The sequence below is a fragment of the Daphnia pulicaria genome, chromosome 1 (assembly GCF_021234035.1).
Source record: "Daphnia pulicaria isolate SC F1-1A chromosome 1, SC_F0-13Bv2, whole genome shotgun sequence".
Taxonomy (NCBI): Eukaryota; Metazoa; Arthropoda; class Branchiopoda; order Diplostraca; family Daphniidae; genus Daphnia; species Daphnia pulicaria.
In genome coordinates this window covers 6,244,650-6,388,828 of record NC_060913.1, presented here as the reverse complement: position 1 = coordinate 6,388,828, position 144,179 = coordinate 6,244,650, and the positions used below count along the sequence as shown (strand labels likewise).

Below are 144,179 nucleotides of genomic sequence, written 5' to 3'. Positions count from 1 at the left end.
ATTCTCATCTTCAGCCACAAAATTTGTTGTCATGCACGCTGGTATGAGTAGTAATGGACTGCAGCTGCAGGGAATTGCGATTTGCAATGTGGTCAAAGAGAGTTGGAAAAAAAGTGCCTTAATTTTTAGCATCCGCCACCCAACCGTAATAGCCTGATCGAATAGAATAATCCAAATAGATTAAGCCTGGTCGAGAAGAAGTATGGGGGATCGTCAACGGAGACGGCCGATATGTTTTTAGTTTATTAGTTATTGCGTATTGAAAACCAGATTTATAAATTTTAAAATAAAAAAATTGCGTGCATTGCAAAATCAACAATACATTTTGTAACGTCATTAAACAAATTAAACTAAAATGTGGAATCCCAGTAAATTATATTGTTTTTGCAACCCAAAATTTTCAAATAAAAAAAATTGTATTGCATCTTTTTTCTACTTCTTTGTTTCTTGGTATGAGAAAAAGTAGAGTATCGTATTGTTGCTCTCCTTTAATATGTATGAGACCATGGGTAAAGAGGGACCATCTAAACCCCTGATGAGATTTTAAAAAGAGAATTATACATGTCAACATCTGTGAGCTCTTTACTCGACCATTCATATTATTCAACTTGGGTGTATTGCCGTTTGCAGACGAAATATACAGCATTGCCAGTTATCATTTGTCTGTAGGGGAGACTTGGAATTTAAAAAAGTAAACAAAGTAGAAGCGGCTAGAAGCGCAACACACCAAAAGGGTGTATTAATCACTAATACATAACTCTTGGAAAAATATGAAAATATGGCCTAGAATAGTGCCTCGAGGTTGCCAACTTGGATGGAAACTTTCCCATCTGTATTTCCTCTGCATGACACTGATGACACTTCTCTTTATATTTTTCTTTACCATTGCTAAACTCTACCCCCCCATAATACCAATGCTCAGTGAAGATTGAAATAGAATTCGACATGTTTCTATTGGACCGGAGTTGAAAATATACGAACGGTAAACGATGTTATACTGCTATAGATATTATTTTATCTTTGCAATATTTTCTCGCTTTCAGGATGTCTAGAAGACACGGAAAAATTAACCTCCCATCTTTTAGTTGATATGAAAAACAAAATTCTACAATCCCATGAAAGTTTAATGTGCAATATGAAATACAACTCCCCTACCTTTTTCAATTTAGATTTTTTCCCGTGTATTGCGTTGCTACATGTGTGAAAGCATAAATTAGTTTTTTCTCATTTATATATATATGTACTACGTATGTGAAAATCGCACCTTTTTGCACACTTCCATCCTGTATACATAGTTCCAAGAAAGCAAAATAACCAATCGTTTGAAAGTCCGCTTGTTCCGCTTACTCCATTTGCCATTTCTATTTGCCATTCTTTTATTCCTTATTTCGCAAATTCAATCCGAAACACGAAAGACAGCGGGTGGAAAGAAAATGATTCGATACATTCAATATCTATACCTAGATTTTGTTTGAAATTCTTTATGGTTTTACTGGTTTTTTGTTTTTCTAGTTTCGAATTCCGAAGTTTGAGGGTCCAACTATTTTTTCGTTCGTGTTAAGAATGCGAACCACAAAACGAAATCTTTCCCATGAATTGTTTGTCAAATAAAAACAAAGGCCTTTTGTGTTTTGATATAGGTTTGCCTGTTTTTATTTGCATCCCCAGCAACCTGGTCACCAAAGCCAGGTCATCTTTATTCTTCTAGATTGTCGTGAGTTTGGTGCTAATCATCTCTTTAATGCAGGAAAAAGTAATAAAGGCACCTAGAATCGGTTTACATATTAACTAAGTTACAATAACATACATGAAATGAGGTCCAGTAACCCTTGTATCGCTACTTACTGTACTCTGTGTGTTCTCAAGCTGTATGGCTTTCGTTTTATCTCGAAAGGTTTTTTGCATAAAATAGCAACAGTAGCTTATGTCAAAGACAACATTATACGTATACTTTACAATCCGGTACGAATTGAAATCGGACCTTCCTCGTCTCGACTACGAGGAAAATTCTTTTAACATACCAGTATGCATGGCTACACTTATTTGTTTAGGAAGAAACGCGGAGATTTCTTAAACAAAGCCGCCAATATCTTCTTAACTAGTTGGTCGTAACCAGAAAACAGCTGATTTGTTCACATACATTTAAGAGCACATCATTTTTATAAACCATTTTAACAATTTTCATTTCATTTCTTCAGGGAAAATTTTGGCCGAAAAAATAGGTCCGGATTGACTGGCATTCATTATATCAGATTGCATGAATGGTATCTGGTTGTCCATCCGTTATCCGTGATCCGTTTGTTATCTATATTATTTCTGTTAGTTGCCAGCAACCCTGTTTCACTTTTGGTATTTCCTTAGAGCAGGCCTACTCTCTTTTGATAATTTAAACTGACGATTTCAATATCCGATTAAATAAGTAAAATTTATGTTTTAGCAAATTTATTTCAACGCGAACAAGAAGACTTTCCAAATACTGATTGTTTGGATTATGTAAGTAAAATTAACTTTTTATGGATATTTTAATTCATTTTTTCTCTTTTTGAACTCTATTTATGTTCTACCGTAGTGAATCGAAGTACTGAACAAGTTGTGGAAAAAATAGGATGCTAGGAAAAAATTGACGGTGTTGAAGAAAATATTCCTGTGGAAGATCGTAAAAATAGTTGCAAACCCGTTGGTAGTTTGGCAAAGCTAAAATTGGGAAATTACCTTCAAATGCATTCTTAGGCAGGAGGCTTTCAAGATACAATTGCAAAAAAGGTGCCTACAGTTAAACTACTTAGTTTCATCATGAAGAGCAAATCTTGTTCGCATCTTAACTCGCCGAAGCAGTTATTAATGAGGCCTTTTCTCAACAGAATCTATTATTTTTGTTTTTTTATTATTACTAGGCTAAAATAATCAGGCAATTGAAATGGCAAGTGATTCATATATTGATTTAAATCATCATGTTGATTTTAACATAAGTCATTTTTCCTTTGGCAATATTTTGTGTGATTTTTTCATTTTAAATCGTTTTTTGGCAAATAAAAATCACAATATAAATTTTTGTTGTCCCGCTACTCACTGACACGAAAACCCTATATCTACGTAATAAAAATGTTACACTTTAACTCAGTACTATTAAAAACGATTCGTTATTCTTTCAGTCTTGATTTAGTCAGTTTATCAATCAGAAATTTCTTCAAACCAAGCTTTGTCCAGCACTTTGTCCGATTCCGATAGCGATGTTTGTGTTTATCAGGCATCCCTTGTACAATGTTTTCAGAAATAAATTTTCATTAAATATAAAATCCCTGATGAAATCAAAATATGAACCACAGGAAGACCGGGCCTTGAGGCTACTTGAAATTGGCAATCACTCTTTAAGGTTAATTTCAAATTTTTTCAACTTTTCAATAATTAATCCTACTTTGAACTTCAATAAATTAATTTCTGTCATTTAATTTGACAAATAAGGAGTACGAAAAGTAATATGAAAACAAAATTCAAATAGCTCAAGAAAGAAAAAAAATTGGAACACCAGCACCTCAGACTCGATGGTTCGATAAGCAAAAATGCACTTTTATTTAAAAGAACGCGTTCTTAAGAAAACCAGCACAGCTACTGAAAAGAATTCTGGGTGGCTTTTACGAATCCTTGATTAATAACGAAATTGAACCTTTTATGCTTCATCCTTGGGACGTCCCAACGACATCAAATACTTTCCTGATCCAGTATTTCTGCGATCGGATGATCATACTACATTTATTGTACGTCACATTTTTTAGGCTTTTTGTATGAAATGAAGTTATTTGAGTCGAATACTCCTATAACCTTTGGTAGATATACCTTCCCAGGTGATACATGATGTTGTTTTGCCTTCTATGTAAAGATTGAGATTAGACTTTCATGAAAAAAGTAATCCGAGTAGTACATGTTTTCAACATTTGTTAAATGTACCAAGTAAGATTTGTCCTTGATTTGTACGTACAGTACCTATATGACCCCTACCCAACATCTAAACATTGGTGTAGCAGTAGAGCATTAGCATTACACCACTAAGCTATTGGTTAGATTCTCGGCTTGGTCGGAACAATTTTATATTTACAAATTTTCCGAAGTTAAATTTGGACATGAATCCATTCAAAGTCCGTCGGCATCAGTAAAAGAATATTAGTGGTATATGTGATTTTCGGTGGACATATATCGGATGTAATAAATGTCCGATGCTAACATCCGATGAACAGACTATTGCTATGTTGGTTGTTAGTGGTTATTTTACATCCTATACATACATACATACATTACCAGGACATATTAATGATGCTATATCGCACGGAGGGGAAATATTTACACCAAGAGGGGATCCCATGGATCTGTATTTCACAAATCCTCATGAAACATGTATATGTGTCATGTACCACAGACGTCCCAGTGCCAGTAGGGCGGATGCTTTTCCAGTATCCAAAATTGAATCCATTAATTTCGAGCAATGCTTACAAAAGATTACGAAAGGGCAACAATGATGAATGTGAAAAATTCTAAATGTTTCATGCTTAATGAATTTCAATCCTTCAAACATATTTGATTTCATCTTTGAGTCCTATAAGTGTTATTGTTTGTTTAACGCAGATATTTAGAGTCAAAATAAACGTAGATTTTTCTCAATTAAAAAAAGTCTAGAAAGCATTTTCTAATGCTACCAAAATTATATAGAAAGTGCGGGTGCCAAGGCTGCTGATTCAACAGAGGCAATAGATTATTTACACAATTTAACTTTATAATTCATTATTTGATGTTTTGAACTCTGGCACCCAGTTTGGTCCATTACTAACGCCGAAGATATATGAGCGCCATTGTTTCTTGCACACGTCAGATTTTTATGGTTCGTACCATAGACATACACCATACAACCAGACATATTCGCTGTACCAAAGGATATAAACCGAACTAACAATTCCCTTGAAGCGTATCACCCAATACAAGAGAAGGGTAACGATAGCCGATACGAGGCATTTATAAATATGAATTGCAGGACGCTTCCTTCTTTAAAAAAATAATATTTGCAAAAATGCTTCGGTTATTGCAACTTTCCGTTGCAAGAATTTATGAAGGAAAACTGTGAACAAAATGTGTTCTCCTTATAGGGCGTCATGTTAGAAATCAAAATTTCATTGGAAAAAGTAAGATTCAGACGTATGCACTAAGTAAAGAAGCATAAAGATTTTTGCATTTTTGGATCCCTAAGAAACATACAGAATACAAAATTGACGAGAGCTTCTGGGCGATGTTGCTATTCTTCCTGTCGAAGCCAATCCTAATGGTTATTCATTTCACCATTTTAATCAAGTTTAAGGTACAATTGACATTGTCGGTAATATCCATGTATTTGATAGAGGCAAAGAAAGACACCGGATAAGAAGTGCAAGTCAACTGGCTCGTCAGTTAAGACCAAGGAATTTTGCTGTTCTGCCATCTGCAATCGATCCATAATCCGGGAGATGCACAAATTCTGCCTTCGTCACTGGTGACTTCATTGACGAAGATTTTATGCAGCTGAACTGAATTTAATTTTGTTTAACTGAATTAAACTGTGTTAATTTTGAAAATGTGAACAATCGAGTAATTAAGCTCAAGTAATCATGCTGCTTTAAAAAATCCCCAACTAGAATATCTGGACTCTTACCGACCTTGAAAGTGCATATCGGATAACAATTTGCCACAAACTAAAATTTAAAAAAATAAAAATGCCGAATGTCTTAATAACGATTACAGCCTTGTATTCGCAGAACAAGCAGACTTCGTCTTAAAAAATTGCGTATCGTTTTCTCCTTACCTGCATTCGGAAATCCAATCCACAGATATCCCCTAATTTTCTTACGGCTTTCAAAATAAAATTAGATTCAAATATGTTTTCTTGTAGCTGCCTGTTCCCTTGAACATTTAGGGAAACTTTACGCTTAAAAAGAATATATTTAAGAGGAATTTAACATTATAAGTTGAGGAAAATCCTTAATTAATGAGTTTTCACAAGTTTTCCTGTTCAATGTCACCATTTAGTGGTTATGTATAAGGTGAGCTGATATAGTATTCTCAGGGGTCCTTCTAGAGTCATCGTGCATAAGATGAGTTGCCAATAATCTTATTCAAGAGATCCTCGTGATCGTTACATGGTGGAGATGCAGAAGGTTCTAGTAGGTAAACAATTGCATTGTTTTTTTTATAGCTAGTAATTGCGAAAGTATAGAAACACGTAAGTAAATGGAGGCCAAACAACACTGCAAAGTGAGATCGTCAGTGGAGTAGATCTTTGAAACAAGGCATTGGCGAAGCAGAGGGTTGTTGGTAAAGGGAGTCAACGAGGATGAGAACGAGAACGAGAAGGAAGACAAGGAGGACGGACGAGAGAGAGGAAGAGAACGAAGAACGAAAGAAACGTGTTGCTCACACGGACGAGGAAGAGGTTGAGAACGGATAGGAGAAGATGAGGAAGAAGGAGACGAATGGGAGAAGACCAGGAAGAAGACAAGGCCTACTGATGACCAGATCGTTGGTTAGAAGAATCAACGGACAAGGAAGAGGACGTAAACGAAAATTGAGCAGACGCGTGAGGAGGAGGATGAAGTCAAGAGAGAAAGCGAAAGAAATAGGCCTGGAGGCTGGGCAGTGGATTACGAGGATTGGCAGACAAGGAGGGAGACAAAAAGTCTGAAGAAAACGACCAGGAAGAGCATACAACGAGATGAAGAAAATTTGAAAAATTGGCCTTTCATTCATGTGTGGTTTATTTGAAACTATGATCGATGTTTTTGACGGATTTTTTATTGTTAGAATCGGATTTTTTTTAATGATTTGGTTTTGGTTGTATTGTCGTGTTTGGAAGTATTGTCGATGTTTTTGTAGCGAATGTTACCATTTTGTGGGTATGCAATTGGAGTCGACAGTATTCTCAACGGTCAGTTTGGAATCATTGTGTCTAAGACATAGTTGCCAATACACTTACTTAAGAGATTCTTGCGATCGTGACAATATAAAGAACATGTAGGAGTGCAATCCATTTGCAAACAATAAAGAACAAGTTACGACACAGACGATTATTGGTATACGAGAATGTAAAAACTAGCAATGCTCTTAAATCAAAAAAGCGTTGATATGTATTCCTTTATTGTATCGCTGCACCATGACGCTAGCTCACTGCATCTAAATTTGAAATCATTATTTCATCATCGAACATTACGTCGCCAGAAGTTAGATCCCTGCTTTTTTTAGCTCTACAGTTTTTTTTTTTATCTTTGAGGTTCTTACAATGCTAGCGAAATTCCAATTTCTTCCATGGATTTACTTGAAAAGCTTTCTATAGTCCATTGTCCGAACTTCTTCAGGATTATAAATGTTTAATAAACTTTATCTCGCTATTTCATTGTCACAAAAGGAAGTAAGAATACAAGTGTGAATTTTAAAATATGTCTGCATTTGGCCAACTTGCCAAATTTTTTCACATTCCAATTTTTGCATTGGCCAAGTTCATCAAAAACATGTTTTTATTTTGAACTAATAACCCCCTCCCCCCCAAAAAAACAAACAAACAAACAAAAAAAAACAAAAAAAAAACAAAAACAAAACAAAAACAAAAAACAAACAAACAAAACATGTAAAAACGGGTGTACGATGCTCTATGGCCAGGTTGGTTTCGTCTGAGATGTCTGGCAATCCAAACAATTACAATTCTATCAAGCAAACACAAATGTTTGCAATTGTCAACTGGAACTGGTGTTATGCTAATAACGAGAATTAATTGTTTTAGACAGTACTGGCTGTAGTCATTTTCAATAGTAACAGCAATTTAGGCGGAAATTACAATAAAAAATTTTTGTTTTAGCACTTACAAACAAACTGAAGTAGAGGCGTGTCAACATCCATTCAGCATTACCCAAAAGAAAGAAACAGAGAATATATAAATGAATAAATAATCACTTACTTATATTCACATATCCCTTATTAACTTCCGCCTGTTGTTGGATTTGCAGTTTGAGAGCCCATGGGACAGTGAGAAATGGGAGTCTCACTACAATTTCTTTTGGTCAGACACAGGACTGCTTTACACTCAGCCATTATTGGATAAAATAAGAAAGGATTTTAGCCAGATCAACTACGCCGAAGCCAAACCAATTTGGGAGAATGAATTCCCATATTCAGCAACAAAGTTTTGAGCTGAAGAGAAAAAGTTGATTCCCCTTCACAATCCGCCATCCAACCGGAACTGCGAAAACTTTTCTCCAAACTTTCCAGCTAGACTGCAGGATGTCGTGGGAAGCTGCGGAGGAGAAATCTTCCGTTCTGGTTGGGGCTAAAGAAGGGTTTAACAAGTCGAAAAAGGTAAATTAAGCTTTATTTTAATCGCTATTAAGCTAAAAGTTTCTATTAATATCTAGGGAAGGGATGTAATTCAGTTGGTTGTAAACAGCGCCCCACATCTTGGACTTGGGAAAGGGGAATCTCAATACAAGATCTACTTACCTCAAACAGGCCTTCAAGACACCCATCTACCATTGGCTTAAATCAAAGAGAAGTTCGACCAGATCAACCACGCTAAAGCCCTGGCAAATGCCCAACAAATTTGGGAATAGGAATTCTCATCTTCAGCCACAAACGTGTTCCCATGCGCAATATTATAAGAATTATAATTTACTGTTTTTATCTTTAACATGATTTTTCTTTCAATTTTTTAATTGTGTACATGGAATTCCACAAAGAGTTGGAAGGAAATGGAATTCCATTTTCAGCAACAAACGTATTCCCATGCGTGCTGGAATGAATAGCATCTTTCCTTTAAATTTGCTTATTCTTTCTCTCTTCACTATTTTTCTACTTTTCACAAATTTTTGAAATAAACGGGTCCAAAACAGGAATTTATGATTAACATACGACGCAAAAGCGAAATTGGGCATGGGTGGTGTATTCCCTTAGTAGGCCTGGAGGGATAAAGAGGTGAAGGGAGCATACAAAATTTTCTGATTTTTCTTGATCGTCGTCTGAAAATAATTTTTTTTTGTAAATTTTTTTGTAAATTTTTTTACACGAGTCCAATACTCAATCAGGCCAGAATTGGGGGTTTGATGGGGGGGGTTACAAATTTTGGAAACGGTGACTGAGGCATTGCAGCCAGTCCCCGAATAAATCAATCTAATCTGAATTTTTAGGAATACCGGTGAATATACACGGTGAAATTCGCAATTTCTAGTTAGCATAGTTTTGAAGTAATTTAAGAAAAACTAAGGGGGACTACCAGAAATTGTAGATTTTTTCGGGTTTTTTAAATCAATTTTTTGGCGAAACATACCTTAAAAAAATAATATTTTAGAATAAAAGATTTTGCCTCCCCTACAGTATAAACCCCCGTTTTTTATCTGAGGTTTATTACCAGAGATATCAATGATTGAAAATATAGAAAATTTTGCGCCATTTTATTAAGATTACCGCCATTGACCAACCACATTTTGCCACGCCATCTGGGACGACTGCCACGCCACGCTATTTATAATTGTTTCAAAAATAAGTTAACAATTATAAAATTGCTATAAAATGGACAGAAAGTAAAGAAATGCTACAAATAATTGTTAATTTATTTTTTGAGAAGAATTTGCATCAAAACTTCTTCGTTCACTTTGTTTTCCCAGCAGCCGTTCAACGAGCTCATCATCTGGTCCGTGTTAACCAACGCCAAGACATGGCCAAATTGATGTGGCACTACTGTAAGCCACCAAGTTTTTTGGTGTATTTTTCACTATTGGCTTTTTTCAAACTATTTGGTGATAAGGTAATAACAATACGTTTTTGTTTCAAAGTGTAATTTATGGAGTTATTTGTCTGTAATACACCATGTATACATTCTTCACTTACTTTCATGGAAATGATACGTAACGGTAATCTAGGTTTCCAATCACGGGCTGATCAGAGTAAAGGGAAACGATATGTAATAGTCATCTGGGTTAATTGTTTTTTTTAATTAGGAAAGATGAAATGTTTTACAGCCTTCGTTAATTGCGATCAATAGTTTTTCGAGCATGACGTCTGGTTAAATCTGGTAGTTGAAGGCAATGAGTGTATGTAATCGCTTTTGGAAGGTAGTTGTCTGGGTCTTGATTTTACTTCAGCATTTTAGGTTCCACTGTCAAGCGGGGAAGTAAATTCTTGAATCTTGGTTTTGTGTCGTCAAACTTTAGCGGAATGAAAGCATATCACAGGGGATTTTTGAAGTAAATACCTCCGAAAGGGAGTCTTGATGATCCTGATATGAGCTTTAGGAAGAGGCCTTTTTGGGTTTCGTCGAAAGAAATCAAAATTTCTAACAGATTTGGTACCATTTTCGATTTCTCTGAGACGGAATCGACTCGAATTATTTTTTTCAAACTTTGCATGTCCCAGCCGTGCTATTAGATGAGAAGAGATAAGGGTGAGATTAGTGAGGGATGGAGTCAAATCATATATCATCATATATATTACAATATAGTGTGGTTGGAACATGTGTGTTATTGTTACCTTGAAACCTTCACACAGGAAGTAATTCATTATTTGCTTTGGGTAGAAAAGAGAAAGATGATGGAGGGAGAAAAAAGACTCAAAACCATCTCACACTGACTCCATTTCCGAGACACACCTTCAACCCGAATTCAGTGGGAGATAGGCTGATTATAAGGATGTGAAAGATGTTAAAAAATGTTTTTGCCATAAATAGGAAAAGAGAGGATTAGATTTGTAAGTTTACTTGTAGATAGTGTTTCAAGTTGTAGATAGTGACGGCTGGATGGTGCCCACCTTGACAGAGTTCGATGAGCAACGAGCCGACGACGCTGGTAAAATAAAGTTTAGGTTGAGGTCGTCGATGGTGGTTCCATTAAGGCTCGAATTGCTGATTCCCATTCGGCTATTGTAAGTGACGGGTCTTTTTCAATACATCTTTTCTGTTGAAAGATGTGCATTAGGTCGCCGTGTATCCGTCCTAGAACAAGATCAACTTGAGCAAAGTTTTCTCCTGTCGAAGAAGCCAGCGGTAAAAAACGGTATTAAATGCTGTATCCATCTGCGAAATAGTTTTTAAAAATTTGAAATTAAAAAGATGCGGGTAGTTAAAAATATTTTTTTACGATCATCGTACTATAGAAGTGTAGAAGACAAATTTGTAAAAGTGTCGTCCCCGTTGTTACAGCATCATCAGAGAGCTCCCATTGGTGTAGTTGGTACAGAGCCGGTACAATTTAAATCGCAAATTTTGCTGATGCAAGCAGCTGCGTAGCGGATCCAGCGAGGAGAACTCCAGCGTGACTCGAGCCCGCGGGAGTGTGGCCTTATAGGGGAACTCCCGTGGCCACGAGAGGAGTGCTGGAGATCCTCGCGGCTAAAGAGCGGAGCCCACGCTGCATGGGCAAAGTTGCCAAGTGAGAATATATATTTTCCCGGATGCTATGGTTACCTAACAGACAATACTTATCGTCTAGTCGATAAGCGTCGTAATCTACAAGGAAAAAAGTACCGGCTTAGCTTTGCAATAACTAGTGCAATCATCTAGTTTGAGCGCGACCAACCTGCTATTGATTGTTCCAGTAAAGGCAATTCCATGGATGAGCGTTCCGCGAAGGTACGAGATGATTTTCTGCACTGCTCTAACATGAGAAGAATTATGATTGGTGACAAAGTGGGCCACTTGGCCGACTGCGAATGAGATGTCCGGAAGGGAAAAAATGCCAAATAAAGAATGCTGTCGGGCTCAAAAAAGGTAAGTGGGCTCCTGGGAAAGCCGGAACTGATTTAAGGAAACATATGCCATGTGGAACGTTGCCACGATCTCTTTGGTGTAGTCTAATTAGGATAGACGTATTCTTCACTGTGCTCTGTTTCAGACGATATTGATTCCGACGAACCGTTCCAGTGTGACTTAATTTGGAAATTCTCTCTGAGGGTGGTCTTGAAATTGTCGAAGGCAAGATGACGATGATTCCGTTGTCAACCCAAATGATCAGGAAAATTTTCTCTGATGCCTTGGTACGGAAAAAGAGGGAGGGGCAAGTCCTCGCTCTGCATGAAGCCTTTTTGTTTGATGAAGTTTGCGAACTTCTGTCCTTAGACCCTTACAATCACCGAGAGGCCTGTTTGAGGCCATAAATAAATTTATGTAGACGGCACACCTCATTTTATCTGTCAAGAATAGCGAATCCTTCCAGTTGAGTTAGATATTTCTCATCTGTGAGATGTCCGTTGAGGAAAGCCGTCGCTATGTCAAATTGTTCGGTCTCCAGGTCATTTTCGTTGGTATCTGCCATCACTGTTCGGTATGTTTCACTGTTACGACGGAGGCGTAGGTCTCTTTGAAGTCAACTCCTGGTCACTGGCTGAATCCTTCAGCAACGAAACTAGCTTTGTGACGCTGTGGACCTTCGGTCATCCCGGGATTGATGTTGAACGTCCAATGTGATTTAATGGTCTTTCTCCCATGAGGACAGGGAATGTCTCATTTTTTATTAAGGACTGATAAGGACGGTGGTGCTCGTCGAACGTGGCGTCTCTGCTGATTTTGATCTTGCGTGTTTCAGGTTCCCAAAATCGGAATGCTTTTTACGTTTCATTGTAGCCAACAAAAATGCATCGAATGCTCTTTTATTCGCTAGTTTTCTCCTTTCGGCTTTTGGGATGTGGAAATATTCAACGGAGCCAAAGAAGCGTAGATTGAACACGTCCGCTCGTTGTGCCAACCTTCGTATGGTGTGGTTGGTGAGGCTTTAGTGAGGACGCCTGACTGTAGACCATAAATGATGACGTTTCTGCGCACAAATATGTTGGGAGTAGGCTTTTCCTGATCAGTTTCACTCTTTCGTTGGTTACTGAAGCAGCGAATTCTTTTGTGGTGGTTATTGATCGTAGAGGGAGCTGCGGGTCTCCTTCGTTCCATCCTGTCGGGTCGTCGATGATGTTGCTCCAGTCCTTTCAACTGGGAAGGGCTAACTTTGGTGCTTGCCGTACGCGCACCCGGGAAGGGTTCCGTTGGGATGGTGGTATTTGCCAAGTTCAGTTCCTTGACCGTGTTGACTGAGGCCATCTTGATGATAGTTTTGTAGTTGCCATATGCCAGCCTTATGTGCCATGTAGAAAGACAGGGTGAGATCGATGAAGGGAAAGCCACGCTCATCTTGACTTCTTGTTTGTTCCGAGGGTTAATGACTAGTGGTAAAGCGTCCTTCCTACCGGTTTTCTGACCATTGTTGAGACATCTTGTTCGGAAGTTGAGTGGACCTGTGTGCTAACGAAAGTCATCTTCCACCCAGGGTCGGTTGCTGCTGCGATGGAGAAAAGGTTGGTACCCAACCCTGGAACATAGCGCACTTTTTGAATGGTGGCAGATTTATTTTCGCTATTGACGATCGTCCTAACATGGTCGTCTCCACATCTGAAAATTGTGGAGCCTTCGGGATCGTGAAAAAGTCTTTCAGTTGGTCCCTCTGGTTGAACATGTATTTGGTTGCACTGGAGTCAGCAAAAAAGTCTGCGGTGCTTCTGGTATCAAAATGGGGAGTGGTGGACATAAGGCTGAAATCTTGGTCTCTGATTGACGTGTCGTTGTTGGATAAATAAACGACCTTCTTGCTAAGTAGTATAATAGTAAACGTGCTAATTCTGAAGTGCTTCGTAACTTTCGTGTAAACTCTACGCCACTGCTTATAAAATCAATTTCTAATATCTATGTAATTATATAAACCACACAAATTTAAAATCTAGCTCTACTTGTTAGATATAGATAGTTCAACTAATACATCTAACTGTTAGATGTATTAGTTGAACTAGCTAAACGGAGAAGATTTTATATCAGAGTTAACAAAGTTCTATTTTAGGTAATCTTTCCCTTCTTGTGGATCTTTAGATTAAACATTTGTACGGGCAGTACCGATACTTAGTCAACGTCACGAAAGTGAAACGCCACATGATCGGAAATTTACGAAAAGATACTAATTTCAAAATGGAGATAAGAAATTACGTTTTAACTTATACTGATATCCTTTAATTATGAAATTTCACTTTTTGATTGTATTTCATGTACAAGCGTTGAATACCTTGCATTATCTATGTAAAGACCAATTGTGTGTATAAGAATGCATGCTGAGCAGTTGTTGATGATAATGATAAATTGAAGAAACTTAAATGTGCTGGTTTAATTAGCAATTAAATAATGGCTTTCGTTTTCTTACTTTGAAGAATTGAGCTAAAAACATTGTTAGAACAGAAAAATTGGGAATTAAAAAAAAGAATAATTTTCTAAAGAAGAAATTTTTAGAAAATTAAATACTATTAGAACGCCATCATTAGTCAGAACCAAACAAACTTTTAATACACATACAACATTCCAAATTTAAAAAAAATAGGCGATGACAGCCGCGAATTAATTTGTTTGACCATTTGCTTCTTAATTTGTAGGAAAATAAATTTTTGAAAAATATAAATTAATGATTGATAACCGATAAATTATCTTAAAAATCAACATCATGATAGTCAAGCACACGTTTTTAACTTAAATATTAACCCCACGCATTGATTCATCCCTCCACATCACCTATTTTCCTTTCCGCAACCTCAGTTTCCTATCCAGAACCAATCTATAATTAATTATCTAACAAAATTTATCTTTCCCAAACTTAATTTTAAAATGAAATCAAATCAAGAAAATATACTTTTTTTTTTAAAGCGACACTTTCCCCTATAGGAAACTTCTGATGAAGTCCGCCTACCTTAGAGCTATTATAACATGAGTTATCTAATCAAACTGATTTAAACTAATTGTTTTTCTTTTTAGATTTATAAGTATCTACTTACCTTTTTGATAAATTTGAAGCGCAATCCCCATCGCATCTGTCAAGATTCTACTCATTTATTACTTGTAACGAGTCTTTTTGTGTTTTAGCTGTCAAATTCAGCTTTCAAACGTTTCTTCGTGGAGTGCCGATTACAGTACAAAACAAAATAAACAAAAATATAGTAAATCAGAAAGAAGTTTTATCTATTTGCCAGCAGGATAAAAGTAAGAAGGGATGCAAGAAGTAGGGGAGAGTGGGGTGTACTGGGAAAACTGGGTTATATGGGACAGCGATAAATTTTCAAACTTCGCTTGTTTAAAAAACCATTGTGAATTGTGAACTTTGAACATGGTCACATTACTCATCTTTCCTATTTCATTTACGCCATTTCAGCCCACAACCCCCTACATATAGTTGATACCCAGAATTTTCAGATCGAGATTAGACAGGAACAAATATAAAATAATTACAGCCGTTCAGTTTTTTTAGATTGAAAGCGACCCCAGAGAATCTTAATGCAACTGCGGAATTTCTTCTGATTCCAGGGGTTCTTGCCGACATATTTGAATCGGTTGCAGGTGCAATCTACAAGGATTTAGGATTTTCCAAGAAGGCTGTTTATAAATCTTATACTCCGTTCCTAACTCGTGCATATGGTAACGAAATAAAATTGTATTCCCCAGCAACCCTGTGGCACACCAGCGTCAGATTAAGAGAATCGGGAGCGTGCGACAACACTGGGAAGGAAGAGGTGTGAGTGCTTGGCATGAAAGAGACGACTGCTACATAAATTTGATTTTCTTCTTACATATTTTGTTCCTTTTTTGTTGGATTGCTCTTTGTTTTGACTGGTTTAAGGGGAGGAAGAAAGTGTGCAAACATTTGTATTACAACATGCCTCAGGTAACAATGACATTTTCCACCACTCGCCCTCTTGATGGCGTTCATTACGACAAACACACCGAAGACCTGTGGGCCATTCACCTGCCGGGGAACTAACTAGTGGACAACGGTGATGCATTTCCCTTCCTCACTTTTCGTTAGGAGACCATTTTGTGGATTCAATTCATGGTTTATGAATCTCACTATTTTTTTCCACAGTTTGTCGAACCTTCGAGTAAGCCGCGGTTGATTGATAAACGTGCAGAGCGACAACGTGATACAGGAGAGTCCATAGGAGTTCTTATTTCTTATTTTACCACTGCCCATGCACACTGCCCTGTAAAGGGCGTGGAAGTCACTTTCACGTCTGGGTTTGAGTTAAGCTAGGCCACGGTCACCTGAATGTTTTACGAGGTGGATGGCTGACACGTCAAGGTGAACGGCAAAATTTCACTTTCGTAACGTTGAAGAAAGCAAACAATTACGGTTGAAACGTTTGGATTCAGGTTCGGTATCAGAAATATATTTTCAGATATCTTTGTTGAATATTTTAAAGCTATCGTTCACCGAAATCCAATAGTCACCAGAAAAGGATACCATTTACATTCAATAGTGATATAAATAATTAAAGCGCATAACTTGAAAAACCAAACACTTTATATTTTTTCATAACTATTATAGTGTTATCATGACGATACACGTCAGGACGACGAATATTAGACTGAAAACTACCTGTGAAATAAATTTTTAAAATAAGTTAGTAGGATAAGATTTAAAAAAAAATACTTTTAAATGTGATCTGACCCTTCATCCGATTGAGTATCCAATTTCGCCGAGTGAAAACGCGACTTTGCGTTACGCAGATATGCTGTTTCGTTTCCCTAACAAACAATTCGTATTCCACCTCAAGGAAAGATTTGTTTTAACGTATTCCATCTAAATAGTAAATAAACAACGACCTTGTATTATTACAGAAAAAACATGACTTATTTACCAAACATTCCCGGCCTTGGTGATGACCCAAGAACTAATTTCTTTTTTGTCTTAACCGTTGTTCACTCTCTTGTCGCGTCTTCCAAGCCAATTCACTTCTTTGGACTGAGAATCAGCAAACACGGTTGACCAGGCTCTACGAACGTAGCCGGCGGGACAATTTTTTTGAATTTTGCTTCCCTAGAAAATGAATTCGGGATACCTTAATTGATGTAACACAGAAATTTGTATGGTTTTCGTAAATCACTTAAATCCGACTTACGAGCTTCTTGAATATGTTGGCGTCTTTCCTAATAATTTTCTCAAAATAACGAAAATCTACAAAATTCTTCAAAGGAAAAGCATTCAAGTAATCAATAATGTCACTTGACTCTTCATCGCTGATTGGTTTTATCGATTTTTCTATCACTGACAGTTTGTCGTTGATTTTTGCTAAAGCTGACACGAACATTTATTTTTTAGGAGATACTTTTCCTGTAAACAATACATTAGTATAAATATCACACATTATTTTCAGGTTTAATTGCTATCATTTAATGGAACAACCCCAGCTGTGTGATGATCAAACTCATTTGCCCTGGTATTACTGGTTGGATCTTGGTGATGATACCTTTGGTGTGCTGACTGAGAGATTATAGATGCACCGGTGGGAAATTTATGTACAGGAGACGGAGATGGTGTAGGCGTTGGATTACGTATTCCCTGAACAGAGGTTGACGACATGCCTTGATGTTGATACCTTTGGTGCGCTGACTGAGGGATGATAGATGCACTGACGGGGGGTTTCATGTACGGGGGTGGACAGGGATGGTCTGGGCATTGGATATCGCATTCATTGAACAGAGGTAAACGACATTCTATAATGATGAGCAACGGCAAGAAAATATAGATTAAGTATTAGATTATGGAAAATAAAACATGTGATTATACCAAACTAAGATGAATGGCCATTGCTTGAGATATTAGCAATAGGCTGGCTGGGAAAATCATACGAAGCAGGAGGTGGTGTATAACTTTGAATAAAATAATCTGGATGTTTCGAATTATGCTGCCACTATGATGGCATTCCCCAGTTGTAATAGCCACTATAATTGGGTTGTGTTTGCACGGTTTTTGAAAAAATATTAAAAATGCATGTACGGCGTAAAGTAATATATAACAATTACAAAATAATTTTTTTAAATTTTACATGGTCTCGGGTTCCATAGGAATCATCGTCTTCTGAAGTATTTCTGCTGCAGATGATGTTTCCTAAGCATATATATCACAAATATGTAAACAAGTGCATGATATTAAAATAACAAGGGGAAATTATCATTACCGATGTCCACAGTTTTCTTTGCTGGTATTTCAGTAACTGAAAGTGAAATGCGAATAAAGTATTAGTGATACCACCACGGATAAGCAAAAGTTGAAAAATGTTTTGGGTTCAAGACAGAGAGCATGAAGAACTAGATTATCAATCAGTAGAAAATTAAATGAATATTGTAACGAAGTAACAAACAACGATCAGGACATCGGACGGGATAATGTTCAACCATTAAACTCCTGTGGATGTTATTCATAAGGAAATGTAGATGCCCAGATAACAGATATTGAGGTTCAAAAAAATTATGATCATAATTCCGATGGCGAGGCTGAAAATTAGTCCGATCACGAGGTATTGGACGAAAGTTTGTCATCTGAACAGTACTTCCTCTGAGAACGAAATCATAGTTTCTGATTTAAGAGATTTTGAAGATGTATTCGATTTTTGTTTTGACGATTTTCAATACGATGGAAGTGATGTAGACGTTGATTCAGAGGACGACGACGGTCAAGAAATAAATTGTGATTGGGATGGTTACGAAGAAAATGATGATATTAGTGAAAAGCAGCGTCAAGATCTATTTAAAGTTAGTCTTCATTGGGCTGTAGTCAGGAATGTTTCAAGGAGCAGTGTCGACAAATTGTTGTCTGTTTTAAGATCTGAACAACATTTTTCGTTTCTTACAAAATCTTCCAAAAATTTATTAGGAATTTAGGAGTAAGGTAAGTACCATTCAAGTAAACCCTGATCGTTACTATGGATTTAATTTTTTGAAAGGAATTACATTTACATCTTCTCTCGACAGTTTGAATGTACAATTTCAATATCGAGAAGTTGTTCTAAAGATGTATGTTGGTTGTGATGGGTTGCCATCTAGTAAGAGCATAAACAGCCAATTTTGGCCTGTTGTTTGGCGATAGAAACTGAAACGAGCAGATGCATTTGATATCGGTTTTAATCATGGTAAATCCAAACCTCAAAATGCTAATGAGTACTTGCATTATTTTTTACTGAAATTTCAGAAATAATGGAGCAAGGTTTTCATTAGAATCTTTATCAGTAAAGTGTTATAAAAATTGAAATTGAAGCCTTTTGTTGTGACGTGGCAGCGCTCAGTTTTATTAAATGCGTCAAACCTTGTGGATCTATTTTTGGTTGCAGTAAATGCGAGACACAAGGGGAGTATGAACACAACGAAAGTAGAAGGGGAGGAAGGGTTAATTTGCCAGAAATTGACGCAATCCTCAGAACGGACGAATATTTGCGTAGTCGTGAGCAACAAACGCATCACACGGGACTTTCTATTCTAGAAAATCTGCCGATAAATATGACGAATGGATTTTCCCATTGGGCCAATACATCTAGTTTATTTGGGTGAAATTGGTAAATTACTTCATATTTGGTGCAATCAAAGGACAGCATGAAAGTTAGAATTTTTAAGAAGATAATTTCAGAAATTTCGGGGATTTTAGAAGCCATTGCAAAATTAATTTCTGTTGAATTTAGCAGAAAAACAAGGTCTTTGGAAAAAGTTTCTCGATTGAAAGCAATAGAAAGTAGGTTAAAACTGCTTTTTTTTTAACTTGTTATCTTAAAACACACACTGCCAGAAAAAAACCTTTTCAGGCTTCTCCCCATACAGTAACTACCTAATGTTTCCGCACAGCTGAGAGAAGCTTATGGGAAATGGGTTTTTTGAAAAATCGCCAAAAATCAAGTTTTCGTCGGACGTAAGCGATTTTTGAACTAGGGGTTCTTAGACTGAAGTTTTATAACATATTTTTTGGGGAATTTTTCGTTTACGGGAAGAGCCCTTTTAAATTGGAAGTAAATGTTTCCGCACACTCGAGAGGGCCAGTAGTAAATCGTACTACTTTTGTTTCCTTTTACGGGACGGAAAATAGAGCTAGGTGGTGCGTAAGAGCTTAAAAAAAAGAGCATTGTTAGCTCTATAGCGGCATGTATGGTTTACTATACAATATCATATAAAAAATCATGTGAATTTCGAATTGAAAATGACAATTTTTCATTTCTAAGATTTTCTCCCTTCGTTCCCCCTCCCATAGTTGCAGATTTTTCCCAATATCGAGATTTAAAATGTAATGGGCAGGGGGAGAAAAATGGCAGTCCTTTGCTACGACCTTTTTTTAAATCTCGGTATGATCCCAAACAGTTGGTCTCTCATCTTTCGATAATCGATGGGGGTATATGATACAACCCAACCCTCCCTCCCCACCCCCCCAAAAAAAGGATGGACACAAGATCATTATTAAAAGGAATCTTGGAGAATTCCAATAATATCTTGGGTTAGCCAAAAAAATAACACGAGACGCGGCAATGAAAATTATATCAAACCATTGAATTGGTGTTTGTGATGAATTTCTGTAAAGGTGACGTTCAAATCTCGTGTCCGTCCCGAACTAGCGCAAAAGAAAATTCATCGAAATAATTCCGAAAAATAATAACTAAAGGATGGGCAAAAGCCAGTTAGTTTAAAATCTCTTTTGTGATAATTCAATTAAGGAATTGGTGAACTCACCAACACTGGCAGCATAGAGATGCCAGCTGGTCTAATTCCATATCGGCACGTTTCCCAAAATAGCATTTCGTAAATTGGATGCCAATAAATTCGTCTCTTAGCGTTTTGTTTTTCCATATGCAGTACTCAGTCCGTAACAGAAGAAAAATAGAGCCTCCTGTGGAATGCCTCGTTCAAAAAGTTCTCTAATGAAAAGTTCCAGCGAAAGATGAAAGAAAATATATATCCCCCAAAATTTTAAACGCACAAATTTGCAAAATCCTTGTGACCAACACAAAAATTCGTTGGATGTCATACCACTAATCAATCCACTACCACTAATCACACCACCAATCAACACTATGTGGCCCGGCCAGTAGGCGTTTATGATAGCATCCTGTAGCACATTTAGGATGTACACATCTTTTTCTTGCGTCTCAGTTGTAATATGTATCGCATAAAGTGGAGCTAAGGCGCTTACTGCACTAGCAAATTTTCCCTCTGAGTCAACTTCTTTTGGGTAGCCCTGACGGTTACATTCACCAAATCTGCAAAAATAGTGCTGATTTGGTGGAAATCAATTTTTCTGTAGTCTGTGTTCGTGTTTGTGTTATGTCCATGTGTATGTTGAACTGCTGTTATCTTCAAGTATGGCGTCAGTAATAGAAGATGACGACTTTCTTCCCAAAAAAACAAACAAAAACAACTATCGTGGCCAAATCAAAAGTGTTAGGCAGAAGATCGAAGACTACCAGCAACAACATATTGTAAGAAAGTTTACAAAATTATTGTGCCAATCAACTATACGCTATTCCTTTTACTAACTAGGTTATTAGTTATACCTATATCAATTTATGCTCATATAGTATTCGAAAATTAAGTTCCGTTTTCAAAAGTTTTGATAACCAAAGGGAATTGATTTTTTTATTCCTTCTTCATTACATTTTTAGGAAAAAGAAAGAAACAAAATTGTGGGAAAAACACGACCACGTGAGGGATGAGATTTTTAATATTCTAAAGCATATACAAGCAGTTAATTTCTACACACCATTATGCTGTCTGTGAAAGCTACTTGAACTTTTTGGAAATAAACCATTGCATCACCTTCGAATGGTACCGTCGTTCCATAGTGACTTTGTAGTAAGGATTTCATTTATTCCTTTTTATATAGTTTTAAAAATTAACAATTTTTTCAAAGGCTTTAGAATCGAAAGAACAAATTATATGTTGGTAAGCTTCGCAAGCAACGATGATAAATGCTTTTGAAAGAGATTAAATGTTTAATGGAGCATTGAAGGAAAAAGTTGAGGAAGCAAACCAAATTTTGGGTAGGTAAAATCTGTTATAAAAAAACTTAAACGATAACAACGAAACAAACCCAGTGCACATAACGTCGTTTTGAATTTTTATTTTTAATTTTTCCGCTCTCTCTCTGGCTGTTTCTTTTTTTTCTTTCCACGTTGGACGTGCCATTCGGTTCTGTCACGTTCATCAGCTGATCATTTTCTGCCACCGCCACCACGGTGGAAAACAAAAATAAAAATGAATTGAAATCAAAAGGTTGGAGATTAGGACGACAGGACACAGGAGAAGAGGCTTGTGGGTTTTCAGTCTCTTTTCCGGCTGACCGAGTTTTCGGGCTGTATACACACTGGCACAACAACAATAATACTTCGTATCAAATCCATCTGAAACGAGATAATAATTACAATAGCGTTGCATAAAAGAGAAAAGGCAAAATAATGAGCAGACGGGAAGAGAATATCCGAGACAAAGTCAGCAGTGTATATATTACATGAGGAAAATAAAGAAAAATATAATAGAAAATAATGAAAAAAAGCTCTCTCAACTGATCCCGACCTTTTTATGGAAGTGATTTTTTTCTTTCTTTTATTTCGTTGGATGATTGTCTTTTGTTTTTTCCTCTTTTGTCCACGTTGCCAAGGAATTGTCCCAGACGAATTGCCCCAAATCATTATCCCAGACGATGCTGCTAATGCATGACACAGACTGATATACGGAGGGAAACAAGTATGGCCGGCCATATTAGCCTTTATTTTTTTTTCTTCCGTCATCTTTTTGACCTTGTTGTTGCCAGCCACACAAATCACTGGGCACTGCACACACTGGCCATTGCACTGTTGTACTAATCACACGGCGATGATGGATGACGCCAGTTCACGCTAATAGTTGCCCTTTTTATGTGCTGCTCTTCTATGTAATTGTGTTGCTTTCACCCTACTGTGCCGGCCGTTGCATACTGACGGCTGCACGGATAAAAATGAAAAGAGAAAAATGGCGGTTCCTCCCTCCCCAGCGATTTTTATTATTTTTCTCTTTCAAAAAGAATTTCTCCTAATGAGAGTCTCTCTTCTTTGACGTTGTGTTATTGTTATTAAATGAAATAATGAATCGCCTTCCGCCTTGTTTAACAGACGAGTGCAGTCGCTCCTCCCGCCTGTGTAATGTCAATCAAGAGAGTTGTGAGGGACACACACGCATTCGAGTGTGTGTTAACTCTGGGAAGAGTGAGCGCTGCTCATGCACCGTTTTCTGCTCCGTTTATTATAAAATTGGGGTAGCAAAATGAGAAAAGCCCCGCGCGCTAATAGTAGTATTCGACACTCCACTCCAACTTGCTTGGCGTAAGTAGTAGTATTCGACACTCCACTAAACTTGCTCGGTGCAAGTAGTAGTATTCGACATAATGGTCTTCTTTTTCCCTCAAGTCACTCTCCTTCGACTTGTGAAGAAGCCGAGAGTCTTTTCTCAATGGCTCCTACCTTACAGAGCCCAAAAGTTCAACAAAGAGCGCACACACACACTAGAGAACACGTATAAATCCGTATAAATCCCTGCCGAGCCTATGGCAAAAAATAAAACGGCGTTAAAAAGAGAGAAAGAAGCTCAGATGAATCTTCGGGAGATGAAGTCTAAGAAAAAACTCGAGTACTGCCATAGGACATCATTACTGCTGCAACTATGCAATGCCGCATACTTTGGCACGGCGGCGAAAATGGAAATTATTTTAAATTTTCTTTTTTTCAAATCCCGCGTCTGCCCTTGTCAGAGACCCCATACGAGATGGAAGACCCAGCGCGCGAATTAAAAAAAAGGGTCTGGGAGTTTGTATTTATATACATATTCAGATCAAGTCAAACAAATTATTGTAATTCGGCCTCGTTTTCTTTTGCCGGTGGAAGAAGAAGATTATGAGCAAAGAGAAATTGAAGATCGGGCTTTCTGAACTCCAAAAAGACACAATCGCATTTGCTAGCGTCCAGCACGAACGGATTTTGCCCGATGGCTCTCGTGCTGGCTCCTTTATAGGAGAGGGCACAGGCGTCGGTAAAGGACGAATGATTGCGGGGTTGATCTTTGAAAACCGTCAAAAGAAAAGGAAAAGAGCCATCTGGATTTCTGTGTCCAGTAACCTGATATACGCTGCCCAACAAGATCTAGAGGCAGAGTTGAAACGAGCTTCACGAGAGCTTGAGCTTAAGCTCAAAAGCTCACTCATTTTGTGAGCTTTGAGCTTGAGCTCCGCTCTTTTTGAAAAAGTGTGATCTTGAGCTTGAGCTTTTGCCTCATGAACGGAATCTCATGCTTGTGGCGCCATCTAGCGGCCGAAATTGAAAGTTGTTGCCGAAATGAGACAAGTCTCCATGTTGTAGGTGGAAAGCTGTCTGTCAGTCTGTGCTACATGCTAATTGCGTAGCCTATACTAGTCGCTTATGCTTTACAGTTACAGCTTAGTGATTGAACTGAACAAATAAAAACATAAACTTGTGAGTTGTGTCTTAAATATCGGTTTTCTGTAGTTAATTGCTTAATTGATATTTCACACTAATTTTGTTCAAATTAAAACCAGGAAATCTGAAACTGAAAGTCTGAAACTCTTTAGAGAGTGGGGAAAAAGAAATGGCGTCAAAAAAGCGTACAGCTACAAGTTTACAAAGTCAAAGTCATGTGTGTGCTGTTACTGCTGTAGGTGGTGATGATCAAGTTGATTATGAAACTGTAAATGTAGAGAACAATGATTCTGGTTCTGGCAGCGATGAAAGGTAAAGACAATTAGACAAATTTATTGATATTAGGATGTAGGCTATTGGCCTATTGCCCTATTGACTGATTTTTAGTTTGACTTTACTGTTTATTACTGTTTATGATCGACTAATTTGTAACATTTTTCTGAGTTCAGTGAGAATAACAGGCATGATGAGACACCTGCCACTGCCAGTACTTCTGCAGGACATCCATGGATGAAAGGGACTATTGAGCTGCCAACAAAATTCTTCCAGTTCATCGAGCTAACAAAAAATGGGGAAGGGTTTTTTGTTAAATGTTTGAAGTGCCACGAATTTAAAACTGTTTACAACAAGAAAGGGAATATAGAGTTGTTATCAGTTACCAGGAACTCTGTGTATAACGCAAGAACCCACATGGAGGTAATATCTCACTTTTTTTCATAAGTCATTGAGGCTTTTGAGGGTCTTTAATTGTAATTGATGAGCATTAAATTGATGTGTTTTTTACATTATAGCTTAAGCACCCTGAATGTCTGGAAGAATTTAATTTGCTCTGGTCAGAAAAAGGAAAAGACCTCAACAAGACGAACAACACTGCTGACAAGTCGCAGTTGAAGCAACCTAAAATTGTTACACATTTATTGGATGGAACTTCGAGATTTAAACAAATAAGAACTCAGGATGAATTAGATAAAGCAATTTTGGTAAGTCACTTATGCTTCATTAATTCGAATAAATTACTGACTGATTAAATTTCTTTAGAACCATATCATCACTGGTCTGCTTCCTTTCAGTGAAGTGGATAAAGAGGGGTTCAAGCAGCTTGTTGGTGGCTTGATTGGTCCACTGTCAATCAGAAGTCGCCCGTTCATGGTGAAACTTTTAAATAAGCAGTATCAAGAAACCAAGGAAAATCTGATATTAGAACTATCAAAAGCCAGCCATGTTAACAACAGCTGATTGTTGGACGGCTCGTCAAAAAAGTTTCCTAGGGATGACGGTTCATTGGCTGGATGTGGATGAAGTGACTAGACAAAGCGCTTGTCTTGGCGTCCGCCGAATTTATGGATCCCATACTTACGATGTGCTGGCCAAAGCAATTTCAGAGATGTATAAAGAGTTCAAAATCTCCTCAAAAGTAAACTTAACCATTACAGACAACGGATCAAACTTCTTGAAAGCATTCCGGATGTTCCAAGCAAAAGATGCTGGAAATGAAAGAGCATCTAATGAAGCCAGCGACGAAGACTGTTTTGAAGAGGAAGAAGAGGATGATTTTGTCCTAGTCGACATCGGAGAAATAATTGAGAGTCATATTTGTACGTCGGAGGCAGCAAGAGTCTCAAAGTCTAATGGAAGCAGCGGAGGACAGATGGATGGACTTGAAGATGGATCAGACCCTGACGATGAAGAGGAGGTGGAGCGCATTATTCTTCCTCCACATATGCGCTGCACTTGTCATACGTTAAACCTCATTGCAACCACGGATGTGGAGAAAATTCGTAATTGTCCATTCTTAAAGATTAAAAAATCTCTCGACCTCAAGTTGAAGAGTATTTGGAACAAACAAAAAAGAAGTTCCCTTGCATCGGACTTCATCAAGTCAAAAATGGGCGAACTCTTCGTCATTTGCAATGATACAAGATGGAATAGCTATTACGACGGATTGGCGAAGGTAGAACATTCCATTGATAAAAAAGACGAAGCCCTAAACGAAACATTCGAACATTTTTAAATCACTAAGCTGACTGCAGTTGAAAAAGACTTCTTAAAAGAATTTGTTAGGGTTATGAAACCCCTGTCATAAGCATTAGACATTTTCCAAAATGAGGAAAGTATGTCCCCTGGATGCGTGTTGCCCGTTCTCACTGTTTTGAAAGAAAAGTTGGTTTAAATGTAAAAAGACAGAAGCATTACTCATTGTATTCCGTTGGTGGGCTCTTTACTGGATAGCATTAGTGCTAGATTCAATCATCTTTTTCTCCAGAAACATTTGCAACTTGCCTCTCTTTCTGATCCCCACTTTAATCTGTGGGTGCAAGATAAGGAAAGTAAAGAAAGTGACACAGATCTCCTTAAGAACGAAGTTCAACGACGCACTGCTGCCGCAATGGAGTTTCAGTAAGTTTAATATCACTTCTCATTCATTCTGTAATTTCTTTAAAATGTTATTTTGTTAACAGGATTGACAGTGGAGCTGACAGTTCGCCGACTAGAAAAAGATCAAGCAAAAGCTTCCTAAGTGCGCTTAAAAGAAGAGCACCTACAGAAGTAAACGAAGCAGACCGTTTTCTAAACGAAGGATGTCTTAAAGCCTCCCTGAAAGATTTGGATCGTTTTCCCACCATTAAGAAATTTTTTGTGTAAGTTGCCTGCCTGCTAACAAGTTTTTAGTTTATTTGCGACATTCGTCCATTTGGTAACAAGACATTAAACATGATTTGAATATTCAGGGAATTCAACGGCGCGTTACCATCCTCCGCTGCATGCGAACGACTTTTTAGTACGGCAGGACTCATCTTTGTCCCGAAACGAAGCAATTTGTCTGATTCCAACTTCGACAAACTAGTATTTATGAAACAAAACGGTGTGTCATCCAGGAAGTGGAAGAATTCTCCATCCAAAACTCATAAAAATGATCAATGATTCGAACTTGGTGTATTTTATTAATTACTTTCCTCGGTCTATCCATTTGAGATTTGTCATTCTGATTTCTCATATCTCATTCAATGTTAGACCTCTGCCATTGAGCATTGACCGCTTTCTCATGAAAGCAAATCTGAAAAAAATACACCGTTTTGATTGTCAGTTGTCAAAGGTAATCTATTAATAAAAAGAACTTTTTTTGGTGCGAGCTTGAGCTTGAGCTCCGCTCACTTTTAGGCCATGAGCGGAGAGCTTGAGCTAAGCTCACGTTTCGGTGAGCTAGTTTCAACTCTGTCTAGAGGATATTGGAGCCGAAAAACATCAAACTCCATTCATTGACAGACATGATATATGGGCAAAAGATACCTTCATCAACGTCAGCGCACCGCATCCTGCCAAAATAGAAGATTCTGCATCATTTGCCATTGTTGCTATTCCGATTCCATCGTGCAAAATTACCACTAAAATGAAAATCGGGATTTCCCAACTACAGAAAGATACAATCAAGTTCGCTTGCCAGCAGCACAAACGAATTTCACCCGATGGCTCTGTAAGGCTCTTTCTAAGTCTTACTTTACTTCAGTAAATACAATAGCTTCGGAGGATGATGCTTTTGTATTACAAGAAGCACAGTATATTACAATACAATAGCACAGACTTAATACTAACAACCTATAAGCAAGAGATCTAAGGAAGGAGTTACTGGAGGGATCAAGTCCGGCAGGCTGTATTTTGTGGGGATAAGGAGCTGCTTTTATACCGCGGCGACGGCGGAAGTCAGCGTATCGAGAATTGATATCTTTCTTCTGTTGACATCGTGGTGTTAGGATTTTCGATGTTACTTGTGTCGATGCAGCTGCGTTAGTGAATCATGGTGTCGAGTGTCGACAAGGCTGCGTTGGAGGTGGCAGACTAGTAGAGATGCGCCACTTACTGTTTATTGCTTCTAGCGCCCTCCAGTGGCTAGATCTGGTAACTAAATCTTGATAGATTGAAGTAGTTCACCCGATCTTTACAGCTCTCATGCTGGATTCTTTATACGAGCCGTCACAGGTGTCGGAAAAGGTAGGATGATTGCGGGATTGATCTTTGAGAATCATCGAAGAAATAGGAAAAGGGCTAATCTGGATTTCTGTATCCAGTAGCCTGAAGTCCCATCGTACAACTCGACGTCGTCGTCGTCGTCCAATTGGCGCCTGACTTCCATGGCGATGTGAAACTCAGTTCCGCAATGGGTCGTTAACGTGGAGGACTCGAGAATGGTTTCGAGAGTCCGAAATCCGCAATCTGCTTTCGAAAATCCAGTCGTTTGCAACAAATCACACCCCACAAACCAATCAAACGGAAAAACGAGGAAAAAATTAAAAAAAAATAAGTTGAACATTTCCATGGCATGGTCGATTCGTCACCCTGAGAGAGATGGTTGGCGTTTTTACCTTTAATCTCGCAAACTCGTCCGAATCCGAATCCTTTGTTCGCGAACCGTCTGCTTCTCGAACAAAGGATTGTACCTACGTCATCTGTCAAGCGTTATACAAATTTTCGTTCTGCTTTCGGCCGCAGTGGTGCGCATTGGCGTAACTGCGCACGACTTTTTGGCATGTCTACTACTTCTTGGTTGGAATAACATCTATATGCAGTGCTGCCACCATGCGTAGCCTTACTGAAGTGCTGTTTTGCTCCCAAACAGGGTTTATTATTAGCGATTTTTAGAAGGAAAGTAAGCGAATGGCAGCCAAGTAATAAGTGGCCAGCCAAAGTATAGTGGTGGATTCGCATGTGATTAGTTCGTAGGTCCAAATCAGTATAGTTCATATTCTGTCAAAAATGTTTCCTTATTTTTTTCTACATTTTTAAAGCGAAATAGATCCATGGAATACCCAGATTTTGTAAAATAATGCGAGTTTTGTCACATTTTTTTTTTAATTTAAAATAAAATCTGAATTGGTTTCCTGTGGCAAGAAGTGTTCAAACATATTTCTGGTCCGCAAGGTGTCACCCGTGCATACAAGGGAGACTGGAGAGTGCTCGGGGACGAAGCCTTATGGACAATAGGGTTGGTGCATGAATAAGGGATTTGATTGAAAAAAAAATATCATCAGAATCAGTTTTTCACGCTGATTCTCATGGTATTTTTTTATATTTTTAAAATAATTTCTTCAGAGCGTAATCTGTGTTCAAAGTACAGTTAGGCTCCTCCCACTTCAAAACGGACCCCCCGCCATTTTTCCATCCAATGGGATGAAGTTTGCTCTTTTTCCCCCCTTTTCACCCTTTTTCGTGCTGCCTATACCCCCTCTTTTGCCCTTAGGGTCGAAAGGCGAAAGACGAAAAGGGTGAAAAGAGGGAAACTTCATCCCATTTTAAGGACCGCTCATCAAAAATGGCGTGGGGTCCGTTTTAAAATGGGGGGAGCTAATCTCAACTTTGAAGTGAGATTACGGGGGGATATTATTATTTTAAAAATATAAAAAAATACCATGAGAATCAGCGTGAAAAACTGATTCTAATGGTATTTTTTTCAAACGAATCCCTTATTCATGCACCAACCCTATTCCTTCAGTGCGACGCATTTTCATCAGCCATCACTCTGCTTTGGCTGATAGCAGAACAAAAATTTCTTACGCTTGTTGGAACGTCTACGGTAAGTCCCTCCATTTCTGCAGACGCATTTTGCCATTTTCCTTGTAGCATCTTGTAGTTTTAACGTACACTTTCCATCAAGCGTAACAAAAATTTTCGTTCTGAAGATATGAAGTGTAAAGATTCACATCAACAAAACTAGTACGACATTGTTATTAAATTTGAAGACTGAGAAAGTTATATTTTAATTTTTCTTGCTTTTGTTCGTAGAAAGTGCTGTTAATAAACGGTGAGAAAAACGCGTTAAAAAATGAGCATTTTAAATTTAGATTGCATATTTTCACGAATTAAAATATATCTTTGTATTTAGGACTTTAGGTAGTATGTTATCGAAATTAATCAGAGAAGAACCAACAAGTTTGATGTTAAATACCAAACTATGCCACATTTCAATGACACATTCGAATACGTTTTTGTCTAGTACGGTATTCTTCAAAAATCAGCCAACTTGTCGGATCCATTTTCAGACTTCAGAAAGACCCGCGAGCCTTATTAAGATTTATCTGGAATGTATTTACCTGAATCGTTTCGGTCTGCGTGCTACAAGAGTTTCAGTAAATCAACCAGAGACGAACTTTGTTGGTTTTATGGAGAGTGTTGAATCATATTCGTCGGTTCAGCAATTTAGTTTGTTGATTCCTTTCAATCGCTTAGCTTCTAAATTGCGTGATATTTGTATCATTTTTGAAGTCCACGTAATTGGAGAGTCATCTTTTTGTTTACAGTTAACCGATTCACAATGGAAAAAACAGATTATTGAATCCATGAATGGGCCATTTACGGACCTCGTGTTAACGGTTAGAGGTCATAAGCTTCCAGTCCACAAATCAGTTTTGGCCGCTCGCTGCCCTGCTTTGACGGCAAAAATAAAAGATGCTGCAGTTGAACAACTTATTTTGGATGAAGATCCTGTTACTTTCCGAAGATTTCTTCATTTTCTCTACACTGGTCTCCTAGATGACTGTGATTATTATCTCATAGATATGAAAACGTATGCAAAGAAATACTTCGTAGATGAAATGCTTCCTAAATTTACCGCAAATGGAACAATGGAAAAAATGGTCACGAAGTATTCTTATATTTAATTCATTTAAATTTCATAAACCATAAATTGATATATTTTTAGATGTGAAGCTGACGTGAACTCACAATTAACGAAAGGAGGTGTCGTAATGCAATATTCATGGACGTTGAAAAAGTTGCCAACTTTGAATCGCACAACTTTCTCTAATAAATCGAAGGACGGTATGTGGTTCGGCGTTGGTATTCAGTGTGTACGTATCATCCCATATACAAATTGTAGCGAGTTCGACCTATACTTTTTTACTGGTCGAAACAGTCGAGTGGTTGGTGTCTCATACTTCAACAGATGGGATCCCTGTTCACAGAAGAAACACAACATGGATCTTAATAAAAATCTGGTCTTCACAAGCAATTTCTCCGTTGCAAATGGATACAAATGTTACCAGTTCACGTTCTATGTGACGATCGAACAAGCGGATAATGAGGAATATCGATACGAATTGCAGGACAGTCTTTGCCCAACTCAGCTTTGGCGTTCCGCTTTGGATGGCATGACCACCGATGTTCAGTTGCTCGTCTCTGGGCGTATCTTTCATGCCCATCGATGGATTTTGGCCGCCCGGAGCCCAGTTTTTGCCGCAATGTTTTCCCACGACATGCTCGAGGCGAATACTGGGTGTGTTGACATCAGCGACATTACACCAAGCATATTCGAACAAATTTTGTTCTTTATTTATAATGGCCGCATACTCGACTCTACCCCTAATTTACTTCTATTGGAGGCAGCTGATAAATACCAAATAGAAACGTTGGTTTTCATTTGTCGGGCTTCTTCATCTCCAATGGAAAAGGACAGTTGATATGGTGATATGTGCTGCATCAACAAATCAGTGCAACAAATTAGTGCAATCGTCAACAAATTAGTGCAATCGTTACTTTGATTCTATGTTTGTTAACCTATTATTTCTCAAAATAAAACAAATATACCGGCATCGACTGCACGTAGCGGATATCTATCTGCATATATCATTTCTAACGCTCCCTTAAAAAAACACACAAAACAAAAGTTTAGTTATAGACTTATCTTCAATTCTACCTATACAAGTAATATATAACAAACTAACAACAAGTCTTAGATCAAAGATATTTACGAAACCCCTAAGGACTAAAACTTGTTTATATTCGGCTTGATTTGCATCACACTGTGATCTGTGATCTCACGGTAAATTTCTTGAATAAAGGAAATTGATTGTTGATTGATGGATTTTTTTGCTTTATTTAATACGGGCCCTCTACTGGCAGCAGATTGAACTGTTTCCATTCTTCGTCGGTTCCCATGTTATCTTAAAAAATTGCGGTTTTTGACAGATCCGGCCCACCCCACTGAAAAAAGCCAAAGAAAGCACTAAATTGAGTAAATAGTGTCCGTGGAACATATTCTTGAACTATCTTAAGATTCTACGCTTTTCAGCTGTGCAAATTGCAAAAAATGGTTAGTATGCTCTTAAACTTCTGTGTTGTGATTCAAACCCAGCTAATCCAAAAAGAACTTTGAAAATATTATGTTTTGAACTCATCAGACAAAAACACATTTCAAACACTTTACCACACCCTCTTCCTTTTATCATTCCTATCGTCTTATGTGTACACGTATAATTAATATTTTGTCATTTTTAGTCAGCAACTTTGAGGCCTTACTTGTCCGCAGTTAGAAGTACACTGGAAGCTGCAATGTGTTTGGAAAACTTTTCTTCCCAAGTTGTTGAAAGACACAATAAACCTGAAGTGGAAGTCAGGTAAGGTTAAATGAGTGAAAAAATTGAGTAAACATTAATAAATACTATTTTGAAACATAGAACAAGCAAGGAATTATTACTGAATCCAGTTGTTATTTCAAGAAATGAGAAAGAAAAAGTCTTGATAGAAGCCTCTATTAATTCTGTTCGGATTAGCATTTCTATCAAACAGGCTGATGAAATTGAAAAAATTCTTTGCCACAAATTTATGAGGTTCATGATGATGCGAGCAGAAAATTTTGTTGTTTTGAGACGAAAGCCTGTTGAGGTAAACTCTTTTTAAAATATTCTAAAATATGTTGTTAAGGTAAACTCTTTTTAAAATATTCTAAAATATGTTGTTATACATTGATAATTTCTCTAGGGTTATGACATAAGTTTCTTGATAACTAATTTTCATACTGAAGCCATGTACAAACATAAATTGGTGGATTTTGTCATCCACTTCATGGAAGAGATAGACAAAGAAATTAGCGAAATGAAATTGGCCGTCAACGCACGAGCCCGTGTGTGCGCTGAGGAGTTTTTAAAGCGGGTGTGTTTTACTGTCAATTTTTTCATCAGTTATTACCGACTAACATTTCCCATTTTTTAATAGTTTTAATTCGAGAATTTATTGGATAACTGGAAGAAAATTGAGACCAGATAATTCCCAAGTTTATTTGCATAAAAACCTGTTTCCAAGCCAAGCTAATTCAGTAAAATGATCCGACTTGTGTACAATCAGATAACTCCTAGTTTGAGTTCATGCACAAGCTCAAAAAATAATAAAAGAAAATATTACAGAAAACTATATTGTATTTAGTCATACTGGAGTGTGCATATTTCTTGATAATATCTACTTGGAACAATATCAGTGCTCCGCAATTAGATAGAAGGAGCTAACCAGTTCAAAAACTTCAAAGCCATTTCAAATCCTAAGAAGCAAACGGCATTTGCAGGGAAGGCTCTTTAAAGAAAAATGGACGTTAAAAAATGTTATCAAAAATTCTTATTTAATTAAATATGTCCCTATTACCTAAGAAACACTGGAACTGCTCCTCTATAGAGAGCTCGAACACCTTCTTCGCGCATCAACACTTTAAAGACGTCACGCACTCCATTAGGATACGTTCCTTCGGGAGCTTCAAGTGGGAAAATAATCGAAGATATAAAGTTATCATATTACCTTTCACTTAACTCATTTATTTAATAGCCTAATATCTGATTCTATTAAAAAATATTACCTGTTTGTAGTCTACTCTTCAGTACATCCGGTGGGATGGCAATAATCCAGTTGGCGATTCCTGCCATTCCACCGGCAAACATTGTCCGAATTGGGCTTAATTTCCCGTCGGAGTTTTCTGGTGCAAGTGCAACCTGGAGCCATTCATAGGTCATAAAATAGATCCCGCTGGCTGGAACATCTACCAAATCGAAAGAGAGTTCATCTGTAGTTGCAGAAATTTTCTTCTTGAACTATAGTTGAGTCAACCTTACCTCTGAGCAGTGTAGCTCCTGTTCCTCGATAGATACTCCGTATACCTCCTTGTTTATATAACTGCCGAATACAGTCAATTGGTCCTGCATACTTTGCAGGGCCAGTACTGGCTTGTTGAACCTACAAGCATTGGGTGAGAATTGATATAGTCTTCCTTAATTTTCACCACTTGCAAATCTACTACCTGAAGAAGACATTTAATTCTCTCACCAGGAGCCATGATGCTTTAAGATTGGAAAAAATAATGATTATTGATAGACAATGCTGTTAAAGGTTAAGTATAGTATTCGGTATTCCTACATTGTTGTGCCAATTGCAGAAAATGCTCCTGCATTAAAAAGCTGGAGTAATGATAGCCTTTCATTGGGATGGCTTTGTTGAAGCTTTTTTCCAATTCCAAAGCCTAGAAAACTTATGGCAAAAATAGGTGCAACTCCAGTAATTGGGGCAGCCATACCTTGATGAATAAGAATTTCAGATGATAGTTCAAATTGTCTAATATAATTACACACACTGGAAAAGACCCCAATATATCAAAATATATTCACCTTTATAGAGACCTCGAAATCCTTCATGCTTGATTGTTTTTGTCAAGCAGTCCCATGTTCCACTATACAGAGGAGCCTGTCCAGGTATGATAGGCATTGTTTGAAGTCGAACCTAAAGCAAAATGTTTTTAAAATCAATAAATATCATGAAGAAGAACGTTCACATCATATACCTTTAAAGTATCAAACGGGTGGCCAACAAATATGGTACAAATACCGCCAAAACCACCGGCAAAAAAATTTTTGATTGGGCTGACTTTATTCACTTCGCCCATTTTATATTTTTTTCTAGTACTAGAACCTCTTGCAATTATTTAGACAAGAAAGAAATAACAAAGTGAAAAAACAGGGATGTGACTTTTAGTGAATAGTGATTGTAATTGTAAATAACTAGTGAAAGAGGAACTGGTTCTTCCAGTCTTTACAGCGCTTCACAGATAGAAACAAGCATGCTTGTAGCAGCCGAAGCCCGAAAGAGCTGATATCCTATTGCCCCTTTAGGCAAAGTCAGATAACAACATTTCATTGGCCACTACGTTGATCGATACACAATCTGCAAATTATCACTCGTTTAGACAAATTTAGATTTCATACCATCAATTAAAGTTAACTACTTCATCAAATAAATTTTCTTTCGCAATCGCGAAAAAAAAAATAATAATCGCATTTTACTGAGCAGCACTGAAGGCAATACAATCGTTTTTTTTTTAGTGTCCATAATGATTCACACTCCCGTAGAGTGGCATTTTGGTGGATTTTTCCGTTTTTTCGAATAAGAATAACGGGAGAGCACGATATATTTAATTATTTATTACTGTATGTTTATTCATTTAAAATTATTCTGTAAACATATGAATAATGGGAATTGAAACATTGAATGTTGAATCTGAGTGAATTGTTTCCGAATTTTCAATTCATTGCCGTGTGATCCGCCTGTTATTATTTTGATTTTTTAAACAATCAATTGACAACAGCAAACAATGGACTGCAATATCCCCTCCCGATTTCTTCTGATTGAAATAAAAACAACAGGGTTATATGTAAGTACAATAGGGTTACAGGACGCCTCTCACAGGCCATCCCTTACAACAACAAATAATTTAATTCAAACAAAAAACAAGTAAGAATACCAAACAATAAAATTTATATGCTGAAGTAGTCTATGCTTATAAGTTTAGTCCTTAGAGGCTTCTTTCGCCTTTCTCTTGCAAGCTCATTCTCCCTAGTCAAATCTTCGGGCCTTCGATAAGGAGCGACAGTGACCTATATTTGAAGGCGTATTCCAACACCTTTTCAAATTCCTCAATTGTGGAGTCTGCAGTCAGTGTGCACTGTGCAGTCATGTTTGGTAGGAATTGATCCAACATCCACTTTTTCGCAGGCGGAGGATTAGCTAGGGGTTCCGACCGACGCGCTTCTCTCAATTATAAAATAGAAAAACCACAAGTGAAATAAATATGACTAAAAGAAAAAAGAGAAAGAAAAGGCCGAGAAAAATAAAATACGAATAAAAATTCCGCCGTTATCCGTGATTTAAATGGCGGGAGTCAATCCCTCCCAGGCTCTCACACGTCACACCCACTGCACGGGGCAGCCAGTTTTTAGCCTTTTTACATTAGTCTTTTTTCAAAAGCAAGCACTGATACCATGGATACCAAACATGCCTGCAAAACTTCATACTATACAGTATAGGCTACACTGGTTACAGGCCAACGAAGGCTATAGACCTTTTTCTCTTATTACGGATCGCACTCGTTGCCATCTAGTGGGAGATATTATTGATTTCCATAGTTTCTACTTCTGATCTGCTTTCCAGAGGGCTCTCGCATCACTTTAAACGACAGTGGTTTTGTGGCAAAAAAATAGGGACAACGACGTGTTAACAAGCTGATTAAGAAAGCGTGGGGCATTTTCTAAATTTCTGTCGTGTTAATTTTATTCGACAGAAATACGTCTCGTAAAGGTTACCTATCGTGGTCCAGTGGAAAATCGAATTATTTCCGTTTAGATTTTTACGAAATAGAAACTTTAGACATGGCTAACTCAAACAACTACACAGGGGAACATTCTTATGGATATTGGTATGGGCAAAGAATAAATTTTAATTTTTACATTTTAAAACCTTTACTTAATGTTCTACGTGGATAATCTATTATCATTATTTTGGATAGATATTTATTTATTGTTAATGTGCTACAGTGCATATGCACTATTTGAAATTTTTTTTGTGTATTGTTATCTTAACTTTCATTTTCCCCCACATAGGATGAATCATGAGGGCTCAATCGTACAAGAAGATGGTGAAATAAGCCCTCCAGGTGAACAGTACCATATTGCTCTAGAAACAAGAAGGGAGACTGAGAGAGACTGGGATAGAAATAGAGAGAGAAATCGAGATAGAACTAGAAGACGATCCAGGTATTGTTGTGAATGTACCCCTTAACTGAAAATATAAATTAAAATGTTTTAAAACAAAAAAACATAGGTCCCGATCAAAATCCGCAGAAAGAAAGCGACGACGGGAGAGAAACAAGAAAAGAGACTGGAGTAGTGACTCAGGTTCAAGCCGTAGTCGGAGTCGTAGCCGTGCTGATAGAAGAAGAAGTCGAAGTCGTGATCGCAGTAAAAGAGAACGAGAAAGGCCAACATATGAGTAAATTACAGTTTTATCAAAATCATTTAAAAAATTAAAATGGTGTCTATTTTCCTTAATTTAGTGATCATCGTGAACGAGAATATGAAAGAACAGATAATTGGAGAGCTGTTGCACCCAACAACACAATCATGGTCAGCAATTTACCTCTCCATGTAGCTGAAAACGAGGTATGTGACTTGTTAATATCCCCTTCCCCCATTATTAATATGTACGGCATTCCTTTTTTTAGATTCGAGCAAACATTGTGATGCATGGACTTGTGGCTAAGGATATTCGACTCATACGGAGAAAAGATACGGGTAGGGTACTATCGACAATACGCAAAATTTAGTTGAATTAGGGAGACCTCAGGTGTAAAACCTTAGGACGTACACAGGATGATCAACAAAATTATAACAGTGCGCTCATGGAAGGGGATTCCAGATTAAATGATGGAGAAATGGATTGGACTGTATACAAATACAATAATGGAGCACTTGTTATTGGATATTTCTGGGTGCTATTACCCAACCTCTAGGTGCTTCGCGTGGATTCGCGTTCGTTGAATTTAATCGTCTACCCGAAGCTGAACGGTGGATGGAAGTCAATCAGGTAGCATCAAACCCCCACTTCACGACAAAGCGCTAACCGCATTTGTGGGGACACGGTTGGCTGTTGTCCCTAGCAGTCCCGTGGGATGTCATCTTCTCTAAATCAAATATTACCCAAATATTCGTTACCAAGTTCAAATGGGGACTTGGATTGTTGTTTTATATTCAGTCAATTTCACATGGTATTTTTTTTTTGCAGGGATGTCTTGTTTTGGAAAACCAGTATCAAGCTACTCTTCAGTACAGTATCTCAAAAGATTCATTCAATGATAAAGCTGCAAAAGCAGCTCAAGATTGGTTTTGCATTCATGTAATTCTGTTTTACTCAGATATCCTCTCGAGGTATAATATTAATATTCCTTTTTTTTTTTTAGTGCGGTGAACATAATTTCAAGCGTCGAGAAATATGTTTTAAATGCCAATCACCCAGGAGTGAATCTGAGTTGATGAATGATGTTCAGAGAGAGATTTCTCACTTTCCCACAAGCAGTAAGTAGAAACTAGTTTTGAGACAGGCTGATAGATTGTGTTACGAAATTGGTATTTAACTAAAACAAAATTTTTGCAGCTGTATTATTACGAAATATGGACGTCCTAACCAATGAAGACAGAGTTTTGAGCATTTTGCAAAGCGTTCCAGGTGTCGCCACGTTACCTATAAAGTCCGTCCGTATCGGTCGTGATCCTTTAAACAACATTTCGAGGGGAGTTTGCTACCTTGAGATGAACAATACAAATGACGCAATGCGTCTTTTCGCTGGTTTGTCTGATGTAGGACGTCTGGAAATCGATGGCCGTGAAGGTGATGGTTATAATTTCTAAAATGACATAACAATTTTTTGTAACTTCACTTCATTTTAGTAATGGTGTCGTACTGCAAACAAGGAAATTCGTCCATGCCAGTTGCCTCAGTTTCTGCCACCGCCAACTCATTGGCTCCGGCAGGAATGACAGCTGTTGCCGCGGCGCAGTGGTCTGTTAGCAATGCTAACAATGGCCCACAGGCAACTGTGTCTGGAAATGAAAACAACTTCACTGCTTCGGAAATCCCTCGATTGGCAGAGTACTCGGCTTCACTATATGCCAAAACACCAGAAGAACACGCTTCTTATTTGCAGTATATATGCTCTTGGATGTCTTACTACGAAAAAAAAAAAATGTATTTATTGTTATCGATTTTAATTAGATACTACACGCAGTACTATGCAAATCAGCTGCAATCAACCACAGCCCAATCGCAGAAGGCAGTAGCGCCCGACTTAAGCAAATATGTTTTTGATGAAAAATCCGGTTACTACTATGACACAGCTACAAATCTCTACTATGACTCCAAAACCCAATACTTCTACAATCCACAAACTCAGCAGTTTTGTTATTGGGATAGTGATAAACACAGTTTTGTTCCTGTGTCTGCCGACGAAAGCAAAATGGCACCTTTAACCTCTACCCAAGAAGACAAGAAAGAAAAACCAGAAAAACAAGACAAAGTAATTGTAGTATACGATTTTAGTGATTAAGTACTTATCCCGATATATGTATGTTATTTAGGTTACCGTTGCAAAGAAAATTGCAAAAGATATGGAAAAATGGGCTAAAACACTCAACCAGAGAAAGGAATCGACGAAAGTTGCAGTGCCAGCTCCTGCATATGAACCAGAACCTGAACGACGAAAAGAGCCTGAACCACCACCACCGCCGTCAGACAAGTCCAGTCTTAACGAAGTACTTCAAGTGTTGCAGAGGAAACAGTTAGCTGACAAGAAACCTTTAGGTGCTTCAGCTCTCGTTGCATACGGCAGTGATAGCGATAGTGATGGTCACGATGAAAAAAAAGCTGCCGAACTCCTGGAGAGCTTGATTGACTGGACCAAGCTTGCGTGTCTGTTGTGCAAACGACAGTTTTCCAACCGAGAAACATTGGTTAAACATCAACAGTTATCGGATTTGCACAGGGAGAATCTTGAAGCTTGGAAGAAGCAGAACACACCAATTGCGTATCGCGACCGTGCCAAAGAGAGGAGGAAAAAGCATGGGGACAGTGAGCCGAATCATCAACGCAAGAAACAAGTTTGTTAACACAGCAGCTAAATTTGAAAATCCATCTTCTACGTTTGTCCTGCGTTCTGCTAATTCAAATGACCCTTTGTCCGCCATAAGGAGTCGGTCTCGAGATCCCGGACAGAAACTGTTGCATCCGACTACGAACGACCATCGCAGAGCGGGTTGACCAGCAACAATGTTGGGAACAAATTGCTGCAGAAAATGGGTTGGCAAGAAGGACAAGGCCTCGGGAAATCCAATCAAGGAAGGACCACCATTATTGAGGTAATGGTCTCCAACTGAATAAGATCGGTTTGCTTCAAATTAGGACTTATACTAATTTGTGTTTTCATTTTCAGGCTGATCGTCGCAGTGCCCAAGCTGGATTGGGGATGAAAACGTATGCTGTTGCAGGAGATGATTATCGCCAAAGCGTCAAGAAGTTGGCCATGATGAGGTTCAAAGAGTTGAATGACGAGTGAGCTACTTTAGTTTTATTTCTGCCTTGTTAACCTAGTGTTACACTTCATTTATATCCATCACTTGCAATTAAATATCTTCTTGTGTGCCGAATGAAATACACAGTACATCAAATTCAAAATAAATGTGTATTTAATCATTTATACAGCTTGTAAAGGAAGTGTATTTAATCATTTATACAGCTTGTAAAGGAAGTGTTTTTAATAGTAACGATTCGAATCAAGCGCATAGAAAGTAATAAGTATTTTTTTTTTACTTACATCGCAAAAATAATCAAGAGTGGTATTTGGTTACAATGAACAAGGAGGGAGCTAGGCATCTTGTTTTTTGGTAGGCAGTCAGCATAATAGACTACATTAAATGCAACTAAGAATCTAGCTTTATGGCAAATGCATGCAAATTAAAGCGCAAGTTTATAGGACATTAAACGATTCCAAAGACTAGTGAAGTAGGATATACAAGATGGCATTTCTATAGCTATGATTTCAATGCATAATTTGTTCCCAGAATGTCAATCCAAACACAATAATACCATTGATGAGACCAAGCAAGTAGCCCAGGTGAAAAGTGTGACCAGATTGCATCCTAAAATAAATATTATATTGAAACCATTGAGCATAAAAATTCATATATATAAATATAGTACTTACCTGAGCTTTTTAGGAGAAATAGGAGTTGGAGGAAATACTCCTGGTATTGTGCTGTCATAATAAACAAGTAACCATGAAAAGAGAATCACCAACAACCCATACAACAAAGAAAGAATCAACTTTGATAGATGCTTGAGTAAAACATTTTGGAGATAGCTTGTGGGTATAGCTACACAATTATAAAATGCATCATATATTCTGAAAGCAATCGAACCCAATGCAGAATAGGAATAAACAAATAAATGGAAGAAGGTCTTTGGAATAATTAATATGTTGTGTGAGATCCTTTCAACATACATTTCAAGGTTCATGTTTGTGGCATTCCAAGAAAAATACCCTGTTCCCTTAATTGTGTTTTCTTCTGTCACTTCAGGAGGAGACTGAATACCTGCTGGACCACACTCTGGTGAATGAAAACCATCAGATGATAAACAATATTGACTACCACCACCACCATGGCCACCACCTATACATTTAAAATGAAGAAACATTTAACACAAAGTGAAAAAAACAAACAATAGCATATCATCATTCAAATTACCTTGTACTGTGTCAAACATCTGGGATGAAACAATTAGCACTAATGTAAAGACTTTGCTAAAAGAAGTTGAAAATTGTTTTGCAAGCATCTTACTTATTCTTAAACAGTAAACACAAAGCACCGAAGATTCAAAAGGTTGATGGGTGCGGCAGAACCAGCCTGTCTTCAGGTTATGAAAACGAAAAAAGATTTTCTTTTCCCTAATGTTGATAATAGCCATACCATACTCTGGTATGCCTACGGCTATTATGGTTCTTTCCTTACTGTCATTTAGCTGCGTCAAAAATCAAAACTTCGGCCAATCTAAGTTTTTTGTGGGAGTATCAGAATAAAGTCAATAAACATGGACAAATAATTATTAACTTAATCAAATGCCCCTATATTTAATTTAAAATTCAACGTATGGCGCGGCGCGACCCGCGACGTGAAAAAAAAGGTTAGATCTATTGCCACGAAATGATGTCGTGGCGCGACGGTCGAAACTGTCTATTACCACGACATCTTTCGTGGCAATAAAGAGAAAATTGTCTATTGCCACGAAACGCCTATAATTCCTCGCTGATCTCTCACATTTCGTGGCAATAACACGAATTTAGTCTATTGCCACGAAATCCACGAAATGCGTTTTCATACAAAGTTCCACAGGAGATGTTTAGGAAAACTACTAAATAGGGTAAAACTACATGTGCATAATTCGGTTAATTCCCGCAACATTTTTCTTTTCAATCATTCCAGAGCCATAGAATACTGGTACCGCCACTCATTAAGCGAACACTTGCTTTTTTTCTCTGGAAGTGAAGCCTGCTTGCCTGCCCTGCTCCTTAGTTATAAGCGCCACGGCGGATGTGTGGGGAAGTAGGGTATAGGCATGGTAATAGGAATGGAAGGAAAAGTGCAGGAGTGGCAAGGGGCGAGATCGATATCCTAGCTCCGATTTTCAATATCGATTGCTAAAGTTGGCTTCAGCCTCAGAGAAAATTTCCGAGAGGAAGAGTTAACATGGCAGTGGCGCTACCAGTATTCTATAGCTCTGATTATTCCGTGAAACACAACCTTTGATGTAATCTCCAAATAAAAATTTCCCTCCCGACAGAGAAACGAACGCCATGCTAACGCATCGTGACATTAATCGCTGACCATTCGGCTAACACTGCTGAAACACAGTTGTAAAAAACTTGACACAGATAACCTAACCTTACCTAACTTAACCATGCGCGAATGTCGGATAAAAAAAAAAATTATTTCGTGGCAATAGACAAAATTCGTGTTATTGCCATGAAATGAGGGACTAGAGAGGAAGCATATACGTATCGTGGCGTTTGTTGGCAATGGAGCAGTTGGACATCCTGCGTTGCGCATTCTCCGCAAATGCGAAAATCTCATTTGTGTCCAACTTGGTCAGAGCTATAGACTCCTGGTCGCTTCACGGCTGTGTTGGCTTCCCTATCCCAGTTTCAGGGTAAAAGTAAGCCGATTTGGAAATTTAAAAAAGCGCCTCTAGTGAGTGTGTCAGCTACTACGCTCAGCTACTTTTGAGAGCCTAGATGGCTCTTTTTAACGTTTCCACTTCCAAAATTCTGACAGGCTCCGCTCCGCCCTAAAATCTCTGAAAATCGGCTTACGTTTACCCTGAAACCGGGATAGGGAAGCCAACACAGCCGTGAAGCCGCAGTTTCTCTTCGACATTAATTCCAACACCGGTACGCGCCATTTCTCTCTAAATATGAAACTTCTAAGGGTAGATCAGATCTCTTGGAATTGATCTCTTGGAAATCAAAAATAATTAATTCCCCATTCCGGCGGATCGTCACGAACCGACTCAACTATTTTTGTTTTTAAAATTGGACAATCATGGCGAAATGCGCGCGCGGAAAATGCTCTCACTATCATTTTGATGATTTCCTCCTTCATGTATTTGAACGTTTGCTTACATTCCGCCTTATCCGACTTGATATTTATCTCATCCGGAATCACACCGCCGGGTTTTTTCCCGTCTTCCGTAGGAATGACAAGGGAATGTTGCTTGTCATTCAGCGCTCCCCCACGGTTTCATCGTGGTCCAACAAATTGACTTTGAAATACTTTTGACGTTATCGCCCAAAGTCGACATGTTTAAATTGCGGAAAATGTCGCCCCCGACCGGCCAGCAAGCCCCGGATGATTTTTTTATTATTATTATTATTTCCCCTAGATTCTTTGGCGCGAGTATATTTTCCCATCAGGAGGAGCAGCAGCACTTGGGAGACACACGTCAAATGTTGCCAAGAAAGAATTTTCTGCAAGACCCGAAAGAAGATACCAAGTCTAAAAAAAGGTCCTAGAGATGGCCTGTCTTTTTTCTCCCCCTGCCCCTAACATTTAAAATCTCGGTATTTGGAAAAACCGGCAACTACGGGAGGGGGGAACAAAGGGAAAATAACTGAGAAATGAAAACTTTTCATTTTCACATCGAAATTAAAGTGATTTCTCAAATGGCATGGGGGTAGAAATTATAAATGAGGTTATAGAGCTAACGATGCTTTTTTTTTTAAGCCGTAAAGAACTCTCCTAGCCCTATTTTCCGTCCAGTACAAGAGAGCCAAAGTAGTACGATTTACTACTGGCCCTCTCGACTGTGCGGAAACTTTTACCTCAAATTTGTCCTTTTGAAGAAGTCCGGGTGGAATTCGCCGTACTGATTTAGCTTTCCCCTGAAACGTTGTTTTGTTGTTCATTTACATTGTGGCCCAAGATAGTTGGTTGGTTAATCCCTTAGATGACAATCTTCAAGGTGATGCATTTTACCATTTCTAGTAACTTGAAAGTACAATCGAGTACAATCGACATTGTCGCTAATATCACTGTAAGGGCTAGAATCATACGTCGACGGCGGGTAAGACGTGTAGGTCAACCGACTCGCCAGCAAAGAGGGAGAAATTTTGTTGTTATTAATCCTATTCGTAATCGGTCCATAATCCGGTCAATGCCCATATTCTTACCTTTCTATGCAATGCAAATGTAACTATAATCTCGTCTCGGAGCTAGAGGTCGTCCACGCATAACAAGTCCAGCTTAACGATTGGGCAGAAATCCAGCTCGAAAAAGACATCAAGTTGTCCAGATTAATTGTGGTGACTTCAGCGATGAATATTTTATTCATATGAAATGATGGAATCAGGAGATATTCAGTTGTTCTTTTTGAAAATGTGGACAATAAAGTAATTAAGCGTCAAGCTACTCGTCACAACCCCCAACAAGAATATCTTGACTTCTACCGACTTTTAAAAGGAGCATATCAGATAACAGAACTATGGGCCACAAATTAAAGTTGAAATTATTTAAATACAGATGTCTTAATAACGAGTGCAACATTTTCTTCGCAGAAGAAACAGACTTCGCCTTAAAAAATCGGGTTCATCGTTTTCTTGTCACCTGCATTTGGCAATTCAAGTTCCCTTGAATATTTAGGGAAACCATTCCTTAAAAAGGCTATAATTAGGTGTATTTTAATAATTCAAGTTGAGAAAATTGTATATTTACGAGTTTTTAGTGCCAAAATGGAAATGATATGGACGGTGGCTCAATTTTTGTTTCTCCGATCAAAAGGGAATTAATCAAACGTCTGTGTTATCCTTGCTCTATTTTCTAATTTTAAACATTTGTCTTCTTCTTTTCGTCTTCACCAGGTGCTAACTCCTTACAGGCTTCTCAACAGGCAACCCGCGGCAACCAACTCCTCAGCGGTATGCACCTCCGCTTTATCATCTTGAGCATTAAGTCTGGTATCAATATCAATGGACGGCTCTTCATTAACACCTTCTCGTTCCTTTTCTTTCTTGAATTACAAATTTTCAAATTAAGATGATTCGTCGGCTCTATTGGTTGAAAGTTTCACCTCTTTAGACTTCAAATATCTTTGGTCTTTTTTTTACTCCTTTTTCTTTTCATTTTTAACAAGCGATATCCGACTCAAAGGTTCAAAAAAACTTCTTTTTCCAGAGGTAATTTTTGGAAAAGAATAGGGACTGGGAAAATCCGGAATACGTCTATCATATTCAGAATCACAAGGCGATTCCAATGGAACAAAGTCAATCATTGAATCCTTTTTTTATGTCTCCTTTGTATAAAACCATTTATGTATCGATACAAAAGCCCTGAAGACAAACTTCGCATTCAACTCCCACAGTCCTTATTTCAACTTCTTTTTAAGAAGAAGAAGACGGCTAACTCAACCAAAGTTTTCCTGCCTCTATTTTGATATGAATAACTTTGCTACACTGAAAAAAAATAGAAAACGAGATGTTTAAAAGAAACAAGTGAGCTCAGACTTAAGAACCTTATCACAGAATGCATGGGTTGATTGGAAAAAATTACAATTACATGCTGCAATAATAGCAATTTTGAAGTTGCTCGTAAACTGATTAATTAAAAACTTCTATCAACATCAAGTTTATAACAGTTGCTAACCGCTTTAACTGTAGGTACTCTTACTTAAAAGAGTTCCACCATATTGTAATGATCTATTGACGATCAAGTGTACATCAAGTGATAGATTAATACATTATTTGCAAAAGCCACGTATACAGATTCTGCACTATAAAAAAGCGGAGTATTTCCCAAGACTCCACAGAGAGAGTCCTCACCATCTATATCGGTAATGTTACCTACGTATAATACACAGTATCTTCCTCACAAGTAAAACTAATTTATTCCAAACATGCGCCTTTTTCTCTGTTAAATAAAGAAAAGGCGCGCTTATGAGTGGGTGACAACTCCATGAGAGTGGAAATGGGGGTGAGAGAAAGGAAATAGAACGGGTAAAAAAATAAATTCTGTTTTCAATTCAGAATTGACTACAATAAATCTAATGCTAAAAAGGATGAAACCAGATAGTTTAACTGTAGACACTTTTTTCTCCTTTGTAATTGTATCGTGGAAGCCTCCTGCCTCAGAATGCATTTCTCTTGTTAAAGGTAATTTCCAAATTCAAGCTTGGCTAAAACTGCCAACAATTGTTCGAATCAATGGGGATGCTCAGGTTTGAAATACTTTTAACGATTCTCCACTTTAAAAGCTTTTTTCAATGCAGTCAATGTTTCCTAGCTGCGGATGTTTTGTCGACAACTTGTTCAGTAAGTCACTTTATAAGAAAAAAATATATTTCGGAGTTTGAGAAGATAAAGAATGAATTAAAATATCCAGAAAAGGTTTTTAATAATACACAAAATAGTAGTAGTGAAGTCATACTTAACAATATTATGGCTTGAGATGAAATAAACTTCCTTAAATAATCAAATAATTAAACTTATTTAATCGGATATTGAAATATGAAGTTGAGTGAAAATTATAAAAACACAGTGGGTACTTTCTTAGGAGCTACCAAAAGGAAAATAGAGAGTGGATGGCAACGAACTAACAGAAAAATAAAGATCACAAAAGCGTCACGGAAAATAGATAGACAACCACCACTTACATAGTCAGCCAGTCATTCCAGATCAGACCACAATTTTCTTGGAAGAAAAGAAATTTAAAAGAAATTGTTAAATTTAATATGAAGAGGAGTGAGCTCTAAAACATATGCAAACCAATCAACTGTTTGCAGGCATGAACAACTGTTTAGTATTTCTTGGCTGATTTCTTTAAAAAATCTTTCATTTAGATTTCTGTGACATTTTGTCCATCACTATTATTACTTTTCCATGAAGCCTACGTAACCTAACCATTCTCTATTCTACCTATATAGTGTTTAGTGGAGACAATTAAGTTGTTGAGAAGCTGATTATCCAGTGTAGCCATGCATACTGGTAAGTAAATAGCATCTTTCCTGTATTCAATTTTACTGTATAACAAAAAAATTATAACCAGAAAGGAATATGTCATGAATCGACTGCGTGTGGTTTGTTTGTGAATGGGATATTCGAAAAGAAAGTAAGTAAAGAACCGAGAGCTTTAAGGGACAAAAAGATTTTATGAACTTTGGTGATAGGGAAACTGTCACCAATTTAAACATGACGACTTTTTTATGACAACTGACGGGCAATGTACATGCCTCGATGCTTCATTTTCATCGCCACAATTTCCATAGCTCCTATACCGCACATTTCAAAAGTCCTGATGAAATGAGTAAATTTTGCATTACAATAGAATAAAATTTTAAAAAATAACCGAAATAAAAAGAAACAGAAAACCTGCGAAGGAATAAAAACTTATTTATACACAAACCTTCATTCGTCAAACCGTGCATGAAAAGAAAATTCTGATTCTATATTAGCGACTTCATAGTTAACAGTCACTGACTTCTTTCCTTACATGAAGCGGTTTCTTTTAAGGAGATTAATTTTCTTCAATGATCCAAGGCTGTTTGGTGGAAAAATTTTCTCTAATTTCTTAAATTTTCACCCCTAGGCTATCTTTGATTGACCACCCTATTTCAAAACTGTCTTCCGATTAGTGTCAATCACCAAATAGTGATTTTATTACCCTTCATTTCGCCCGAGGAATCCAGGAAATGATTTCGGACCAAAGACACCAGTACTTTTTTGGTTGCATAGAAACAAATCAGAAAATTCTCTCTCATTCTTTATACCTGCTCATGAATGCGCCTCTCAGGTGAATTGCAGGCCAATAACCACACATTGCCACATTTGATAGCGTCACTGGCAACTTTCACTTCATTTTCTATCTGATTTGGGACCATAGGGTATGGAACTCTATTTAATGGTAAAAAAACTTAACGTATGACAGAGAAACGGTTTATTTTTCTAATTTTATTCTGTTATAATGCAGAATTTACTAATGTTATCAGGGATTATGAGAAAGGAGGTCCACATGCTGTACTCGGAGGCACCAGTAGCAGAGACGTAGAGGATTCTGGCCTTAGGCAACTTGTTTTGTAATTCCAGCACTGCCAAGCCAGTTTTGATGGGCTCCGTGAAGCCGATAGGAACATAATTCTTGGCTTGATGGCAATTATCAAACACAATAAAACCATCAAAATCTTCTTTACGACATTTAAGGAGTTGCTCCGAACGTGTCTGGTATTTTCCACTGGATTATGACTCTCCAATTCAGCAAGATTAAGTAGAGAAAATGACGTCATTTTTGCTTTCGCTGTTGGCACTCTCCGATATTTTGAAACGCATATCAAGTGAATAAAAGCATTTGATGATTCTTGTGCTGGGTTCCTCTACGTTTTCGGTAAAAGTAGAATGAAAGCAGGAATAGTTTTCGAGAACTATTGAAATCTAGATTTCTGTATCCGTAATAGTAGAGTATGGCGTCGACGTCATCCCCCGGACCTTTCGCGTGATCGAGACAAGGAACTTCTTCTCCCTCTCCTTCCCGACGACGTTTTACTTTATGAAAGAACTTCGACGATCCCAAGACCTTCATTAACGTCGCCTCGACTCATCCTGCTGTATTTTACGATGAAATATTTGGAGAGAAAACGAAAGCCATACAGCTGGAAAATACACAGAGTACAGTCGGTAGCGCTATCAATATAAAAGACACGAACGACAAATAACTGGATCTCATCAAGCGATCAGACATTGCGATAATAACGAAGAGACCCCCCTCTCCCCGCATATAAAAGTCTGATTTGACAAATGGCCATTTCTCGTTTTCCATCATTAGCCTATGTGGGATAGATTGGAGAGAATCATGGATGGATTAAAAAATGGATGAAATAATCCGGTTGCCACTACTAATACTACTATTCTGGTTTATCCGTCGAGTCTGCCCCCCCTGGCCAGTGTAAATCTACCTGCTGCATCGTACAAACTTACCAAAAAAATGGAGATCGGGCTTTCCCAACTGCAAAAGGAGACAATAACGAACAGAACTAATACTTCTTTTCTGGCTTATCCATTACTATAATACTATCTATAACAGCCCTGCTCTTAAATCAGAAGAGAAACGAGATAAATCAAAGTGAATTCTGTCTGCATTTTTCATAGGACTTTTCATAGGACTTTCCAATAAGCAAGAGAATTGTACTACATCTCTTTGAAGTCATGAACAGTAATCTAGTGGGCTGCAATGCCGCGAAGATCTCGTTTCGCGTCATACTTCAGGTCACTGGAAACAGAAACCCAGATAGACATTTTGCTTTCTCTTTAACAGTTCTCGAATATAATTCTCGTCGAATATAATTACCAATACCATCTGAATTTTACCGACACCTGCGCCGTCCATGATGAGGAACCCAGCAAGAGAGTCGTTCGGTAGAGTACTTCATGCTGCTGGCAGGCGTACGTGATGGATTCCAGCTGCAGGGAACTGCGATTTGCAATGTGGTCTAAGAGAACTGGAAAAAGTGCCTTAACTTTTACCATCAAATTCCATCCATATTTCAACAACAAGGGAATAGCGAGGACACTCCTCCAAACTTTCCATTTAGACTGTGGAATGTTGTGGTAAGCTGCGGAGATGAAGTCTTCCTTACTAATTGGGGCCCAAGATTGTTTTTATGCTTCGTTAAAGGTAAGTTAAGTTTAAGATTAATCACTATTAAGCTAAAAGTTTCTCTTATAGAAGTGTGGTTGGTTGTAGTCAGCGTCTTGCTTTTTTTAGCTAATTGGTGTCATTACATTCTCAATACACGATCTAACGGCCAGGCCTTTAAGACATCCAACTCTCATTGGCCAAAATTAAATAGCAATTTGGACAGATCAACCATGAAGCTAAAAAAAATGGGAAAAGGAATTCTCATCTTCAGCCACAAAGTGTTGTCATGCGCGCAGGTATGAATAGTAATGGGCTCCAGCTGCAGGGAATTGCGATTTGCAATTTGTTCAAAGAGAGCTGGAAAAAAGTGTCTTAGTTTTTAGCATCCGCCACCCAACCGTAATAGCCTGATTGAATAGAATAATCTGAATAGATTAAGCCTGGTCAAGAAGGAGTAAGGGGGATCGTCAACGGAGAAGGCCGATATGTTTTAAGTTTATTAGCTATTGAGTATTGAAAACCACATTTATTAATATAAAAATTAAAAAATTGCGTGCATTGCAAAACTAACAATACATTTTGTAACGTCATTAAACAAATTAAACTAAAATGTTTAATCCCAGTAAACTATTTTGTTCTTGCAACCCAAAATTAATCAAATAAAAAAACTTGTATTGCATCTTTTTTCGGCTTCTTTGTTTCTTAGTATGAGAAAAATTAGACTATCAAATTGTTGTTCTCTGTTAATATGTAAGGCACCCCTTAAAACACCGGTATCTTCTCGCCCAGGATCAAGGATTGGGTCGACGCCATCCCCTGGACCCTCGTCGCGGTCGATTCGAGGGACTCCTTCTCCATCTTTTTCCCAACGACGTTTAACATTCGGGGAGATTGTCGACGAACCTGATACCTTCACCAAAGTCAACGCGACTCATCCTGCGAACCTCGTAGAGTCTTCATCGCTCGCCAGTGTTGCTCCTCCTGATACATCGTACACGCTTGATTTCCCGGAAGAAATCGGGCTTTCCCTTCTGCAAAAGGAAACAATCAAGATTGCTTGCAATCAACATGAACAAGTTTTCCCTGATGGCTCTCGTGCTGGATTCCTCATCGAAGACGGCACAGGGGTCGGAAAAGGGCGAATGATCGCAGGATTAATCTTCGAAAACTTTCGGAGAAGGCCGATATGTTTTGAGTTTATTAGCTATTGAGTATTGAAAACCACATTTATTAATATAAAAATTAAAAAATTGCGTGCATTGCAAAACTAACAATACATTTTGTAACGTCATTAAACAAATTAAACTAAAGTGTTTAATCCCAGTAAACTATTTTGTTCTTGCAACCCAAAATTAATCAAATAAAAAAACTTGTATTGCATCTTTTTTCGGCTTCTTTGTTTCTTAGTATGAGAAAAATTAGACTATCAAATTGTTGTTCTCTGTTAATATATATGATACCATGGGTAAAGTAGGACCATCTAAACCCCTGATGAAATTTTAAAAAGAGAATTATATGTCAAAATCTATTAGCTTTTTTGACCATTCATAAGATTCAACTTGGGGTTATTGCAGTTTCAGACGAAATATACAGCATTGCCAGATATCATCTGTCTGTAGGGGAGATTTGGAATTTAAAAAAGTAAACAAAGTAGAAGCGGCTAGAAACGCAGCACACCAAGAAGGTGTGTTAATCACTAATGAATAGTGGCTCGAGATTGCCAACTTGGATGAGTATTTTCCCACCTGTATTTCCTCTGCGTGACTGCTTCTCTAAAAAATGCGTCGCTAAATTACGTTAACTTCTCTTTATATTTTTCTTTGCCATTGCTTCCCCCCCATTATACCAATGCTCAGTTAGGATTTAAATAGAATTGCGACATATTTCTATTGGACCGGAGTTGAAAATATACGAACGGTAAACGATATTATACTGATATATGTATATTATTTTATCTTCGCATCAACTTCTCGCTTTCCGGATGTCTAGAAGACACGGCAAAATTAACCTTAGATCTTTTATTTAATATGAAAAACCAAACTCTACAATCCCATGAAAGTTTAATGTGTGTAATGTATTTCCAACTATTGATCCTTTCCCCCCACATCGCTTTCTTTTTTCAGCAACTTCAGCTTCTCCACCAGTTAACCAATCTATAATTGGTTATCTGTGACTCTGCCGATTCAGACCCATCACTCACCTTATTATCACCCATATGTATTCCTATTGCCCTCCTGTCAAATCTTTTGGGGCACCTTTTCCCCTCATCCAATTTTCCCCTCACCGTGTAATTTGGAGCCATCTCCAAATTACACCGGCTACACTACTGGTATATAATCCAGCAGCCACGACATCCTCGCCAGTAGCAGTATCGACAGAAGCAGTATCGGCAGCAGCAGCAACACCAGCCGAGCAGTCACCAGCAGCCACCGGAAGCAGAGTCCAGCTAACAGTCAGTCAGCAGCCAGCCGTTGGTCGTCAACCACTCCGTGGTCTTCTCCACTTGCTGCTCTATAGCAGCTACTCTCTCTTTCCATTCTCTCTCTCCACTCTCCCTCTCCATTCTCCCTCTCTATTCTCCCTCTCTATTCTCCCTCTCCATTCCCTCTCTCTATTCTGCCTCTTCATTCTCACGCTTCGCCACTCATCCTATGTGAACGCTGTGTATGTTTATGTGAAGTGCAGTTCTATAATAAACGCGTCAGAGCTTCATCATACTCTTACATGTGTATTATGAAATACAACTTCATACCTTTTTCAATTTAGAATTGTTTCTGTGTATAGCGTTGCTACATGTGTAAAAGCATAAATTAGTTTGTTTCTCATTTATATATATATGTACTACGTATGTAAAAAGCGCACCTTATTGCACCCCAAAAAAGCAGAACAAGCCATCGTTTAAAAGTCTAATTTTCCATTACTTTTTGCCATTATTTTATTCCTTTTTTCTCAAATTCAACCCGAAAAATGGAAGAGAGGGGGTGGGTGGTGGAAAGAAAATTTTTCGATAAGTTCAATATCTATCCATAGGTCTTGTTTGAAATTCTTTCTGGTTTTACTGGTTTTTTGTTTTTCTCGTTTTGAATTCCGTAGTTTGAGTTATGACATGCGAATTGCGAACCCCAAACAGATCCTTCACATGAATTATTTTTCAAATAAAAACAAAGGTCTTTTGTGTTTTGATGTAGGTTTGCCTGTTATTTATTTGCATCCCCAAAAAACTGGTCACCAAGCCACCATCTTTATTCTTCTAGGTTGTCCTAGGTTATCCTTCACTAGTTTTTCCAGGCGCCAATCATCTCTTTAATGCAGGAAAAAGGAATAAAAGCACCTAGACTCAGTTTACATGTTAACTTAGTTACAATAAAATACACGAATTGAGATCCAGTAACCCTTGTAGCACTACTCAGTGTACTATGTGTGTTCTCAAGCTGTATGGCCTTCGTTTCATCTCGAAAGATTTTTGCAGAAAATAAAAAAAGCTTATGTCAAAGACGACATTATTCGTATACTTGACGGTACGAATTGAAATCGAACCTTCCTCGTGTCGACTACGAGGAAAATTCTTTTAACATACCAGTATGCATGGCTTCACTTTTTTATGAAGAAACGTGAAGATTTTTTTAACAAAGCCGCCAATATTTTCTAAACAAGTTGTTCGTAAACAGAAAACAGCTGATTTGTTCACATACATTTAAGAGCAAATTATTTTATTAACCATTTTAACAATTTTCATTTCATTTCTTCAGGGAAAATCTTGGCCGGAAAAATAGGTCCGGATTGACTGGCATTCATTAGATCAGACTGCGTAAATGGTATCTGGTTGTCCATCCGTTATCCGTGATCCGTTTTATATCTATTATATTATTTCTGTTAGTTGCCAGAACTCTATTTCACTTTTGGTATTCCCCTAGAACAGACCTACTCTCTTTTGATAATTTCAATTGCAGATTTCAATATCCGATTAAATGAGTAAAATTGATTTTTAGCAAATTTGTTTCAACGCGAGCAAGAAGACTTTCCAAATACTGATTGTTTGTATTATGTAAGTAAAATTATTTTTTTCTGGATGTTTTAATTCATTTTTTCTCTTTTTGAACTCTATTTATGTTCTATGTTCTAGTGAATTGAAGTACTGAACAAGTTGTGGAAAAAATTGTATGCTAGGAAAAAATTGACGGTATTGAAGAAAATATTCCTGTGGAAGAGCGTAAAAAGTGCTGCAGTGTGTGTGTTGGTAGTTTTGGCAAAGCTAGAATTGGGATATTACCTTCAACAAAAGAAATGCATTCTTAGGCAGGAGGCTTTCACGATATAATTGCAAAAAAGGTGCCTACAGTTAAACTACTTAGTTTCATCATTAAGAGCAAATCTTGTCCGCAACTTAACTCGCCGAAGCAGTTATTAATGAGGCCTTCTCAATAGAATCTATTATTTTTGGTTTTTATTATTACTAGGCTAAAATAACCAAGCAATTTAAATGGCAATTGATTCATATATTGATTTAAATCATCATGTTGATTTTAACATAAATCATTTGTTGGCAAATCAAAATCAAAAAATAATTTTTTTCCCCGTTAGTAACTGACACGAAAACCCTATATCTAAGTAATAAAAATGTTACACTTTAACTAAGTACTATAAAAACGATTCGTTCTTCTTTCAGTCTTGATTCAGTCAGTTTATCAATCAGCAATTTCTGCAAATCAAGCTTTGTCCAGCACTATATCAGATTCCTATAGCGATGTTTGTGTTTATCAGGCATCCCTTGTACGATGGTTTCAGAAAGAAATTTTAATTAAATATATAATCCCTGATGAAATCAAAATATGAACCACCGGAACACCGGGCTTTAAGGCTTCTTGAAATTGGCAATCACTCTTTAAGGTTAATGTCGATTTTTTTTTTTACTTTTAAATAATTAATCCTACTTTGAACTTCAATAAATTAATATATGTGTCTTTTAATTGGACAAATAAGGATTACAAAAAGTAATATGAAAAAAAGTTTCAAATAGCTCAAGAAAGAAAAAAAATTGGAACACCAGCACCTCAGACTCGCTGGTTCGATAAGAAAAAATGCACTTTTATTTAAAAGAACGCATTCTTAAGAAAACCAGCACAGCTACTGAAAAGAATTCTGGGTGGCTTTTACGAATCCTTGATTAATAACAAAATTGCACCTTTTATGCTTCATCCTTAGGACATCCCAACGACATCAAATACTTTCCTGATCCAGTACGTCGGCGATCCGATGATCATACTACATTTATTGTACGTCACATTTTTTAGGCTTTTTAGAAGAAATGAAGTTATCCGAGTCGAATACTCCCATAACCTTTGGTAGATATACCTTCCCAGGTGATACATGATTTGTATGTGCCTTCTATGTAAAGAGTGAGATTAGACTTGAATGAATTAAGTAATCCGATTAGTACATGTTTTCAACATTTGTTAGATGTACCAAGTAAGATTTGTCCTTGATTTGTACGTACAGTACCCATTTGACCCCTACCCAACATCTAAACATTGGTGTGGCAGTAGAGCACTAGCATTACACCACTAAGCTATGGGTAAGATTGTCGGCTTGGTCGGAATAATTTTATAGTAAAAAATTTGCCCAAGTTAAAACTGGACATGAATCCATTCAAAGTCCGTCGGCACCAGTAAAATAATATTAGTTGTATATGACATGTCCGGTGGACATATATCGGATGTAAAAAATGTCCGATGCTAACATCCGATGGACAGACTATTGTTATGTTGGTTGTTATTTGGTTATTTTACATCCTATACATACATACATACATTACCAGGACATATAAATGATTCTATATCGCACGGAGGGGAAGTATTTACACCAAGAGGGGATCCCATGGATCTGTATTTCACAAATCCTCATCAAACATGTATGTTTGTGTGTGTGTGTCGAAATTATCGGGAATAAGAAAAAAGAAAATTATAAATGTAACCAACGGGAACCGCTCGTGCAAATTTTTTTAAATAATTTCTCTTTTTCTTTCTGAAAACCACGCGCCGAGTTGAATCCCCCGCCAAAAAAGAAGTAAATATAATTTTTTTTTATTATCTTTTTTGGGGAGGCTCACAGGGCGGATGGGGATGGCTGGTGGTTGGCGCTGCTGTTCTGGTCCAGGTGCTGACGACTGGCCTGCATCTGGCCTTTGTTGTTATAGCCGCTCAAATCGCCCTCCATTTCTTGCGTCAAGAAAATTTGTCTATTTTTCGAAAAAGCCGAAAAAGTTCGACTCGTCGACTACGGGAAACCTCTTCAGATACCCCATATAACTTCTCCTTTTGACCTTTTCCCATTTTTTTTTACTTGAGCGACCGTGTGTGCGTGTGTGTATATGTGTGTGTGTGTGTGTCAGCGAGCGGGCGCCGCGGGGGGAACAGTAAAATTTTAGGCGAACTATGAAAGGTTTTTGAAGAATCTGGCCTCGTTTAGGAGCAAAATTTCATGGAAGAAAATTTAGCTACTTTTACATGACGTAGCAATGAGGATGATGTTAAATGATGATGATGATTCTATGTTAAATGATGTTAAATGATGTTAAATGATGTTAAATGATGTAGTTGATTTTCGTGCGAGTATGTGTAAGTGATCGCCGGTGAGGACACGGGTTTGGACTCATTGCACCCTCTTTGCACATCACAGCCACCCACCCACCCTCCACTACCCCCTTTTGCTACGGTGTTTTTGCCTTTTTTTTCTTCAATCTCATACGTGAGCATAGTGCGTATTCTTTAGATTGCTTTTTTGTGTTTTCTCTTTTTGCGGGTTTTCGGTTGCAGTTCACAGGAGAAGTACTTCAAGAGGAGAAGTCAGTTTCCAACTGACTTTCAGTATGCTGAAATGGCATTTTAAATCACTTGCCCGTTTGCAACTTTTTACTTATGGAGCTTGTGATTGGCGCTAAATTTTTGTTTTACTTCGTGACTTCGTGATCATATGGCGGAAAGTTATTTGTTGAAACTGCGGGTTGTATGGCTGCCTCCGTGATTTTTATCGAGTTTTGCATTCACTTCATGGTTTCATAGTATGGAAAACTCAGTTGAACCAATTTTTGATCGTATTTCTTTGAAATGGAGGCACTTTTATTTCTTTTTTACCCGTTTTAAAGTAAGCCTTAATCGTTTATTTGGCAACTTGCAGAACTGGCATTTTCTTGCTCAACAACCTCAATCTATTCCCGTTTTCACCTGATGGAAAGGCTACTCTCAATTTGGTTTAAAATCTTGGGTAGCAAAACTGTCGATACTTGAGCCCTATCCTCTTCCAATAACGTAATCCGAATTCCGAATAGTAATAGAAAAAACCGGGACGTTTCACATCATTTAACAAAATTGATAATAAGATTGGTAGCTTATCTCTTAAGTATTTCGTATCACCGCGTCCGTTTTCTGCTCATCTTTGGTCTATTTTAGATTAAATTTAGTCTTTTACAGTTAAAGAAGGCATTTCATTTCTCATGTTATATTTTTGATGCCGTTTTCCAGGCCAGTTATCTGTACGCGTCCTATTGCACACTCGCATTGGCTTGATGGCAATTTATCTTATTTTAGCAAACCAGCAAACCCATCAAGAGTTATCCGGATACATATTCCCCGGCCACTTTTCTAATGTAACCATCTTCTTTTTCACGTTCTTTTCCCCCCTGTATCATTCAAATAATCTTTAACGTTTAAAAACATAAATACACAAGCAATTTCCTTTTTTTTTTAAATTCTTGCATTTACCAGTTCTTAATTATTAAAAATGTGTGTTTTTTTTTTTTTTTTAAATTCATTTTAGAGTTTGGATCTACGTGGTTGGAACAAGGTTATCTGCCAGTATTCGACCCGATTCAACGCATCGCCACTGCCGTTCAAGTCAGCAAGAAGTTATTCATCACGATTTTTAGCATGTGAGTTTATGCTGAGGCACACTACCGCAATTGTGCTTTAACCATTAGACAAAAAATGTTTTTTGAACGGTGACATCACCGCCAATTTGTATTGATTAAGAGAAGTTGTTTGAATTTTGTCTCGTCATGCAAAGAAAGAGGTTGGAAAATTCAAACTTAAAATTCAAAGCTTTAAGCGGGAAGTTTGCTGTTTTATTGGGGTTAATTGGGATTATTATATGAAATAAATTTGACAATTATCAAGAAAGGTAACTTGTTCCAATTGTCGATCTGGGATAGCTGTCACGTTGTTTGTAAGGACGTCGGCTAGTCGTTTCTGAAAGGTGAACCTCTTCATGGATTGATTTAGAAAACAGACATGTCGTTCCTAAAGCTGAATTGGGATCCTCTCGGTTTACACGAAAGGGTACCGCGATAGAAATTGTCGACATCCTTGTGCGACAGCCCCAAGTGGAGCTCTTCCATGTCAGGAATTTGTCCAAATCACATTCGTTACGTGGGGTCGGGCCTGTTATCAAGCTGATTCCAATGTGATACAAAGTGTTAATTGGTTTCAAAATTAATAAAAATGTGACATCGTTAAACTAGCCATTGAGTAGGGTTCATTATTTACCTATTTTTTCTTTCGTTCTATTTTTTACCTTTTAGATTCACACTGGAGATGCTTTTGGAAAACGGTGTCCCTCTTCGTGGAAAACGATTGTTTCTTTCACGATTCCATGGATATTCCCGGCGTTTTGAGGGGTAAAAATTGTGAACTAAAAGAAACACTAGTTCGCAGCACACAAAACACACATACGAACACACTATTTAGAAAATTTGTCGACACACAGACACACTCACTGGAAAAAATGAAAAAAAAACTCAACGCTCTTTTTCAATTTGATATGAAGGGAGGATGTGTCCAACCACCACCACTATCAACCAACACACTGAGCACAAACTGGCGAAATTATAAAAGAAATAATAATAATTTTTTGAATCCAATTTGCTGTGTCTGTTGTGTTTCTTTTAGTCCTTTTCAACAAGTTCTGGTGATTGAATTTTATTTTTTCAAATTGGATGATGAAGCACTTGGATAATTATCGACGCGTGCAGGAAAAAAAGTTTTTTTTTCGTTAGTTCTGATGACACTAATAATTATACCTACTAATCGGTTTTTTCTTTGCCGATCTAGATTGCATATACATTTTTTGGTGGCGCGGCACACCATCTGATCAAATCATCGAAGATCTACAAATTAACGACAGGGAAACCATTGCTCATTGGAACAGGAAGAGTAGGGAAATAGCCGTTATCATGTGTTTTGTTCTTTCCGAGCCTATTGGCGGGCCTGGCTCTGTTGTCGAGATCGATGAATCGATACTTGGCAAACGTGAGTTATTTCACTTTAACTTCGACCTTCATTAAAATTTACTACTTAAACTTTTTTTTCTCGCAGGCAAATATAACAGAGGAAAGATGAGGAAGGGTGTCTGGGTTTTCGGGGGAGTGGAACGTGGGTCCAATAGGTGTTTTTTAGTTCCGGTAAAAAACCGGAAGGCGTCCACTCTGATACCTATTATTAAGCATTTTATTCTGCCCGGCACGCTTATTTTATGAGATTGCTGGATGGCTTACAGCAAGTTGAAGTAAGGGAGGTAAAAATATATTTTTTTTTGTTATCTATATTTTAATTTATTTACAGTCTAGAGGGATACGAACACCAAACTGTAAATCACTCCCGATTTTACAAAGACCCAGTTACCGGCGTGCACACGAATACAGTAGAAGGTATGTGGGCTCACGCTAAACGGGATTTTATTAAGGGAGGACGACCAAAACGACACATGTACGGTTACCTGGCTACTTTTATGCTGAAAAGGAAGCTGGCTGGCGTGCCAGGTAAAACGTTCGTCGATTTTATCAAGATGGCTCACGACTGTGTCGAAGTTGGATACCCGGAAGGCGACCACCACCTCCATATTCCAGAGACCCACCCTGAACTTGATGATTCATCAGGCTCTGAACCAGATGACGACATCGATGACTTCCGGGAGTTGCTGATGGAGTGGGTAGGTGGAGAAGAAGATATATTCACCTTCCCGGATACCTTCTCTTTAGCCGAACGCCGCCAGATCCCAAACATCTGTGATCAGCTCAAGCTCGTCCACAAGAGCACCGGCGAAGGCGATTCAAGAAGGCTGGTTGTCACGAGGGTCCCAATCACTCCCGATGGAGTCATCTGCGTGATTCCCTCCGTGAATCCAACATCTGACATTCCCGACAGATCGGTCAACCATTCTCCAACTGCTCCTGTTGAAGCCATTGAATATCCTCAAGCAAATGATCGACATGTACCACCACCAACTAATATAGAGCCCAGAGCGAGCAAACGCCAAAAGAAATTACCGACTCATTTAGCGATTTATCAGTTATGATCTTTTCATTTTTTACTTTATTCAACTTGTTTTTTATTATCATGTTTCGTTTCTTTATTAAGTTCACATTTTACTTGTTCTTTTTAAATACACTTTGACGTCTTAAACTTAAAGAATTGCTATCTGACTGCCGTTCTTTCAGCTAATTGATTACTAAAGCCCAAGGGGACGAAAGAAACATGAGTTGTAGCTAGAGGAAATAATTTTATGTATTTGAAGTTCGTCTTTCTACAACTTCTATGGTGTAGTGGTTATAGTACTCGGCTGATAGTACATGTTAAGCACGCATGTTCCGAGTGCGAGTCCGATGTCGGGCAAAAATTTTTCGAAAAAAAGGCTCTCAGGTACCGCGAAATAAAATAGGGGTGATCCCTCAAGGGACGAGGGGTGGGCTCAGGAGTGCGCGGCCAAGGACGCTACGGAAGCCCGGTAAACCAAAAACTTTAAAGTCGATTTACTCAGAGATGCGTTCATTTGCACAAACTTTCCCATAAACCATTCGAATCGGCTTAACGAGCTCTATCGATGGCGTTAAGTTTGATTAGATTGGAGATTCCGTGCCACTCTAGGCCACTGCCCTCCGTGGAGCTAGAGGTCGTTCAACCATAAGAAGTCTAGGTTACACAATCGGGCAGAAATCCAATCCAAAACGGTTCATTTGTGAGTGAAAAAAAACAACGGGTAAAGTATCAGGTGTTTCAGATTGAGAGGACTTCAGCGAGGAAGATTTTAAAGCTGAAATGGAAGAAATAAGGATAAATTTAGATGTTCTTTTTTGAAAATGTGACCAATTAAGTAATTAAACGTCAAGCAGCTTGAAACAGTACCCAACAAAATTACATTGACTTTGACCGACCTTTAAGAGTGCATATCCGATAACCAAATAATGTTCCGCAGATAAAAATTGAAAAATAAGAATGTCTAAATAACGAGTATAGCATTTACTTCGGAGAAGAAGTAAGCTGCGCCTTTAAAAATTGCTTTAATCGTTTACGTTTTCTCCTCACCTGCATGTTATTGGTGCATGAGGTACAGAATCTTGCAGAAAAAGCTGACAGATTTGTCAGTGTTTTCAAGTTACAAAACTGTCAGGTTTTCTTGAAAGATACTGTACGAAACATATCATAACTTATGAAAGCGTACTGTCCATGTGAACTTTAAATTCATTAAAATCCTCAAATCGGTTGCCTACCACCTTTAAACGATTGCTTTATCACTATTTCACAATGACAAGTTTTTCACTCTTGGTTCAAAATAATACGAAAAAACTGCCTGATTCCAGTGAAACAGAATTGAGATAGGTAAAATCAAAGGGAGGCTTTACCACCCAGTTTCAGTAATTTTAATCAAACATTGGTTCGAAAAATTGTTGAGGATGTCTCGAATTTTCAAAAAAATGAACAAAATCTTTAGGCATCCTGCTTTTATTGGGCCTGAATGTCGCAGAAATTTGGCGGCACCTCAATTCCTTTAGAGTTACTTCACTTCCTTAGAGTAACTTCTCTAAACATTATTTTCATGTTCAACTATTTAAAAGTGAGTTACGATGAAATATTTTCGTTTTGAAGGATAAGGGATGTGAGATGTGATTTGGAAAAAGTCACACTGACCGTAAAACAAAAATTAAATTTAAACATAGCAATTAAAGTTCAGCACATTAATATTACACGATGCAGAAAAAGACTGTATGACATATCCTAATCTAGGTATCACCACAGCATAAAATGTTTTTGGTGATTTTATGATTTTTAACGTGTATTATGGAAAAAGTTCAGAAATATCGAATAGGCTTAAACATTGGACTAGCTGTTAACCTGCCACGATACACAACTAAGAGCTTTCGAATTCGGAAAAGCGTCGTAAATGCCTTGGTTAAAATGGGTTATATTTATTTATATGTTTATTGAGTATTTAATTAAATAATTTAAAAGATTGCAAGTTGGTTCTTTCAAATTGATTCCCGAGGCCTACCCAAAAGACCAAATTTTGGCAAAGCAAGGAAGGGTATTTCGTAAAAGCTGTTTGGCAAACAGTACAGGACATTTTTCCGTGGGTGACTATCAAGGGATTAATCGCAATGTCTTAGAAAATTCAAATATTTGCATGACTTTACTATATCATCAGGTAAGGGAAAGTCATTGCCTCGGTATTCAATCCATTGCTGATAGTATGGTGCAGTTGACAGCATCTTGTCGCATATATGGGACAAGTTTTCCTGTACGATGTCATTATTTTGGGGGTGTATCAGGAAAGTCGACAGTATTCTCAGGGGTAAGTTCATTTGGCCTAAGAGGAGTGGTCATTAATCTTGTTGAAGATATTCTTTTGGTCGTTACATGGTAGAGATGTAGAAGGTTCTAGTAGGTCAAAAATGACTTTGTTTTTTAATAGCTAGTAAGTCACTTATTAATGAGCCTTAGAGGTCAAAGGTGGTCCTCAACGTCCAAGGTTGTTGGTAAGTTTGACCTTGCTGGCCCGTAAGCCTTAAATTCAGAAAGTATAGAAACACTAAGGTAGCTGTAGGCCAAACAACACGGTAAAGTGAGATCTTTTGTGGATTAGATCATGGGTACAAGACAATTGGAAAAGCAGAAGGGTGTTGGCAACGGGAGTTCCCAAAGACAAGAACGATGAGGAAGAGAACGAAGAGGAGCAACACGGTCGAGGAATAGATTTAGTACGGGCAGTAGAAAATGAGGAAGAAGTAGACGAAAGGGAGAAGACCAGGAAGAAGAAGACCTACTTGAGGCCAGATCTTTGGTTAGAAGAAACAACGAACGAGGAAGAGGACGTAAACGAGTATGAAGACGAGCAGACGCATGAGGAGCAGGAAGAAGTCGAGAGAGGAAGCGGAATTAATAATCCTAAATTTGGTTGGATGGTGGGATAGGAGGATTGGTGGACGAGGAGAGAGACGGAATGACTGACAAAAACGACGGGGAAGAATAAAATTTTTATAATTGGTTTAAAATTAGATTTTTATTTATTATTTGGTTTTGGTTGTGAAAATATTGTCGATGTTTTTATAGTGGATAATTTTGGTGTGTCTTTTATGTTGATTATTGAAATTAGATAGTGTTAGGGTGAGTAGGCCATGTTCATGTGTTGGAGAATCGGGAAAAAGGATTTGTTGAATGGGGATGTAATAAAATTTGGAAAAAAATATCTTCTACAAACATTATAGCAATTAAAAACACACGAGTACAAACACAATTTGACAATATGTTTTTGTGCTTTATTTGTTGTTATTGCCATGTCTGGGTACTGAAACCTTCCCGGAATGTTTAATAGATACAGTAGATACAGCCTCGCATGGAAAGCCAATTCAACAGCCTCAGCAGTGTTTCCGTCAGCAAAAAATCCACTTACGCTTCCAGAAAAATCAACAAAGTGTTGACAAATTTGTTGATAGATATGCATGAATTCAATTACTTATTAAAAATAAATTTTTATTTGATACTGGTATGTATTTTTTTCATCTATTGCATTAAGTAATGAATTCTCTACAACTATCAGGATTTCATTCCACGCCAGTATAGTTTAAAACAAACGAAACATGCGTGCGAGTGTGTATTATGTAAGTAAAAATTAGTTTTAATGGATATTTTGATTTATTTTTTCTCTTCGTAAATTCGTAAATTATTGTTCTATACCAAAGTGATTTCGTAATAAATTTTGTCAGGAAAAAATAAAAATTTGAAAGACTGCAATAGCGATGTTATTTTTAATCAGGCATCCCTTGTTTAATAATATAATACATAATAAATTTAATAGAATTTATTTTCTATACTAATTCCGACGAACAAAAAAAAGAAGAACCACAGAAAGACAAAAATAATAAGAGGAAGTGCTTTATGTGTGAAATTGAGAAATCTGACGGAAAGCCGCTACTTAAAATTTGCAACAGCACTCGTGCAATGTTAATTTATTTTTATTTTTTTACTTATACATAATTTGGCCTCTTTTTAAGTATGAAAAGTATAGGGAAAAAGTGAAAAGTAAGTAACAGCTAAAAAAAAAGCCATAACCTAATAAATTCGAAAAACCATCTCAGACTCGCTGATTCAATAAGCAAAAATTACACTTTTAGTTTTTTGCGAAAACCAGCTCAGCTACTGAAAGGAATTTAAGGCGTTTGTTACTAATCTCAAATTCATTACGTAATTACAGATGCTTTTACACTATCCACAGATGAGTCCAATTCATTTCATTCCAATTCATTTTCGAGCAATGCTGTCAAAAGATAACGTTGGAAGTCAATCAATTCCTTCTCGAATCACCTAACATTTTTTTATAATCTAAGTCTTAGTTTAACAGCGGATATTTTGAGTTAATATAACTGTAGTTTTTCCGGCTTTACCATTCACAGGCAGATAATGTTTATCGAATTGAACATGTAATTGCTATCAAATGGTTGGGTGATAATAACGAGGTTATTTTCCCTTTCTTTATTGACTTATTCGCCCATATTTTACGTACTTCAGAATTGTGTCATTACTGCATTTTTCAATAGAGATCTTCATCTAGCATATTATTACTGATAATGACTCAATCTTCCAGGGCATATTTTTTGGCCAATAGTTGTGAAGAAGAACTTATTGAACTTTAAGTAAATGAAGATGAAGATCGAGGGTCTACGAACAATCAACATCAATATGCTATTCGACAATCTAAAAAACTGCGATGAGTATTGTGTAAGGAGAAAGGAAAATACCAACAGCCAGTATTTGATTGCAAGCGCATCTCCTTGTGGAGTTGATACGTTTAATTTAATTGCAACAAGTGATATCCACAAAATGTTACGGAGAGTAGTATCAAGAATAAATAAATTATTTTCTAAGGCTACCAACAAAATGAAAGGTGCTAGAGCCAGCACCAAGTATGCTGATTCAACAGAAAAAATATGAAATTCGGATAATTTAATTTAATTTGATAAAATTTACTTTTCGAACTCTAGCACCCATTTTGGTCCAATACAAACTCCAAAGATACACCTTGAAGGGAACCCTATGAAGCGTATCACAAACTAGTCAACAGAGGGGTTGCGGCATTTAAAAATAAATGTAGCAGGACGATCCTTTTTCGAATTGATATTTGTAAAAAGCTTCTCGTATTTCACTTTTTAGGTGTGCTGCTATAATTTACGAAGTGGAACTGTGAACAGCTATTTCGTCTCTATTTGGACGGCATGTTAGGAACCAAAAGGTGTTTAAAAAACGTAAAATGTGAGAGACGTTTGTATATAAAAGGAGAGAGGTATAGACTAAAGATTTTGGAATTTTCGACTGTGGTGCAAATCTGTGTACCCCAAAGTGATATAAAAATATTGATATTGACGAGCTTCTGAAAGATTGAGACATTATAGTGGTCCTTTTGAAGAAGTCTGATTGGCATTCGCTGAGCTGATTTAACCTTCCTCGGACACGTTGTTTTAGATGTTGTCATTTACATTGAAGCCCAAATAGTTGATTATGTTCCTGTAGATGCCAATCTTCAAGGTGATGCATTTCACCATTTCTATCAACTTTAAGGTACAATCGACATTGTCGCTAATATCCCTGTAGGTCTAAGGGCTAGAGACAGAGGTCGACAACGGCTAAGACGTGTAAGTCAACCGACTCGCCAGAAAAAGGGGTAAATTTTTGTGTGATCAATCCTATTTGTTTTCGGTACATAATCCGTGCAATTCCCATATTCTTTCCTTTCCATTCAATGCAAATGTAACTATAATCTCCTCTCGGAGCTAGAGGTCGTCCACGCATAGCAAGTCCAGCTTTACAATTGGGCAGAAATCCAGCCCAAAAAAGGTATAAAGTTTTTCAAATTGTGGTTACTCTAGCGATGATTGCATGCAGATGAAATGAAGGAAATCAGGAGATATTCAGTTGTTCTTTTGGAAAATGTTAACAATCATGTAATTAGTAATTAAGCGTCTAGCTATTTGACGAAATCCCCAATCCCAAAGAAGCAAACTACGTCATAAAAAATTGCTTTCATCGTTTACTCTTTACCTGCATTCTTCAATTTAATCCACAAATCTGCTCTAATTTTCATGCGGCTTTAAGAGCCTTCAATCAACTTGTTTTCTTTGTCATGATTCTGCCTCTTCCTTTGAACAATTAGGAAAAACATTACTCCTAAAAAGAGCAAATTTAAGTTGAATAAAAAAATTTAAGTTGAGGAAAATCTTTAATTTATAAGTTGTCAAGTGCCAAAACATTAATGCAGTTGACGATCAGAAGGTGATATTTTTTTTTCATTTCAATGTCCGTGTTAACCATCACCCTTTTTCTTCATGACAACTACTTTTTCCTGCTTTTCAAACAGAGAAAAAGGAAATAAAATAATTTACGTTTATCGTTGTTCTTTACTCGCTGTTGCCAACGTCATCGAGATCAATGAATTTGATCATTATTTTCTCTCTGATGTATGAAAAATATAAAATGATATTTCAAAGTTTATTCGCGATTCAAGTAAAAGTAAACTACCAATTTTACTTCAGTTAAATGTCGACAGAAAACGCAGTACATTATTTTTCACAGTGAAAATGTTAATGGGCAATTTTTAAGTTTTAGCAGTTTTTTGTAGTAACAGGTCTGACAATTTACCCAATTAATTGTACACTGATTTTTACGTATGGTTGATGTTATGATTCGTGTATCTTTATGTGGTAAATTCTCTTATTGATTGGGATTTTTATATTCTTACGTGAAACGATTAGAGTTAAAGATGTTACCTAGTTACCTAAACTTCTTAGATTAGTTAATTTTGCAGCTGACTTTTTACCTCTTTTTACCAATATCTCTATCTTTCATTACTTCATAAATCTAAAGTAGGTTTTCAATTTAGCTTTATTCTAATTGTGTTTGTACTGTACAAAAAAGTGCTTGTGTCTCTGCTTAGAAACCATTTCCCATATTTCACGGCTAAATGAAAGGCAAGGCAGGAGAAAAAATGTTACAAATGTTGCAAATTGCAGATTATTTCAAAACTCGTTGTAGCCCAATACGTTTATATTACATGAATTTTGTGAGCACTGGCCTAAAATGATCCGAATTTTATTGAGCTTTTTTTTAAAACCGCCTGTGATTTAAAGTGATGTCTATGACTCTTTGTTTTGTGGGTTTCGGACCAAGTAATTCTAGATAGAATTAAAGATTGCCTAAGTTATCCCGATAGCATAGTATTTTTCTCCAATTTTTATTTATTGCCTTGGCATAACAAATATGGACTTAACGCCGGAGTGGGGAAATCATAACATGTGTGTTTTTTTACGGTGTGCTATCCCAATAGAAGATACAATGCATTCAATCCAGCATTCCTTTAGTATCATTGTGTACCAACAAATATTTTAAATGTGAAGGTTGGAAGTGGGTGTTGTTGGAGAAAATTGTCTCGGAAATGAACTCTGCAAACACAAGGCCTTGAAGTTATACCCGACAATAAATATACTTATAACAATATATAAATGATGACATATATACTTTTGTCATATATATATATACTTATACATAATATACTCATATACATATGGATATGTTTAAAAGGGAAACTGATTTTGTATTATGCACGTTTCTCGAATACGAAAGTGACCCTTGCGTGAATATTTTGATTATGGACAGAAAGAAAAAAAGATACTCAAATTCCCCCAACACACTGTCCTGCCACTGACACACGCTGTTGGTGTTGCACTGTTGCCATGCGGCCCTCTTTCTGTCAAATTTTAATTTTTTTTCTTATCATCCGGTGTTCACCTTTGATTTTTTCTCTGTAATTGTCGGATGCGATAGTGTTGGTTGATGTAAATGTCGGTGAAACCGCCTTCGAGCTCCAGGCCGTAGACTAAAGGCGCTCATGATTTCACATCTTATTTAACTATTAGGCAATTTGTCCCAGATTATATTCATCTTCAGTTACTTATTTACTTGGCTTGTCGTTCATGTGCAACAGCTGAAAGAGTGAAAATTGACGCGATTGGACAGCAGGAAACCATCGCAGAATGTGCCCAACTAGTGTTTTCACTGCATGAGGGATGGGCACAACTTAAAGAGTGCCCCTGTAGGCGTGATTGGTTGAAATCCAGCCACAAGTAAAAGCGATTACGACCGACTAGAAATTCTTCGTGAGTACTGTTTTTTCATATTTTCCGTGTTTGAATGAGTTGTTGAAAAAATTCTTTTTTTTTCCTTTTTTTTATAGTGTGTGACTAGTTATAGGCGAGAACAACTTCGTCACTTATAGTCCCACGTCGGCTGAATTTCAAAATTTCGGCAATCTCGTGAGCGACGCTTTTGAAAGACATTCGCATCACTACAAGGGGATACTCGTCATCCCAACTTCCCAACAACAAGACCCTTGGGATCAATTATATGGTTGCCTGAAGCCCCAAATAGTTCCCAATAAGCAAGTAATCACACAAATTAATGAATACGTTTACAACTGTTACATTGAGCCGCTAAAAGAATTGCCGCTAGAAGACTTCATGTCTAAATATGGAATGTCGTCACTGCTCAAATGCTGGCTTGTCCACTTTTAGTACCAATAGTTCTTTCTGTATGAAAATGACTGGTCATTTGTTTGGCCAGGTTGCTAATGAAAAGGGAAGGTACAAGCGGGTTCCCGAGTACCTGGTCAATAACGATGCCACCCTGTTTCCCTCAGACGGTACAGATTGGTAGGGGTACTCATTTTTCGTTGAATTTAGCTCTTCATTTTAATTTGTTTCGGCATTCCGTTTAATCATTTGTCCCTAGATCAAGGAACCTGCTAAAGTTGAGAGCGAATTTCAAACCCTATCTTAAGGATCCCAACAAATCGATGCTGGGAATAAATGCATTTCAGCTCATTAACTGTCCAGCCCAGAGCTTCACCAGCTGGCAAGTCGAAAATTAAACATGCCCAGCGTAAATTTTCTGCAAGAAGGTAATCCCAAATATTGGCTCATGTGAGTTGTCTTTTTTATCGTTTTCCATTTCTTTTGTCCAATTTTCAGTTCATTTTAATTTTGGATTAAAATTTGTTTTCATGTTTTGTGGGGGGTTTACTAGTGTCCCGCCGCGCTACGGAGAACAGCTTGCAAACTAGCTTGGTAGCTTTATCCAGAACAGTACAGTTGGTCGTGATAAAAAAAAACGTTAACAATTGATGCTAATGAGGCAAATTTTTTTCTTCTTTTGTTTCATCTTATGTATGGCAGTCAAAAGAACTTTTAGTGTTGCCGCAAGTGTTGAAGTAGGCTGATCCCCCGATACCGTTTCACTGCATCCGAAAGGAGAAAGGTACGTAATTACCTCTCCCAGTGCATAACATTTTGCCGTGAACTCGGGGCAAAACTGTGTGGAAGCCATCAACTTTTGTACAAAAACTACAATACAAACTATTCGTAAGTGCGCGACTTGTTTAAATTTCCAACGGCGGAGCCAACTCATAACGCTGGTGAACACGTTGTCACGACAGACGACAACAACGATGGTCGTTTACCCTGCAAGTTTCTAAAGAGAATTTTCTTTCGATATCTAGGTATGAACTGTAAACCAGTCGGCACTCATGTCGCAGTGGGCGTGTACTAGGAAGCAGAAACGAAAGACACTTTAAGTTAACCGTTGTGGTATGTTTTTGTGAAACGCTGCTTAGCCTTCCTGACAAGTACCGTGTAGTGGATGTCGGAAGATAATTTTCTATGTTTTTTTTTTTCATTTTTTGTTTTGTCTGACTGCCAACATTTGGAAAAGGCCTCCTTCAAGTGTTGTCCAACATTCTCTTTTGCGATGTGAATGGGCATTGACTCGCGTCACAAATTTGTTAAGCAAGACATTTTTTTATTATGTTTTTTTATTGGAATTGAGGAGCCTTCGCAATTTACTTTTTTTATTTGATCTATTCAGTGTGTGTTGCTATAGTTTGTCGTGTTTGTTTCTTTGTAACTTGGACTCGGTCGTAACTGTATTGTTACTTATAACATAGTCATGTGTGAATAATCGGTCATTAACGTTTGATGTGAAAATCGATCGGATAAAAGGGAACGAAAGTGTTTTTTATCGAATTCTGACGATGAATATATGAAAAAGAGTCGATTGCAAATCATTCTAGGAATGAGTGGACGGCGGAAAATCTGAACGCATCGTATCCGTGTTACCCAAGTTTCTCGGTAACTTGTACTAGGAGGAGCTCCAGAGTTTAAAAAAAAAAAAAAAAAAAAAAAAAAAACTTTATTTGCCCGCTTGGGCTTAAGACATTTGTAATCAGTACGAGTATCTGAATTGTAGTCTTTAGCTTTTGTAAAAAGTGTACTTGTTACTAGTCTTAGTTTGTCTATCTAGCAACTTTCCTAACAAGATTTTGGCACTGAAAAGACAGGCCATTGACGTGATGTCTGAGTTCAATTAGACTGTAACCTATTGCAGTTTTCCGTCTACACCCTCTTTTATTTACTGGTTGAAGCAACAATGCATTTGTGTGACCACGAGAGAAAAGGAATATATGCGTACAGACTACTACGATCTAAAGAGAAAAGACCTGGTCCCGTTTCCCTCCTCAATTCCCCCCATGGGCAATGGAGCTTTCCGCTAGGGGAAGGTCGCACGCAATGAAATTTTTTTATTTGAATCATTGATTTGTTTTCCTTGGGGGGGGGGGGGCGTTAAGTTGATTCCCCCTGATAATTTTTTATTAATTTTATTAATTCATATCTAAAAAACTAACATAGCTACGAAGTTGCCAATTGCACCACTTTATTTCTCGATGAATTTCAAATAAAATGGTCTAAATTGCGATTCGTTCCGATACTTAGTCCCAATTTCCGCAAACTAAAGAACTCCCAAACCTGACAAGGTTTGGTCTGATTGAATCGTGGACTCTTTGTTAAAAATATGCAATTGTGGCATTTTGTTTTATTTACATGTATAATTTTTTAGTGTAATTATGAAAACATTTAATATGTTTAAAAAATAAAACGTAAGACTAATTTTTTCACTTGCTAAAATTTGTTTCCGTTTTTAATACAGTGCTACTGGGGAAATGGGAAATTTTTAACACCGTATAGCAAATACATTAAGCACATAAAAATCCCTCTTGGTTTCAATCGAAAGCTAGTAGACTTATTTAATTAGAATTATCTATTTGTTTTCCAGAGGAATGGTTATTTGTTAGTTTCTCGGGATATTCTAGGTCCTTTTTTCATATGTTCCCGAGCGATTTATTAGTGATTAACACACCGCTTAGTATGCTGCTGTTGTGACCCGGTTCACATTTCGGGCTAAACGGGTTATGGAAATAAAGCAAGCGGAAATCTCCGCGGGTTTTCTCCTGTGTTTACCTTACCCATCGTGATCGCTTTTGTTTTCGTAGCAAAGGAAAGTGCTTATTAAGGATATAGGTGAACAAAGGTGAAAAGCCTCGAAGATTTTTGCTTGCTTTATTTCGGGTCGAAAACTGGCTTAAAACATGAACCAGGCCACAGCCCTATCCTGCTCATCTATCCGCCAAACAACAAAAGACAAATGATAACTGGCAATGCTGTATATTTCGTCTGCAAACTTCAATACTTCCAACTTCCAAGTTGATTCTTCGAATGGTTGAGTAAAGAGTTCTCATTAGAGGTATAGAGGGACCCCTCTTTACCAATGTTCTTATATGTATTAAAAAGAGCTAAACAATGCGATAGTTTTATTTTGTTCATATAGAGAAAGAGTTTTTATTTGTTTAAACTTGAGTTGCAAGAACAATTCATTATTTTACTTTTTAAGTTTTTCATGACGCTACAAAATATATTGTTACGCCTACTTTACGACGTTTTATTTTCAACGTCGCTGATCCTGAAACATTCTTGGACTACACCGCCACCACTCATCTTGATGTGGTCGTAAAAACTAGCCTAGATCAGAGGCCAGTGTTGCTCCTCCCAATGTATGATGCAAATAAATTTACCGGACGAAATTATCAAAAGAGGGTTTCACTTTCTTTCCTGAATCTAGAATCTTTCATGTTTGTCTGCCAGCAGCATGAAAGTACTGTCCGATGACTCTCGTGCTGGGTTCTTCATCGAGGACTAAGCAAGGTTGGATCGAGGATGATCTTCCAGAACTATTAAAAGGGGGAGGAAAAGGACTAGCTGAGTTTCTGTTTTCCAGTGACCTGAAGTATGACGCGGAACGACAGATATCAATGTCTCAATCAAGAAAGGTGTCGTTTTTGATGAATCGTTTTGTAATCAACCCTCGTAAAATTTGATGAAATTGGTAGTTGGTGGGACTTTTTTCACCTTAAATTCGAAGTATTTTCTATGTACTTCTTCTGCATCCTTTCTAGTGGCCTGTTTCCCTCCTGAGTGATCAAGAAAATCATTTTTCAACCGCTGATGTGCCGACCAGAATTGGTTTTATGATAATTTTGCGCGTATTTGATCAACGTTCGTTAACTATGCAGCTTCAGTGAAGGACCGGAGAAGCTCGACCCACAGTATCACGGAATCGCTGTAAGACATGGTGATTTCAGGCGATAGGGCGACTTCTTCAACTTTAAACGAGATGTCTTTCAACGACAGTTGACGGGCAATGTAGATGCCCCGATTCTTCATCTCCATTGCTAAAAGTTCCATTCCTCCTACGCCATTCTTCTCAATAGTACCGATAAAACTGGCAAAGTCTGAATGAAAACAGAATAAAATTTTATAAAAATAAACCGTTGCTGTCATGAAAACTTCTTACCGTAGAATGGAGTACCCTGACCCCACAGTCCCAAACGGAACACATATCCCAAATGTCAGGGTTCCGAGGCTCCAGTTGCAGTCACATAGACGATTCTAGCATTTGGCAACTTGTTCTGGAGTTCTAGAACTGCCAAGCCGGTTTTGGTGGGCTCAATTCTCGGATATTCATTTCAATTTTGGTCTAAAATCTTTCCTATTTGCTAATTTTTCAACTTGTGAAGTTGTGCTCGATGAATTACACATTTTGCTACTGAAGTAAATTTGGCGAAGAAAGAGTAAATATTTTGTTGCAAGCTGTTTGGCCGGCGAGCAGATTCGACCAAACAGTAGCATGAATAACTCAAAAGAAATGAGAACGAGACACGGGGGATTAATAAAAACACATATATTGTGGACACTACGCGGAAGTGGCTGGGTGTGAACCAAAGCCCTCCCTTAGAACGAAACACGAGGGATTAATAAAAACACATACATTGGGGACACTACGTGGAAGTGGCCAGCTGTGAACCAAAGCCCTCTTTTAGGGATCTGCTTACGAACGTAAGACTTACACACAACCTACATATGACTAACGGGAGACGAGACGACCAACGAGAGACGGCGACTGACTCTACACATACGCTGGCTAGCTTACGACATTTCCCCCCTTCGGATGGTACATCTACACTGGCCCTCTGGGTACCTACAACACAACAGTGGTACACACATATACGCACATGGATAGACGGGACAGACATGATAAGGTGGGACACAGACGAGACGTCAACAACAAAGGAATCTGGAGAAGTACAATACAAATTCAGTTGATTAGAGGCAATATAGTGGCCAACTAAACGACAGAATAAGAATAAGAATTTTTTATTCGAAACGAGAATTTCGGAACCATTCTGAACCCGAAAACCTAAGAAAGATATTTTCTGTAGTACCCCCTTTGATGACGTGGAATATTGTGATTCAGTGGATGGATTTTTCTAGCCTTAAACAAATTCACTTCGTTCAATCCATAATGTTCAAACAAACTGGCTGCATCTTCTGGCCTCTCGAACTCCACGAAGATCAGTTTGTCGCCATTTTCTTTCCTTTCTTAGGCTTCAAAATCGAGAAGTTCCTAATGGATCCAAAATTTATAAGAAATAAATAAACCGTGCTGGGTAGTACCTCTGCTGGGACTCTTTCCATGAAGAAAAATTTGGCCCTTTCATCCATGATCAACATATCCAGTATTGTTTTCGAGATCAGACTCTGTTCAACTCCTTCTGTAATTCTGAAAAATAAAACCTTCGAGTGCGATCAAGATATCTCTGAAGACGCATGTTGACCAACTTTAATCTGAATAACATAAAATTTATAAATTTTTTAAATTAATTTAAAAATTTCACACTCTCTCTCAGACATTTCCCTCACTCTCAGAATCTCAGACTCTTATTAGCATTCCAAGAAAGTAAGAGACCACTTTCTATTTTCTGAAAACAGCCAATAAGAAGTAAGAGACCATTTTCTAGACAATAGAAAGCGATATCTAAATTCAGTAAAAAGTTGGAGTTTGGTAAAAAATTTGTGCTTTTTTCTTTTTGCAACAACCATTTCGTGGAAGAGATATAGAGAGTTTTCATAAACCGTGTCATATTTTCATTGCATTAGCAATAGTAGTAGCACAAATGTGAAAAGGCTGTTACATTACTTTCACATACTTAAACTTTCAGTTTATTTGTGATTTTACCGTTAAACAACCCAGTCTACCACTACATGTGCAATTTTCGAGGATGTCAACCAAAGAATAATAAACATTGCAAAGATTAAGATATTGTTGTTTCCAATGAGACCAGAGTTAACGTCTGACGTCACTTTTGTATGCGATTTTTATTGCCTTTTATGCTAGCTGCAATATAACTGATTTCAATAATGTGGGACCACGGGACCATCATCCGGTGAGTATAATCATGAGAAGAAGTTGAAAGATTCTGTGAAAGCTTTAAAGGTACAGTCTTGTAAACTAAATCTTAACTTCAATTGCACACAATCAATCTTCAAGAAGATTATAGTCATACATCATGATTTACACAATTGGGCCTTGGTATGTGAAATATTTATTCAATAACCAATTGTTAAAATAATTAAACAAATTCTTTTTGAACTGTTTATGTTCTGTCATCTCTTAATCTCAAGCTTTTATTTACTAACACTGCTACAATCCCGGGACATCAATATTATGTACAAACACATGGTAGGTAGAGGGATGATTATGTGCGGTTACTTTCGCCAATTCTCCGTAGACACCAATAATATACAGTATATTAATACATATATTATACACCCCGTACATAAAATATATACCTCATGCATATTTCTCACTGTATTTTTTTTCCCCTAATATTCATTGATGTATGTAAATTACCTCCCTTAACTGTATTCCTTCCATGTCCTATATTTAAAATGTTCTTATATTAATTTGGATCAACCTAAAAATTTACTCACAAGATGCCCCTATTTCAACGAACTATAAATGTATAAACCAGAGGCTACAATGTCAATAATACAATTGAAATAATATTCAATAAAAAAATTTATTAGAAAACGCATTCCACGTCAGTACACGACATTAACACACATTGATTTTTCAATCAAATTATTCCGGTTAAAACTGTTGGTCACACAACTTTATAAAAATAAAGTGGGAAGAAAACTTCAATCTTAATAAATGAGAAATAAAAGAGGAGCGATACTCTGTTCCCTTCTAACCATATCATAAGCCGCATCTTCACCATCCAATGTCTGTTTCCAATTGTACGTTAACTAATTTTAATGGATTTTTATTTTAAAATATTTAGGGAAATGTTTTTCATAAAATTGGCTGTTATAGAAAGGAAGTGAGTCCTGTGCCATTTCCAACGGTAACCGAATGCTGTTCCCGAATTCCTTCGTTTTCCGGATGTAGAACAGGTGAGCAACGAATTCCCCGTCATCGTCTAAGGAATGGAGAAGGGGGGACGAATAAAGCGAAACAACACGAAAATTGGACATCGGATTAGTTAATCAAGTTGTTTTCTGTTTTCTCGTGCTGATTGCTTTTGCCTTGTGTCCTGTAATCAATGGTAGTAATTTTTAATAGGATCTAATCACAACATTCCTATCTGAATTCTCTCCAATGTATTTTAGGAATGCTACCTACGAATATGAAATACAAATATATATTCGGAAAAAATCTTGTAACAGAAATAATAATAAACAAGCAAATTTCTTTGGAGATGAGATTATGCAAAAAGAATCTTTGTGGTTGCGCAAACACCTTGAGGTGTAACCACAATCTCTGCTTTGGCTATTGGATTTGTCGTCTGAAAATTCTGATTCCATGTTTGTATTTAACATAAGTGAAATGTATGATTAACTCTGAAATAACAATTAACTTCACATGGGAGTCTCAAAAGCTTATGGGCCCAGTGCACGAATCCGTGAGCTAATACAAGTTGTTAAATTTGTCCCTGAGACATTTTAGCTATTTGTTAAAAATTTATGGAAAGAAAATATGAATGCTGGTTGCTACTCAAGTAAGACAATCTTACTCACAGTGGGGATGGAAGTGAAGTTATCCACATGAGATAATTAGTTTATAATACTAATTTTCTATTCCAACAGATGTTAAAACCATTATTAACTTTATGGTTAGTGAACAAAGATCAATAACCAACCAAGATGCAATATCAGCATGGTGTAACAAAGTCACAGCCAGAAACATTCTTTTAGTCACAATCAAAAGATTTCAACATAGCTCACTGATCAATAAAAGGACCGTGAATGACATGTGGGACGACTTACTCAAGTAAGACAATCTTACTCACAGTGGGGATGGAAGTGAAGTTAGCCACATGAGGTAATTAGTTTATAATACTAATTTTCTATTCCAACATATGTTAAAACCATTATTAACTTTATGGTTAGTGAACAAAGATCAATAACCAACCAAGATGCAATATCAGCATGGTGTAACAAAGTAACAGCAAGAAACTTTCTTTTAGTCAAAATCAAAAGATTTCAACATAGCTCACTGATCAATAAAAGGACCGTGAATGACATGTGGGTCAGACTATCAACACAATGTCTGCACGATGGAGTCCAAGACCAGAGGCAGGAGAGAGAAAGAAAAAACGAAACTTGAAGGCCAAGAAGGAGAGATGAGAGCAAAAGAAGGCGCTCTCTTTTTTTCTTCCTTAGACGTCTGCGTGGAGAGAGATATGTGGCAAGTTGGAGAGAAGAGAGGGGAGAAAAAACGTCAAAATGACGCAGCATGGCGTAGCACTTTTGCCCTGAAAAACTCCTCCCCGAACGCTAGATTCATCAAAGTTTATAATAGCACCAAAGGATATGTTGCCACAATGAGGTAAAAGATACCGTTTGCTTTGATGGCTTTTGATCTGCCATTGTCTAGTGTTTCGGCATCGTTCTCGTCGCCCTCTCTCTTCTTCTTCCCAGTCTATTTTCTGTCTTGTTGTTGTTGAAAAACAAGGAAGTCAACTTTAATGCCGAGCATCGAATCTCTTGTTTTCGCACCTTTCCCCAATCAACAAGGCAATTCTTCACGCTAAGCTGCAACGATGTCGTGTTCTTTTGCGCTTCAGCTACATCCAAATACGACTAACAAACCAAAGTCTGCTTTTAACAAGCAGCTGCCTTAGATACACAGAGAGGAAATATTCAGAGATAAAGGCAGATATGTATATATAAACCCTATATAGGATCGAAAAGACAACTTTTTCCATGCTGTATAAAAATGTTTGCTTGCCACCATCTCCCCATGTTTCAACTTGAGGGTTTTGAAAATACCCTTGTCTTGTCTTGATCCTTACTTTCTTTTCCCAATATTTTCTATAAAATTTGGTATTTCGTAAAAGCTGTTTGGCAAGCAGTACAGGACATTTTTCCGTGGGTGACTATCAAGGGATTAATCGCAATGTCTTAAAAAATTCAAATATTTGCATGGCTTTACTATATCATCAGGTAAGGGCAAGTCATTGCCTCGGTATTCAATTTATTGCTGATAGTATGGTGCAGTTGACAGCATATTGTCCATATATGGGACAAGTTTGCCAGTTACGTAATTTTTTTTCCTACTTTTTTTTAACGGCAAAAATTTTCTAGAGTCTCCCTTATCTTTACTTCCAAGATGAATGATTACTTGGATGAAGTGCTGACATGCTGCGTGTGTTTTGAGTGGTATAAATCCCCAAGACAGCTACCATGCCAGCATACATTTTGCAGGGTATGCCTTTTGAAACTCATCGAAATTTCGAATGATAACGGCAATGTGAAGGTATTAAATAAAATAATTAAACATTTCCAATTCTAATTTTATATTTTTTTTTTAGTTTCCATGTCCTACTTGCAGACAACCATGGGAAGTTCCAGAAGAAGGATTCCCATCCAATATAACTTTACAACAACTTCTCGACTTGCCCAGCACCTCGAGAAGTTGTGAGGCTGTCCCATTGCCCGAGCCCGTGACCGTGACCGTGTTCGTGCCCGTCCAAGTGTATACAACTCATCTTAATGAGGTTTTTTTTTAAATATTTAAATTAATGATGATAATTTCTAATATTTTTATTACAAATGGTTTTCAGCTACCAACATTAAACTTACCAGAAAGGCAGGTCCTTTTTGTTTCCGAGGCATTAAATCCGGGGAAATTCTTTGGACAATTTGAATTTGTCGGCACAGAAAAACCACTTTCTGTTGGACTTGAGGAAATGAGTACTGAGATGAAGGAAGCGTATTCGAAACTTGATAACCCACCCAAATTGTATCATACAACAGAACAAAGCCTGCTGGGCTACTACGGAGTCAAACACGATGCAACTTTTGGTAAGTTATCAAAATCTTTTATCGGTAATATTTTTATTGTTAATTTAAAATAGTCATTTTTCTTAGATATTTACAATCGTGTCAGGATTATTCAAGAAGATGGACCCGTAGTCAAGCTTTTATTAGTTGACCACGGGTCCACAGAGTTTGCTAGGCGCGACACCGTTTTGGCACCAATTTCATCTCTCATTCGCTTTTCCCAGCCTCCGTACGGCATTTTCTGTTTCTTCGAAGAGTTCCAATTTTCCGGTAAATAGATGGACATCAATCATCGAATCAACTTGGTTGACGGTCGAGATTGGACAACCAAAAGATGGTCTAAATCCTGTCACTTTTGCTGGTGAATGTGTAAATGGAATAGTGGCCCAAAAGTTACAGAAATACCAAGGTGAGCTAGGACTTCTCGAGCTGCCCAACAGCTCGAGAGCTCAAGCTTTCCTGTACGATGTCATCATTTTGGGGGTATATCAGGGAAGTCAATAGTATTCTCAGAGGTAAGTTCATTTGGCCTATGAGGAGTGGTCATTAATCTTATTGAAGATATTCTTTTGGTCGTTACATGGTAGATATTGCAGAAGGTTTTAGTAGGTCAAAAATGACTTTGTTTTTTTTAATAGTTAGTAAGTCACTTATTACTGAGCCTTAGAGGTTAAAAGTGGTCCTCAACGTCCAAGGTTCTTGGTAAGTTTGACCTTGCTGGCCCGTAAGCCTTAAATTCAGAAAGTATAGAAACACTAAGGTAGCTGTAGGCCAAACAACGCGGTAAAGTGAGATCTTTTGTGGATTAGATCGTTGGTACAAGACAATTGGAAAAGCAGAAGGGTGTTGGCAACGGAAGTTCCCGAGGACAATAACGAGGAGGAAGAGAACGAAGAGGAGCAACACGGTTGAGGAATAGATTTAGTACGGGCAGTAGAAAATGAGGAAGAAGGAGACGAAAGGGAGAAGACCAGGAAGAAGAAGACCTACTGGAGGCCAGATCTTTGGTTAGAAGAAACAACGAACGAGGAAGAGGACGTAAACGAGTATGAAGACGTGCAGACGCATGAGGAGCAGGAAGAAGTCGAGAGAGGAAGCGGAATTAATAATCCTAATTGAGGTTGGATGGTCGGATAGGAGGATTGGTGGACGAGGAGAGAGACGGAATGACTGACAAAAACGACGGGGAAGAATAAAATTTTTATAATTGGTTTAGAATTAGATTTTTATTTATTATTTGGTTTTGGTTGTGAAAATATTGTCGATGTTTTTATAGTGGATAATTTTGGTGTGTCTCTTATGTTGATTATTTAAATTAGATAGTGTTAGGGTGACTAGGCCATTTTCATGTGTTGGAGAATCGGGAAAAAGGTTTCGTGGAATGGGGATGTAATATATTTTTGAAAAAAAACATCTCCTACAAACATTATAGCAATTAAAAACACACAAGTACAAACCCAATTTGACAATATGTGATACTTTATTGTGGTTTATTTTTTGTTATTGCCATGTCTGGGTACTGAAACCTTCCCGGAATTTTTAATGGATACAGTAGATACAGCCTCGCATGGAAAGCCAATTCAACAGCTTCAGTAGTGTTTTCGTCAGCAAAAAATTCTCTTACGCTTACGGAGCTAGAGGTTGTCCACGCATAGCAAGTCCAGCTTTACAATTGGGCAGAAATCCAGCCCAAAAAAGGCATAAAGTTTTTCAAATTGTGGTTACTCTAGCGATGATTGCATTCAGATGAAATGAAGGAAATCAGGAGATATTCAGTGGTTCTTTTTGAAAATGTGAACAATCATGTAATTATTAATTAAGCGTCTAGCTACTCGACACCATCCACAATCCCAAAGAAGCAAACTACGCCATAAAAATTGCTTTCATCGTTTACTCTTTACCTGCATTCTGCAATTAAATCCACAAATATGCCCTAGTTTTCATGCGGCTTTAAGAGCCTTCAATCAACTTGTTTTCTTTGTCCTGATTCTGCCTCTTCCTTTGAACAATTAGGAAAAACATTACTCCTAAAAAGAGTAAATTTAAGTTGAATAAAAAAATCTTAGTTGAGGAAAACCTTTAATTTATAGGTTGTCAAGTGCCAAAACATTAATGCAGTTGACGATCAGAAGGTGACAATTTTTTTCATCTCAATGTCCGTGTTAACCATCACCCTTTTTTATTCATGACAACCTATTTTTCTGCTTTTCAAACAGAGAAAAATGAAATAAAATCATTTATGTTTATCGTTGTTCTTTACGTGCTGTTGCCAACGTCATCGAGATCAATGAATTTGATCATTATTTTCTCACTGATAGATGAATAATATAAATTTATATTTCAAGGTGTATTCGCGATTCATGTAAAAGTTATTGTAAATCACCAATTAAATGAATAAATGACACGCTGGGAAGTTTACTTGTATGATGTATGAGTGATTGATGAATATTGATGCAGTACACAAAACTATGAATGGGAACTTGACACTTGATAAATCTAATGGAATAATGAGAGGGCGATAATTCAAATGAGAGTGAACGAAAGTGAACGAACAAAAGGGGGGTTAAAACACTTGACAGTTGACACTTGTTTCGCACAGAGTGGTTATCAAGTTGTTGTTTCTGAGAGAGATGTTGGTTTTAATCCAATTTTGCTCTGCATGGAAAAGAATTAGTTCGACGGATCGTCGTTAGTAGCGCCACTCAACTCGGCTCCACTTCTCCCGCTCAGAGGTCCAGTCTCTTTCTAGGGCCGCCTTCCGGCCAGCTCTCGTAACAACGGGATTTTCTACAAAAGTAAACTACCAATTTTTACTTTAGTTAAATGTCGACAGAAAACGCAGTACATTATTTTTCAATTATTTTTCACAGTGAAAATGTTAATGGCCAATTTTTAAGTTTTAGCAGTTTTTTGTAGTAACAGGTCTGACAATTTACCCAATTTATTGTATACTGATTTTGACGTATAGTTGATGTTATGATTCGTGTATCTTTATGTAGTAAATTCTCTTATTGATTTGAATTTTTATATTCTTGGCGTGAAACGACGTTAAAGATGTTACCTAGTTACCTAAACTTCTTGGATTAGTTAATTTTTCAGCTGACTTTTTACCTCTTTTTACCAATATCTCTATCTTTCATTACTTCATAAATCTAAAATAGGTTTTCAATATAGCTTCATTCTAATTGTGTTTGTACTGTACAAAAAAGTGCTTGTGTCTCTGCTTAGAAACCATTTCCCATATCTCACGGCTAAATGAAAGGCAAGGCAGGAGAACAAATGTTACAAATGTTGCAAATTGCAGATTGTTTCAAAACTCGTTGTAGCCCAATCCTTTATATTACACGAATTTTGTGAGCCCTGGCCTAAAATGATCCGAATTTTATTGAGCTTTTTTAAAAAACCGCCTGTGATTTAAAGTGGTGTCTATGACTCTTTGTTTAGTGGATCTCGGAGTAATCGGACCAATTAATTCTAGATAGAATTAAAGATTGCCTAAGTTATCTTGATAGGAAAGTATTTTTCTCCAATTTTTATTTATTGCCTTGGCATAACAATTATGGACTTAACGCCGGAGTGGGAAAATCATAACATGTGTGTTTTTTACGGTGTGCTATCCCAAGAGAAGATACAATGCATTCAATCCAGCATTCCTTTAGTATCATTGTGTACCAACAAATATTTTCAATATGAAGGTTCGAAGTGGGTGTTGTTGGAGAAAATTGTCTCGGAAATGGACTCTGCAAACACAAGGCCTTGAAGTTATACCCGACAATAAATATATTTATAACAATATATAAATGATGACATATATACTTATGTCATATATATATATACTTATACATAATATACTCATATACATAGGGATGTGTTTAAAAAGGAAACTGATTTTGTATTATGCACGTTTCTCGAATACGAAAGTGACCCTTGTTAGAATATTTTGATTATGGACAGAAAGAAAGAGAGATACTCGAATTCCCCCGACACTGACGCTGTTGATGTTGCACTGTTGCCATGCGGTCCTCTTTCTGTCAGATTTTTTTTTTTCTTATCATCCGGTGTTCACCTCTGATTTTGTCTCTGTAATTGTCGGATGCGATAGTGGTGGCTGATGTAAATGTCGGTGAAACCATCGCCACCAAGCCTTCGAGCTCCAGGCCGGAGACTAAAGGCGCTCATGATTTCACATCTTATTTAACTATTAGGCAATTTGTCCCAGATTATATTCACCTTCAGTTACTTATTTACTTGGCTTGTCGTTCATGTGCAACAGCTGAAAGAGTGAAAATTGCCGCGGTTGTACAGCGTTTAACCATCGCAGAATGTGCCTACCTAGTGGTCGTGTATTCACTGCATGAGGGATGGGCACAACTTAAAGAGTGCCCCTGTAGGCGTGATTGGTTGAAATCCAGCCACAAGTAAAAGCGATTACGACCGACTAGAAATTCTTCGTGAGTACTGTTTTTTCATATTTTCCGTGTTTGAATGAGTTGTTGAAAAAATTCTGTTTTTCCTTTTTTTTATAGTGTGTGACTAGTTATAGGCGAGAACAACTTCGTCACTTATAGTCCCACGTCGGCTGAATTTCAAAATTTCGGCAATCTCGTGAGCGACGCTTTTGAAAGACATTCGCATCACTACAAGGAGATACTCGTCATCCCAACTTCCCAACAACAAGACACTTGGGATAGATTATATGGTTGCCTGAAGCCCAAAGTAGTTCCCAATAAGCAAGTAATCACACAAATTAACGAATAAGTTTACAACTGATAACACTGAAGACTTCATGTCTAAATGTGGAATGTCGTCACTGCTCAAATACTGGCTTGTCCACTTTCAGTACCAATAGTTATTTCTGTATGAAAATGACGGGTCATTTGTTTGGCCAGGTTGCTAATGAAAAGGGAAGGTACAAGCGGGTTCCCGAGTACCTGGTCAATAAAGATGCCACCCTGTTTCCCTCAGACGGTACAGATTGGTAGGGTACTCATTTTTCGTTGAATTTAGCTCTTCATTTTAATTTGTTTCAGCATTCCATTTATTCCTTTGTTTCTAAATCGAGGAACCTGCTAAAGTTGAGAGTGACTTTCAAACCCTATCTAAAGGATCCCAACAAATCGATGCTGGGAATAAATGCATTTCAGCTCATTAACTGTCTAGCCCAGAGCTTCACCAGCTGGCAAGTCGAACACTTAAACATGCCCAGCGTAAATTTTCTGCACGAAGGTAATCATAAAATATTGGCTCATGTGAGTTGTCTTTTTTCATCGTTTTCCATTTCTTTTGTCCAATTTTTCAGTTCATTTTAATTTTGGATTTAAATTTGTTTTCATGTTTTGTGGGGGTTTACTAGTGTCCCTGATCGCTACGGAAAACAGCTTGTAAACTAGCTTGGTAGCTTTATCCAGAACAGTACAGTTGGTCGTGATAAAAAACGTTAACAATCGATGCTAATGACGTAATTTTTTTTCTTCTTTTATTTCACCTTATGTATGGCAGTCAGAAGAACTTTGTAGTGTTGCCGCAAGTGTTGAAGGTGACTGATCCCCCGATACCGTTTCACTGCATCCGAAAGGAGAAGGGAGCTTAATACCTTTCCCAGTGCATAATATTTTGCCGTGAACTCGGGGTCAAACTGTGAGGAAGCCATCAACTTTTGTACAAAAACTACAATACAAACTATTTGTAAGTGCACGACCTGTTGAAATTTCCAGCGGTGGATCCCACTCATAACGCTGGTGAACACGTTGTCACGACAGACGACAACAACGATGGTGGTTTACCCTGCAAGTTTCTAAAGAGACTTTTCTTTCGATATTTAGGTATGAACTGTAAACCAGTCGGCACTCATGTCGCAGTGGACGTGTACTTGGAAGCAGAAACGAAAGACACTTTAAGTTTACCGTTGTGGTATGTTTTTGTGAAATGCTTTTTAGCCTTCCTGACAAGTACTGTGTTGTGGATGTCAGAAGTTTATTTTCTATGTTTTTATTTCATTTTTTGTTTTGTCTGACTGCCAAAATTTGGAAAAGGCTTCCTTTAAGTGTTGTCCGACATTCTCTTTTGCGATGTGAATGGGCATTGACTCGCGTCACAACTTGAAGACACTGGTCTGTCGTATGCAAGACATTTTTTTTATTTATTTTTTTAAAATTGGAATTGAGGACCCTTCGAAATTTACTTTTTTATTTGATGTAGGCCTATTCAGTGTGTGTTGCTATAGTTTGTCGTGTTTGTTTCTTTGTAACTTGGACTCGGTCGTAACTGTATTGTTACTTATAACATAGTCATGTGTGAATAATCGGTCATTAACGTTTGATGTGAAAATCGATCGGATAAAAGGGAACGAAAGTGTTTTTTATCGAATTCTGACGATGAATATATGAAAAAGAGTCGATTGCAAATCATTCTAGGAATGAGTGGACGGCGGAAAAGCTGAACGCATCGTATCCGTGTTACCCAAGTTTCTCGGTAACTTGTACTAGGAGGAGCTCCAGAGTTTAAAAAAAAAAAAAAAAAAAAAAAACTTTATTTGCCCGCTTGGGCTTAAGACATTTGTAATCAGTACGAGTATCTGAATTGTAGTCTTTAGCTTTTGTAAAAAGTGTACTTGTTACTAGTCTTAGTTTGTCTATCTAGCAACTTTCCTAACAAGATTTTGGCACTGAAAAGACAGGCCATTGACGTGATGTCTGAGTTCAATTAGACTGTAACCTATTGCAGTTTTCCGCCCACACCCTCTTCTATTTACTGGTTGAAGCAACAATGCATTTGTGTGACCACGAGAGAAAAGGAATATATGCGTACAGACTACTACGATCTAAAGAGAAAAGACCTGGTCCCGTTTCCCTCCTCAATTCCCCCCATGGGCAATGGAGCTTTCCGCTAGGGGAAGGTCGTACGCAATGAAATTTTTTTATTTGAATCATTAATTTGTTTTCCTTGGGGGGGGGGGGGCGTTAAGTTGATTCTCCCTGATAATTTTTTTTTAATTTTATTAATTCATATCTAAAAAACTAACATAGCTACGAAGTTGCCAATTGCACCACTCCATTTCTCGATGAATTTCAAATAAAATGGTATAAATTGCGATTCGTTTCGATACTTAGTCCCAATTTCCGCAAACTAAAGAACTCCCAAACCTGACAAGGTTTGGTCTGATTGAATCGTGGACTCTTTGTTAAAAATATGCAATTGTGGCATTTTGTTTTATTTACATGTATAATTTTTTAGTGTAATTATGAAAACATTTAATATGTTTAAAAAATAAAACGTAAGACTAATTTTTTCACTTGCTAAAATTTGTTTCCGTTTTTAATACAGTGCTACTGGGGAAATGGGAAATTTTTAACACCGTATAGCAAATACATTAAGCACATAAAAATCCCTCTTGGTTTCAATCGAAAGCTAGTAGACTTATTTAATTAGAATTATCTATTTGTTTTCCAGAGGGATGGTTATTTGTTAGTTTCTCGGGATATTCTAGGTCCTTTTTTCATATGTTCCCGAGCGATTTATTAGTGATTAACACACCGCTTAGTATGCTGCTGTTGTGACCCGGTTCACATTTCGGGCTAAACGGGTTATGGAAATAAAGCAAGCGGAAATCTTCGCGGGTTTTCTCCTGTGTTTACCTTACCCCTCGTGATCGCTTTTGTTTTCGTAGCAAAACAAAGTGCTTGTTAAGGATATAGATGTACAAAGGTGAAAAGCCGTGAAGATTTTCGCTTGCTTTATTTCGGGTCGAAAACGGGCTTAAAACATGAACCGGGCCACAGCCCTAGCTGCTCATCTAGCCTTTGTTTACTTTTTTTTCATTCCAAGATTCTGTAACAGGTAGTTACAATGAGTAAATGGACGAACTCAAAGTATGGGAGAACAGCTTGTATTGACGAGACACAGGTCTAGATGTTACATACAGTAACAGTGTACATCGTATAGTCTCTCCGGAGTCTCAGGTGGGCTCCGCTTAAGTAGTGGTGGGTTGCTGACGTGGCTGTGCCTTGCGGGCACAGACTGGAGGTCAGTTTCCAGACGATCCAGATATGTGTTGATCACGTGCATCTGGCGTGCGGGTTGCCAGCTACTACCTATTAAGGAGTGTGTCGAGGCTGTCGCTAAGTGAACGGTTAAGCAACCGTTACATTCCTCCCTTATTTGAAGGAAATGAATATTTCGTGTTAGTTAAAGAATAATGTTAATTACTCTTAATGAAAACCTTATTAACCTTTACCAAAGTTAGTATGTGAATTTGTTAATAGCGGAGAAGTCTACTCTCATTCCTCCCTTATTTGAAAAAGACGAATCCGTATTTTGAATTCTTTGAACAGACGATTTCCTTTTCGTAGGCTTCTTTACTGTTGTAGCCTCGGGGATTTTAGAAAGTTTTTTCAAGTCCAGTTTCACTTTCTGATATATCTTTTGAATGGATCGTTCGTTTAACTCCTTTGTTAATTTTGCATCTATTAGTGAGATTCGGTTTACAATAAGGTTCCTTTGGTTGAGGAGATTTCAGTGTACTGCAACATTTCGTAGTCTTCGTCAATTTGATACATCAATAATTTGGGATCGGAAAATTTTCAATTACTATGAGCGTTTACCTCAAGTTCATTTTCCGATCTGCACATGTAGACTTTAAGAAGCACGGCGTCGTGTTACTCGAAGAGTAATTCTTCAGTAAACGATTGTAATAGTGGTTCAGTTTTGCTTGTGCAATCGCGTATTTTTTTTTGTTTTTGCTAATAAATTGTCTCATACCATGGTTTTATGAGGACAAGTTTAGTTGGCAATCACTAACAATCCTCACAAGAGGCCTTCATCATTTTTTTGTTCTAAGGTCGTAAAGCCTTGAGAAGAAAGAAAGGTTAAATTCTTGTACTGGAATGTAAAGTTTTGTGGACGTTGACTCTACGAAATTTAGTTGTTTACCCCATTAATAGTATCACATTCCGTCTCGTGATAATAGGGTTAGTTGTACACATACATCAGAAGTATTATAATCCGGTGGTCTTATAGTGGGTGGTGGCATGTAATTGCTTAAATGGCTTGATTTAGCTCGTTTCTGTCATTACTGAAGTTTGAAAAAATGTGTATCTCGATAGTCGATCATGTTGTCAGTCAAACCGTCTTAGTTCAGTGTTATTTGCCAGTGAACTTTTGTTTTGAAGATTAGGCCGATACATTTTTTTGTTGAATAGCGAATACAGTGTGTCGCATACTCTATATCCATCAAGATACATCCATTTTCAAGTAGGCGTTTTAAAACGGGGCTCTTGCTGCTAAATATTTCCAACCGTCAAAAAAATGTTTGTCAATCGGTATGGATGGCAGTAGGGCTGTGCACGTTTGTTATGGCGTTTGTTCAGCATAAATTAACAGTTTGCAATATGCGTACATGCTTGGACAACAAACAGAAGTATCTCTTATGTAGTTTCACCGGGACTACTGACTTGCTCACTGTCGACAAGTTCCTTTCTTTGCGCCATGCCGTCCATGTAGATTTCCTTGCAAAATATATCTAGTTGCTGAGTAGGGGTCCACTCAGTTCTAGTTTACTTGGTCATGTGTTTATAGAGGCATACGCAACAGAATGTTCTCATGAATCAATAACAGATTCCTCATGAATCAATAACAGATTCCTCATGGGCGCCCTGGTTTTCCTAAGGTGACGGCAGTAGCCATCGTAGCACGTCTGCTCCTCAGTTCCCCGTGTCCATGGTACTTTGCTTTTTGTAAGCTGGGAACCATGGGTCTTGTTGGTGAATTTGTAAATATCTTCTGTAGTTGGTTACGGATTAAATAACTTCGATTCCTCCTTAGGATACGATATGTCCTAAAAATCCCACTTCTTCCTTTGAGAAACGATACTTATCGGCATTTTAATATTTACACATAGGCCTGTTGTAGAAGGGTAAAAACATTCTCCAGGTGAAAAATGTGAAATAAATGTGCTGAGTTATAACATTCTTAATTTGCTGCTGTTTCTTCTTGATGAAGTGTGGAATTGTCTGTCTTGATTTGTTTCGTCCATACAGGAAGACGTACGGAATGGTAAGTTAGAACGCAATATGTGGCGTTTTCTTTGTTAGTTCAAACAAGATGGTCGATTGGGTCGGAAAAATGAGAGAATTCAATGACAGTAGTAAAGTATAAAATAAAAATTTGTGTGAAAAAATGGAAAGGATGCATTAGAAGGTTAGTTAAGGGTTGGGGTGTTGAATCTACATTTATATACTACGAAGATGGAATATTTTTAGAAATTTGATTTGTTATTTAAAATATTGGTGGATCGAATGATTTGGTCTTCAATAACCAGTTTGAATCATTTGGTGAATTTTCAGTACATATGAAAATTACTTCAAAATCAGTTTTGTGGTTGAGCGTTGATTTGAGGACTTGAAATACAGCTGTCAACATGTTGAATTTTGAATACTCAAGGTATGTTTTAAAATTTTACTGTTTTTGGTGATAAAGTTTGAGTGTATCGTAGATGGTAGTGATGAGTGTGATGATATGTAGATAATCTTGAAGATATTGTTGTATCGTATGGCAAGGTCTGGAAGACATGGTGGAAGGTTCGGGCTGAAAGATGTTGAAGATGTCAGCTTCGCGCAGGCACGTTCACCAAATGTAACAGGTAGTTACAATGAGTAAATGGACGAACTCAAAGTATGGGAGAACAGCTTGTATTGACGAGACACAGGTCTAGATGTTACATACAGTAACAGTGTACATCGTATAGTCTCTCCGGAGTCTCAGGTGGGCTCCGCTTAAGTAGTGGTGGGTTGCTGACGTGGCTGTGCCTTGCGGGCACAGACTGGAGGTCAGTTTCCAGACGATCCAGATATGTGTTGATCACGTGCATCTGGCGTGCGGGTTGCCAGCTACTACCTATTAAGGAGTGTGTCGAGGCTGTCGCTAAGTGAACGGTTAAGCAACCGTTACAATTCCCCTACAGACAAATGATAACTGGCAATGCTGTATATTTCGTCTGCAAACTTCAATAATTCCAACTTCCAAGTTGATTCTTACGAATGGTTGAGTAAAGAGTTCTCATTAGAGGTATAGAGGAACCCCTCTTTACCAGTGTTCTTATATGTATTAAAAAGAGCTAAACAATGCGATAGTTTACTTTTGTTCATATAGAGAAAGAATTTTTATTTGTTTAAACTTGAGTTGCAAGAACAATGCAGTATTTTACTTTTTAAGTTTTTCATGACGCTACAAAATATATTGTTACGCCTGCTTTACGACGTTTTATTTTCAAAGAGTCGCTGATCCTGAAACATTCTTGGACTACACCACCACCACTCATCTTGATGTGGTCGTAAAAACTAGCCTAGATCACAGGCCAGTGTTGCTTCTCCCGATGTATGATGCAAATAAATTTACCGGACGAAATCATCAAAAGGGGGTCACTTTCTTCCCTGAATCTATAATATTTCATGTATGGCTGCCAGCAGCATGAAAGTACTGCGACTCTCGTGCTGGGTTCTTCATCGGCGACTAAGCAAGGTTGGATCGAGGATGATCTTCCAGAACTATTAAAAAGGGGAGGAAAAGGAGTAGCTGAGTTTCTGTTTTTCTAGTGACCTGAAGTATGACGCGGAACGACATATATCAATGTCTCAATCAAGAAAGGTGTCGTTTTTGATGAATCGTTTTGTAATATACCCTCGTAAAATTTGATGAAATTGGTAGTTGGTGGGACTTTTTCACCTTAAATTCGAGGTATTTTCTATGTACTTCTTCTGCATCCTTTCTAGTGGCCTGTTTCCCTCCTGAGTGATCAGGAAAATCATTTTGCACCAGCGAACACAACACTTCTTTGGAAAAAACCGAAATAAGAACCCCTTTTTCCGTTTTTCAAGTCTAAGACGTACGCCTGTACCACTATCCACAACTAACTGCACTACTTTGCGATCCTAGATAATAGTTGCAAGACTATTAGCTTTTAGCTTAATTGCAATTAATTTAAAGACTAAACTTACCACTTTCCTAACATGAAACCCTTTTGTGCGCCTCAAACAGAACGGAATATTTCGTTACCGGAGCTTCCCACGACATTCCACGGTCTACGTGGAAAGTTGGGAGCAGTGTTTTCCTCAGTCCAAGACTTGCGGCTGTGCCACTGTCCGCAACTAACTGCACTACTATCGGATCCTAGACAATATTTGAAAGACTTCTTAAGTCTTTTAGCTTAAAAGCGATTAATTGACAGACTAAACTTACCACTTTCGTTACATTAAACCTTTTGTACGCCTCAACCAGAACGGATTATTTCGTCACCACAGCTTATCACAATATCCCACAGTGTACGTTACGCGCAATGTTACGCGCCAGGAAGAAAGAACAAGTGAAGGATTCTATGTTAAATGATGTTGAACTATGTTAAATGATGTAGTTGACTTTCGTGCGAGTGTGTGTAAGTGATCGCCGGAGGGGACACGGGTTTGGACTCATTGCACCCTCTTTGCATATCACAGCCACCCACCCACCCTCCACTACACCCTTTGGCTTATTTTCGCGTTGTGTCATTCTTTTATTTTTTCCGCCCTCATTTACTTCTGCCCTTTGTTAGAGATCGAAGATGCATGACGAAGCGCGACACGCGACAGTCAGATTCGTCGCGCGCTGGAACAAAGTTGCTGCTCGTCTATCCGGTTTTCTTTTTCGTTTTCCGCCTTCTTCACGCGTTCAATCAATCACCAGAACTTGTTTTTTTGTTTCACATCCCGCTGAAAACCGAGCTCGTCTACTAAATCCACGTCACCGAGAATTTGCCGCCCAAGACGCCTGTCGCCTGGATCAAGGCCATTGACGGCGATCGCAATTCTAAGCTGACCTACCAGCTCAAAGTTGGAAATCCGCAGTTTCTCTTCGACATTGATTCCAACACCGGTACGCGCAATTTCTCTTTAAATATGAAACTTCTAAGGATAGATCAGGAGACTGATGCAAATATGAAAGGTGTTGCCTTTTGGAGTAGCCTCACATTTCCAGTCCTCTTCACCGACCTCTGAAGAGCGAACAAGACAGGGAGAGAAAAAGCTTTTTTGGCTGCCTGGATTACATTTGCTACCTTTGAAGCAATGGCCATGCACTGAAAGAACCGCAGATGTGCCGCACAAAATTGGCTCCATATAATTTTGCACTTATGCAGATCTACATTCATCAACTTAACAGCTTCAGTGAAGGACTGAAAAAGCTGGACCCACAATTTCACTGAGTCATTGTAAGATTTAATGAACTTGGGCGATAAGTCAACTCTCTCTACCCTAAACTCGACGTCTTTCAACGGCAGCTGACGAACAACGTACATTCCTCGATGCTTCATCTCCATGGCTACCATTTCCATGGCTCCAAATCCTCTTTTCTCAACAGCCCCAATAAAATCGGTAAAATCTGCATTAAAACAGAATAAAGTAATAAAAATATATCGTTCCTCTCTTAATTGAAAATGTCTTACCATTGAATGGAGTACCCTCACCCCATAGTCCCAATTGGACCATATACCCTAGGTTGCGTGGTTCCAAGGCTCCAGTTGCAGACACATATATTAAAGATCCTGGCCTTTGGTAACTTTTTTTGCAGTTCCAGAACTGTCAAACCAGTTTTGCTGGGCTCTGTAATGGGAGCAATCGCCATAAGGCTATTAGTATCAAGAACGAGCGCAGCCTCGGGACTGATATCTAATTCATTGTTAACGACATGATCGCGTGTCTAGGCTGTAAGATCTTAGACTTTCTAATATTATAGAAAGTCGCCAGTTATAACCTGCACACATTCGTAGGTATATAAGCGCAACTCCAGCAGAGTTCGCGCACGCATTCGTACACCTTTGTATCTCCAGTATTATTGTATGTACTGTCAATGTTAGTACTCTAATACAAAGTGCATCATCCCAACGAATCGTCATCTCTACTTAATCATCTTTACCCTCCGTAACCATCTGTTACAATTGGCGACCTTGCCATACGACCCATCATCTCTTCCAGATTATCCACATATCATCACAATCATCTACAGTACGAACAAACTCATCACCAAAAACAGTAAAATTTTAAAACATACCTTCATTATTCAAAATTCAACATGTCGAAAACATTATTTCAAGTCCTCAAATCAACACTCAACACCAAAAGTAAACTTGAAGTAATTTTCATGTGTACTGAAAATTCACCAGACGATTCAAACTGGTTATTAAAGACCAAATCATTCGATCCACCAATATTTTTAAAAATCAAATCACATTTCTAAAAATTTTCCATCTTCGTAGTATACAAATGTAGATTCAACACTCAAAAACTTTAACTAACCTTGTAATTCGATCATTTCCATTTTTTCCATTCAAAATTTTTTTTTTACTTTACCACTGTCATTAAATTCTCTTGTTTTTCCGACCCAATCGACCATCTTGTGTGAACTAACATAGAAAACGCCACGTATTGCGTTCTAACTTACCATTCCGTACGTCTTCTTGTATGAACGAAACCGATCAAGACAGACAATTCCACACTTCATCGAGAAGAAACAGCAGCAATTTTAAACTGTTATAAACTCAGCACTATTATTTCACATTTTTCACCTGGAGAACGTTTTACCCTTCTACAACAGGCCTATGTGTAAATATTAAAATGCCGACAAATATCGTTTCTAAAAAGAAGAAGGTGTGAAAGTCGATCCGGCAAAAAGTAAAAGCCGTTCGCAACTTCCCCATACCTAAGAAAATGGGACATATACGATCGTTTTTAGGAATTGCAGGGTATTACAGGAAATTCATCGAACAATTTGCAGACATCGTCCATGCACTCACCCAGCTCACACGCAGCAAAGTGCAATGGCAATGGGGAACTGAGGCACAGAAAGCGTTCGACAAGATAACGGAGCTCCTCTGCTCAGCGCCCGTGCTCGCGTATCCAAACTTTGCGCAACCCTTCATCATTCATACGGATGCGTGCGGCTACGGCGTCGGCGGAATTTTATCACAAATGCCGAGTGCCCCCAGTGAACCAGAGTCTGTACAAGAGTCCATCATGGACTCAAAAGAGCATCCAATTGCATATACATCAAAACATCTAAACGATCTACAAATAAAATGGTGCACGACGGAAAAAGAAGCGTACGCAATTTACCACACGGTGAAAACATTTTTTCCATACCTTTTTGGAACAACTTTCACTATTGTGACTGATCACGCTTCTCTAAAATATTTAATGGGTAAAAGAGAACCTACGGGAAGACTTGCTCGTTGGTCTCTCTATCTTCAACAGTTCGATATGGAAATACACTATAGACCTGGAAAGCTACACCAGAATGCAGATGCATTAAGTAGGTGTCCTGTCTACGCTATCGTTACCCCTAAATTCTTCGTCGACGACTGGATCATTGCACAACAAGAAGACAAATTTTGCAAAATGCTCATGGAAAAACAAACCGGAAAAGAGCGCCCGGACCACTTCGGGGAAGAAGATTCCTTTAAAATATTACCAAGTGGCTTGTGGGCCACATCACGAGAGAAGATAGTCGTGCCGATGGAATTCCAGAAAGAAATTATGGTAAGATACCACGACCATAAACTAGCAGCTCACATGGGTATTGAGAAGACGCTAGCAAATATCCGAAATAAATACTTTTGGCCTAAAATGGCTAGGGATGTCAGAATTCATGTAACCAACTGCTTAATCTGTGCAAAAAGAAAAGCTGCTAAAGCATGTAAAGCCCCCCTCCAGCCTTTCCCAGTTGCCGAGTACGTCTGGCAACGAGTAGCAATGGACATCGTGGGACCTGTGACAGAAAGCTACAGAGGAAATAAATACATTCTGGTTCTGATGGAATACGTCACCAGATATGTAATTGCTTTCCCATTAAAAGAAACCACTGCACAGACTATAGTAAAAAAGTTCATAAAACATGTAATTACAAAAGAAGGCATTCCAGCTCAAATTTTAACGGACCAAGGTTCAAACTTCCAATCCGAAACAATGGCTGAGCTATGTAAACAGTTAGGAACCAAACAACTCAGGACTACATCCTACCACCCTCAAACCGACGGAGCAGTCGAGAGGTTCAACCAAACTCTAGGAAACATGCTAACCACCCACACGCATAACAATCCTCGAGAATGGGACGAACACCTCGGATATATCGTCGCAGCTTACAACACGACGCCTCATTCCAGTACAGGAGACACACCCTTTTTTCTACTCAAAGGCAGAGATGCCATTGAACCAACGGATTTAAGGCCCCCTTTAAGGAACAGATACTTGGAAGATCAAAATAACGTCTACGCTCAACAATGGCAAGAAGCCATCGAGTTGGCAAAAGCGAATTTAATCGTTGCACAAGCGCGACAAAAGCATTACTACGACCGTAACCTCCAAGAATGTTCTTTCGAGCCAAACGACGTAGTGCTTTTAAAGATATTAAAAGCTCAAAAAGGTAAATTCAAAATGAGATGGAACGGACCATATGTAGTCATTGAAAAACTGTCTAACCTAAACTATTTAATACGCCACCAAAACGATACGTATCCGGTAGTTGTACACGTAAACAGAATGCGAAAGTGGAGAGGTGAAACAACATTTAACAACGAAAATTCAGACACCGAGAACGAGAACTCAAACACCGACAACGAAAAACCAACCACTACAACACCTACAACGCCGGAAAAAGAGAAAATACTGCAAAATCATCAACAAAAGATCCTGAGAACAATGAAAATAATGCAACTGCTGGCCACCAACCTACTATAGCCAACGCAAATGACGCAATTGAACCTATATATGGTGCCAACACAGGAGCACAACAAAACACCGAAACCACTGTCGAAAACGTAATTCAAACAGCACCAGCAGAAACAAATGAGATAACAACCCCAGTAGTGTTACCTGAGGAGCCTCAGGGTATGATAAAACGAAGAAGGGGTAGGCCAAGAAAGAATCCTACAGCACCTAACTCTAACATAATCCCTACTCCTCATACTCATAATTTTCGAAAAACAATACGTTTACCACAATAAGAATTACATTCTCTTTACAGATGTATTCTTCCGTTCTACTAATTCTACTAACAAACAACTAACAATTAAATCATATTATGCATACAAAATTGTAAAATTCTTTCTTATAATAAAAATCATTAACGTGCACCGCACTGAAATGATGCCGACAAGCCGGATACAGCATCCCCGGTTCGGCAGCATCGAAACCTTCCAGGAAGAGCACACGATGCCTATCTTCTAACTTTCCCCAAAAGTTATGACCCTCAAAAGCCGAAAGAGCCACAAAAAGCCCACTGTCCACTTGGAGCTTTTTTCTCCATTAAAATTTCTGGCGACATCAAGAACCAACTAGCCGGCGTAACGGACATGTTGCAGGATTTAACGACGAACAACAACTGATCTTCACCTGGAAGCAGTTTCTTCTTTAAAAAGGGAAGGAAGTAGAAGATGCACCCTAACAACCATATATCTATGTGTAGTATAATTGTAGTAAAAATTTAGATGCATATTCTTCTGGTAAAGGAAAACTATGGGCAAAATTAAAAAAAAAAAAAAAAAATATTCTGTTGTTACCCCTATCATATAGTTTTCATTCTTCTTTAAAAAGGGAAGGAATGTAATGGGAGCAATCGCCATAAGGCTATTAGTATCAAGAACGAGCGCAGCCTCGGGACTGATATCTAATTCATTGTTAACGACATGATCGCGTGTCTAGGCTGTAAGATCTTAGACTTTCTAATATTATAGAAAGTCGCCAGTTATAACCTGCACACATTCGTAGGTATATAAGCGCAACTCCAGCAGAGTTCGCGCACGCATTCGTACACCTTTGTATCTCCAGTATTATTGTATGTACTGTCAATGTTAGTACTCTAATACAAAGTGCATCATCCCAACGAATCGTCATCTCTACTTAATCATCTTTACCCTCCGTAACCATCTGTTACAGCTCCATGGAGCCGAAATTCTTTGCTTGATGACATTCATCAAAGACTATGACACCGTCAAAGTCTTGATGGCACCATTTTAGGATCTAACCCATTCTTGTTTGGTATTCTCCACGGGAATGTGACTATGCAATTAAGCAAGCGTAAGTCTAGAAAATGATGCCGTTCTTGATTCTGCCATTAGCACTCCCCGATATTCTGTGACCGTATCTCATATCCTTCAAGGCATGAACAGGAATTTCTTTGCCGGCTCCAATGTCTTGAATATCTTCTTTCTCTGCGAAGTTTAGGTCATTGGATACAGGTATCCAGATGGCCCTTTTCTTCCCTTTTCGAAAATTTTCGAAAATAAATCCTGCGATCATTCGCCTGTATTGCCAAAATGGAAATGATATGGAAGATGACTCAATTTTTGTCCCTCCGATAAAAAGGGAATTAATCAAACGTCTGTGTTATCCTTTGCTCTTTTTTCTAATTTTAAACATTTTTCTTCTTCTTTTCGTCTTCACCAGGTGCTAACTCCTGACCAGGCTTCTCAACAGGCAACCCGCGGCAACCAATTCCTCAGCAGTATCCACCTCTACTTTATCATCTTGAGCATTAAGTCAATCAATATCAATGGACGGCTCTTCATTAACACCTTCTCGTTCCTTTTCTTTCTTGAATTACAATTTTTTAAATCAAGATGATTCGTCGGCTTTATTGGTTGAAAGATTCACCTCTTTGGACTTCAAATATCTTTGGTCTTTTTTTAACTCCTTTTTCTTTTCATTTTTAACAAGCGATATTCGACTCAAAGGTTCCAAAAAAACCCCTTTTTTCCAGAGGTAATTTTTGGAAAGGAATCATAAAAGGGACTGGGAAAATCCGGAATACGTCTATCCTGTTCAGAATCACAAGGCGATTCTAATGGAACAAAGTCAATCATTTTATCTTTTTTTCTGTCGCCTTTGTATAAAACCATTTCTGTTTCGATATACAAGCCCCGAAGACACACTTCACATTTAACTCCCACAGTCCTTATTTCCACTTCTTTTTTTAAAGAAGAAAAAGACGTAGCATTAACTGCTAACTCAACCAAAGTTTTCCCACCTTTATTTTGATGTGAATAACTTTGCTACACTGAGAAAATAGAAAACGAGATATTAAAAAGAAACAAGTGAGCTCAGACTTAAGAACCTTATCACAGAATTCCAACCATAAGTTCCCCCACCATACTAATACACCATGCCATAAGCGGGCTATGATAATTTCAGGCATGTTGTCCCTAATCGAAATTTTCGACCTTTTCCAGACCTGGCAACTCAGCATCCTTTCGTGGTCTATTTCTGGATTTACCGTTTAGTTTTCGGTTAACCGCTATTAACCGGTTGGTTAGTGGTTAACCGGTGTAACCACTCATTAACCATGGTTAACCATTTACGATTTGGAAAATATACCGGTTAATCTGTTAGCCAAGAAATAGAAATGCACACCTCTACGCCGCGCTGCGCCCACCAAAAGCCCTTTTAGAATTGGCGGGGCTTACATAAACTTTAATAATTAACTGCACATGTAAATACTAACTTCGGAAATAAAAGAAATGGAAGGCTGAAATCAGCGTGAAAATCTCTATCTATTAGTATTTTTTTTTTACTTTTTTTTACCCTTTTTAAGTTAGGCCTACTGATAAATTCCGCCACCACAGGCTTGACCACAAGAGCTCTCTCAATAACGCCTAATGCTGAAGGGGAGTGGGAATAAATCAAACAAGAAATTATTTTTTTTCTTTCAGAATCTGACTAGAAAAAAACATTTTTTTCCGAATTTGTGATACACACTTTTTGCGAATATACACGTACAAACCACACAGGCCACAAATCTTTTGGGAAAATCAACAGTCAACTTTGTAGTCAGGGAGGAGAAAAAAGTCTTCCGCCTGTAATGATAATGCACACATGCAAATGCGCAATTGTTGTTTCTCTTCCATTTCATATATATAATATTAGACATGATCTGAATCGAAAATAACGAAAGAAGAATAAGAGACAAGTGTGTAAACAATTTTAGAACTCAAAGCTTGGTCTATGATTAATGAGGGAACACTCCTGTAATGTGTAGAGAGGTTTCTGTGTGCACATGTAAAGAGACATATAAACAGCCTCACATTATTGGGTAACATGAAATGGACATAATTTTAATCTGTTCATGTTTGCGAGGGAGTTACAGGGAACAAGAATCTTACAGAAGCAAAAGGGGACACGATAAGAACCCCTTCGGTCCATGCAAAATAAAAAGAATCAAATGGCGACATAGAATCTACATATGCAGAGCAAACGAATGATATCCACTTACAAAAATAAATGAAGATTAGGGAACAAACAAAACAAATCCGGGTATGATCTCGAAGGAAGCGAGACCAGTCGAGGCACAGTTTCAAACACTTATTCCATCTCTTGCGGCCCAGACAAAGTTTAATATCCCTTTGCAGTTGACGAGCGGAGCGAGCGAGTCCCAGTTTAAACAGGCCAATACCGTCATTCCCATTCTTTTTTGCCAAATCTTTTTATCACAGATCAGAAAGGGATTTCACTATTTCAAGCCACACATTCCAACATTTTTATTTTCCTTGTTATCAGCAGGCCGACGTTTCTTCGCCCTCCATCACGCAGGCGACATTAGCTAAACGTTGTGCCAATTGCAGTTTGCGGCAATAATTCTCCTCCTCCAAGTTTTCAAACAGCTGCACACGGTACTTGTTGACGTAGATGTAGAGCTCTTTGAGAGCAGCCACCGTATCGAACTCGCCAATATGCGACATTGACAGTTGTTGCATAGTCGAGTTCATCTCCTGGTCGGGTATCTGAGGCATATTCGAAACGTCTTGGTAAAACGTCGACACCATCTCGCGGAATCTATCAAATTAAGAAGAGAAAAATTTCTAGTTTAGTATCTGGTGCCAAGAAAAAAGTCATATCTGTCCATACTTTGGAATATCCTTGGCGAAAAGAAGTTTATTAGAAGGCGAGTCTTTGCCCAGACGGTGCTCGGTAGTAGAACACGAATCCATAAACGTTTGTGCGATAACCGACAGGCAAGAGTCAACTGTATTTGTCTTGTAGATATCGAAAACAAAGTCTGGATTCTTGATGAAATTCACCCAGAAACGAAGTGGCAAGCTAAAATCAAATTCATTAGTTAGACAAGAAGTTTTATTGATTGGTAATATTTAAATGGTCACACGAATCAACACCATACCTATTGGATTTCCATGCATGGAGCACTTCGGGGTCGGTGATATTGTGCTTGCGAGCGCCTTCGTCGAGGAGGTCAAAGAGCCACTTGATAGCCGGCGGTACGTGTTCATCGACTGTGAGGATGGTGCGGAAGAAATCGACAACGTATTTCTCAATTGTGCCTTTGGTAGAGAGGAGACGAGTGAGGAAGATTTCGGGGATAGCTTTGGGCGTACGATCCATTTGGCCGTTAGGAGACCATTGTTTGCCATTCGACTTGGTGTCGTCCATTGGCGGCCGCACCAAATGAAACGTCTGCAAGTGGTTCACGCCGTTTTCAGGATCACTAACGTTATTGCCGTTCTGCAGGATTGCGTGAGTCAGGGTCGAATTGAAGTGATAAGCGTTAACACCTACAAGATAAAAAGCAAATCAACAAAATTATGAATTATACACCATTATCAACTAAACAATTAGTGATCTTACAGTTACGATAGGAGGATTTGCAGTGGCCGTTGGTCATTGTGCAGTTGGTCATCTTGCGTGGCACCAACGACATAACAGCTGACTCTTTGACACCATAGTGAGCTAAAGTATTGAGCTTCTTCCATCCATTAATGATTTTAGATGATCCATCTTCATCAGACAGAATTAAACTCCCGCCGCGCAATTGTCGCCACTCTACAAGAATAAAGAAATAAAAGAAATTAGCAAACGCCGTTAGAGAGTTGTTGACAAAAGAAATCCTTACCGAGATCGACTTCGTAAACAGCCGGACGCAACGAGAAAGGCGTATGACGATAAAGGGCATCGAGTATTTTGTGCTTGACTTGACTGATGGTATCGCAGTCCAAAACGCGGCACTGAATTTTCTCTTCTAGCTCCTCCGGTGCCAAGGGGATAGTCTGTATCGATAAACCAAGCAAAGAAGGGAAATACGAAAAAAAATACGCATTATTTTTATTGTCCCCAAGTTGTGACGTGGGCGTGAACGATTTAGTCTAAATCAAATTGAGGACACTTACATGATACGGTTGATAGGGGATCTTTTCGTAGTGATCCTCTTGAACTAGATGAATCGTCTAGATAGAATTGATAGAAAAACAGAGGATTAATATGGTAAATCACGGCCGGAAATGGACAGTGTTGTCAGTGTACTAGTACTCACCACAAACGAATGATCAATCTGCTCACGAAGAAGTCTCTCTTCTGAGAGTGAATAGCGGGCATCATGCGTGAGGGAGTCGACAGGTCCTTTCTCCACTTGGTATTTAATGGCTTTGAACAGGACAAAGATAGACTGCCCAGCTCTGTCTTTGAGGTAGTGGTACATGGAAAGAGCCATCCAGTTTGAGAGCATCTTTTCGACGACCGATTCTGTACGGCGAAGCATCAGCTGCGGATGTTTTGTGCTCACAGCCTTCTCCATTAAACGGAAAAGAAGCGATCGCAAAACGCTTGTGGCGTACTCCATGTTGCCCATCAGTGTCACCACTAAAAGAGATGCCACGTTGACCCTGGGCACAACAACAAAGCAGTTAGTATGAATACAACGATGATTTTTTTTTTTTTAATATGGTGGCGTTGGAGGCGGGGCTTACTTGTCGCGGATGCTAAAATCCCGCTGAGACTCGAGCGTCTCAATGAAAGTGAGCAGGAAATGTTTATTGCAAATGAGCTGCTCGAATTGCATCATGGCCGCATCGTAATTCGTTCTTGGTCCAGTAAGGCGGCGCTGCATAAGAAAAAATAAGAAAATGAATGAAATGCCAAATGTCCAATCCAGCGCTCAGTATTATGAAACTGTCGCCATCCGGTTTTTTTTATGCGTCATTATGCTGAGTATTTACCTTGGGGTCATTGAGGATGGGATGATCGTTAACTCCTGGGAAGAACACCTTCATCACGTACGTTTTGTGATCCAACGTTGGAGTGCCAAGGGATTGCAAATCTGCAGTCAAGTCGGTCATATCCGTCTGGAGTTCGGCAAAGGCTGCACAGATTGGGTGGGAAAAAAGAAATTGTTAATCTAGCTAGGGCTTAAGAGGGCTCTTATCTTTTTTTATTCTACTTATATGAGCAGTTCTCATAAACAGTAAGACTAACACATAACTCTCCTGAATATCAGAAGAGTATAGAGATCAACGAAAATAGTAAAAGGATAAGATATGGTCAGAGGGAATGAAGGAAGAGCTTTAAGAGATATAACCGGAATCGGTGGCGCAATGGAAGTGATGGAGAAATTGAGGTCGCCAATAAGAGGAGCTCATCGCAACGACTGAGAGGATAAAAGGAGGAACGAAATAAGGATTTAAAAAAGGGTGCGCTACAGTTGGCTGGATAGGGTGGGTATGACGGAGAAACTAATATAAAAGAGGAAGAAAAGGATAAATAAATCAATAAAAAAAGCCAGAAATGAAGCCAATACCAGGAAGATTGGCGCCACCACCACCAGTGCGTCGCGAGTCCCACGTGCACATTTGTGCAAACGCTGTGGAAAACGTCACAGCAAGACGACAAATAAAATCAGAACCAATATTGATATACTGTACAATAGCAAATAAATTACAGCCAAATAAAAATCAAAGTGAAGGGTATGAAAGAAATAAACAATACCAAATCAACATCGACGTGCTACAATGAGATGGCATCAGGCACAGAAGTGCTTAAACTTTTAACATGGATTATGTCAATAATAATTAATTCGAGCAATAAAAAGGGAGGGGGGACTATTAGAAGAAAGCGGTCTAATAATACCAAATTAATTTTGAGCATTCAAAAACCGAAATATTTTACCTTGTTTGCATTCGGAGCGGACGTTGCTCTCGAGTGTGTCCATCTGGATTTGAATGCGTTTGTATTCACGTTCGGCCTGGGTCGATTTTCGGCGGTAGACGAGCAGAATGGCGATAGAGACGAGGACAAGCAAAATTCCTCCGGCCGTGATGCCACCAATGGCTTCCGGTGGGAATGTGTACGGCTTGACTACCTCATACTGCAGGTAGCCGATTGGGAAACGGACATTTTGACCAACGCGAACGACAACTAGCGGCAAACCCGATTCCGTCTTAATGCCGATTTCATCAGTTCCTGTCGGCTGAACTTCGGGCGGAGTGCAAACCAGTTGCGTGGCGGCCAGTGAAGTGACGTTACACGATCGAGTGCCAATCGTCACATTGACATCCGTTTCATCGCTGGCCAAGTTCAAATTCTCTCCTTCGATGACCAAAGTGTCTCCTTTGTACAATTTGATGAGGCTAGCGCCGACGAAGGCGGAATAGCTGGGATCCTCCACGTATTGCAGCTGTTGAAAATGTTTCTTGAGGTCACGAACTGATTCAACATTATCCATCAGGAAGCCGATACGAAGTGTGACGGAACGTGGGACATCGCGATGCGGTCGGAGGCCAGCCCTTTTACGTCGGGAAAGTGGCGACAAGGAAGGCGCCGCGGTTAGGGCCGCCAACTGCATCCGGCGAGCGTTGATCAGAGCTTCAAAGTCGACAGGCGGGGACGGGCACTCCATGTGCGAAGCACTTACAACTCGACACACCTGAATAGACACAGTTTTCAAAAATAAATAAGAAAATAAAAAATTAATTAAAAGGAAAACCTTTTCCACGACTTTTCATCCTCCTCACTATGACTAAGAAATGCCAACCAACGTTTTAAAACTAATAAAAATTTAAACATAAGAAAAAAAAAGAGGGAAGAAAAATCTAAAATCATACAGGATGAACAAAAAAAGGTGGGGCCGAAATCAGTCCGACTGTTCTTTTTTTATCTCTTTATCTGATGTTATTTTATTTTTTTGCCTTTTGATATGCTATTTCTCTCTTTTGTTTTATGTTGCTCTCATTTTTACTTTACGTACCGTCACGTTGGCTACGGTGATGCCGTCATCCATATAAACAGCCATTTGAGGTTTCTGGATCGAATCGAGATTGGTGCCGTGGACTGAGAGAAGCCGGCCGCCAGAGGCGAAGCTGCGCAGAGGCTTGACCTCCATGATGGTTGGGTCTTTGGTGTAGCTAAATGGATTCTTAGCCAGGACGCGTTTGGCGTTGTCGATGGTCACAGTTAACTGGGCAACGGTACGCGGGCCGGCCGTGCGAGAGCTGGTGCACAGGAGTCTTGTGCCGGATGCGTGACTGCTGTTCACCAGACAGGGTAATTCGTCCAGGAATGCAGATACACTGCTGCCCATGTTCAGGTGGAATCCGGTGATGGAGAGTAATGTTCCGCCACTCTGCGGTCCGAAGGTTGGGAACACGCTGTGCAATTCCAAGTCCTATCGACCCGAAATAGAAAAGAAAACAAACAAACAAAAAAAAGATTAGGAAATGAGTCGACAGGAAACGAAACGAAATATTTCAACAATTGAAACTGGAAAGAGACGAAAAGCAAACACGTAAGATTCAATGAAACAGTAACCAAGGCGAGGTTGCACTCGGATTGCGCAGAAATCCGAACTACAATGTAACGCCGAGTGGGTAACCTTAGAGGTTAATGGCCGTCCGTATCGGATGCCACACTCAAGCGCAGCCAACAAAACACCCGTGCCATTAAGTCGCTCGCACTCACACAAAGAGCTCACGCAAAGGGATTGACTTGGCCAATCTCAAGTGAAAGGAAACAAAATACAAACCTTGTAAGAATATTTGACGGTGGATTCGGTGTAGCCGGCCGTATTGCCAATGATGACGGGTGCATCGATTTCGGTTGGAGCCGGTCCAGTCCGGCAAATGATCTTCACGGAAACTTGGTAGTCGATAAGCTCGCAAGGGATGTCGCCAATGCGGATCTTTCCTTTTACGTCATCTTCCTTCAGGCCGAGATTGCTGCCTTCAATCGTCACCAAAGTGCCACCTTCGATCGGGCCACTTAGCGGCTTGATCTGTGAAAATGTAAAAAAAATTATTATTTTAGAAAGGATTTTTTAAAGTGGAAAAAAAATTTAGGCAAATCGGACGTACCACATCAATGCGAGGACGGGGGCACTCGGTTGCGGCGGTGAGTGGGCAGGCCTCGCTGTAAGCGCAGACGGAACCGCACCAAGCGCACCGATACTTTTTGGCCCGCGTGACGCAGAGGGAGCAGTCGGCGTGATCGCGATGTGATCCGAGGATGTCGCACTTGTATAACGTGACGGGCAAGGATCCGACGTAGTGATCTCCGTTCCAGACGACTGACACCTGGGCCTCGTATTCACCCACGTTGGCCTCGTACGAATACTGTAATGGAGAAGTCAGGAAACGAAATTAGAAACTGATACTGGCCAATCCGGTTTTATGGCTATCTCAATCATGACAGGGCGGGCATCATCCTCTCATGTTCTCATGTTGCACGCATCTCGGCTCAAATTGAACACCGTCATCAGAAAGTCGCTGATGAAGCAGCTTTTTCTGCCAGCCGGAAGCCGACAGCGTGAGAACAGAAATCGATAAAAAACAAAAAAAGTGCGACAGAAGCTGATGAAATACCGTTGTCTTGTCGCAGACTACATAGCGTCCGGCTTCAATGCGGGCACCAATCGCCATCTTGGCTCCTTCGATGTCCACCAGACACTGGAATCCAGCATGTCCGGCCTGCGGGTGTGGCAGGTTCTCCGCTTCAAGGACGAGTTCGCGGGCAACGCCGCTCGGTACCAAATCGTCCTCGTCGGCTGGCCGTTTCAGGCGAGGGCAGTAGCCGGCTCCGTGAGTCATCAAATGGGCCGGATTCTATCATTGATTTAAAAATATCCCAATTATTAATCTGTTGTAAATAATAAATCCACCCTTCACTAGTCCCCAGTGGAATGTCAATCAAATACTTACGTTCTCTCCGCTGACGACAGTTCGTTGACAAGTGCTGGCGTTGTGAGTGCAGCGATTTTCGTGAACGCACCAATTGCAGGCCCACTGGGCTTTGACGCAGGAAGAGCAAGTCGTGTGCCGGGAACAGTCGTAGTAGGCGAAATTCCGGCTCACGAAATCCTTGTTGGTCTCCGAGGAGCGCACCTGCCACAAGCGCATTACGAAAACATTATGAAGATGCGTTCTCTCTCTCATTTTGATTTATGATAACAAAAGTCCCTCATTCCGTTAGGTTTCCTTTTTCTTTTTCTTCTTTTTCTTTTTTTCTATTTCGTTCTGCTATGGAGTCGACACAACGAATCCACCCCCCACGATTGCCCAGTCATTTCCATTTGAAATGTAGAACCCGTATTATATTCATATGCATGTGGATATAGAGTAGAATAATGGAAAATAAAAAGAGATAATCATCATTTGAAAAGAACAACACAACAACAACAACCAAACCAGGTCGGATTCATATCATCTGTTTAACTAACGGATGGACGTTGATGGAGAGGTAAAGGCCCAGAGGAAGGTTTCGCCTCTGTTAAGTTTGTATCATTGTTCCTTTTTGCCTGTTGTTGCTGTTGTTGTTGTTGTTGTTATTAAAATTTATATAAAGAGAGGAGAGAGAATAAAAAAGGGGAAGGCCATCTGTCATTTTCAGACCGGCCGGCTATTGCGTGTGTGTGTCCGTCCAACGTTCATCCGTCGCCGCAAGACGCTGTTACCCGACGTTATTGATGTTGGTCTACAGCAGAATTTAAAAACAAAAAATCTCTCCCGACGTCTTTTTCGAGACTTAACGGACGGACCCTTTACCCCCCCCCCCCTCCAGGTGTGGACCCATCGTTCAAAAACCGGAGGTGGAAAGTCGGAGAGGGTCACTCGTTTTAAAGCAATCACCTAGAGCGGCGGACGAGCAGGAAGACAGAATCAGTCGACAGTTTCTGTGATTGCTTCCAAAATGCGTAATGGCTACTCGACGCAGGAAGTCAAGAGGAAAACAACTGTTAATGAACCCTGGGCAAACAACGTCCGCTTTCCGCTCTATCGATCAGAGCGACAATCTGGCAGCTAGACACAGCTGGACCAGATAGTCTCTGCTCTTCTTGTTTTCCGACTCACAAGCGCAAAATGTTCAAGATGGGAACGTACCGAAAGTGGAACCAGAACGTGATCGGTGACCGTGTGCTGGCTGCTGCCCGTCAGGCTTGGAGTCAGTACGGAATTGGCTACGCTAACCGACGTGGTCGGAATGGCCGGCCTTGATTGAAGATCCGGTGTCGGGCAAGACAGTCCCGTGGCCGTAACAGTGGCGTCAATTGGATCCGCATCGCCGAAAACGCACTTGTATTTAGCGCCCAGCGGCAAGTCCGGAAGTGTTCTGATCGTCAATTGAACCTGCGGGAATAAACAACAACATTTCACATTATGCGACGTAATAACAAACGAGGGCCAAACGCGAGTTCAGAGAGCGCAAAATGAAAAAAAGACTGTCCATTCCAGCCGCGCTGTTATTAGAAACGAGAGCAAGAAACAATCGCAGATGGAGTAGTGAGGGTAAGGAGGGGGGACACGTCACGGTGGCAGATGTCGTCTCCTAATGGAACGGCAATATAAAAGGGAAGAAAACCAAAAACTATATCCTCGAACGCTATTACAATGTTGTAGCTGCTAGCCTCATAACGTCAAATAAGACGGGAAAGGAAGGAGGGGGGACGCTGGAGCGATTTGTCCCATTTCTGTCCCTTGTTCTTCCCCTACCCCCAAACGGCCCGGCTGCCCGTCTCAAATGTATTACACAACAGAATGAAACATAAATAAATGATTAAGTCAATGAAACTCGTCAGAATTATGTGCGCGAGGAGGGAGAGATTCGCTTGTCGTTTCCCATCAGACACGCTGGCTGGACATGAAAGACCGGCATTTTCTTCGGCGACGCGTCATCTATTATGGACGCCAAGTCACCAAAGATTAGTAATCGCCTGTTGTGGAAACTCGCCGTCCTGTTTTTATAACCCGTTGGTCGGATTCAATCCGAGTCTAGTCTCTCAACAAGGCTTGACTGCTGACCGAAAAAAAAGGGGCGTTCCGGCAGCAGCGCTGCGAGAGTTGACAAAGATCGTGTTATGTTCATAACTTTGGAGTTGGAACGATCCTGGCTATCCCTGACAACCCACACCATCGACTCTGGTGCAGATGGGGGGACCCCGGGACCCTATCTCACATTCGGTGGTTGCGTCCGCAAAGGAAAAAAATAGCTTTGATCGACAATGATTTCATTAGACGATCCCCACAGCAGTTTCCATCAGACTCCACCCTCTTGGTGGGTAGCCGAAACCGCCACCACCACCACCACCACCACTGTTGAATAAGCGGGCTGTCGGGAGATATTCACGCTTCATAAATTTCGATGAGCAGCTCCTTCTCTCTTCCATTTTCCCCCCCACCATTTTTATATATTTCTTTTTTTTTTTTCTTTCTGAACACGACATTCCCCAACGACTAGTAATGTTAATATGGAAACGGGGAAGCGACAGCCGCGATCTCTAGCCGAGAGAGTGTAACTAATCGCGTTATAAATAAAAAGCTTCCGGAGCTTGGAAATGTACGCCCTCCACATCCGCAACCACTAGACTCCGTATACTACTCCGTTCGTCTATCGCACACAAGAACATTTCGTCGCACGTGATACTTGCGAGACATCAAACGACGTTCAAAGTGCCTTTTATCGTCTTGGACATGGAGAGACTCGAGTTCCATAAATTGATGGATACTCTCTTTATCTTTTCTCCTACTTTATGCATCAAATAGACCCGAGGATGAAAGAGAGTCAATCACATATTTTTTCCTATTTCTGTTCTCCATTTTTTTTTTTTTTTTTTCGCTTTTTTATTTTATATTTTTGAAGGTTGAAACTTACGACAGCTGTTTGAGCGACGGGGATGCGATCGGGTAGAACTTGCTCGAAATCGATACACTGCTGGCCGGAACCGTACGCCAACCAACGCGGCGAGCTGGTAGTGGCCTTCTGGCAAGCGCTCTTCACGGTACATCTGTTGAGAAAAAGAAAAATAAATAGAAAAAAAAAATATATAGAAAATTATTTTATCTATTTTATTTATTATATTTTTTTAAAGGAGCCATTTTTGTTTCATTTCTTTCCATCCATCCAGAATCCATAAATCACTCGGTAGGATATTATATGTATCTATATACACAGAGGGAGAGAGAGAGCGCGTCGTAATTCGTATATAGCAGTAGACTGGAGACTGGGTGTGCGTCTGTGTACGACTGTATAAATATATACGTCTACATACGAGTCTAATATAGTCAAGACGCCGGGAGCGGATCGATCAGTCACGAGATGAAGGGAAATGAAAAGAGCCGGAGATGGAAGGGAAGCTCAGCGCGCCCATTCCGGCTCATTATCATCCAAAAAAAAACGAGAAAAAGAAATCAAAAAGTGGATTTAGAAGAAGGGCGAGAGCAACGGGGGGAAAGGTGGCTGTCATTTCCTTTCGATTCAAAGACGTCGACATCATCGACGTCGGTTTAATTGTGGAAGATTGAAGGAGATTCGACGAAGCCAAGGCAGGGCGAAAACATAGTCGACTACGGGAGTACGTAGAGAGTAGTCGTCCATCATTAAGACTCATCAAGACCGGAAACTAGCGAGTTAGTCAGAAGAACATCAAGGGCGAAATTCTGTCCAAAAGCGCAGAGAAAGGGTGGGGGGAGAGGGATGATGAAGCGCAGATGATGCAACGTTGGTTCGGTGGTGTACATTTGTGGTAGACTAGTGGTGAACTAGTCTAAGCACCGGTGACGTGACAATCATCAGTCTCGAGACTCGTCGAGACTCGAGGATGGGAGACGACTACGCGGGGCGTCGTCAAAGCTGAATATATAATCGCATTCGACAGCGAGATGGAACGACTATGAAGAAGGAGAGGATCCATCTCTGGAGAAACGTTGACATATTCCATCGAGCTTTAGTCCTCCCATCGTCTACAGCTCGAAATGTAGACACAGACCATATAGGACGGAACCAGAGAAGTAAAATGTCTCAAAAAATATTTATTTATTTTTATTTTTTTAGGACGTCGTCTCGATCGATTTTTTTTCCTCCCCACACTCGACATCGTTGCGAGTTGAATGTCTCCTCGGTAGAAGGCTATAACACTTGAGGGCAACAAAACCTCAAAACCCAAACTCTTTTTTTTTACATCACAAAAATTCCAACAAATTTCAAAGACCCTAGAATGGAAAACAGCCTATTTCCATGGAAATAGATAAGGATCCGATAATCATCCTTCTTCACACTAAAAAAATAAATTTCAAAAGCCAAAAAAAAGGAGAAGGAAAACTTTCAAAAAACACGACCCGGAAACTGGCGGTTTATTAGAGGGTTCACTCCCGTATAATCACGAATAGACTTATGGTCTGTGCGTAGTATGTGAGTTGTGTTACTTGGTCACGCCCTCGGCGCGTTATAACGTAACACGTTCTTCCAACATATCTGATTATTTGTTAGGGAACTAGAAAAACTGGAACTTTTTTTTTTCCTCCCGTGTTCTCACCATTAAACCCGCCTTCTTTTGTTTAGTTCTTTTTTTTTTTTTTTGCCTTTTTCCATCTCTTGTTTCGTTTTTCGGTTCTTTTGATCATCGGGGGAAATAAGGAGGGCGGAAAAGCGTCGGCGCCATCATCAGCGGTGCGGATGCAAAGACAAAAGCGCGTCAAAGATAATACACTTCCGGTTGCGATTCCAAAGAGAAAGACGTCGCCACTTTTTTTTTCAGCTGAGGTGGTACAAATTTCCAAACGGCCAAAGTCGGGGCTTCAAATGGAATCGAATCAAAATAAATAGTTACTCGACGTTCTCATCCGGGAATAGAAATATCCTTCCCCCCCCCCCCTCAACCGAAACTAGGAGGGTAAAAGGGAGGAGGATTTGCAGCAGCCACTGAGGCGAAAGTAACAACGTGATTGAACTGGGTTCGAGAGCTGCCGTACAGATCACGAACTGGGAGCGATTACGCACAGAGCGAGGGATATGGAAAAGGGGATCCATTTCCTTTCGTATTCGACAAGAGGATTGGGTTTTCGAGGACGACGACTGAAGATGATGATGATCATCATCATCATCACAGGCTTCGCTTTTTTTCTCTCTCTCTTTCTCTCTCTCTCTGCGACTGTTTCTCGTATTAGTTGCGTTTTATTTGGCCCCAACCTATTCCCGACGAGGTTGTCGGAGGTGAAAGACATTCAAGAGGCTCCGTAGATCCCCGGTGTTATTATTCCGCTGCGAGTACAAGAGCCAACATATCGCTTTTGGAAAACAAATCGATGATGATCCTAGGCAACCCCCTTTTAAAAAAAACGTATTTCGGAGAGCTCAAGTGGCGGTATATTCGATATGGGATGTCAGATAAAAGATGACGCTAGTTGCTACAATATTGTACATGGAAAATGACAACATGAAGGCAAGGGGAGGCAATTCCGTACGGTATGTTACCATATGATTTGCTACATGCCTGGTTTTCCACTTTCCCTTTTATGGTAGTAGTTCACGGTCGACTGAGTTGCACTAGTCTACTAGAGCTCTTATTATTATTATTATTATCACATTAAAAGAGCTCAGAATGAACCTCTTGTAACGCATTTAGTATCTCATCTTCTTGCTTCTCCCATGTCATCATTCAGAGTCACGAACGAAATTCGTAGGACATCGACCGTGCTGACGTCGCACAGAGACCCCCCAATCGATTGGACTCTCTTTTCTTCCGAAAATATTTTTATTCAAATAAATCAATAGAAAAATAACCGGACTTTCATTTTCTTTTCATATCTCAAAACCGATCGGCTATGGACAAGTTGAAAAACATTTGATTTTCTATCCGTAAAGAATTCAAATATGGAAAGAGGAAGGGCGATAGAAAATGGATTGAAAATTACATTCCATCCCCTTCGGACCCCCACCCAGATGGCCCCAGTATGTGATGGAAATTTAAAAAGAAAAAGAAAAACGAGAAAAAAAAACGGCGGTCGCCATTTCCGTTCAACAATTCAAACTTTTTCCTTCACGCCGACACTAACTGTCAGCCTAGCCTATTGGCTATTCAACAGTAAAAATCCATAAGAAAATTAATGGCCCAATTCTTCCGGTGAATCTAGAGCAATGCGGCGGATGAGATTGGATGGAAGCAAGTCATTCGGGAGAGCGAAAAAAAAAAAGAAGAAGAAGCAGGGGGTGCTGGACTGAGTGAGAAAAAGAGAAAAAGAGAGAGAGAGAGAGAAGAGAGTACATCAAACAAACACCTTCCAAGTACGTATTCAGGCCCAACTCATTCATCCGGAATACTTCAAGAGGTCAGACGACAGCTTAAACCGTATAGAGTTGGGTGTCAACATCATTAGCGACACGCACGACTGTCAAACACACTCGACATTTTGGCAACGCTGTGCAGAGTGTAGTACAGAGTGCCCACACAGTTGCATCACACAGCCCAGCAGCACAGACAGAGCTGGGCAAGTTGGCCACTCATCGCCATTCCCTCCGGAGGGAATGCCAGCTGCTGGCTGGCTGCTCCTCTCTGTTCCGCAGTACAAAGTAGGTAGCGAGTACCTCCCCAATTAGTGTTAGGTCGATTCAGGAATGAGAAGAGTTTAAGGAGCTTTAACGACGAGGACAAACAAATAACATGGGCGTCCTGTCCGGACAAAAGTAAACAGAAAGTAACTTTTGTTGAAGAGTACGTACGAGTTTTAAAGCTGCTTTCAAAAACCTTGCTGCCCAAATAAATAAATAAACAAACTGAGCCAAATAAAAAAAAAGGAAAATATTTAGCTGGTCTACTATATATAGTAGTATTGACTAAACGCTAAACTATAGTAGCTGTACTTTAAGAGTGAAGCTTCATTGGCCAATTACCGACGCCCTTTTTTTTTCTCTTTTTTTAACGGCCCCATAGAGTCTGAGAAGAATGGAAGAATCGATGGCCTGCACCCCCGTGGTGGATTGTGAAGCACAAGACGTACAATGGAAGTTAACTAGCAAGAGTCAACCAAGAAGAAAATGGTCCGAGTAAGAAGAAGAAGAAGAAAAAAGGAGAGAGAAAAGAAGAGAGAGGGGCATTCTATGGCGTCGAAGACGTCGACTGACAGGAAGAAGAGCGGCGACACGACCCTTTGGAAACCGAAAGACTAAGATGGAAGCCGAGTTCGGTTGTCGTTCGTCATTGGATTGTGAGAGATGCAGAGGCGGGAGAGAGAAAAAAAAAACGAAACTTGAAGGCCAAGAAGGAGAGATGAGAGCAAAAGAAGGCGCTCTCTTTTTTTCTTCCTTAGACGTCTGCGTGGAGAGAGATATGTGGCAAGTTGGAGAGAAGAGAGGGGAGAAAAAACGTCAAAATGACGCAGCATGGCGTAGCACTTTTGCCCTGAAAAACTCCTCCCCGAACGCTAGATTCATCAAAGTTTATAATAGCACCAAAGGATATGTTGCCACAATGAGGTAAAAGATACCGTTTGCTTTGATGGCTTTTGATCTGCCATTGTCTAGTGTTTCGGCATCGTTCTCGTCGCCCTCTCTCTTCTTCTTCCCAGTCTATTTTCTGTCTTGTTGTTGTTGAAAAACAAGGAAGTCAACTTTAATGCCGAGCATCGAATCTCTTGTTTTCGCACCTTTCCCCAATCAACAAGGCAATTCTTCACGCTAAGCTGCAACGATGTCGTGTTCTTTTGCGCTTCAGCTACATCCAAAGACGACTAACAAACCAAAGTCTGCTTTTAACAAGCAGCTGCCTTAGATACACAGAGAGGAAATATTCAGAGATAAAGGCAGATATGTATATATACACACTGTATAGGATCAAAAAGACAACTTTTTCCATGCTGTATAAAAATGTTTGCCTGCCACCATCTCCCCAGGTTTCAACTTGAGGGTTTTGAAAATACCCTTGTCTTGTCTTGATCCTTACTTTCTTTTCCCAATATTTTCTATAGAAAACTGTCAGCAGAGAAGGGGAAAAAGAGCTGTTGCACCTTTGTAGTCGACTTTATAACTTCTGTTGTATGGTAAGCGGATTAGCTTTTACGAAACCTTGGGCTTTTGGGAACGGGAGGATTCAGGCCAACTAGCCGGCAACTATCCATTGGTAAAGCTTGTCAGCATCTAATGACATCATTAAGGCACGCGAGCAACGTTTGTTCCTTGCTGTACCTCAAAGTTTGAAACCGAAAAGGGTCTGGCCTCGCCCTCCTTTAGCTTGAGCCCTTTCTGATCCAGCCAGAGTCACAAAAGGGGGCCCCTTTTGTTTGGGCTAAAGAAAATCCCAAACGGTTACAGACAGTGGCAAGTGTCAGATAAAGAGTTCAAAGTTGTTTCTCACCTTTTCTCCAGCGAGCACCATCCGCAGTAAGGATCTCGAGCTTCCAGGCACGACGAACAGTTGGTGTAGGTGGCACAGTGCTCAACACGCACTTTAGAGATCTGTCAAACACAGAAAATCATCGATTAATGTGGTGCATTCAAAAGCGGAATCTCACGACAGCTAAAAGTTACAAGGCGCCGCACCAGCACCAGCATTGCTGTTGCTGCTGCTTTTCTTGCCATTGGGGGAGAAAAGGACTTGAAAATAAGTGGGTACGTGCTGTCGAGCATTTTACATGGGAAACAAATCAAAAATAGGAGCAAGAATGAGATGGCAGGCATAGGGTGGCGGAGCCGGGAGAGAGAGAGAGAGAAAAGACAAGGCAGCGCTCTGTGCTCAGCTTAATTGGCCGCTGCGACAAGATCAAAGTCGAGTGCAGCCCCTATATGCCTCCAATAGTCTCTGCCTTCTGCTGTTCTCTGTACGTACGTAGAGCCCCGACTGTAAATGCGTTATTTCCTTACCTTGCATATATTGCTCTCGATTTTCTGATTCGATCTCTCCACTACAGCACTACCACGACTACCAGCGCTGTCAATGTCACATAAGCCTCTCTAGTCGACTACTAGGAAGAAGCAAGATGACATCGACGGCTAACCTAGTAGATAGAGCCGTCTAAGTTTCGCCTCCGATCGAATTACCTTTACTATTTCAGACTTAATGGCCTCTATTTTCTTATGCTGAGAAATCCTCTCTTTTTCTCTTTTTCTCTCTCTCTCTTGATCCATCTCGTTCCGCCTAGTAATATCGATCCAGCACACAGCAGCAGCATATGCCAGAATGGGAATTCGATGAGAGGCTCCTACAGAAAGACGGGCGGGGAGTGTACCCTAGGCTTTTCTACTTATCTGTTTCTCTCATCAGGGAAGCGCGGAAGAGACATGTGTTTGGGATTCCCTATTAACAATCGTGTTATCTTTTGATTCTCCTTCTTTTCTTCTTATTCGGGCAAGGGAGGTTGGTACTTTCGGTGGTTTATTCGTTTTTGTATGGAACAAGACTAGCGAGGTGGGCGTAGTTGGACGGTCTTCCAATTGAAAGAAATCCAACGGATGACCGACCGAGATTCTGAATGAGCCAGAGAGCGATGGATGTCGCTCATCCTCCTACAAATACATACACATTCATCGATGTAAACGCACATACGTTTGATACATCTAACAATCATCAACTCCCTTTTTCCCCCCAAATGCTTTAGATCACATCGAGCACATGAGCAGACGCAAAAAGAGATGGAACTCGTCCATCATGTCCGATGCGGAGACGTAGGCCGTTCATCATCGATGTTTCCAGTCAGTTCCGTTCTTCCCTCTCTCAAGGGTAACAACAAGAGCCGTTGGGACGCGGCCAGATGGACACACGGGCCGAAATGGATCTCTTTTAAGTGAATTGAAAGGAAGGATGTCATCAGATTTTGTGCGGTCCACGAAACGCACGGCGACCAAGACGACGTGGACGAGAACGACAGTAGATTAGACACCATTTCCTTGTGTGATTAGACTCCTTTGGCTATACGGCTACGGCAACGTTGTCTAGCCTTGTTAGGACAAAAGACTTTACCGTCTGGAATACAAAGTGGACGACGACGAATACGAAGAAGAAAATGCCCGAGAAGCAAAAGAAAAAAAAAGAATAAAAAGAGAGAGAGAAGCAACGGGGGGAGTAGATGGGGAGGCAGCGTGAGATTTCTGGCGTGATAAATCCTCTTTGCTTCGCGTAATCAATGGGGCCAGAGGGTTGTCGAGAATATACAAGTCGGACGGCATTTTCGACGTCATCCGAATTAATCAAATGACATGTAAAATCAACCCGGGGCCATTCGGTTCAATCAAATCGATAACTACTGCGATAGCGCATGGCGAAATCATCGTTACACGGCCATTTTTTTTTTTCCTCGGGACGTGAAAGATTGGATTCCATAACATCACGGTTAAAATTAATTGTGTTTCCACCCCAACGGTCGGTAGTCTAGGCGACGACAAGTAGGAGGGGAGAGAGAGAAAAAGAAATAAAAAGGAAAAAAAAAAAAACACTCTGCTATTCCATCGACGTCGTGGTATTTTGTCCGAAACGAGAATGCGAAAAAATGGCGATGGATGTAGTAGTAGTAGTAGTAGTAGTAGTAGTCCGTTCCGGCCGAGTGGTGACGAAGTTGAACGAATCCGTTGGGCGGACTCGTTGGAAAAAGGTAACGATCGGAAGAGCCATTCCAACGAACTGGAAGCAATTGGTAGGAACGGATCGCTGCGTTTTCATTCCTACTCCCGGGGGTCCCTACTCCTCCCTCCTTACTACTAGAAACTTGCGCTAGCGAAAACTCATTTCCCGATTGATCTTCCCGTCTACGGCAACTCTCAGGTCTCCGTGTTCGTCTCCCAACTTTATCGATTGTTGTGTCTTCATCATCATCTGTCCCCACTCTTCTTCTTCCTCCTCCTCCGTCCTAAAGGTGCACCAGGCCACGGATCTCATACGAGGCTCCTATTGTCGTCAGGGCAAACATAATTGGAATCGAATCAAAGTCAAACAAGATGGGGAATGGAAGATGGCCGCCCGTCTCACTCTCCGCCTTTCTTATTTTATTGATAAGGTCTCTTCTTCTTCTTTTTCTTCTCTCTTCTCCACAAGACATTGGGTGGGTGGGTGAGTGAGGGGAGAAAATGTCGACCGAGTGACAATGACGACAGCTTCAAAGATGTGCTGTGAGGAGCTTCTCTCCATATAGTCAAGGCGCTGGGAGAAAAATCAATACGACACGTGTACCAAGTCGATAAAAAACATGACAGAAAAACCTGGAATGTAATGTCACCATTGCAGCTATTACCAAGTAAAAAAGTTGACGAATAAATTGGTGAAAACGCTCTCGGCTTGTTTGTTTCCGGAATTTCTCCCATACAAGATCTGGCTACGATTCGTGCGGAATGCAATTGAGAGACAGGGAGGGAAAACAAATTCTTCCTTTTTTTTGCGGTTGAGAGAATCGTCAGTCACTTAGCATTTGAATGGTGGTCGCGCGCACTCGTCGTCATTTTGCTTTTCTACATATTCGCGCTGACTCTCCTTTCTCCCGTCGCCTCTTTCTTTCTTTCTCTCTCCCTACGTGTATACATACATAACGCATATAGCCAAGACGGAAGAGAATGAAAAGAGACAGTCCGGAGGGGGCCGTTTGCATGCGCCATGCTCTTTTGCATCCAGTAGATGGTCCTTTTTTCTTTCTTTTCTCTCGTGAAGGCGACTTGATTTATGCGAGACTCTTCCACCACCAGAGAGATCTCCAAGTCGTCGTCGTCCTCTCCTTTCTCACGCAGATCACAGGCCAACATCCATTTCAGGGCGAGAGCAGACGATCCGGCTGTATTCTCTCACTCGCTCTTCCGTCTCGTCTTTTGCCAGCGTTGCCATTGGACAAAAGAGACGAGAGTAACTCGATCACTTCATTTCTCTCTCACCGCCTATCTCCCGTGTCCCAGTTGATTAGCTACCCCCACCGTGCAACGAGGATTCCGGTTACGGAACATGCACACACCCACCCAATCGAGTATCATCTCCCGTTCCCCGTATTTGTGCAAATTTAGAACATTGCATAGATAATGACGGGAGGACGGCAAGGATCGTGTAACAGCGTAGAGGGGGATCACAAATTTTACGAGGGGTTTTCTTTAACGGACGCTGGACCAAACAACATCAAGGAGATATAAAAGAAAAAAAAAAGGAAAAAGAAAAACAACGCAAAAGAGTCAAGTTGCACTAGACGACGTCCATAGGCCCTACGCTGATGAATCTGGAATGGCGTCGTTCCGACAGGGCGGATCAAGACGATCCCTCGCACACCCACGATCGAATAGAATGTGAAAAAGGGAAAGGCGTAGTAAAAGAAGGGGGTGCCAGTAAGAGATGTAGTAGAAGAGCACGAGATCCATTGGAGCTCGGCAGACATTTAATCCATCGTACAAGGGCTGGATTGCTTTCTCTTCCTATTTTCGGCCCATCTCTCTTTCTCTCTTCGATTTCGTTCTATCTCTTTCGACGGTCTCTGCGATGGGAGACACAATCGGGCAATCGTTCCGGATTGAGCCCCCTAGGCTCGTTGCGTCATTTGGATCTAGCCGGATCCGACACACAGCAGTAACGAACAAAAAAAAAATAAAATAAAAAGGGAGGAAGGCAAAGCAAAAAAACCACCCCACCCTGAAAAATAAAGGGAAAAAAAATATATATATAGATCTCTCGTATGAATCGGGTGAATTTTTCTTTCTTTTTTGGTGTGTGTAGATCCCCCCTATTCGTTCTGGAACAGTTGACGAGATTCGATTCGATCCAGCTGGGCGTGGAGTTGGTTACACATCAACTTTGTCACGTCACATTGGAGGGAGAGGGTACCGATTCTCTTAATAGGACGAAACGCTTGAACGGACGCAGCTGACGGCCATCTTTTCTTCCTCCCCATAAAAAAAAATTTCTGGTCCTACTGGCCGGATGAAGCGCGTTAAAGTCGAGTTCCGGACAAATGGCCATTCCTCGTTTCTCATCATTGGCGTATATGGGATAGATTAGGATAGGATCATGGATGGATCCATAAAAAATGAATGAAACAATCCGGTCGCCGCTACTGGTACTATCTTTTCTGGTTTATCCATCTCCCATATCTCTTAAAGTCAAAGTTCTTAAATCAAAAGAGAAACGACAGAAAGAAAAGTGAAAACCATTCCAGCCTGTCTAGTGACGTTGATTGAATTGACCATCGAGGAAAATAGAAGGGACTTTTGGTCGAATGCCGCCTTTCACGCTCCGCAGAGCCCTGTCACTGGGATTGTGTGCGTGTTCTTCTCTGTCTTTTCGGTTCGATTCATCATTCCACCCACCTCACTCCTGCCACCAATCTTATTACGTTTGACCGGTTTCTCCGTCTCTTATTGGGGATGCCGTGACGACAAGTCGAGAGATTCGCCGTTGATAAACAAGGAGCATGATGACCAGTTTATGGTGTTACCATTTCTTAAATATTCCAATCCGTTTCGAAAATAAAAAATAAATAAAAAGGCGAAATCCTTTTAGCCAGCCGTGGCATAAATGAACGAGCGGACCGGCGGAAAAAGGGACAGGGGAGCTGACAGAAGAGAAATGGATATCAGCGCTCAAGAAAAACGCCTTAAGTGTAGTACTACGTGTGTATGTATGCAGAAGAATGAAAAAGAAAAGAAAGGAAGAAAAAGAGGAAGAGCTCAGCTTGAGCCAATCCTCTTACTGCCTTGGGCACAAACAATTGCACAAGGAGATTTGGGATCGTGGATATTCGGGAGCGCTAGGGAATAGATCGGCGTCGACTGGATTGGAAATCCAAAAAAAAAGGGAAAATAAGAAAGAAAAAAAAAAAAGAACTGACGAAACCGCAATCCAATTTGATGGTCAGTGAACTAAGACGGAGGAAAAAGAGATAGAAATGACGACGGTCCGTGACCGTCACAGTCGGAGAGAGTCGGGAATTACCTTTAAGGTCGAGACGGTGTAGACGTGCTCTCCGATCGAGTCGACCAACATGTCGGGCAAGAGCGTGGATCCCGTGTCCACCGGCAACTCTTCAAATTCCGTAGCCCTGCCACCGGATTCGAGGAGGATCTGTCAAAAAGAGAACATTCCAAAGAAATCAAATTATTTTGATTTGTTAAGCCACAGGCAAATTAGAATCAAAGTAAAATACACAATCATTTCGGTTCCAGTCAACTTCTATTGTTGTTGTTGTTTTCCGTGACGTTTTGACACGTGACAGGACCCAAAACTCGGTTTAGCGTTGCTGGCCTGTTTTCCCAACTCACCCCAGCACTTGCCTGGAACCCATCTCTTGTTCTTTTCGGCGCACACACACACGGCTCGGTTGTGATGAAGAGCTCTTTTTCTTCCAGCTCCTCCTCTCTCAGAAAATCTTCTCCCCTCTGGAAAACCGAAAATCTCCTTCATCTCAACGTCTAGCGAAGTATACAGAGAGGAGGTACTCTGGCAGTCGTCACGCAGCCGAATGCAGTCGGCCGTAGCCGAGTGACACAATGTGACACGCTTTCGACTACGGAAAAAGAAGACGAAGAAGAAGAAAAAGAAAAACCTCTCCTCTTTCTCTTATTCCCACTTGGATGATTCACAACAACAACAACAGCCACAAGAAAAGATCGTCAAGAGTGAAGGCAGGAAACTAAATTTCGAAAAATGGAAATAAATATTTCTTTCTTTCCATTGGCAACCAGTTGAACGTATAGACACACACACACACATGGAAGACAGACAGAGTTGTGTCTATACACCTTGGTCGTCTCCGTTTTCCATCTCTCCTTGGTTGCTGTATACTTTGTGTCTGTTCTTTTCGGGGTCGGGTTGGTCGACATTTGCATGACAATCGCAACAATACAAACATTCCCAAACACGTCCACAATCTAAGCGGACACTGTAATGGTCTTCGTGTGCGGCTCACAATCGCTCCTACGGACCCGTTGGCATTGCGTTTTCTTCATTTCAAATTTATTCACAAGAAAATCCACACTCGACGACGACATCTTCACGTCAGTTGCGGTTAACCCCGGACCCAACCCAACTCAAACTTGAACAAAAATAAAATAAAGAATCTAAAAAAGAAGAAGAAGAAGAATTTCGATTCCTCCCGTCTTGGGTGATTTGGACTAACATTGGCTTGTCTCAAACCGTTATCAACGAGATAGAAGAAGGCGGACATGATAGGATCAAATGCCGTGCTGTTGCCATTACTGACGGATCGAAAGAGAACGGGGAAAAACGCCGAGAGAAGCGAGTGAGTGAGAGAGAGAGAGAGAGCTAGGGCTTAAAGGTCGATGAGAATAGGTTTTCACGCCCTCTCTCATCTCCGGCTCCTGCCACCACGATGCCATTCTATATGGAAATGTTGGCGAAAAGAAGAAAAAAGAAACACACACACTACAGAGATACGAAAAGAAAAAGAAAGAAGAAAAAACCTCATGACTTTGAACGGGGCGGGTCTTTGAATCTTCCTCATTCCCTGCACAGCCATTTTGTATTCCTTTGTTTCGCGCCACGGAATAACGCACACACACACTATAGAGTGTGCATACAGTGTGTGTGTGTGTGAGGCTGTCTCTATCGGCGTAATCTATGGTCGTGTGACGTCACTGCCTAGCTACACCATTCTATTCTTCAATGCGGTTTTCATTCGAGATGAAGAAAGGAGCCGAACGAGAATTCGGAGAGGATATGTATTGCCTCAGTTCACGGCTGACAGTTGGCCATTCCTTTAACCCTCTCTCACTTGGGGCGTGTTTGCTGCCAACACCGGGGATGAGGCGATGCAATGAAGAAGGGAAGAAACTGCAACAACAACAACCGAATCCAATCTACTAAAAGCTTTAGGAGAGAGAGAGAGAGGCTGTTGGTTGTGGGGGGAGAGTCCAAACTGGAACTGGGAACGAGCCCCAGTTTCATCATCACCCCCAAGGTATGTAATCGTAGACGAGCTTAATCCCATCTCCTCGTGAGTAGTCGTGCACTCAGCCACTCACTCTTAGTATTACATCGCCATCATCATGATGATGATGATTTGTCAATTAAATCAACGTACCTTCTTCAAATGTCCATCGGATGTGCCGAGGAAGGCGACTGTGTGTTGTTCCGTGCCGGAAACGGCGACGGAAGTCAACAGAGTGTGGCTGTATGTCAACGCTGGCGGGCTGTAGATTGGCACGATGCCGGCGATTTTCAGTCCGACCTCGCAGAAATTGTGGATGTTGCCCGTCGTCTAAAAAGTAGGAAAAACAAACGAAAAAAATGTGGGCGTTTTAGTATCGAGACAAAACAAACAGGAAATGATTATTATTATAATCAAATCAAATAAATACAAATACTACGAAGAAATGCACAAAATATGTGTACGACTGCGGCTCGCGCGAGCGAGGTGGAGCGAGTAAACAAAAGAGAAAACGAGCCAAGATGAATGTGCTCAACCTACACAGTTTAATGAATAGTCGCACGAGAGAAGCCCAGTGAGAGTTGAAGCGTCTTAACAACATGCGACCGAATCAAACGAAGATAAATCAACAGCTTCGAGACCTTTCATTCGATTTCTTTTCAGTGTACGCACACATTTCTTCTTTTTCTTTTTTTCTCGGTTCATCCCGCGTGCGCTCGCTCGCTCACGATTCCTTTTGGTCTGCGCGCGCTTTCCATTTTTTCCCCTTTTCGTTTGAATTTTAATATCGAAAAAAGGGGAAAGGCAAGGGGGGCAAGAGAGGAGAAATATATAAAGAAATATTCTTCTTCTTCTTCTAAGCATATATACATATTCCAGGTGTGCGTATATACATCATTCTGGAATAGAACATTTTTTTAAACTGGGAGGGGAATCGAAAAGAGAAGGGACACCGCCGCCGCCGACCCGGTCACCACGTCGATAAGATATGGCTGCGGTTAGAAATATATATTTCTTTCCTTCATCTTTTTTCTCTAGATTTTTCTCACATTATCTTTCTTTTCTATTTGAGCAGAAAGAAAAAGAAGAAGAAGAAGAAAATCAAGACGAAGAAGGAACTTGACCAGATTTGGATGCATCTTGGGCTCGGAATTTCCGCTTGATTAATTACCTCCAACTCGCCCAGTAATGAGGGAGACTGTATGCATTATTCATAGACTTCCCTGGCAACATTACTGGTTGCCTTCTTTTTCTTCGTGTTTATTTATTTTATCCATTATTTTATTTTTGGGATTCTTTTATCTTGATGTCTTCTCCCTTTTTTTCCCTTTTCCTCCGTGTTTTTTAATCAATGATTTGAAACACGGCTGTGATTATTATTTTCTTCAACTGCGGTCTCTTCTTCTTCTTCTTCTGGGGCACCGCTCGCGCTCCTCTTTTACTTTAACAGCGATTCCCCATTCCCAACCACACGGCACTTAAATAGTTGCCTTTATTCTCTGATGCCTCCCGCCGTGGATGATTGGTCCAGTCTCTTTTCTACTTGCTCACTTATACTTTCTCGCTCCATTCTCTTTCTCTCTCTCTCTTATTTCTTTTATTTTCCTTCTCTTAAGTAACGAGCCACAGTTAAATGCTTAAACGCAGAAAATTGAAATAAGACGATTGCTCCCTTGTTATTTTCAATGTCTTGATAGCAACGAATGAATAAAAGCGACTTTCTTTCTATTCAGGACAAAGAATAAAATAAAAATCGTTTTCTTTCTCTCTTAAATAAAATTTAAAAAAAAAAGAGCTGGACTAATGTGTACTGTCCCCTTCTACCCCAAAAATCCCGCCGACATATATGTATACAATTTTTTTCTTCTTCTTTCAAAGAAATGAAAATAAAAATAATAAATAAAATAAAAAAAAGAGCTGGGAGATTATACACGCTGTATAGGTTCGTTGGATGAGGTTTTTTGGGTTGCTGGGGGCCATTGTGAACGCGGCAGGGAACCCTGAACGCAAAAGAGCCAAGATTTCGACCGTGGACCTTTAAGGAAACTTTTGGTTACTATATCTAGACTGAATATGTTTATTTTCTTTAAAGGGGAGAAGAAAGAAAAGGGGAGAAAAAAAAAATACGACGAAGAAGAAAGTCTTTCGATAAGCTTGATCCCGCCCGTTGTCACACGGCATAATTCTCCTATAGTCCTATTCTTCGGGGGCAAATTTCGGTCAAGAAAAATAAAATAAAAATTTCCTAACAGGAAGCCCCGAACACTGTAAGAGAAACAAGTTCTCTCACTTTCCAGCCTTTATCATCATATTTATGTGGCTCTTGGTCAAGTTTTTGTTTTATTTTTATGGGCCCCCAATGAGGATGGCCCGAAGAAGAAGAAGAAGAAGAAGGAAAAAAATAAGAGAATGTGAGACCATCACTCCCGGATTCTGCTGCTGCTGCTTTTGTTTTTACGACACCCCTCCGATCAAATCAACTTTCACCGGCACTCGTGATCCCGATAGATCACACGTTTCCCAGTCGAATCTAATCAAAAGACCAACGCCTCGGCGTGAAAAAGGAGCTCACGATACACCGAAAGAGAGAGAGAGGGGGGAGAGCGGACTGGGAGAGCGTCTTGGGTTTCAGGTCTGAAGTTCCGAAGAAACGCATAGCCCATTGGGCCAGCTAAACAAACACATCTGGCGACTTATTTATTTATGGCCCTGTGTATATATACACAGTGCCTCTTCTGACCGTCTTGATGAATCGAGTGCGTTACATGAAACCCAGTTGCGCTGTTATTCTTCTTTCTGCCTTTCAACAACAACAACACAACACTATTATGAATCGGCCGTATATAACAAGCTGGCTAGTTGTCGCGTCTACACACACATGAACGCAAAGTTCCCTCTGTACGCTATCATTTCTTTCTTTTTCTTTCTTGGCCCAACGTCCTCAGACTCCTCACTAGCGTTACATCAAAGTTCTCGATGGGAATTGCGAAGCTGGGCGTAGGAAATGTCGCTCGACTTGCCGCAGAGTTAGACCGCGAATCCGTCGGCCGACGCTAATTAACGTCTTAATGGAATCTACATCACAAGACACCGAGAGAGAATCTGACTCGACAACACGGACTTTAGTTCATCAAAGGCCGCCAGGTAAGTTGGGTCGGACATGAGTCAAACGAAACCATCAGATTTTTCTTTCCTTGCGTTTTTTTTAAAAAACTTTTATTTTGTCCATCTTTTATTTCAAAAGTTCAACCCTCTCTCTCTCTCTCTCTCTCCCGTAGTTAAAGGATTCCGTGAAACCCCCCCTCGAAAGTTTTTGAACGAAGCGGCCGGCGCGGGCTCAAAAGGGGCCGTACCGACGAGAGAGTGAGTAGGACAATGGCTGGTGTAAATTATCTTGTGGCCATTTCAAACGTCAGACTCAACGAGAAAAGAGAAGAGAAATCCATGATGAACAAGGTAGGAAAAAACACAAGAGAGAAAGAATTTGGGAGAACACATCCTATTGAATAATATCACACTCCCCCCGCCAAAGTATTTCTTTTTTTTCTTTTTTTGGGCCGGCATCTCCTTTTGGAAACACAAGAGAGAAGAATAAGAGAGACTCCCACAACAAATTGCTTGACGTCAGGCGAACCGTATTAATCCGTAAACGACGACTGACGAGCTTGTTCCAGTCGTCGATCCCTTTTTTTTTTCTTTTCTACATTATTTTGTTTTCCCCCCTCATTCAATCTACCCTCCTTTTTTTCCCCCGCGCCGCTCCTCACTATCAAACAACAATATACAGCGTTATAATAACACTATAAGAGTATCATGGAACGAGGGGTAAGAAGACCGAAAACTGATGAATTATTTTACCCCCGACCGACATCCAGGAACAAACAACAATGTAGGATGTTTGCGTGCGTGATGGTGTCTACCTACTAGACTCCCCCCCCCCCTTCATATTCAACCCTCCCTTTTTCACCTACTAGTTGAGAAATGTGCCCTGCGGTTCTCCGGGTTTTACAGGGGTACCTACCAGGAATCCTCGTCAACGAGAAAAGGGAGACTTTTTGGTAACCAAGTGTATACATCTCCTAATGTTGGATCGATAAAACTCTACAAGTCAGTCAGAATCGGGAGAGGGACTCCAAAAACAAACAAATTGAAGAAAGAAAAATGGGACAGAGGGAAGAATCCGAAATTGATTCCATCTCTCCTTCTACACTTGCCTATGCGGTTGGTGCATGGGGGGGTTAGCGTATTGATTCCACTTGAGCCTGACAAAACCACCACCTGGCTCACCATTATTTACGATCTCGATCGCAAAATGCAAGAGAGTCGTTAATTTCCGAAATTTAGCCTCGAAGAATCCCACACACACACAAGTCGGGAGGGAAAAAACAGCCGAGAGAAGCTGAATCACGCGCGGTCAGCCGGCGAGTCTATATGTGTGTGCGGTTATGATGTTTGTTTATAGCCAGCGATCGTAAACGTCATCATCATCATCATCGGGGAGCTTCGTAACCAGCAGACGGTGGAAAAGCAACCGACTCGGTCCTATCTCCACCCACACACACACCGGCCATCAACCGAGTCATTCGATCCACACAGTCAAAGAAGTTGGCACGCTACACCAGCAGCTCCTCCCCCCTCGAGGGTTTTTTTTTTCTTCTTCTACTAGTGCACAAGTTCTACTAGCGTGAAATGATGAACCCCTAGTTTTGTTGCGAGACATCTTTCATCTCTGGCTCCCATCGTTACCGACCAAAGAGACAAAACAAAAGAGAAAGCAGATGGACACCGCCCACACCACCTGCTTCTCTTTGTATTTCTTCTTCTTCTTATGTCCGTCGAGAAAAAAAAAGTTTTAAAAAACCCGGCATCATCTTCGGCCACAAACGGCGGCGGGTTAACGAGCCCCCCTCCGACCAAGCCAAGCCCAGCACAAACCATCAACAACAAAAATGAAACGAAGAGAAGTTTGTACGGGCCACCAATTAGTCGTTCCGCCCGAACTAACGAGACTGGGCACACGAGTCCGTAAATAATATTTAAAAAAATGAAAGAAAGAAAGAAAAAGTCCCGTGCATGTTTGTTCGCCCACCCGGTAGGAAACAAAATAATGGCTGGCCATGGCCAGTTGATTTTAAGCGAGTCTCTTACCCCGGCTTTAGGACATTTGCCGTCCAGGATGGGTCCCGAGATGTACTCCATGTTGCGAGACTGGAGGCTACCGTTGAAGCACATGTGAATGTTCTCGTTGAAACGGGCCTCGATGTCGGCGATGCTAAAGACACAGACGGCCGATTGGTGACTCGGCTCGGGGCTGCCGATGCCTTTGGGTGGGGAGAAGAGGCCGACAAGGACCGGATCGCCCGTGCTCAAGCCCAAACTGTTGGCCAAATCAGGTCCGGCCTGGGCCAATTTGGCGTCCTGGACCAGCGAGTAGGCCCCCTGGCCGTCGGCGCCGCCGCCACATTGGAGAGTCACTTCCGTGTAGGAATCGTAATTGGCGTCCGAAATGCAGGTGCGGGCCAGTCGCGTGACGTAGCCCGACTCTTCCTCGCCGGGCAGGTGCGACTTCTTCTGGACGACGACGAAATAGGCAAAGTCGGACGCGTTGAACCCGTAGACGTATTTGACGAGAAAGTGGTCGCGGTATTTGACGTCAATGTGCAACGTCGACTGCTTGGTGAAGGAGAATTCGGCAAAGTCCAAGTCATAGAGATTGCGTGACGAGATGGCCGGCACTTCGTGACGGTATTCGCCGACCGAAGTGAAAGTCGTTCCGACGTAGAGAACGTTGGATCGACCCCAAGGGTTGTAGTGCTCCGGCCCGATGAAGGCGAACGTCGACGCCGTTTCGTCGTTGGCCGCCACGTTGCGCGAAATGAATTCCGGCTCCGACGAAATGTTGGACAGACGATACTTGGTGCAGGCTCCTTGCGACGTCGAGCCGCAGGCCAGCAGGGTGCGGGCGTCGCGGTCCACAATCAGCACCTTGTTGACGTTGTCGGTGGCCACGGCGTCAACGCCGCTGGATGGCGCGCATCCGCTGGCGTGGCACTGCGGGCTGTCGACTACGGGCCCAGTCACCACCGAAGCCTCGACAGACAAGCTGGAATCGAGCTGGAAGAGTCGGTTGACACCGCCAGCGTAGATGCGGCCCGTCGATGGATCCATTGTCAAATGGCGGAAGCCTCTGGTGGTGCCGTTGACCGTCAGACTGGATCGCGGCCAATTGAACTGCTTGACAATGCTGTTGACTCCGGCTGATGGGTCCTTTCGGCTGGAACTGATGGACATTGACGTCATGTTGCGACTGCTGCTGCTGCTGCTACTCATGCTGGATGGAATCAAACCCTGGCCGATGTCCGGAAGTGCGGCAGTGGCCAAAGGAAACGAAGTCGTCAGAGCCAAAACGACGACAAACAAGATGGTCGCCATGGCAACGGACGTTGAAGTTGAAGCTGATTCGAATACTTTCAATCGCGGCATGAAAACCGTGTCATCATCCACCTGCGAGCCAATCAGAAAAAAGGAAAACAAAACGAAAGAGTTAATTGGTTTCCGAAAAACAAATTCCTTCTCATCATCCCGTCTGTTGTCTCGAGTTACAAAAACAAAAGAAGGCGGCGGATGAGTGGAACAACAACAACAACAACAAAAATAAAGCGAAACAAGAACAAAGGTGCAATTTCCTGCATGCGTAATGAGACGCAATGAATAAACCGTTATTGCACTTGGCACTCCCCCTCCCTCCCCCATTCACTTGAATCAAATTAACTCCAATGCCCTTAAACATACCAAGGAAGAAAAAGCGAATCGGCGAAAGAGAAATGTCGAGAAAAAACAAACACGGAGCTGACACAAGAGTTGTCTGCTATTTCTTCCCTTTTGTCCGTGTGTGTATGTGTACAGAGAACGTCAATTCATTGGCCCTTTTTTCTTCGTCTTCTTCTTCCACCCTCTTTTCAATTTCGTTTCCTCATTTAGAAGGAGCGCAACAAAATGATCCGCCACCATCAGACTGGGAGAACCATCTCACCCATCGGGGCGAGAGAATCACGCTGCACGCGAGGTCAAATCAGGAAAAACACAATCGTTGTTCGTGTAATCATCTGGCTGTGCCTTGTCTTCACCCCTCCATCTCTTATTCTCCTTTTTTCCTTTTTTTCTTATTTTCCTTCTCCCGTATGTAATTTTTACAATGAGGGCTCGTATGATTGAAGTTACAACTGTTGGCTCCAGGCTTCGTGTTAGTCGGGATGATGATTTGGAGCTCCTTTCTATCCCCTTCGCGCCTCGACTCTCTCCTCCTCGGAGGCTGAATGCAACTACAAGAGCAACAACAACAAGCCGAGAGGCGAAATTTGAAGCTAATGAAGCTGAAATGAGTCTGACCACCCAGTTACCTTCGCGTGGCTCAGAATAGAACGTCAAAACCAGACCACAATTCTGCATAACTGGCGCTCATTCGCTCATTCCCGGCACTGGACACAATTTTCGGGATTTATTTTTGGGGTGCTCCGCAGTCTATTCCGCACAGAGCGAGTGGACACTGCACCCGTTATCGATCTCATCAAACTAGTCGGCAAGGATCAGAGCGCAACCCATATTTAATTCCGCACTAAACATATTTTCGTGTGTGTGTGTGTCGAGGCTTGGCCGGTGCGGTGGACAATGTCCGTTGTCCATCAAAAGGACCGGATAAGACGACAAGACAACGGGGGACAAGGGACGTAGGCAGACAACGGCTCTGGCATCAAACAAGTCGGCTGACAATGAGAGGGTCCCTCGTATATAATTGGCTAGGAAAACTCACGGTCCAATCCGCACGAGACTGTCACATCATCGATCTCATCAGAAAGCCGAGAGCGGCTAGCGGATGACGACTTGAATCCACTACCCACACACACACACACATGGATATGGGGCCCCGGTAATTGCTAGAAAATATCTATGATTGTTTCTTGCTGCCTTGCTGACTGGAACGCTGGGCAGCAGAGAGCCGGTTGGTCGGTAGCGTAGTGGCCCGTCATTCTGTCGACTCGTCCCAGTCCATCAAAACGGACGAAGGAGGAGACGAATGAAAATAAGAAAAAGAAAAAAAAGGGCGATGCATTCACGGGAAAATGGAAGACTTTTTCTCTCTTCTTTTCTTCGCTTCTCGACGCCATTAAAGGTCATGACTCGTTGGTTTCCATGTTCCACGCACGCACACATTGAGGGAGAGTAATCAAGTCAAATGACATCATTTCTCTCCATCCCCACCCCCCTCCTTTTCTCCCACTTATACACACACACACACACCAGAGAGAGAGATAAGAGAGACCGAAAGAGCCGGATGGAGTGTTTTATTCTTACCCAGATAAAAAAGAAAAAAAAAGAAAATCAACCCGAATTTTCGATTGACCTTTTACACAGGAAAAGGTCGACGTCATTATCACATTTTTTTAAAAATAGAAATGCAGCAAACAAAAGAGAAATGAAATTCGATTGCGTTTTGATTTAGTTTGTTTCCGAGCGTGTCCTACGTGAGTGTGTGTGTGGATGAAGGTGTTGTTGATTTCCCTTTTCGAATGTCTTATATTAGCTAGTGTGCGACGGTGGGGCTCCCTTCATATAAAACACATATTGAAGCCGAAAGATAGGACGGAGGGGGTCTTGCGTGTGTAACAGACACAAGTCTGCCGTGGAACCCTCCAGGCCGCACACGGAAGAACTTTAGTGTGGGGGGAAGAAGAAGAAGAAGAAAAAAAAAGAATAAAAGACCTATCTACCTTGACTCTGGCACTGTGCCTTTCCTACCCAATGCCTCCAGGTACAACTTTGATAAAAGAAGAATATTCTTCTTCTTCTTCTTTCTTTCTTTCTTTCTCTCTTCTTCCTTCTTCTTCTATACCTTCCTGAGGCCATTCTTCCCCTCGGATGCCAAAAAAGAAGAAAAAGAAAAATGGTAGAACTGGATGATGAAAAAGAGTCAGGGGGGAAAACGGGGGGGAAGGTGTCGGGAGGAGAAGAGGGCGCCGATGGAATGCGTCTACGTACGTACTAGATATTCCATTCTCCTCCACCTGGACACGGTTCGATCTCAACAATAGTCCTCGACTCTTTCAGGAACTATTCAATAACGGCTAGCGGAACCGTCCATTCTTCCTTTTCTCCTTTCTTTTTCTGCGGATTCTTCATCGTTCACTGGATCGATAATCCAGCTCAACAGTTGATGATCGGTGCTAAAACGACATCTAAGACTCTCAGCTGGCTCAGCAAAAGACGTTTGTGCTCCAGCTGTTAATCACTCGAGTAAAAAAGGGGAAAAAGAAGGCGAACTTTTTTATAGTCCCAGAAAATGGTTGCGGTCCACATCTTATCGGAGCGCCCAGTTGCCCATTAAAAATCTATCTGTGGAGTTGGAGGCCAAAAAGAGGAAAAGGGAAGACCCCTAAAGACCTCAAAAGAAAGAGAAGGTAGATATATACACCACACACACACACACACATCTATATGGTATATACTATATATATATATAAATAATATAAGATCTAATCGATCGTTAACTCGCTGAACGAGCGATTCCATTAGTGGCTGGGGGGAACCGTATCGCCTGGCCTTTTGGCCCATCCCTTTTGCCCCCAACGCCGCATCTTCTTTCTCTCCAGAGAGATTCAAATGTTTTTTCAACAAAAACAAGAAAAGAGAAAGACAAGAAAGAAAGAAAAGAGGAAAGAAACAAAACAAAAAAAAATATGCCCCCACCACCACCATCTGAAAAGACGGTCTAGAAGGTTTCTTCTTCTTAATGATCATCCGCACACACAAGAGGAACCGTTCCTTTTCAATATATTGTGACGTGCGTCAGCTTTTTATCTCTTTTTTCTTCTTCTTTTGGACCCTTAAGACAAATCCCTTTTCTATCTCTCTCCAGGTAAAAAATAATAACAACAAAGTTAAGACGGATTTTCCGAACGATTATCCAGCATCCGGTAGCTGGATAAGGAGACCGTTCGTTGACCAAACTAAGAAATTTAAAATCTGGAATATCTACCCCCATTGCTGTGTGTCTAGTGACCATAATAAACACACAGACTCAACACTTATCATTGTGATATGTCACGGAAACCCTCCCGTCCCAGAGGATCATCAAAGTAAAAAAGGACCCAAGAAAGTAAAGAGACGACCCGCTGAGTGTTGGGGATTTAAACACCCCTTTAACTGTAAACTGTGTGTGTGTGTGTTTTGTATTATCAAAAAAGAAAAAAAGAGGCCCAGATGGTCGAAAAGATAATAAACTACGAGGATCGTTTCGATGGTTGATCGTTTGATCAAACAATAACAAGTAAAAAACTTGACTAGGGCAGCGTGATTCCGCCAGGTGGGAAGCGTTTTTGGGCCTTACAGGTAGAAAAGAATCCGGCTGGTCTTTTTTTTTCGGGAAAAAGAAGGAAACCCAAAACAATAATAAGACCAGAAGGGGGGAGAGAAATGCACAGAGAACCCAAAGAAGGGCAGTCATCTGCATAATTTTTCAATTCGACCCAAAAGGTACAGAGGAAAAACAAAACAAAACAAAAGCACCTAGCGGAAGGGGCAGACAATAAGAGCGCAAGTACTAAATAGTCTGGGAGAAGGAAATGTGTTGTATGGAAAAAGATGGAGCAGTAACGCAGAGACAGGCAGAAAAAGATGATGGAAGACATGTCCGGTTGAGAGAGAGAGAAGAGATTCAAAGCCAACGGACACATTTGGCTCTGGGTAAGCGGCCTGATGCTTCATCATTCAACGTGTACACAAGAAAGACAAAGATATCCTACTAGTACGTAGTCTTCCAACTCGTTTCTCTGTGTGTGTGTGTGTGTCGTCAGTTTTTCCCGACTGCTGTGTGTAAAACAATTAAAAATGCCCCGTTACTCTCTGCTGAGGAGGATAAACGCTAGGAAAGAGCAAGCGCCCAATGGATTTCCTTTCTGATTGTTATTACAAAAGGCTACAGAGCGGAGCAGCAGCGTGATGTTTTCGTGTTGAGCGATTACCTTGAACGGGTTGAATCACAGGCACAAGTGACGCGCAAAGAGACGACGACTTTGATGCATGAGCCGAAAAAATAAGGATTTTCCGAGATTCTTCTTAAACCCCTGGAATGTATAATTTCACAGCGTCCCTTTCATTACCAACTACAACAACAACAACAAGGACAAAGAAGAAAAAAATAGTCAAAGTCCATCGGCAGCATATCGCTGGCCGACTGTTTTGTGTTTTCTTTCCCAGAGTCGACTACTACTACCCCTGGCAATGGCCCTCTTTGGGGTCTGGTATAGCCAAAATGTGGAGCTATGTCTTATGATAATAATGATGATCTGGCAGGAAGTGGTAAAGACAAACTCTCTCACACGCATTTCTCTTCTTCGCAGAGAGCTAGAGGAGAGAGAGAGAGAGAGCTTTTCGGGACGGATGCCTTTTAAACAGAGCGATTCCCTTACACATCAACCACACACACACACACACCAACCGATTTATTTTATTTTTTCCGTTTTGGGGGGGTTTGGGAAAATCCTCGACGTGGTTCAACAGTCACATCGATATTACATGTTCTCTTCTCCCTTCACACACACAGAAAGTTATCTCTTTTTCAGTAGTAGACATGGCAGCCAAAAATCCGTCCAAACTCGTTTTTTCTCGACAATTTATGGCACGTTTTTCTAACCCCCATTACACACAAAAAATGAATACGTTTCGTTTTTCTTTCGTTCTATTTTTTAATTTTACCTTTTAGATTCACACTGGAGATGCTTTTGGAAAACGGTGTCCCTCTTCGTGGAAAACGACTTGTTTCTTTCACGATTCGATGGATATTCCCGGCGTTTTTTGAGGGGTGAAAATGGTGAACTGAAAGAAACACTAGTTCGCAGCAGCACAAAACACACGCACGAACACACTGTGTAGAAAACTTGTCGACACACAGACACACTCACTGGAAAAATGAAAAAAACCCAACGCTCTTTTTCAATTTGATATGAAGGGAGGATGTGTCCAACCACCACCACTATCAACCAACACACTGAGCACAAACTGGCGAAATTAAAAAAGATAAAGAATAATAACTTTTTTGAATCCAATTTGCTGTGTCTGTTGTGTTTCTTTTAGTCCTTTTGAACAAGTTCTGGTGATTGAATTTTATTTTTCCAAATCGGATGATGAAGCACTTGAGAAGAAATATCGACGCGTGCAGGAAAAAAAAGTTGTTTTTTTCGTTAGTTCCGATGACACACTGGAAAAGAAAAGAGCAGCTGCCAGTGGGGTAAAATGTGTTCACTCGGAAAAAAAGTTGTTCAAGTCTCTGAGCAACAGTGTTGTTGCCCGTGTGGACGAGCTGCGACTGGCGAGAAGAAGCGATTCGACACTGAAAGTCGCTTGTAGCTACCAGCACAACGTTGCCAGTATTTCTAATATCGAAAAGAAAAAGGTCCCCCTTCCTCCGACTCTCTTCGGCCATGTTTCATTGTGCGCAAGCGCCGCCTGGTGGTTAAAGATCTCCGAATGCCCCTAGGCGCAACTACCTTCCAACGGCCTTCACAGTTGAATGGACTCGGGCGCCGCCGCTGTGGACCCAGTTATTATTGTTATTATATGATTTCTCTCTCTATACTAGAAACTTTTTTTTTTTCGTTTATATTCCTCAACCGTAGATTTTCGAACGCTCCCGATGCCCCACTCAAAAGTGGCGATGTGTTTTATTCAGACTTTTATTTCTCTTTTGATCTAACAGCAAAAATAGAACCGCAGGGAAAATAACAGACGAGCGCGATGATGCGCGGCCATCTTCTGTTTTCCTTTTCAATTGCAGTGGCGTGAATTCGAGATAAGATCCATTGAAGAAGCGGAAATAGTTTTGATCTTTGCCTTCAATTGTGATAGGGATTCGACTTGATTGGATTTTCGCTTTCTCCATCTCTTTGTTACGTGTTTATTCGTGTGTTAGATTCTGGCATATAAGAAAGCCGAAAGGAGAGTGTTGAACGCTATATTTTTATATGGGACGACTCCCGAGGACTCTTGGCGAAGAGCCTCGTCTTTTTTCCTCGATTTCTTTTCTTCTTCTTCTTCTGCATTTTAATGATAGGGGTGAAAATGGAAAGAGACGCGGTATAATTGGACCCCGTCGTAAAAGGGAACCACGAAAACAATCTCAAAAGAATAACTGCCATCGTTTCTAATTGCCTGATTGAATTGGAGATCGGAAACCAATAAACAATTTCGGCCACACACACCCGCCCGAAATTCAGACCTTTGATGAAATGGCGTTTCGAAGAAAAACAACTTTGGACATTGTGCTGATACGATATTAAAGGAAATCCTCAGCAACTGAGCATTTTTATTATTATATAGAAAAGAGAAAAAGTCCGAGAAAAAGAAAAGGGAGCCCGAAAAGAAAAGCCGCGCACTATGCGCACGTTTACACAAAAGGAACACAGAACAGAACACAGCAGACGAGGAGGAGGAGAGAGAAATAATAAAAGAATCTAGGAGCTGCTGCTGCTGTAGGGAGAGAGCGAGTAGGCCAATTGCTTATTCCAGACGCGCGTACACACACACGTAATAAGAAGCTGATTTTCGTAATACGATCTCACAGAGCTGTGTATTACTTATGTCCGTCAGTCTAGTTCCCCATACACACACACAGACCAGCAGAGTGGCCATGGTGGTAGTGCGTGTAGGTCTACATGCGCTCCTTGTTGTACATCACTAGCCAGGGCTGCTGCTGGATCGCTGGTTGTAAGCGCGGTATTGTGTCGTGTTCGCTCTTATGTCAGAACCTCCATACAACATTCCCCCCCCCCTGGTTTTCTTTGTTGCACAGCATTGAGTTTTGGGTGCCCAGCCTAGGCCAGCTGGTCTCTCTACTACTACTCTATATATGTAGGGTACTAGTATATATACGATTACTAAACAGTGGGGATATAGCGAACGACGACGACGACGCCAAGTTGTACACAGCTCAATGACCAACCACATTACAACCGCACCATCATCAGCTTAGAGTGGTGGAGAGGATCCGCGTTATTCGATACATCCCGGCAACAAATTTTTCCTGTTTTTGGGAAAACAGAAAACCGTTTTAAAGCCAATCCATCATCCGCCACCACCACCACCAGCAGCAACAGCAGCACTGATTGTCTCTGCTGCGCGGCGCTCTTTTTGATTCAACACAGATAAAAGGAAAAAATTTCTTTTTTCTTTTTTGGGAAAGAAATAATAACAATTTTTTCCCTTCATTTTTTTTGTTTTCTCAAAATAGAAAAAAAAAGGCTTGAGAAAAATGGGGGGAAAATGGGAGGAGAGTTGATGGTCAGACGGTAGGTAAAAGGTAAAGGTGAGACTGTGTGGCATATTTTGGAACTCGGAGGCGGAGGAGAAGGAGGTACCTTCTTGAGAGAAGAGAAGATTGTGACAGCGGCCAACAGGCCACTGCTGACTGTGGTATTCAGCGTGTCGCGCGGTTCCATCCATTTCCAGTTAGGAGATCTACACAGTCACCGTTTCTATTTAGAGGGGAAAGAAAGAAAAGAAGAAGAAGACCACCATGATTTTCCCTTCCATCTCGACCAATTTTTGGTCGCGACTTAAACGCCACTTTCTGCGCGTTTCCCCACTTCCCACTGCTGGAACGACCTGCTTTACTAAATAAAAAAGCTGAAAAAGGGGCAACGAAAGAAAAGTGTTGCTGTGGCAGTCGAATGAAAAAGATAAAAGGCCTTGTCACCTGGATATCTAACACAAAAACCTGTGATTTTTGCGCTCTCTTCAACCTCAGACAGCGGGGGTATAACACACATAACAGAAAACGTTTTTGTTATTTCAAACATATAAGACGGGGCTTTTACTATACATGCATCTATACTGCTGTATCAACATATTTGGGGGGGGGGGGGATATGCAGAGGAGCTAGGGGAAAAAAGAGTGCTGTAGAAAATACCACAATAGAGCAGAGACACTTACGCTATAGTACATAAGCCAAAGAGAGGAAATGGTATTAAAAAGCCAATTCAATCCAACAGTTTTCAAAAAAAAAAAACCTAGCACCTATCTTTTTTATATTTTTTATTTTATTTTTCTGAGCTTCCCTATACACATTTTATGCCCCTATAGCTGTCAGGAGGATATATATATCTATACATTTCAAAAAAAGAAAAAAAAAAGCGCCCTGGTTCGGTGGACGTGGAGGGTGTCCGGAAGTCTGTCTTTCGTCGCTATTGTCATGAAAACCCATTTGCGTTTGTTGCAACGAAAATAAAAACGAACGAAGAAGAAGGATATAAATTGTGAGCCATATTTATCTATAAATGTGGGGCGCGCGCGAAGAACGTCAAGGTGTTGAATCGTTTGCATTGTTAGACCTGTGTCCTATGCCGACAGATAGATTTTTCTCCCCTTCATTTTGATCCGCTAGACACACACATAACTAACTGACGTATACACGGGACGTTGCGTGTTGGTTTTCTATCACTTTTACAGTCGGAAAATCTCTTTTTCTCTCTCTCTCTCGCTATTGATTTCTTGTAGCCTATCGTTGGGGGGGTTAGAATTATTTACACAAGTGACGACGCTATCGAGCGTCCAGGTGATCCTGTTTTTCTTTGCCGATTTTCTTTCAATAATTTATTATTTATTGGCGGACAGAAGTTCGTTGGGATTTGTTTTGTTGATTTGTGCTGCGCGTGAGAAACTCTATCTCCGTTCCGGTGGAGTCGCTGGTGGTGTTGGCGTTCGCTTATATACCTTCGAACAAAAGAAAAATGGGGAATACAAGAAGAGGAATCTTTTTTTCTTCTTCTTCTTCTCTCCCTATGGTTTTCTTTTGTTATTCGGTACGGGCGTATCACAGTAGCTTCTGATGTCTCTGTATTTGTATATATAACTTCTCCTTTTCTTTGGATGTGTGGGCCTGTATATTATACGGGTGAAAAAGAAGAAGAAGAAACGGAAAGTTTGTGGTGTATTTCAGGAGCCTGGAACGAAATGTCGGCCTCCCTTTCGCTTTTTTTTTGAGAGAAGAGGAAGAAGAAAAGGCAGCAGTCATGGAGATGCGCTTTCGGTCCCGCTTGTCCATCAACAATCACGCGGTATATTTTCTTCTTCTCCTTCTCGTACGCAGCAGTGCGTGTTCCGTGTGAGTGTGTGTGTGTGGCGCGGTCTGGTCGATTCGGTGGAATGATGATGGCCGTCGTGGTGGGGGAGGGGCCGTCTATCTTTTCCCTCTTAATAGCAACTTGAATGACTGATGAGAGTTAATAGCTTGACAGTGAGAGAGAGACGAGACGAGACCCCTACTTCCTCTGAATATTGTTGCTGGATCGCCAATCTCAGGAGACCCTCCTCTTTTGTCCTTCACTACACTAAACCATAGGGTACCCCCACCCCCCCTTTCCTATATGTTTTCTCTTAACTCTTGATCTTCTCTCTCCTGAGGACCTGAGCCGCGCTACTAAGCGAAGAGAGAGAGGGGGACTCGGAGCTAGTTTGAGGTCAACCTCAGTCAGAAACCTCATCGTCTCCGCTGTCATCCAGGCTGCAGTCCCTGCTGGTCGCTCCCTGTCCTTTCAGCATATCATCGTCAATGACTATAGTGACCAAACCCCACCAATTTACAAGTCGTCCTAATCGTAACGACACACAAAATACGGGGCCAAGCCAAAAAGCGGAGGCCCCCAATACTTTGACTTGAGATTTTTATTATACGTTAGGGGGTAGAATAAAGGCAGCAAGGGGGGGAATAGAGAGATTCCATGGGGATGAAATGAACCATGTTTTATGACCATTAACAAACATTCAATTGAGTTTCATTTCATCACCGATGAAGGAGAATAGAAATAGCCCAAATTCCCCGGAATTTCCAAAGCAGAAATAAAAGGGTCCCACAATGACGATCGGGGCTCTTCTGGGAGAAACAGGTGTCGGACACATTCCTCGACGTCTTGTAGATAATATACGCAACGAAAAATATATAAGCCGCTCCTCTCCATTCACACGATATCTGCTGTATAACTCGAACCACACCTGTATCTCTCAAACATGAGACCGAGGTGGAGAGAAAAAACAATGGGGGCGAATAAGATCAGACTGTGTGACTCTTTGAATAAATTTGGTCTACAAGCCTATACAACAAGACAAAGTTTACAACAACAACCAAAAAACAAAAGACGATTTTCATCACTATAGAGAGAAAGGACAACCCCCCTCTCCTCTTCTCTCCTGTGTAAAGGACTAAAGGTAAAAAAGGAAAAAAAGACAAAAGAAGGTATGAAAACATTGTGTCGTGACTGTTGTGGACCGGCGGTGAGCTCTCGGTGGGAGGTCCGTTGGCATGTCTTTTGTGTCGTCGCCGATCGTTTAAAATAATCACCCACAACGCGTATAGATATCTTATAGTATACGTTACGCCTGTGTTGCATTTTGCTGCTTGTGTTGTTTTTTCTCTCTCTTCTCTTAGCTTCTCTGTTTTTAGGAGGCATACACACACGTCGCTGTGTTGCCTGGATGTGTGTGTGTACTTTCATTTCATTTGGACACACAACGCACGTACACGTATAGACACAACAACAAACCACACATGGTCAAAATGCAATTTCAAAATGAAGGAGGAGCTGCCGTTTAGGGGAGAGAGAGAAAGGAACATGCAGACGACGAGTTTAATACTTAAATAATAGCCACGCAGTGCTTTACTGCTATGGGCCTTTTAATTTAATTTTTTTTCTTCTTCTTCTTTCCCTATATTACCCTGTCTGTCTGTTTTTGGACGAGACCGAAACAGAAAAGGGGCCATCAACGGTTAGGATTACCATCGCAAGATTCGTATCGTCTTTTGCGTCGCTTTCTCTTTTTTCCTTCTTCTTCTTCTTATTCTACTGCTGTTTTTGTGTTCCGCTAGAAGAGATTGTACGTCAACAAAGAGGTTTCATTGCTTCGCTAAGTTGTGTCTTGTATATATACACACAACCCTTGTTTTTCTCTATTTATTCCCCCCTTCCAGTTGTTGTTGGCTGTGTTTTATCGGGGCCTATATTATCGGACCCAATCAAGCGCGTGATGCGATATTACAGACACACACACACACCGCTATACGTCTCCTATTACCCGACTGTATATATATACCGACTCGGATCGGATCGGCTCAATCTACCTCATTCCTTCCAACTTATTAATATTGTTATCTATTTTTACGGCATTTTTTTTTAGGGGGGCCGCACATATAGCGGCTGGTCTTTGAGTTGTTAATTGAAACCTTTCAATGTTTGGGTTGTTTTCCCTACTTCCAGGACATAATATCTGTTCTACCTGTGTCCATAACCTATCTGTGCAATGCAGTGAGCGGTTGCTTCCTCTCATTTTCTACATAGCCCTAGAGTAACTAGCGACTGAATGTAGTGACATATGGCGCATAGCGGCTTCCTCTCTCTCTCTCCATCAATATTATATCATCATTTCCTTTCAGCGCTGTGTGTGCCTGACTTGGCCCGTTGAGATACTACTGAGAGAATTCGGCTATTATCATGGGACAACAGAGAGGGACCATGAAAAACAAAAGAATAAGTCAAATATATAAAAACAAAAAGGAAGAAGAAAGGCAGCAGCAGCAGCAGGACACACAGAGAGGACAACACACTACACACTATCACGAGATGACACGATGACATTAAAAGCACCGGCGCGGCCGTAACATCTCGACGCTAATTCGAAAGAGAGAGAGAAGAGAGCCCCCGACAGTATAGTGGAGTGGGCTACAAAAAGAAGAAGGAGAAGAAAAAAGGGGAACCTTTATTCTGTTGTAAATAATAATAATAAAAAAAAAATGTTGGTTACATACGGTACGACTTTGATGGGGGAGAAGATGAATAAGATAATACTTAAAAAACATCATCACGTCCCATCTTTTTCTTTCTTCTTCTTTTTCTTCTTTTTCTTGGGCTGGGAGATTTATTTTTCATTATCGCCAATCACAATGGGCCATCTCTTTGTGATTGATTTCTCAAAAGGAAAAAGAAAAAAAAAGTATTTCCTAATCATGATTCTGATTGCATCGCGGCAAACATTAAAGTATTAAAGAAATAAACTGCGTGGAAATAATTCTCCTCTCGTCAGCGACCGGAGACAATATAGGCCCACGCAAATGTGTGTGTCTCTCTACACGTGGAAATAAGGAAATATAATGAATCGATTTTTCTTTTCTTTTTTTGTTTTTAGAAGCTTATCTTTGATTGATTATGATTGCCCAGTCGTTAGCAGTTTAGCGCAGCATAATTTGGCCAAGGGTCTCGCTCCGGGGTGTCCTCTCAACCAAAAAAAGAAAAGAAAAATAAAATCGCTGAATTGGCTTCCCCCCCTATACATATGTATACAGTCAAGAAAGGAAGTTGGAAAGAATTTCAAGTGGCCAAAATATATAGAGAGAGTACACACACAATCGATGGGCAGCGTGACAAAAGCGGATCGACAGAAGAAAAAAGGGCCAGCGTCCCTTTTTCTAAAGCGTTTAGTAGACAAATCCTATATGTAGGCTGCTACAGCAGCAGCAGCAGCGCTAAAACCTTTTCTTTTTCTCTATCTTTTCTTTTCGTTCTTTTGAATGGTTCACAAACCTCCTCGATATTTATTCGCTGCCATTTACGTTTCCCTCCGCTTCAGTTGAGCTGCTGCTGCTCCGTCGTTGTTTTTCGCTGCTGTGAAAGGCGAGCGAGGGGATCTGGATACTAAGGTAGAGGACACACACTGGGTGACATGGAACACGAGAAATAGGTTGGGATCATTGCCAACAAGAAGAGAATAGGTCTAGGGGATATATATATATATATATATTCTATATATTCTATATGTATAGGGGACAAACTGTCCGGTCCAGCTCTCTTCGATTTTTACGAGCCTTCACTCCTCGAGGAAAGAAAGAAAAGAAGTAAAAAAGAGACGGAGGCTATCCGGCAAACACACACACACACACACACGGAATTGTCCTCATCCTCATCGTGAAAATGGAGAATAGAATAGAATAGAAAGAAAAGGAGAACTCTACTAAAGGAAAGTAAAAGAGAAGAAACAGTCAGGACCGTGAAAAATGAAGGTCCGGAACAGATTGCGTCGTCGCTGTGCCCATGTCGCCCACTTTTGGCCTCTTCTTTTTGTTATCTACACACAGTCTTCTCCTTCTTCTTCTTCTTCTTCTTCTTTTTCAACATCAGAAACACACGCACACACTCGTCTATAGAAGAAGTCTCTGGCAAATGAAGAGAAAAGAATAGAGAGAGAGAGAGAGAGAGAGAGGGCAATTTGTAGGACTTTTCCCCCATCTAATAAGAGAGTCACTGCTGTTTGTCGGTTGATCAAAAGAGTAGCCTAAAGCGTTTCGGGACCATCCAATTGCGGATGCTTTCAAATATGAATCGGACCGAAGGTATATACACAATGTCGAATATATATATCTAGGAAAAAGAGATGCGGATGCTATGGGAGCAGGATGAGAGAGTATCGGAGGGGTCTCTTTTGAAGTCCCTTTTTAATTGAAACAGTCATCGACGACCGGTTGTTGGGTTGCTGGAGCAAACATCATTCAAACCAAGAGCTATATGCTCCCCCCCACCCACCCTAGATTGGAATGGATATTAAATATAGTGCGCCACAGTATAGCTGCTGCGCTGCATGCCTACTACCTATATATGCGCATATGTATTAGAGCAGCGAGTGCGGTTGTATCTATAGTGCGGAATATGGAAGTGGCCCAGTCTCAGAAGCCGAGCCAAAAAGGGAGAAAAAGATTGGAGGGGCTTCGACGATGACTTTTTGGGGGCCAAAGGGGGGAAAACTTTGTCAATAAGGCGAAACAATAAGGCAAATAACAGGAGCGTGTTACATTTCCCACTGGATTTCCACAATGCGCGTTAGAAGAGAACACAAGAGAGCCGGAGAAAAGGCTATTTCGACATTCGGGCGTGGAAGTGGGTGGTCGATTTCTATAGTGTCCCCCCGAAAAAAAAGAAAAGGAAAAAGTCCCCACTGGCTGACCCCAGCACCATCCATCTTATATCTACTCGTATAGTCTCCGCTCTTAAAGAGGCCTTATATATCCGCCACCAATAAAATCAAGAAACTTTTGGGCGCTAGTTTGACTCGTCGGATGGGGAGGGCCGCGCCGTCATAAAACACTGGCCAGCGAGAGAAACAGAGAGAGAGAATAAGAAAAAGACTTGGGCAACTGTTGGGTCAGCACTTGTTCTATCTCTCTCTCTGAGTCGAGGAGAGCTCAGTGACTTTTCTAATATATAGATTTCTTCTTCCCACCCTTGATTTTGGCTGGACAACAAACAACAAAACTCCCACCCAAAATGCACCTTGTTCTTTATGACTTGGCCTGGTGGTGGTGAATGGCTGATGGTCTCTTCGCACACAACTGCAAACTGTGAGAAATACAAACAGTTCGGTCGACGGTGGCGGCGGCAGCTCTCAGATATTTTTTCCTTGGACATCTGGAACTGACCAACAGCTCAGCAGCAGGAGCAATCTCTAACACAGGGCTGCTGTTATACAGTTTTCATTTAGGAAACTTTTGTTTAAAACAAATTTTTGTCAACCAGAAACCCAAAAAGGCAAAACCAGACGGGGGAAATATCTGCAAGATCCATCAGTTTTGTGAGGTTGGTACGTATGTTGGATATCCGGTTGCAAATAGTTCGAGACCTGTTTGACTCCGGTTAGAGTTCAGCTCTTTTTTCGTCGGACGTGTGGCAAATATGGGCCAGTTCAAACGTGTCAAAATCGCGGTGTTTTTCAACAAAAAGGACAAAACAGATACAGGCGAGCAGCAACACGACGCTGCTGGAGAGAAGAACATTGGAAACCTTTTTTTCCTCTCCATATACTACCCCAAGCGAGAGAGAAAAGTAGGTTTTCATTTAACAATTTGTTGTTGTTCCGTTCCGTTTCTGCTGATGGATTGTTTCCAGTTAGGCCAAGGCGCACCGAAAAACGGATGTTTCTTTTTCTTTTCTTTTTCTTTTCTTTTCTTTTTGAGCTCCCGGTGGGCGTGTTCCGCCACGTTGAAAGCTTGATCTTTATTTCTAAAGTTAGGATCTATAGGCAGAGAGGACAACAACAACGAGCCAGCCGATGGATGGATGGAGGACTAGAGCTGAGAGAATGAGTCGAACGCGTTCACTTGAGATGAATCGCACCAGTTTGATGCCCATCAGTTTGCCCTGGTGTTGTTGCCTCTCGCGCGCCCGGCGTGACATGAGCCTCCCTCATTAAGGGCCAAAGTCTTCTCAAGCGTATAGAGACGGCCCAGCCCAGCCCAGCCCAGCCCAGCAGC

The 144,179-nt window shown here is 40.0% G+C and overlaps 6 protein-coding genes and 1 long non-coding RNA gene across 10 annotated transcripts; 3 read left to right on the top strand and 4 right to left on the bottom strand.

Moving 5' to 3' along the window:
• Window positions 1-29,755: 29,755 nt before the first annotated feature.
• On the top strand, window positions 29,756-32,080 carry LOC124313179. Its single transcript, XM_046777965.1, has 3 exons — window positions 29,756-29,842; window positions 30,567-30,910; window positions 30,968-32,080. Exons 2-3 carry the CDS (start codon window positions 30,606-30,608, stop codon window positions 31,722-31,724), a joined length of 1,062 nt encoding a protein of 353 aa, XP_046633921.1. The 5' UTR covers window positions 29,756-29,842; window positions 30,567-30,605; the 3' UTR covers window positions 31,725-32,080.
• A 103-nt stretch (window positions 32,081-32,183) lies between these two features.
• On the top strand, window positions 32,184-33,545 carry LOC124313213 (actin-related protein 2/3 complex subunit 4). The gene is made up of 5 exons (XM_046778020.1): window positions 32,184-32,356; window positions 32,542-32,660; window positions 32,721-32,928; window positions 33,025-33,195; window positions 33,259-33,545. The coding sequence occupies exons 1-5, from the start codon at window positions 32,354-32,356 to the stop codon at window positions 33,262-33,264; spliced, it is 507 nt and encodes a 168-aa protein (XP_046633976.1). The 5' UTR covers window positions 32,184-32,353; the 3' UTR covers window positions 33,265-33,545.
• Window positions 33,441-35,184, bottom strand: LOC124313187 (mitochondrial carnitine/acylcarnitine carrier protein-like). The gene is made up of 8 exons (XM_046777979.1): window positions 34,862-35,184; window positions 34,689-34,800; window positions 34,441-34,597; window positions 34,325-34,364; window positions 34,140-34,260; window positions 33,887-34,066; window positions 33,679-33,784; window positions 33,441-33,609 (listed from the first exon to the last, which is right to left on the bottom strand). The coding sequence occupies exons 1-8, from the start codon at window positions 34,961-34,963 to the stop codon at window positions 33,528-33,530; spliced, it is 900 nt and encodes a 299-aa protein (XP_046633935.1). The 5' UTR covers window positions 34,964-35,184; the 3' UTR covers window positions 33,441-33,527.
• Window positions 35,185-36,527: 1,343 nt separating this feature from the next.
• Window positions 36,528-40,575, top strand: LOC124313170 (RNA-binding protein 5-like). Its single transcript, XM_046777953.1, has 14 exons — window positions 36,528-36,769; window positions 36,954-37,106; window positions 37,174-37,341; window positions 37,406-37,511; window positions 37,574-37,643; window positions 37,862-37,935; window positions 38,134-38,244; window positions 38,309-38,423; window positions 38,503-38,736; window positions 38,796-39,051; window positions 39,121-39,421; window positions 39,483-40,001; window positions 40,092-40,259; window positions 40,334-40,575. The coding sequence occupies exons 1-14, from the start codon at window positions 36,723-36,725 to the stop codon at window positions 40,454-40,456; spliced, it is 2,445 nt and encodes an 814-aa protein (XP_046633909.1). The 5' UTR covers window positions 36,528-36,722; the 3' UTR covers window positions 40,457-40,575.
• Window positions 40,576-40,689: 114 nt separating this feature from the next.
• Window positions 40,690-42,187, bottom strand: LOC124313195. 3 transcript variants are annotated; one of them, XM_046778009.1, is made up of 4 exons: window positions 41,646-42,187; window positions 41,493-41,570; window positions 41,105-41,155; window positions 40,690-41,039 (listed from the first exon to the last, which is right to left on the bottom strand). In XM_046778009.1, the coding sequence occupies exons 1-4, from the start codon at window positions 41,863-41,865 to the stop codon at window positions 40,966-40,968; spliced, it is 423 nt and encodes a 140-aa protein (XP_046633965.1). In that variant the 5' UTR covers window positions 41,866-42,187; the 3' UTR covers window positions 40,690-40,965. The 3 variants fall into 3 exon arrangements, with proteins under 3 accessions (XP_046633965.1, XP_046633955.1, XP_046633947.1); XM_046777999.1 differs by having other exon boundaries at window positions 41,402-41,570; window positions 41,646-42,177; XM_046777991.1 differs by having other exon boundaries at window positions 41,105-41,570; window positions 41,646-42,165.
• Window positions 42,188-86,823: 44,636 nt separating this feature from the next.
• LOC124328581 lies at window positions 86,824-89,894 on the bottom strand. The gene is made up of 2 exons (XR_006916327.1): window positions 87,188-89,894; window positions 86,824-87,106 (listed from the first exon to the last, which is right to left on the bottom strand). It is a non-coding gene; the product is annotated as an uncharacterized LOC124328581 (long non-coding RNA).
• An 8,765-nt stretch (window positions 89,895-98,659) lies between these two features.
• Window positions 98,660-134,220, bottom strand: LOC124313081 (plexin-B-like). 2 transcript variants are annotated; one of them, XM_046777802.1, is made up of 23 exons: window positions 133,595-134,220; window positions 126,992-128,347; window positions 121,997-122,173; window positions 119,890-120,018; window positions 114,358-114,458; window positions 108,885-109,017; window positions 107,117-107,362; window positions 105,938-106,120; window positions 105,602-105,841; window positions 105,095-105,352; window positions 104,767-105,015; window positions 103,993-104,409; window positions 102,915-103,671; window positions 102,547-102,609; window positions 101,969-102,111; window positions 101,720-101,853; window positions 101,287-101,635; window positions 101,144-101,200; window positions 100,870-101,023; window positions 100,605-100,799; window positions 100,141-100,531; window positions 99,870-100,061; window positions 98,660-99,797 (listed from the first exon to the last, which is right to left on the bottom strand). In XM_046777802.1, exons 2-23 carry the CDS (start codon window positions 128,324-128,326, stop codon window positions 99,518-99,520), a joined length of 6,183 nt encoding a protein of 2,060 aa, XP_046633758.1. In that variant the 5' UTR covers window positions 128,327-128,347; window positions 133,595-134,220; the 3' UTR covers window positions 98,660-99,517. The 2 variants fall into 2 exon arrangements, with proteins under 2 accessions (XP_046633758.1, XP_046633766.1); XM_046777810.1 differs by lacking the exon at window positions 102,547-102,609.
• Window positions 134,221-144,179: the final 9,959 nt, after the last annotated feature.

Coding starts and splice junctions, on each gene's coding strand:
- LOC124313081 (XM_046777802.1), bottom strand. CDS start 128,326: ATGCCGCGATTGAAAGTATTCGAATCAGCTTCAACTTCAACGTCCGTT. Junction 103,672..103,992: donor TCACCGTAGCCAACGTGACG/GTACGTAAAGTA, acceptor GTGTCTATTCAG/GTGTGTCGAGTTGTAAGTGC. Junction 99,798..99,869: donor TTCGCCAAGGATATTCCAAA/GTATGGACAGAT, acceptor TTAATTTGATAG/ATTCCGCGAGATGGTGTCGA.
- LOC124313213 (XM_046778020.1), top strand. Junction 32,661..32,720: donor AAACCTGAAGTGGAAGTCAG/GTAAGGTTAAAT, acceptor TTTGAAACATAG/AACAAGCAAGGAATTATTAC. Junction 32,929..33,024: donor TGAGACGAAAGCCTGTTGAG/GTAAACTCTTTT, acceptor TAATTTCTCTAG/GGTTATGACATAAGTTTCTT.
- LOC124313170 (XM_046777953.1), top strand. CDS start 36,723: ATGGCTAACTCAAACAACTACACAGGGGAACATTCTTATGGATATTG. Junction 38,424..38,502: donor TTCTCACTTTCCCACAAGCA/GTAAGTAGAAAC, acceptor AAATTTTTGCAG/CTGTATTATTACGAAATATG. Junction 40,002..40,091: donor ATCATCAACGCAAGAAACAA/GTTTGTTAACAC, acceptor GTCCGCCATAAG/GAGTCGGTCTCGAGATCCCG.
- LOC124313195 (XM_046777991.1), bottom strand. CDS start 41,865: ATGGCTATTATCAACATTAGGGAAAAGAAAATCTTTTTTCGTTTTCAT. Junction 41,571..41,645: donor GATGTTTGACACAGTACAAG/GTAATTTGAATG, acceptor TTAAATGTATAG/GTGGTGGCCATGGTGGTGGT. Junction 41,040..41,104: donor ATTTCTCCTAAAAAGCTCAG/GTAAGTACTATA, acceptor TATTTATTTTAG/GATGCAATCTGGTCACACTT.
- LOC124313179 (XM_046777965.1), top strand. CDS start 30,606: ATGAATGGGCCATTTACGGACCTCGTGTTAACGGTTAGAGGTCATAAG. Junction 30,911..30,967: donor ATGGAAAAAATGGTCACGAA/GTATTCTTATAT, acceptor ATATATTTTTAG/ATGTGAAGCTGACGTGAACT.
- LOC124313187 (XM_046777979.1), bottom strand. CDS start 34,963: ATGGGCGAAGTGAATAAAGTCAGCCCAATCAAAAATTTTTTTGCCGGT. Junction 34,801..34,861: donor ACCCGTTTGATACTTTAAAG/GTATATGATGTG, acceptor ATTTTGCTTTAG/GTTCGACTTCAAACAATGCC. Junction 34,598..34,688: donor ATTTCGAGGTCTCTATAAAG/GTGAATATATTT, acceptor TTATTCATCAAG/GTATGGCTGCCCCAATTACT.